This window comes from Pelophylax lessonae, assembly GCF_965119305.1.
Source record: "Pelophylax lessonae genome assembly, chromosome: 13".
Classification (NCBI taxonomy): Eukaryota; Metazoa; Chordata; class Amphibia; order Anura; family Ranidae; genus Pelophylax; species Pelophylax lessonae.
The window spans coordinates 152,225,553-152,369,731 of NC_138780.1; positions in this window are offsets into that span (position 1 = coordinate 152,225,553).

The following is a 144,179-nucleotide window of genomic DNA, read 5'->3' on the forward strand; positions in this document are numbered from 1 at the left end:
CCCCCTCAATTGAATAGGTCATGATCAACAGGTATACAGGAGGTATCATTTTTGCCACAGATGCAAATCTTAGCATTAAAGCCATAGCAGGTGTACACTCCCAGCCACTGCCTTTGCAGCTAAAGGGAGTAGCAGTTGAGAGGTGGTAAAATTTGCCTGTTTATTGACCACATTTGTCTGTTGCCTGGACCAATTATTTTCCAATGTATTGACCATGTCTCTGCCTGCGCCTGAACTGTCCCATCTGCACATCCAACTGTCTATGTTCCTGTGAGACACCTGTCCCAGCCATGCCTTGCAGACAACTACACTCCTGGAACCAATAGAACTCTAATCTTCTTCTTTTCTTTAGTGTCCTGTACTTCCTGGCCAGTGAACATGGCATTCCTTCAGGTACCAGTAGGCTGAGCTTGCTTGGCTTATAGGAACTGGGACTACTATAGGTGAAGATCCACTAAGCTATATTCCCTGACCACTCGTATAGAGTAGACCATTACATGACTGAAGTATAGCTGATGAAGTATAGCTGATGTTGCGGCTGCCAAAGCCTACCTCTACTACCCCTTGTACCATCCATCACCCTAAATAATGATGCCACAAATTTCTTGGATTTAAATGGCCATAGCAGCCCTTTATTAACAACCATAAAATAACATTATTAACTTTTTATTCCATTTCACGTAACAAAAAACTTTCCAATCCAAATGTATCTGACTGAATATATTCCTCAGGTTAATGAAGGACGTTTTCTCCATTACATCGGCTGCATCAACCACCACTTTACAATACTAGCCCCTAGCCGCAGTTACACTAAACAGTTTTTCACACCTGATGCAGCCCAATGACCCATAGACCCTTACAAAAATAATCAATTTAAACCCAACCTCAGAGCCTCATAACAAACAAGTGAGGAGAGGGAGAATAGGCAAATTTCTTTTAAATGCTGTCAGGATCTCCACTGATCCTAAACCAACTCCTCCCTTCCTCTAGACCACTGCTGCCACACCCAGCCACACATTGCCCATCAATTACCCAATAAGACAGACCCTCTTACTTTGTTTAAAAACTAATAGCCTACCTCGTAATTGTAGCCTACCCAGCAACTCAGTGATGGATTCCCCCCACTTATACTGGGCATGCAGTTCCTGGCCTTTTCTGTACATTGTTTTTGATACAATTGGTTGATTTGTGTGATAAACAGGATAGAAGGCAGTAAAAAAGTATCACACATGTGGTATTGTCATACTCAGAAGGAGTAGCAGAATGTGTTCTGGGTTGTAATTATAATGCTGTATGTGAGAAATATTTTAATTAAATTGAAAAAAATAATAATAATTTCCATTCCACATGTATAAAATAACAAGTTTTCAAAAGACTCCTTATGCCTTTTAGAAAATACCTTGGGGTGTGTGCTTTACAAAATGTGGTCATTTTGTGGGTGTTTCCATTGTCCTGGTGCACCAGTCCCTCCAATAATGTGAGCAATAGTGAGGAAATTAGATGTATAAATTAAGGCCCTTAGAAAGCCCAAAGGTGCTCCTTGGATTTTGGATCCCTCTGTGTGGCTAGGCTGTGAAAAAGCCTCACATGTGGTATCCCCATATTCTGGAGGAGTAGCAAAATGTGTTTTGGTTTGTAATTCCAACTATGACTATGCTGTGTGTTAGAAATATCTTATTAATTACCACAATTGTGTAAAAAAATAAATTTTAATTCTCTTTCCTGCATTTTCCAAAAACTTGTGGCAAAAAATGACATTTTCAAAAGACTCAATAGACCAAAATACCTTGGACTGCTTACTTTCCAAAATGGGGGGTCATTTTGTGGGTCTTCAAAAATGTAATAGGTAATCAGGAAATTGGATCCATAATTTATGTGTAATTTATGCTCCTTGAAAGCCCAAAGGTGCTCCTTAGATTTTGGGCACCTCTATGTGGCTAGGCTGAAAAAAAGTCTCACACGTGGTATCCCTATACTTGAGAGGCAATTGGTTTGTAATTCTAAGTATGCCTATGCGATGCGTGAAAAATGATACCTTTGTGAAAAAAAACAAAAAACTAATTTCAGTTAATTTCTTCATTTTCCAAAACACTGTGAAAAAAGTGCAACTTCAAAAAACTCACCATACCTCTAATTAAATACCTCAGACTACCTACTTTCCAAAAAGGAGTCATTTGGGAGTATTAGTACTGTCCTGGAATTTTAGGGCCTCAAGAAATTAGTTAGGTAGTCAGCACATCATGATAGATCAATTTTCAAATCTACACACCATAGTTTGTAGACTTTATAACTTTCACACAGACTAAATAATATACACTGATTTGGATTACCTTTACCGAAGAAATGTAGCAGAATGCATTTTGGCCTAAATTTATGAAGAAAGATTTATTTGCAAGAAAAATATGTTTTTTTCAAAATGTTCAGTATTTTTATGTTTATATAACAAAGAATAGAAAACCCATTGGTAAATAACTGTCACCAAAAGAAAGCTCTATCTGTCTAGAAAATGATAAAAAAATGTAATTTGGGTACAGTGTTGCATGACTGAGTAATTGCCATTCAAAGTGTGACAGTGCTGAACACTTAAAAAAGGCCTTGGCCCGGAAAGGCGGTGAAAGTTCCTGACATTGAGGTGGCTAAATATAATTTGCTGCCGAGTTTGCATTAGCTGAACATCAAACCAGATTCGCTGAACCTCAGCTAATCCAACCTGGGCATATTTACCTACCATTAGTTGTGGGTTTTAACATTTGAGTGTCACTTTTCTTTGTGTTTATGTACTTTATTTATCTGAGTCCCCTAATATAGGACTAAAGGCATAACTTTTTTATTCTTTTTTTTTTTTACATCTATTCCTGTTCTGAGGACAACTTCAAAATCTGGATTTTCTTTCACTATCGGTGATCGCCGTAATCGAAGCACAGACAGCACTAAAAACTGAACAGGTGTTTATATTCCTCTCCACTCTATCCAAAACAAAAAGTTTTGCCTTTAGTTATACTTTTATGCACCAAAACAATACTGAGGGCTTCTGCAATGGCTCTTAGGCATATGAACCCCTTCAAATTAAGTCACCCTATTGCTAAGGTAAAAAAGAAATGTATGAATTAAAGAAGAAGCACCCTTTGAGGGCCTATTCATGAATTGCTTACCAGTCTGATGCGGCTTGCAATATATCGGGAACCTGCCTTCTGAATGTTGAATCTTTCCATCCAATTCCTGGACTGGTGGATTTCCTTATCAACTATCTAGGAGTGCTGGATATGATTGAGGTGATTCCCCATAACTATGCAGTTGATGCAATACATAATAGTATATGAGTCCACACTTTCTGGTAAGCGTGCTGACTTTACATTATGGTGGTGGATCACACAGCGATGGTGAAGTTTGATCATATTTTGTCTCTTCACAGGTGACCTCTACTCAACGTATGGGATTTATTTCCTACAAGTAACTACTACACTTTAAATTTATTTTGATTTATCTATAAACTTTGGTTTGAATTTCAGGATTGCACTACACTCTTGATTTTTCAGGACTGTTCATATATACTTTGATAACTTGAAAACTACTGATTGATACTTTGAAAACTATACTTTTGATTAAGTTTTATTTATAATTCTTTTGAATTTTTTTGGTTATTATTCAGGCTCTGTTCACATCTTGGCGTCTCAGATCGCGGGCAGAATCCCAGCAATTCTGCCTGATATCTCGAATCACGGCAAAAGAGCTTTAAGGAGGGGTGGGCTCCCTCTAGTCACCTGTCCTCCCTCTATCCCATTAAATGCATGTGCTCTCATTGTAGAGACTCTTTAAATATTAGAGTTAGGGACTGCAGATCACAGGGTGCCTTGCCGAGGCCTGCAATGTATTTGCAAATGTGTACAACCAAACCCCTTTTTTTTAACGCATACTGTTAGACAGGTCAATTCGGTTGGTCGCTGGCTGGTTGGTAAGTTGTGACTGGAAATCACATTGTTTTTTTGATCTGCGTCCGCCCTTCCAGTGCTCCTTACCACTAAGACCAGTTATAGGTGGAGACGGTGACCACTTTTTGCATTATTGATATCTATATTGAGCCAGGCAACGCACTGACACCTTTGCCGCCATTGTGCGATGTGCTGGGTGTTCAGTGTGACCCTGTGCCTTTAAGGTGGGGTGGGCTCCCTCTAGTCACCTGTCCTCCATCTATCCCATTAAATGCATGTGCTCTCATTGTAGAGACTCTTTAAATTGTAGAGTTAGGGACTGCAGATCACAGGGTGCCTTGTCGGGGCCTGCACCTTATGCATGTATTTGCAAATATGTGCAACCAAACCCCTGTTTTTAACGCATACTGTTAGACAGGTCAATTCGGTTGGTCGCTGGCTGGTTGGTAAGTTGTGACTGGAAATTTTATCATTTTTTTGATCTGCATCCGCCCTTCCAGTGCTCCTTACCACTAAGACCAGTTATAGGTGGAGGCGCTGACCACTTTTTGCAAAATAGCGGGAAGCCTGTTCTAACCCTATCACTTCCAATGACACCCCAAAGGTGGCATGATTTTGCCACAATTGAAGTACAAGAACTCCTTTTGGGAGACAGGTGTCCCGTGATTCTGTTTGCGCGCGACAATCGCATCAAAATCACACCATATTCGCGATTCAAGATGTGAACGGAGCCTTAATGGACTCAATAAATATTATGATTTAATTCACTTAATAATTGGTGTTATTGGGAACTTATACTTAAATCGAGGTTCCATATCATTTTTTGTTTCACATATCACCTCGAGCGCTGCACTATTCTTTTTACTTTCATGCATGAAAAAATTAATTTACTTCATGTATATATCTCAAGGAGCAAGACTAAGGCACCCCAGATGTAAACCTCAAATTTATCTTAACCTCTTACCAACCCAATCCCCTTTTACACCAACGATGTAGAAAAAATGCCAAAACACAATTGTTAAAGTACATTTTGGCCATAATGGCCATTTATTAAAACCAAACAAAATATAACAAACATTCCTTAAAACAGGAACCAAAACTAATAATACAATAACAAGAAACATGAGGTTGTCGATATTTGGAGGCACCAAGTATCAATTATCAACTTTGTATCTGTATAACTACTTAAACAGTCCCCAGCTGCACCACACCGGCTCAGGGACGACCTCAACATTCTGCAGATACCTTACAATTTTGAAATTCCACAGGTGACTCCATACCTTAGATGGGTCCCTAAACTGATAAGCACAGCAGATTTTTTAACGCATCACAAGACCCCCACCGCTAAATCATGAAGATCACATAAATCCAATATATGGGCGGGCGGGGATGAAAATGTATTCCCACATGCTTCACAGAATGCTGTGAAGATGTGCTGCCCTCTCCAAGACCACCCTACCAGTTCCTCCCACAGGCTAAATAAAAACCCCTAATTGGATAGAAGATTGATTGAACTTTTTCTGAACTTTCTTAACCCTATCTCTCCTGCTTACACTGCCTACCTAGTCATCCTAGCCCTGCGCTTATTTATTTTTTTTTGCTTCGGGCTGTACTTACGACGTGTTATTATGTGGGTCCGTTCACATTTGTCCCATTTACTGGACAAAATCGTTTACGCATGTTAAAAGCATCTGTAACCTCATGTGTTCCATTTATGTTATCACATACTGCATTTGTACCTTTAAGGTGGGGTGGGCTCCCTCTAGTCACCTGTCCTCCATCTATCCCATTAAATGCATGTGCTCTCATTGTAGAGACTCTTTAAATTGTAGAGTTAGGGACTGCAGATCACAGGGTGCCTTGTCGGGGCCTGCACCTTATGCATGTATTTGCAAATATGTGCAACCAAACCCCTGTTTTTAACGCATACTGTTAGACAGGTCAATTCGGTTGGTCGCTGGCTGGTTGGTAAGTTGTGACTGGAAATCTTATCATTTTTTTGATCTGCATCCGCCCTTCCAGTGCTCCTTACCACTAAGACCAGTTATAGGTGGAGGCGCTGACCACTTTTTGCAAAATAGCGGGAAGCCTGTTCTAACCCTATCACTTCCAATGACACCCCAAAGGTGGCATGATTTTGCCACAATTGAAGTACAAGAACTCCTTTTGGGAGACAGGTGTCCCGTGATTCTGTTTGCGCGCGACAATCGCATCAAAATCACACCATATTCGCGATTCAAGATGTGAACGGAGCCTTAATGGACTCAATAAATATTATGATTTAATTCACTTAATAATTGGTGTTATTGGGAACTTATACTTAAATCGAGGTTCCATATCATTTTTTGTTTCACATATCACCTCGAGCGCTGCACTATTCTTTTTACTTTCATGCATGAAAAAATTAATTTACTTCATGTATATATCTCAAGGAGCAAGACTAAGGCACCCCAGATGTAAACCTCAAATTTATCTTAACCTCTTACCAACCCAATCCCCTTTTACACCAACGATGTAGAAAAAATGCCAAAACACAATTGTTAAAGTACATTTTGGCCATAATGGCCATTTATTAAAACCAAACAAAATATAACAAACATTCCTTAAAACAGGAACCAAAACTAATAATACAATAACAAGAAACATGAGGTTGTCGATATTTGGAGGCACCAAGTATCAATTATCAACTTTGTATCTGTATAACTACTTAAACAGTCCCCAGCTGCACCACACCGGCTCAGGGACGACCTCAACATTCTGCAGATACCTTACAATTTTGAAATTCCACAGGTGACTCCATACCTTAGATGGGTCCCTAAACTGATAAGCACAGCAGATTTTTTAACGCATCACAAGACCCCCACCGCTAAATCATGAAGATCACATAAATCCAATATATGGGCGGGCGGGGATGAAAATGTATTCCCACATGCTTCACAGAATGCTGTGAAGATGTGCTGCCCTCTCCAAGACCACCCTACCAGTTCCTCCCACAGGCTAAATAAAAACCCCTAATTGGATAGAAGATTGATTGAACTTTTTCTGAACTTTCTTAACCCTATCTCTCCTGCTTACACTGCCTACCTAGTCATCCTAGCCCTGCGCTTATTTATTTTTTTTGCTTCGGGCTGTACTTACGACGTGTTATTATGTGGGTCCGTTCACATTTGTCCCATTTACTGGACAAAATCGTTTACGCATGTTAAAAGCATCTGTAACCTCATGTGTTCCATTTATGTTATCACATACTGCATTTGTACCTTCTTCTGCGCTAATGGAGCATGCAATTCCAAAGAATTCTTTGCAAAAGCACCTTAACCTAAAAAGTGCATTTGGAATGCATGTAAAGGGAAATATGATGCCTCAAACAATACCATTGGGGGAAATTGTTCTTTTACTTTCAAACATGCTTGACCTGACTGCATAAAAAACAAAGAAAACCCATATTATAAAAGTGCATGCAAATGAACTGGCTAAACACTTGCATTTAAATGCTTTCATGTTACTTTCTAAAGAGAAGGCCTAAGTGTGTACATACCTTCCATCAATCACACTCCGTCATTTTGTGACATGTTTATGTTCCAGTAGTTTAGAATTCTGAATGGCTCTAACTCTCGAACCATGCATCTGTCCATTTATACAGGTTTATTGCCTCAGAGAGATTTACAATAGATTAATGGGGAACCCTGTGTTAGCACTTAATTCATTTTTAATGGTTAAAAAAAAAAAAACCTTGGTCCATCTGCCACTTCTTGCTGAATGCAGATGTGTACATATGTCAGGCTCCCATTAGACATAGGATTTTTATTGCTGAATTTCGTTTAGTAGACCTCTGGCTAAAGGGCATATTTTCATTGAGTACACGTTTTGAGTTATGATGGTTTGCCTGAACATAATTTTTTATTGCAACTTTTGCATTTTACTTGCTTGCTGTGCCTTATTTTCAGCACAATATTTTGTAGCTGTAAACTCCAATTGATTGATATTGAGTTTGGACTGTGTATTAAAAAACAAAAAAAGTAAACTTTTAACCTCTTAATGCCCACACAGCACACATACGTGCCCAAAGGAAGCGGACATTTCTGTGCTGGGTGTGCTCACTGCACGCCCCCAGTACAGGGATTGAGCTATCAAGGACAGCTCTTAGTCTCTTGAAACAATTGGGAGCCAGTGGGACTCATATGTGACCATTGCAACCCCTCACCCAGACAAACTTATGGAACACAAAAAAGGGCATAATGGATTTTTGTTGTGCTCACAGCTGTACATTACAACAATCTAAAAGCAACTTCTTTTATTAGAATAAAAAAAATCACATTAAAAGCAATTTGTTTAACTGTCCCCACATTACATAATTGTCCGCAACTGAACTCTACTATACAAACATTTAAAAACCACAGTAAAGCAACAAATAAAGCAATATGCAAATGATCAGAGAAAAGCTGCTAACTGGCCATATATATCCATGTATACAAAGACACCTTCATCCCAAATGAATATGTAAATATTTCAAAGGCTTTCCATGAGGCGGATGCGAGAGTGCCTAGCTCCAGAGGTAGGAGACGCCAGTCCACCCCATGTTGAGCAGGCCGTCGCAACCGTGACGTGGGGAGCCAGAGAAATGGAGGAAAAAGGGGGGCTTGAGCGGGATTCTAATGGTGTTTTACAAGAATTATAAAGATATGGCTAGGCACTCTCGCATCCGCCTCATGGAAAGCCTTTGAAATATTTACAATATGCAAATGATAATTGCAAATAACTAATAAGACATAACATAGTTACATAGTTGAAAAAAACATCAGTCCATCCAGTTCAACCCATAGTGTGTTTGTGAGTTTGCTGTTAACCGTACATTGTATACCCCTGCATGTTGTGGTCGTTAAGGTGTCCATCTAAAGTATCGATGCTCCCTGCTGATACCACTGCTTGTGGAAGAGAATTCCACATCCTTACTGCTCTGACAGTAAAGAACCCCTTATGTAGTTAAAGGTTAAACCGCTTTTCTTCTAGTTTTAGTGAGTGGCCACGTGTCCTATTGTATTCCCTTTCTCTGAATAGTTTGTTCCTTATGCTATGGTCGTCAGTACAGTATTTGTACATTGATATCATATCCCCGCTCAAGCGTCTCTTCTCCAGAGAGAATTCTATGCCTGTAATCTTTCCTCATAGCTGATGTCCTCCATTCCCCTAATTATTTTTGTTGCCCTTCCCTGGACTCTCTCCAGTTCCAGCACATCCATTTTAGTAAGACGGTGTCAGGAAAGTAACATTCCTGTACACAGACAAATTAGCCTAAGGGAATCGTGCTCCTGGCCGGAAAACAGGTGCGCATGCGTAAGTGCGTGAACAGGTGCGTGCTAGCCAGAAGGGCAATGTAAATTGCACTAGTGCAACTTGTCAGTGACGTTTGGTCTATTACATTCCTTATGTTCCTGTTATCACTTCCTGTTGTTCTTCTGTTGCCGACTTGATCCTGACTCTGCCTGAAAGCTGCCTAAAACCGACCCCTGTCCTGTCCCTTGATTACGCTTCTGCCTGCTCCTTCTGCTTATCGCAGACTCTGCCTTGTGCCTATCCTGCATCTGCACCAACCTATCTGCATCCTTCATTGACTTCTGCTCCTCTGCCAGCATGTCCAGCCATGTTATTCCTGGATTGCAGACACACGCCAGCACCTGCCAGTGAGAGACCTTACAGGCACTCACCATGAGCTCCGGCAGTCCCTGTCCAGGACCAGGGCTGTAAGAGAGGCCTTCCTTATTGCTTCAGGCTCCACCACCAGGTATGTTACAGACAGTTAGCAATATTACACCAACCACTCCAGAGGTATCCAGCACCAGCGGGACACCACCACCAAAATTTTGCACACAGATCTTCCCACTTGCCCTGGGGGGTTAAGGGGATCCCAGGACTGGACAGGAGTTAAAGAGTATCCACACTACCACACTGCTATATTGGCAGTGCACCCAAACAGATATCAAGAATGTAACTGCGTGCAGCATACCACACCACAAAATATTTCTTACATTCAAGGGCTACCCAACGCATTGCAGCTCAATACATGAAAATGTGCACTGCACTTCAGAAGTGAATAGGCCCTTAAAGTAGAAGTCCACCCTAACACTAAATCCCTGCATCTACAGACATCCACAATCTAACACTAACCCATCTAACCCTGAGAAGAAATCAGTATACGTACCTTTTTGAAGCCGATCCAACCCAATCCCATGCTGAGCTGTCAGCCGCGGCTTCGCAGTAGAGGTGGGTGCAGAGGACACAGCCGACAATGGAACCCCCTATAGTAAGTCTATGGGTGACATCACTTCCCATTAATTTCACAGCCGTTGTCCACTGTGTCCTCTGCAGAGCTTCTGCTGCTGGAGACCCGATCGGATCGGCTTTAAAAAAAGGTATGTATACCGATTTTTTCTTTCCAGGGTTAAATAGGTTAGTGTTAGATCGTGGATGGCTGTAGCTGCAGAGATTTTAGTGTTAGGGTGGACTTACACTTTAAGCCCAAATAAAGTCATCGTAATAGATATGCGATCAGGTAGATATTTTACTAACTTCCTTTTTATAGTATTACCTTCACTATCCTGTTACAGCAGTTGTGCAGGGTGTACATACCTCCCAACGTTTTGAGATGGGAATGAGGGATACCTATTAGCAAAAGTATGTAGGTATAGGACACACCCCCTGCCACGCCCTCTAAAGGAGAATTACCCAGCACCCACAAGTGCTTTTTTTTACCACTACTATTCCCTTATACTGGCTTTTAAAATTTGCAATTGCAGCAATTTAGAAATTGGATGAAAGGTTTAGCACTAGAAAACACTTTGTGAAAGATGAAAACTGCATTTCTTATTCAACTATATTGATCAAACCAAAATTAGGGACAAATAAGAGGAAAGAGGGACAGAGGGACTTCAAAATCAGGGACAGTCCCTCCAAATTAGGAACAAGTGGAAGCTATGGGTGTATGTGTATATATATATATATATATATATATATATATATATATAAAGACTGTGAGTACAGTGACGGTGTGGCTGTTGCTCAGCTCTTACAGCATTGAACACAGAAGGGGGAGAGCAGGAAGTAACATTTTCTCTAAAGTAAAATGGTATTTTAAGGAATTTCCATGCAAAAATCAGTCGTAAATCATAACATGGGACATAAATGACTACAAAGATATAAAAAGGTGTGAGATATCAACTGAGCTGTACCATGTAACTGCTCCTTTGGTGAAGTTTCACTTATTTGGTAGTTTCCCCCACACCACCACCGTTCAACCCTCCCAGCCTTATATTACTCATGTGGTCCCCATCCAGTCAGATACTGGCTGCAGGACCTGAGCTGATTGTCCACATTTTGCTAGCAGGATACACATATGCACTATACAATTTCACTAGATCCTATAGATAACTCAGACTAATATGGCCGTGCAATCGCCTGATGTACCAACAACAATCTAGTACACATGCATGGATTGCAAGTGGATTGTTTAAACCCACACATTACATAGTGTTGAGCTTTGGTAAATCTAAGATTGAACAAAATATTTTTCTAATCAGAGATCCATTCTAAAGTGGAACTACACTGCTTTTGTGTCACCAAGAAAAAAAAAAAAAAAAAATATTTAATTAGTGATGAGCCAAACACCCCCCCCCCCCCCCCGGTTCGGTTCGCACCAGAACGCCGTGAACAGAGGAAAAGTTAGTTCAAACAAACAAACTCCATTGAAGTCTATGGGACTCGAGCGTCAAAAATCAAACGGCCTAATTTTGAAAGCTTAAATGCAAGTTATTGCCCCAAAAAAATGTATGGGGGTCCAGGTACTGACCTGGGGAACATGTAGCAATGTAAAAAAAAGTTTTTAAAAATGATTGTTTTTAAAGGAGCAATGATTTACTGATTTTAATGAGGCCTAAAGTGAAACTATAAAAATGAAAAATTCCTTCAAATATCATGCCTGGGGGGTCCCCTGAATGTAAAGTAGTGCATCTCTACAATGCATGTAGCCTGCTGCAGCTATACTGACATTTCTAAAGGAAAAAAATGTCATATGCAAATATACATACGAATTTTGAAATCGCATGTTCTTGTCATACGGGTGCAGAAATATTGGGCTTTTGGTGTTGGTGGTGCCTGAACACCGTAACCCCTTACAGTTACTCTTACTGGGCACAGGAATGGGACCTGCTGGTAAGAATTCCATACAAATTTGAAATTCACATGTACTTGTCAGTTGTCATCGAGGTGCAGAAAAATTGGGCCTTGGGTGTTGGTGGTGCCTGAACACCGCAACCTCTCGCAGTTACTCTTGCTGGGAGCAGGAACAGGCCCTGCTGCTAAAAATTCCAATTTGAAATTGGCAAAGATCAAGTGTTGTATGTGTTCTTATCAGTGATCTAGTGGGGGCGCTGTGCTGTCACCTGACCTGGCCAAGGTTGAGTGGTGGCTATGCAAACCGGCTGGAGTGATGGGGACCTGGAAGGTTAGTATCAACAGGAACTGAAACTTTGGTGTTGGTGGTGCCTGAACATCATAACCAACCGCTCACAGTTACTCTTGCTGGGCGCAGGAATGTGATCTGCTGGTAAGAATTCCACACAAACTTGAAATCACATGTACTTGTCATACAGGTGCAGAAAAATTGGGCCTTTGCCGTTGGTGGTGCCTGAACACCGTAACCAATCCCTCGCAGTTACTCTTGCTGGGCGCAGGAACGGGACCTGTTGGTAAGAATTCCATACAAATTTGGAATCACATGTACTTGTCATACATGTTCCAAAAATTGGACCTGTGTTGCTGGTGGTGCCTGAACACCATAATCCCTCACAGTTACTCTTACTGGGTACAGGGCACAGGGACAGAGCCTGCTGTTAAAAATGACATACAAAATGTAAATTGTATGCACCTGTCATACAAGTGCAGAAAAATTAGGCCTTGGGGGTTGGTAGTGCCCTAAACCAAAAACATTGTTGGAAGCTAGCAGAATCAAGGTTGAGGAATAGGATAGGCAGCATACACAGTCTTCAAGGGATGGCATGCCCCTAGAAAATTCAATCAGTTACATCAGCATCAGGGGCTTGATAGCTGTTGTTGATCCAGGACTGATTCATTTTGATAAAAGTCAGCTGGTCAATAGAGTCTGTGGACAGACGCACTCTTTTGTCTGTCACAAAACCTCCAGCAGCACTGAACGTTAGTTCAGAAAGCACGCTGAAAGCAGGACAGGCCAGTAGCCCCATTGCATATTGAGCAAGTTCTGGCCAGGGGTCGATCCTCAAGACCCAGTAACTCAGTGGATGCTCAGCTGGAAAGGTCTCCACGTCTGCTCTTGCGCCTAGATAATCATGCACCATATGATGGAGACGCTGCCGATGCTTGCTTAAACTTAACAGCACTGGGTGCTGCTGAGGACTAAAGAACTGTTTAAAGGCATTGGTCAGCCAGCCGCCTTCTCCACCGCTCCTCCTTTGGCTGAACGATACTTCAAAAACATGTCCAGAGAATGTTAACCTCCCGGTGTCTGCTATCCTCTACATCCATGCTGCCGCAATCCTCCCCCTCCTCTTGTGTGTTTTGTGTCCTTGCAGGGATGATATCTGCATAAATGGGGCCTTGTGAGGAAAGGATCCATCATTCCATGAAGCGTGTGCTCCAGCAGGTAGACTAGAGGGATTATGTCACTGATGCATGCATCGTCCCGGCTCACCATTCTTGTGGCCTCCTCAAATTGTAAGAGGACGATGCATGCATCCTTTATCAAAAGCCACTTGCGTGTCAAAAAAAAGCCAGGCTCCCCTGACCCTCTCCTTGTGCCATACACACACAGGTATTCATTGATGGCCCTCTGCTGTGTTTGTGCAGCCACTGCAGCATTGCCAATGTTGAGTTCCACCTGCTGGGCATGTCACAAATGAGGCGGTTGGTGGGCAGGTTGAATTCCCGTTGAATGTCAGATAAGCGAGCACTGGCATTGTATTAATGCCGGAAATGGCCACAGACTTTTCTGGCCTGCCTCAGGAGATCTTGAAAGTCACGGTTATCTGGTCAAGAAACGCTGCACCACCAGATTCAGGACATGTGCCAAGCATGAAACATGGGTCAAGTGTCCCTGATGGATGGCGTAGAGAAGTTGGTGCCGTTGTCGCATACAACCATTCCTGGCTCAAGCTGTCATGGTGTCAACCATCTCTGAGCCTGCCCCTACAGAGCTAACAGAATCTCTCCCCTGGTGTGACTCCTATGCCTTAGACAGACCAACTGAAGCATGGCGTGACATCTTTTAGCCTGACTGCTTGCGTAGGCCCTTGAATGCTTAGGGAGCACTGCTGCTTCAGAGGACAGTTAAGCAGAAGAGGACATGGAGGAAGAAGAAGAGGAGGAGCTGGTGGAGTAGCCAGATGTAGCAGAACCAGAACCAGCTTTTTGGAGGCATGGTGGAAAAAAAGCTGCTACACTGAACCCTGTCCTGCATCCTTCCCAGCTGCCAGCAGAGTTACCCAGTGCACTGTATAAGAAATGTAACGTCCCTGTCCATACCTGCTGTACCAAGAGTCAGCAGTATTGTGAACCTTCCTGCTGACTGCTCTGTCCAACAGGGCCAAAACACTACCTTCCACATGACGGTAGAGAGCCGAAATGGCCTTAAGGGAAAAGAAATGCCTTTTTGGTACCTGCTACTGTGGTACAGCACATTCCACAAATTCACAAAAGGGAGCAGAGTCTATCAGATGAAAAGGCAGCAGTTGTAATGCTAGCAATTTGGCCAAGCTAGCATTAAGATGCTGAGCATGTGGATGGCTGGGACAGTATTTCTTTCTACGGTTCAGCAACTGGGGTAGTGAAATTTGCCTGCTGCTCAAATCAAGCGGTGGTGTACTGCTAGCAGATTGGGTGCAAGTCTCTGTGGCACTCATTGCTATATCATCATCCCTCTCAAAGCAAGTATTTGAGAAGACATGAGGTATAGGGTTAGAGATCCCAGATAAGGAGCAAGGTGCAGTATGCTTGTTTTGATCTTGTGGCTCTTTCAGGAGCTGTTGCCAATGGACTGCATGGCAGGTCGTCATATGCCTTGTCAAGCATGTGGTGCCCAAGCGACTGATGTACTGGCCACGCTTGATCCGCTTCAGACAGATGTTGCAAACAGCAATGCTGCGGTCTACTGCACATGTGCTGAAAAAAACCCACACTAATAAACTTTTGGGAGTCTGCGGGGAGTTTGCAGCATTCTGCACCTGTGGAGCAATGTGCTGTAATTCAATAGCTTGGCTACTCCTATGGTGGCCCCTGGAGCACATCCTGCATCGAGTTTTGCCTCCTCCTCCTCCTTTTCCTCCTCCTCTATCCTGTCAGGCACCCAAGTACAGTCAGGGACCTCATCATCCCCTCCCTCCTTGTCACTGGAGCAAACTTGGCAGTATGCTGCAGCTGTGGGAACATAACTGCTAGTTCCTTGTCCGTCATTGTCACCCCCTCTCCCTAGGCTCACATTATTCCCTTGATCAACCTGTGAACCAACATCACAGCTTTCAAACTGCTGCGCATCCACCAGCAGCAATTCAACTGACACTATGATAGAATAGTTCAGAAGACTGGAGTAGCTGTGGAGAAGGAGCCTGTGGAATGGGCTGCTTTGGCAGCTGCGTTGGAAGGCAAAATACTGTGAGCATGGGTGTCAGAGGATGAGGATGGCTTTTTTATCCACTTATCCACTCCACCAACTCTTCCACATGTTGTGGCTGAATAACACGGGCAGCACCAGAAATAAAGGGAGGGAGTGCCCCACCTGCAGAGGATGCACCATGTCGACTGTGACCACCACTTGTCCCTGTGGACACAGAGGCTGCTTGCCCTCTTTTGTTGGCATGTGAGGGTCTGCCGCTCCTTGACGGCCTTTCGGACATGATGTGGATAGATTTCAATACAGGGTATACACAACTGACCGATAGATACTCAAAGGCCTGATATGATCTAATCAATTGCCCTATATATGATAGAGATCAATACAGGGTATACACAAATGACCGATAGATACTCAATGGCCTGATATGATCTAATCAATAGCCCTATATATATAGACAGAGATCAATATAGGGTATACACAACTGACCGATAGATACTCAATGTCCTGATATGATCTAATCAATAGCCCTATATATAGAGATCAATGTATGGTATATGGTATATGGTGTATACTGTACTACTAATTATACTTCACTATCTGATCTCTTAACTTGTAAAAAGCACAAATCAATACAGGGTATACGCAACTGACCGATAGATACTCAATGGCCTGATATGATCTAATCAATAGCCCTATATATAGAGAGATCAATGTATGGTATATGGTCTATGGTATATACTGCACTACTGAATATACTTCACTATCTGATCTCCTAACTTGTAAAAAGCACAAATCAATATAGGATATACGCAACTGACTGATAGATACTCAATGACTTGATATGATCTAATCAATAGTCCTATATATAGAGATCAATGTATGGTATATGGTCTATGGTATATAGTGCACTACTGAATATACTTCACTATCTGATCTCTTAACTTGTAAAAAGCACAAATCTCTCTCCCTGCCTAACTCACTGCTGCTAGCAATGTCTCTAATTAGACCACACTGCACTGTATGAAAAACTTCAAATCACTTTGCTCTCCCTACCTGAAAAACACGATCCTCTCCCTCCCTAACTCACTGCTAGCAAATGTCTCTAGACTACACTGCACTGTCTGACAAACTGCAAATTACTATTCTCTCCCTGCCTCAATCACGTCTCTCTCCCTGTCTCCTATCTCCCCCACACAATTATCCCACTACACGCTGCGGCTGTGTGAGCAGCCTTTATATAGTGTGGGCTGTGTACTTAGCCCCTGGCAGCCTGCCTTGTCCAATCATGGCAGAGATCATTTGATTGGCCAAAGCACAGAGGTAAGGGTGCATGATTTGGCCAATTACATAACGTACTGCATGCGCCGCGTGCGGGCAATGCATTATGGGCACTCGAGTTTCAAGCACATTTGTTCCTCATTCGACGAACGAGCGGACGACCGATGTTCGAGTCAAACTCAAAGCTCATCCCTATATTTCATTTGTTTTTAATATTCAAAGCAATCTCCCCCGTCCATCCACCCATGTCTCCACTCTATATTTTGCTGAGAGATCACTTTGAAACAGCCCCCCCCCCCCTCCCCAGCATTTCTAGCTTTGGCCATCTTGAGTAAGGGCAGATGATTTATGTAGCATTCACTTCCTGGAATCCATCTGTCCTTAGCTCAGTCACGCAGGCAGGGTGAGAAAACCCCTCCCCCTCTCCTGAAGTCTTCTGGGATGTATGACATCATTTTCCTGGGCCTGGAAACCAGGAAGTAACTGAAGAAATGTTAAAAAAAAATTATTTAAAACACATAATCACAAATATGATTATACTTTCCTAAAATTTTACTAATGCTAGCAGCAAATGGATTAAAAATATTCAATGTTGATTGAGAGAGCGAAATTGCACTTTAAATGCCAAGCCTGGAAGGAACTGTCAGCTTTACATGTACTTTGCATTTCTTATTTAATAGCCATTTTATTTCAGTTTGGTAACTACATGCATTTAAAACAGTGATATAAAAAAGAACGCCTCCCCCAGGTCATTACTTATTCCATCACCAGATATGACGGCTAACCTGGGAACGCTTTTTGAAAGTTGCCTCTTGTCTGATGCTCCCAGTTGGACTTCCACCTGAAAGAGGCATCACACTGACAAATAGCATCAGTCGTCCCTCCATACCTTTTTTCTTCTTTTCCAGATCGTAAGCGTTCTTGAATTACCGCTGCTATTTGCATACCCCGCTGGGACGACATTAAAGCATTGCATCGCTCGCTTAAGTGTATTAAACATACTTATTTCGGTTATCAGCACAAACAAGACAAGCTGCACATGTCAATTCAAAGAACGGCTTTCTGTGCCAAGGCATGGCTTTGGACAAAGTTTCTTTCTTCATTAACCCACAAGAATTAACAATGTACGTTATTGAATTGATTTTTGAAATTTCTTCATGGTGAAAAAGTTGGGATAGATGAAAAATAAAGACAGGAAACCTTAAAGCAACACTGTCCAGTTTGAGGGCCAGTTCACACCTGAATCGCACAAGAATGTGGCCTGCGTTCGTGTGCGATTCCTATGCAACTCAGATTGGTGCAAGTTTCCGCCCATTCACATGAAGTTGCACTGAATTGCACCAAAATTAGACTGGTGCACTATAGCCATGTATGGCCGAAATAATGAGCACGTAGGTGTTTCCTTCTATGAGCATCAGTGGCTAAGTGGTTAGCACCTCGGCCTAGCGTTGGTTCGAATCCCAACCACAGGACTACCTGCATGGAGTTTGCATGTTCTCCCTGTGACTGCATGGGTTTCCCCCCACACTCCAGAGACATGCTGGTAGGATAATTATCTCTAGTATCTGTACAGTATATGTATAAATGTGAGTTAGGGGCATTCGATTGTAAGCTCCTTGAGGGCAGGTACTGATGTGAATGTACAATATATATGTAAAGCGCTTTGTAAATTGACAGCACTATATAAGTACCTGTAATGAATAAAATAGATCTCAAGGTTTTTTTAACTTTGACTGCAGAGTACCTTTGGATCTGAATATTAAAATTGTTGCATAAACCTTCAAATGACTGGTTATGTTTAGGCTGTGCGTATGTACACCACCGTTCAAAGGTTTGGGCGCGCACCCCCAGGATTGCTCCCGCGGATCGCCGTACAGGTACGGCGATTCGCACAGCTGAGTCAGCCTGCCGCAGTATATATGCAGCGGGAGTCGGCAAGAGGTTAAAGCGGAAGTATACTATAATAAGGCTAACCTGTAGGTAAAATGAATATCTCCTAAACCTTCACAGTTTAGGAGATATTCGCCCTGCATGCAAACACTGACAGTAGCGGTGTATGCGCTTTGAAGGTCCGGTGGACCTTCAGAGCTCTTTGCCGGCTGCTTGCCGGTAAGTAAACTCCCATGCGTATGCGCGGGAGTGACGTCATCGCGGCTCCGGCCACTCACAGCGCTGGAGCCACTGAACCCGGAAGAGATGCCGAGGGAACATGACAGCTCCCTTAGCGTTGTCTGGGCGATCGAGTCAGGGCTTCGTTCTAAGGTAAGTATTTCATAATGAGCTAGTATGCGATGTATACTAGCTTATTATGCCTTTGTTTTGCAGGTTTTTTTTTTATTTATGTTGTGAGGATACAACCGCTTTAAGCAAAGCAGTTAAGATCAGCCTAGTAAACATTAGAAAAGCAGCCTGGAGCCCTACCCTCTGGCTGGGACTTGTAACTATGAACTATACATATACCCTAAAGACAAAACAAATCAACCGCGCCAGGAACCACCTCTATAAGTGAAATATTTGTGATAATACAATATTATTGGAAAATAATAACAAAAATCAGAAATTAAATATATAGTGAGCAGCTGCTAGGCCCCTTCCTGCTACGGAAATTAACTGGATGGAAAAAGGGGGGGGGGGGAGTGGAAACACCTACCCCCGCAGGTCTGTGCTATCTGAAATTAAACAATATATAAAACTAATAGACTCCTAAAACCAAAAATTGTGGTAAATGTGTACTATTAACCAGTGGATAGGGAAAAAATTATATATATAGTTGTGCCCCCAATACATAAAAGGGGGTACACAATAGGATAGATTTGTAGATGTGTGTACTAAATTACTTAGTACAAACTAAATGATACGTACATGTGCTCTAAAAAGGATTGTAAATAGCCAAAAACACAAAATATGCTGATTTGGCAAAAAGGAATAAATATTATACAAGGTGAGACAGTCCAAAAAACTCTAATAAGTCCAAACACAGGTTAAAGTTTCAGGCCTGGATGGTCAAAGTGTTCTATGAATCCCAGGAGAAAAAGACTGCACTGCAAGCTCATGCAAGGGATGGAGACCAAGGATACCACAAGTGCTCGGGAAATGTCAGGAAAACTCACCAGATGCTGTGAATCCTCTATTGTCTTACGACAAAGTCACAAGATGTGACTTTGTGTTACTAAAAGGCAGCTTTGATCCAGCTTGTGGCTTGTATACAATTTTTAGGTATTTTATTTACAAGGCACCCCTGAAGAAACTTGGAGGCACCCCAGGGTGCCTGGGCGCCTCGATTGAAAAAGGCAGATGTAACCCATGGCAACCAGTACATCTACATATGCTTGCGCTCTCTGGGAAATAAGGAGGAAGGAAGAAGGAGAGGAGTCACCAGTAGACCCGGGAGATACGGACACATCCTCTGATGGGGAAGACCACCCAAGCCCGGCTGATCCCCTTTGTCATAAGACAAGAGAGGATCTACGTCATCTGGTGAGTTTTCCTGATTATTTCCCTTCATATTTTGTGTTTTTGGCTATTTAGAGCACATGCGCATATCATTTAGTTTGTACTAAGTAATTTAGTACACACATCTACAAATCTATCCTATTGTGTACCCCCTTTTATGTATTGGGGGCACAGCTATATATATATTATTTTTTTCACTATCCACTGTTTGATAGTACACATTTATCACAATTTTTGGTTATAGGAGTCTATTAGTTTTATATATTGTTTTATTTTATCAAGCGCAGACCTGCGGGGGTAGGTGTTTCCACTCCCCCCCCCCTTTTTTTCTATACATATACCCTGTCTCATATTTACCTATTTTGTACTGCCTAACTTCAGAAAAGATATTAACCTTATGCATTCTATTTGATTACCTTATAGCAGAATATTATGTATGTATGACTGTGTTAGGAGCACCAAGCAGGAAGCTCTTTTTGGATTAGGATAAGGAAAATAGTTGATACACTTTGTTAAGCACTGAATAATAGAGGTGATTTGCTAAAGAAAAATAGACTGTTCACCTTGCAAGGGAATTTTTCCCAGAGCTTAGTGATTGTGGTGAAATTTTACTTTGCAAAAAATACCCAATCACGTGCAAGGAAAATAAAAAAAAGCTGCTTTTGCCTACACATGATTAGATGATGGAAATCAGCACAACTTCACCTCATTCAATAAGCTCTAAGGATAATTCCCTCTCAAAGTGCAACTTCTCTTGCAAAGTGAACAGTCTTTTTGCCTTTTGTGAATCAATCAATGTGTCAACACTATATTAATAACATAGTTAAGACAGTGGAAGTCATGGATACGCTAGCGTCTGATGCCTGGTGGCATAATAAATGAAGGTTGTCTCTTCAGGCCTAGTAAAAGGATCTGGATAATATGTTTTGCAGCATTCTATAGATCTATTGAAGAAGGAACACACAGCAAAGAAAAGACTGCCTATCTGTGTCTGACCCCTGGCTGCGCACATAGGGAGATGCTCTATCCGGAGCTGCGCTTTCATGTTTCACCCACTCGCTTTGTAAATCACTTTTTCACTTCTTATTCATCTTTCAAAAGCAAGGCCAAGGCCTGAACCAAACCCCCCATCAGAGGCGGCAGATCTCTCCGATATCAATTTGTCGTCCTCTGGGGGAGTTTAATCTTCAGCCGTTCGTTTAGATTTTCATTTCCTGTCCCTGGGCGCACTGGAAGAAATAATCAGTTAATCGGGCTTTTTGTACAATGATATACCAAAGATGGTTACATTCATCAGCGCCGGCTTATCGCATATGGGGGCCGGTGCATCTGTTTCTGGGGATATTTGCATCCGCTGAACAATTAAAAAGGGTAAAAAAGGACATTCGCTGTGGGAGCAGCTGGCCGGGAACACCTGCAGATCTTCTAGTAATGCCACTTGTCTACTGGAGGCTCTAGAAAGGTTTTTCTGTGCATTTGCTGTGGGACAGGTTTGCCATATTGATCTCATGCAGCAGTGTTATAAAATTGGTCCTGTTGGGAACATAGGCGTGCGCACAGGGTGTGCCAGGTGTGCCTGGGCACACCCTAATCACCCCATGAACATTAACATTATCACTTTTGGTGCTGGCAGGAAGATGGCAAAAATCTTTCTCTTACTGGCTCTGCCATAAGAGAAGTCTTTAGGCACTTGCCTTTCAATGTGCCAGCAGGGAGATAAATGTGCTGGGGTCATATATATGTAGACACACACAAACACGTGTGTTTGAGCTTTGGGCTGCACACCCTAATTTAATAGGCTACGCAGTGCACATGCCTATGGATGGGAAGCATGACTGCTGATAAACTTAGGCCCATTCTGACCAGTTATTACCAATACAAGACCTTGCCCCCCGAGAAAAGACACACAGACTTGTTTAACCACTTTAAGACCGGAAGGATTTGCCCCCTTCCTGACCATGCCCTATTTTGCAATTCAGCACTGCGTTACTTTAACGGACAATTGTGCGGTGGTGCAACGCTGTACCCAAATAAAATTAAAGGATTTTTTTTCCCACAAATAGAGCTTTCTTTTGGTGGTATTTGATCACCTGTGCGATTTTTATTTTTTGCGCTATAAACAAAAAAAGAGCAACAATTTTGAAAAAAAAAAAAAAACAATATTTTTCACATTCTGCTATATAACATTCTCAAAAAAAAAAATGTAATTTTTTTAACATTTTAGGGCAATTTGTTTTCTGCTACATATTTTTGGTAAAAAAAAAAAAAAATCGCAATAAGCGTATTTTGTTTGGTTTGCGCAAAAGTTATTGCGTCTACTAACTACGGGAAAGATTTATGTTGTTTTTATTGTTTTTTTTTTTTACTAGTAATGGCGGCAATCTGCAATTTTTTGCGGCACTGCGACATTGCGGCGGACAGATCGGACCCCTGACTGACATTTTTTACACTTTTGGTGGGACCAGTGACATTACTACAGTAATCAGTGCTAAAAATATGCACTGTTACTGTAATAATGACACTGGCAGGGAAGGGGTTAACATTATGGGTGATCAAGGGGTTAAATGTGAGCCTAGGGGAGGGATTCTAACTGTGGGGGGGGCGTGGCTTCTGAAATGACCATAGAGACATGTGATCCTATATAGAAGGATCACAGGCGCTCTATGATCATTTCAGAGAGAAGAACGGTCAGCTGTGTATACAACAGCTGACCATCCTTCTCTCTCAGCTGGGAACTATCGGGGGTGTCAGGTGGCAATCGTGGCCGCCTGCCCGCTGCATCGACTTCCTTGCCTCCTGAGAGCGAGCGCCGTACATGTACGGCGATTTGCCTGGGAGTGGCTGCCTGCCGCAGTATAACTGTGATTGTTTACCGGTTAAGTTGGACTTAGGGCAAGGCCACAGCTTTATTGAACTTACCAATTGTAACAATATTAAATTACCACATAACAATGCCAGTTACAGTCTATACTTTGAGCATCATAACAAACACAGATAGTCTAATAGGCCTGTCTCCACCATCAGTGCGAGACAGGCATTAAACTTGAGGGCATGGCCCATAAAGGCATATCCATCGCTGACAAGGTAAAACCGCCAATGTAACAAATTCCCAACAAGCGGGCGAGTGGGCAACTCTTGTGACATCAGAATCCCCTCAGAGACGAGTGGTTGGACTTGCCTTTACGTAGCCCCTTTTCTAGAGTTTAGGCTCCACCCCACCGTGCCTTACTGGCCAATCCTGTCAAATCCACTTAAACTCCTCGTTTATAACAACGCCCACATAGATGCCAAGCTTCCAGCAGTCAAGGCTCCCTTTCCCTAGACTCTAGAGGATGGGGTCAAGGGGCCTGCATTCATATTGTAAAGCGCTGCGTAAACTGTTGGCGCTATATAAATCCTATATAATAATAATTCAGTGTGGACTTGGTAATTTAGCCTATGAGGTTTATTTAGGCCTCATTCACACGGGCGTTCCTTATGTCCGTATATCACCCCATCCGTTTGCGGATGATATGCGGACATAATGCATGTCAATGGGATTGCGGATGTCAGTGGATGACTATCCGCTGACATCCAATTTGCGTCCTTTCAGTTCTGTTCCGTTTTTTGGAACGGAACAGATCCCTATTTTTTCTTCCGTTTAAAAAACGGAAAGGACGCAAAATCGGATGTCAGCGGTGTCATCCTCTGACATCCGCAATCCCATAGACATACATTATGTCCGTATATAATCCGCAAACGGATGGGATGATATGCGGACATACGGACCGGATGACACAAACGTCATCCATGTCCGTGGGAAAAAAAAATAAAAGTGCCGGAGCGGATCGCAATACGGTCCGCGCCGTGTGAAAGAGGCCTTACTACACCTTGAGAGTGAAAAATCTGGTGCAGCTCTGCATGGTAGCCAATCAGCTTCTAACTTCAGCCTCTGGTCAAATACACTATATTACCAAAAATATTGGGACACCTGCCTTTACATCCACACAAACTTTCTTGCCATCCCAGTCGAAAGCTCGATTCACACCTATGCATGTTGCTTTTGAGCGTTGCTGTAGTGCTTTTTGCTGTGCTTTCCACGTTTTTTTACCGTGATTTTGCAGCGATTTTACGATTTGTGTTTTGCATTTTTTATGCTTTTTTTTTTTTTTTGTAAAAATTTGTTGTTGCCCAGATTTAAAAATGCAAAACCCAAATCATGGCAAAATCGCTGTAAAAATGTGGTAAAAACACACTAGATGCTTTTCTGCAGCTTCTCCATTAAAGTCTATTGAACCAAAAAAAGCACAGTTTTGCGTTTTAAAAAGTCCCTGACCCTTTCCAACAAAGCAGAGGCACAAAAATGCATTGATGTGAACATGTTCCATAGGAACCAATGTTAAAAAAATGTCCTGTATTTCTGCAAAAAGCATGAAAATACACATTGGTGTGAATGGAGCCTTAGGCTGGCCATACACTATACAATTCTCTTATTCAATTTCCTTTAGATTTACCTTAAACTATGTAGTGCAAAGGCCTGCCTGATTGCATACAAATTGAAAGTTTGTAGGTTTGACCCTATATTACATGGTTTTGGTAAAGCCCCGTACACACGTACCGATGGTCGGCATACAAATGTTCCTCTTTTCTCCCCGGGATGTCGGTGTCTGTTGAAAAGTGCAAAGACAGCACAAAGACAGCACAAGAATTTTGTCTGCAGACTTCAGCTGACTGCAGAAGTGATGTCATGTAATGGTTAACTTTCCCTGTGTTTTTAATTTTCTGAGCATGCCCAGTCTTGCAAATCTGCGGTCTGTCGGCCGAATTGTGTACTGACAGGCGAACAATCGTCCGTTCTGGTGTCGGCATACAAAAATTTTCATGTTTGCACGAAAGACTTTTGTCCGCGGATTGTGCGCAGACATCTGTCGGAGGCACCATACTAACACGCGTACAATCGGCAGATCCTTCGTCCACCGACGTTTGTATGCCGACGATCGGTACGTGTGTACGGGCCTTTAATCTAAAGGAAAGTTGCACAAGAAAATTGTATAGTGTATGGCCAGCCTTAGTCCGTAAGGTTCAATATTGAGTTGGCCCACCCTTTGCAGCTTTAACAGCTTTAACTCTTCTGGAAAGGCTGTCCAAATAGTTTAGGAGTGTGTCTATGGGAATGTTTGACCATTCTTCCAGAAGCGCATTTTTGAGGTCAGGCACTGATGTTGGGTGAGAAGGCCTGGCTTGCAGTCTCCATTCTAATTCATCTCAAAGGTATCGGGTTGAGGTCAGGACCAGGTCGGCCAGTCAAGTTCCTCCACTCCAAACTTGCTCATCCATGTCTTTTCGGACCTTGCTTTGTGCACTGGTCCTAATCAACTCCGCTCAAATTCATCCCAAATGTGTTCTATCGGGTTGAGGTCAGGACTCTGCAGGTCAGTCAGGTTCCTCCACCCCAAACTTGCTCATCCATGTCTTTTTGGACCTTGCTTTGTGCACTGGTCCAAATCATTTGGTTAAAATCATCTCCGCTCTATTTCATCCCAAAGGTGTTCTATCGGGTTGAGGTGCAGGCCAGTCAAGTTCCTCCACTCCAAACTCTCTTATCTATGTCTTGACAATAGGAGGAGTGAACAGAGTGATGACCTCATCAATGTGTTACTGCTCCTTTATTGTCCAATCAGCAGGCTGACAGCACAAAATTATTATTATTTTTTTTGTGAATGTATTTCTACAGTTCATCTATAAATCATTGCAGGGTAATTGTATATTTGGAATAAAGGAAAACACCAGCTGAAAGGAAGCAGATGGATGGTGAACCTGACCTGTCCCTTCTTTGCACTTGTTTACTCAGTGCCTTTCTCCATTTAACCGACATGTCCCTGTCACTGTCTAGCATTCAATATTATCATCCTTTGTGTTAAACAAATAAGAATCCCGGTGAGATTAAATAGCTCAGAAGTGAGAACACAGAAAATAGTGACATTCTGTCACAGTATCCATATTCCACTGGTGATCATATGAAAAAAATAATCAGTATTTCCTTTTATATATCAGTTTATATCATATTTACATATCACTTTATAATAAGAATTCCCAGTAATGTTATTTTTATTTTTTATGTGATCACCAAATTGTTGCCACTGATATCTCTGATCTCAGCACTGCAAGTGGAAATAATTAGTCAGTCCACATGCAATTAAAAAGTTAATCAAATGTGGAAAGAGCTTGATTAGCCAGTTTACCCAATTATTAGGCCACACATCTCTCATAGATGTGTTTAATCCTGGCACCTTATGCTGGCCATACAGTAGCTGAAAAATCGTTTGAAAATCTCTCATTTTGTCCACTCGTTCGTTTTTCTTCCAGTTAACCACTTCTGGACCTGAAGATTCTCCCCCTTAATGACCAGGCCATATTTAGCGATTCAGCACTGCGTTATTTTAACCACTTAAGCCCCGGAGGATTTGGCTGCTAAAGGACCAGGGTTTTTTTTGCGATTTTTTACTGCGTGACTTTAACGGACAATTGCGCGGTCGTGCGACGCTGTACCTAAACGAATTTGACGTCCTTTTTTTCCCACAAACAGAGCTTTCTTTTGGTGGTATTTGATCACCTGTGCGATTTTTTGATCACGCGCTATAAACAAAAAAAGAGCGTAAATTTTGCAAAAATAACAATATTTTTCACATTTTTTTATATGAAATTCCCCCAAAAAAAAAGTAAAAATCAAAATTTTTTAACATTTTTCGGCCAATTTGTTTTATGCTACCTATGTTTGGTAAAAAAAATCGCAAAAAGCGTATTTTGATTGGTTTGCGCAAAAGTTATCGCGTTTACTATCAAAGAGAAAGATTTTTGTCATTTTTGGTGTTTTTTTTTTTAACGCATAATGGCGGCGATCTGCGATTTTTTTTTCGGTACTGCGACATTGCGGCGGACAGATCGGACCCTTGACTGACATTTTTGACACTTTTGGGGTTACCAGTGACATTACTGCAGTAATCAGTGCTATACATATGCACTGTTACTGCAAAAATGACACTGGCAGGGAAGGGGTTAACTTTATTGGACAGGGAGGGGTTAAGTGTGTCCTAGGGGCGTGCTTTCTACTGTGTAGGGACATGGCTATTGGTGTAAAAGCAAAGATCAACCGTTCTACATAGTAGAACGGTCAGATCTTCACTTTTACACAGGGAGAACTGACAGGCAGCTTGTTTACACAAGCTGCTCTGTCTTTCTCCCTTCACAGGAGCGATCGTAGTGTGACCGGCGGACATCGAGTCCGCCGGTCACACGCACTGACTTGCCTGTGAACGAGCCGCGGCGGGCGCGCGCCTCGGCGGGCGCGCGCCCGCCCGCGATAGGCTCGCAAGTCAGTGACAGGCGAGTGACGTACCGATACGTCACTCTGCCTGGCCGGGGCTGACCGCCGCAGTATATAGTCGTGCGGCGGTCGGCAACCGGTTAATGGACAATTGCGCAGTCGTCCGATGCTGTACCCAAAAATTGATGTCCTTTTTTCCCCACAAATAGAGCTTTCTTTTGGTGGTATTTGATCACCTGTGCAATTTTTATTTTTTGCGCTATAAACAAAAAAAGAGCGACAATTCTGGAAAAAAAAAAAAAAACAATATTTTTCATATTCTGCTATATAACGTTCTCAAAAAAAAAAAGAAAATTTAAAAATCAAAATGTTTTTAACATTTTAAGCCAATTTGTTTTCTGCTACATATTTTTGGTAAAAAAAAATCCAAATAAGCGTATTTTGATTGGTTTGCGCAAAAGTTATCACGTCTACTAACTATGGGAAAGATTTATGTCATTTTTATTGTCTTTTTTTTTTTTTTTACGATCTGCGACTTTTAGCGGGACTTCAACATTGCGGCGAACAGATCGGACCCCTAACTGACATTTTTGACACTTTTGGGGGTACCAGTGACATTACTGCAGTAATCAGTGCTAAAAATATGCACTGTTACTGTAATAATGACACTGGCAGGGAAGGGGTTAACACTGTGGGGGATCAAGGAGTTAAATGTGAGCCTAGGGGAGTGATTCTAACTGTGGGGGGGGGGGGCGTGGCTTGTGAAATGATCATAGAGACCTGTGGATCTATATAGAAGGATCACAGGCGCTCTGTGATCATTCCAGGGAGAAGAAGGGTCAGCTGTGTTTACAACAGCTGACCGTTCTTCTCTCTCAGCGGGGAATGATCGCGGGTGTCAGGTGGCAATCGGAGCCGCCTGACTCATATATTGGCTTCCCCACTACCGAGTGGGGGCGGGAGCGCCGGCGTGCGCTCACCCCCTAGCTGCCTGCACGTGACCGACGTAGACCTACTTCGGTTTGCGCAGGAGTGCCACCCTGCCGCAGTAAAAAGGCGGCTGGTGGACAGCAACAGGTTAATGGGCACAAATAGAAAATCGCTTTTAACTTTTCAGAGCTGAAAAATCGAAGGAACAGTTTGCAAAATTCTGCCGAACAAACGATAAATTGAAAGGTTAATGTGTTTCTCGCCGGAACATTTTGCAATAGGCATATGTGACAAAATGAACGAGAAACTGATTAATTTACGACAATTGAATGATCATCCGCTCTCACGGCCGAGTGTTCCTTTTTCGAAAATGAGTTTGAATGATTTTGAGTATAGTGTATGGCCAGCATCCGTTTTGGCAGAAAAAAACGATTGATGCTTGTAAACGCGTGTAAATGCATCAAGTGTTTGGGCGTTAATTTTTTGGCCAGAATAATAATTACCTCTTTCCCAATAAAATGAATTAAAGCTCAGGTGCTTGATGCAGCAAGCGTTAACATGTGTTTACACGCATTAAGCATTTTTTTCTGCCAAAGTACTGCTGCTCCTGGATGTGCTGGCAGTATTTTTTTTTTCTGCTTCTAAATGCCTATGTGTGCATGGACCCAGGACCCATTGGAACAGGGACGTTTAGAGGCATAAAAAAAAAAAAAAATCACGATGACAGACGCCCCTAACAGCGTTAAAAGTGTCCAGTGTGCATGGGGCCTGATACAACATGTAAAATGAGGCTCATTTAATTGGATTTTACTTGTTACTTGTTACTTACTTATTTGTGCAACCTACTTGTACAATTTACTTAATACTTTAATATTAATTAATTTACTTAATTGTGTGATTTATTTAACCACTTCAATACCGCGCACTTTTAACCCCTTCCTGCCCAGGCCATGTTTCAGATTTCAGCTCTGTCACATTTTAAATGACAAATGCGTGGTTTTGTTCACACAACTAGAGCTTTCTGTTGGTGGTATTTCAATGATCACCACTGGGTTTTTTATTTTTTTGCTAAATAAAATTAAAAATACTGAAAATTTTGAAAAAAATGTGTTTGTCTTATCTTCTCTATTCTTTGTTATAACATTTTACAAATAAATAATCTTTCTTTAAAAAAAACTACCCCAAAATGTATTCTGCTACATTTCTATGGTGAAAATAACCCAAATCAGTGTATAATATTTAGTCTGTAAGAAAGCTATAGAGTCCACAAACTATAGCACATATCTGAAAATTGATCAATCCTGATGTACTGACGGCCTCTCTCGTTTCTTGAGGCCCTAAAATCCCAGGACAGTACAAACACCCCCCAAATAACCCCCTTTTTGAAAGTAGACAGTCCAAGGTATTTAGTAAGAGGCATGGTAGGTTTTTATTTAAGTTGTATTTTTTGTCATAATTTGGAAAATGAAAATATATTAAAAAAAATCCAAGTTTTTTTTAGATCCTGTCACCAGTGCAGTACATAATTTAACTTGTGTGGACAGTGATCAGGGACACTGACTGGTGACAGTATGAAAAAAATAAATAAAAAGCTTTATAATTTTTTTTTTCAATTTCTTTTTCTTTTTTTTAGTTTTATTTTTTTTAACACACTGTGACCAGAGCAAAATAATGTTACCATAGTAACATTGTACTACTCTGGGGAAGTGGTCATTTTTTTTTTTTTGCACATTGCTTATAGCAGTGAATTACATTGCTATAAGCAAGCATTTTACTGAATGAAACCAATTGTTTTGTTGTTATTAGCTGTGATTGGTCAAAGCTAATCACATGGTACAGATAAGATGTGATTGGCCCTGTCTGTACCATGTGATCACATTGACCAATCACAGCTAGCAAATCAATTGTACACAATGGATGGCATGCAAGGAAACCATCTATTATATACAACTGCTATGTGACCTGCTGTGGTTGGTCACAGCAGTCGCATGGTACTGGCAGGGAGATGGTACACTTATCAGTCATCGGCTGTGTCTCAGACACAGCCAGTGACAGATCATGCCACTGCCAGTCCCCACAAACAAGTCTTTCTGACAGGACATCATATGACGTCCACTCAGAACAGTAAAGCCACCACCGTCATTCTGCTATAGGCTGGGCGGGAGGATGTTAATAGATATGTGATGCATACTAGCACATTATGACATTGTCTTGCAGGGAAAAGATATGGAGCAGTCTCTCAGTGTGGGGCAATGCGGAGCAGTCTCTCAGTGTGGGGCAATGCGGAGCAGTCTCTCTCTGTGGGGCAATGTGGAGCAGTCTCTCTGTGTGGGGCAATGCGGAGCAGTCTCTCTCGGTGGGACAATGTGGAGCAGTCTCTCTCTGTGGGGAAATGCGGAGCAGTCTCTCTCTGTGCGGGGCAATATGGATCAGTCTCTCTCTGTGCGTGGCAATATGGATCAGTCTCTTTCTGTGCAGGGAAATGCAGAGCAGTCTCTCTCTGTGCAGGGCAATGCGGAGCAGTCTGTCTCTCCCTCTGTGGGGACAGAAATTAAGGGAAAATCTTTCCAGTTTGCCATGGGTGACAAAATACTAATGGGTTGCAATAAACCGCCTATACTACTGTATACTGAAAATAAGAAATATGTTTTTTGTCTTAATACCTGTCTTAAATCACAATGCTAATTGCATATTGTACTTGTTTGTAGCCTAAACACCGAAACTTGCACTTAAAACTGTATTTTTTTAAGTTCTGGAAATGCTAATAAAACATGGCTATGCCAGTAAATTTTGGGTGTTGTGTCAGTAAATTTCAATCTGGTAGGTTGGCAACACTGCCACTAGCATGTAGAAAGAGACTGGAAAGTAAACCAATTCCTATGTGTGTGGTTCTGTAATAAACCTGTTTCTGGAGCTGCCCTTTAAATGTTCAACAAACTGCACTGGCCTGTTAAAGGTGAACTCTGGGTAAATATTTAAAAAGATACCAGGTAAGAGACTCTATCACCTTGTGCATGGGAGAAAAAACTGTGCTTTACATATAGCATCCCTTACCCCCCTTTATACTTGGCTTTACTCTCTTGTAGCTCCTCTCTTCAGTGCATCCTGAAATTGGTACTATTGGTGAACCTGGGGGAGTCCCTCCTGGTTCTGTTGGTCCAAATGTGTAGCAAGAGTCTGATAGCTGAACCAATGTATGCAGCCGGTGCTAAAAAGCCGGTGTTCTGTGGCTGAGGACCCTTAAGTGGTTCCACAGATACAATTTGGTGTTGGATTCGGTAGTGTCTCCTAGGATCGGCAACCTGGGGGGGGGGGGGGGATCATTATTGGCATTATTCTATATTTCTGTTCTAAATAATGTTTATAAGTTGTTATGGTTAATAAATGGCCGCTGCGGCCAATTTTACTCCAAAACATTTGCTGGTAGTATCTTTTTAGTGTTAAGTTGGAAGTGGGGTTCAGAGGCCTACAGCGGTCTATGGGAGTACATTTCGCACTACCTCTGATATGTCTTAGTCATGTATTTTTAGTTTGCGAAAGTTCATTCATTACAAAATTAAATGGTAAAGGCAAACTTCTTTTGAAGTACTTTCAAATAACATTCATCAAGTCATTGAATGTACTTTTCATATGAATGTTCTTTCAAAAATCTACTAGTGTATAGCTAGCTTTAGGTAAACATCTTCTCTCAATATCTCAATATACAGTATTATTACATTCTTAGTACTATTATTAGTAGTATAGCCATAGCTCCCAACTGACCCTGATCTCGAGTGACTGTCCCTGATTTGGAATAAAGTTCCTCTGTCCCTCTTTCCTCCACATTTGTCCATCATTTTGGTCTGATCTATATAGGTATATATAGAAGGCACTATTTATGTTTAAAAAAAAAGTGTTTCCCAGTGCTAACCTTTCATCCAATTTCTAAATTGCTGCAGTTGTAAATTTCAAAAGCCATTATAAAGGAATAGTAGTGGTAAAAAAAAAAAAAAAAACAGTAAGATTAGTTAAACACAGGTTTAACAAATCATTTTTTGCATAGTTCTCCTTTAAGGGGGTGTGGCAAGAGGTGTGTCCTATGCCTACATACGTGGCAAGAGGTGTGTCCTATGCCTGCATACGTGGAAAGAGGTGTGTCCTATGCCTACATATACTTTTGCTAATAGGTGTCCCTCATTTCCATCTCAAAAAGTTGAGAGGTAAGATATAGTACTATTCTTGGTATGTATTTTTCCTTCACTTGCACTGTGTATGTGTCACAGGTAAACCTATAAAGAAAAAACCTTTAAATAAATATATCTGTCTGTGTTGCCTATAGGAACCATATGTTTGCCTTTCATTCTTTGCGTGCAGGAGTAAAAATTAAAGGGAGTGGCCGGTTATTTGATGTGCAGCACTGACAGTTGGGGAGAGCATAGAGAGGAGAATAGTTGGATTTGATGAACATAGATGATGGTCATAACATTGTGGGTACAAAAATGACCGCTAATGGCTAGAAGAATGGAATTGATCAGTCTAAATGATTTTCCAACTTGATGTAAAATCGTTCTCTGCAGACAGTCCTTTCAGCAAATGTTATCAAAGCAAGCAATCATTTAGAGTACAGGGCAGCCACAATGTAAAAGATATCTGCTTTTGTTTAAAGCACAAATGGTCAGAAAAGACTGACCACCCTGAAATAACTCCATTCACATAAATGGTTATAAAACATTACCATTATTCATCTAAGTATGATCATTTTATGTATGATAAGATACCAAATCTATAGCAAAACTTTTAAGGCCTCATGCACACTGGATGTTTAGCCCCGGAGCATGAGATCCCAGTGTTTTGGTGCAGGTGGGAGGCATAGGTGCACTTTCCAGTCCAGCTGCCAGAAGCCTGCAAAACTCTATGAGAGGCCTCAAGCTGCTGCGGGTAGATGGGGCAGGACTAAACACTGATGTTTAGGGCAGTATGCATATAGCCAGATGCAGGTTATTTTTTCTGCTGTAGGTGGCGCTCAACCACACTGGCATTGTAGTTGGAGGGGAAGTCAGGAGGAACAAGATTCCTCTATGGTTTCCAGGGGAACTGGGGAAGCTATCTGATTGGATCTGATTGGATGCTGCCACCCCATGCAACTGTGGCAGCCATCTTTCAGTCAGGCAGAGCCTATTTAAGGCCTTTTTAAGACCCAGGTTCCTAGGCTTGGCACACATTTCTTGTGCGGATAGTGTAGGGAAAGGTCACTCTTCTGACAGGGTCAGTGATTAGTGGCAGGGACGAGTAGGGAAAGGATAAGGACACACCATCCTTCCTGGACACCTCCCCAATTGGGTACGGACCGGCCAGGCCGCATTCTGCCCCTCAAGGCAGACGGTGTCGGCACGCCCAAGACCTGCTCTGCTACTCATCGCTGTTGCATTCTGTGAGTGATCCTGGTCAGGCGCCTTCTTGCCAGACTTGTGAATTGCTGAATTTTTACAGTAATGTAGCGCTACTCCCATAGGAGCCGCAAGGATATTGCCCAGGTTTTCCCCAGATGTTTTGCCCAGCAGAAAGGCACACAAGCTCAATCACACGTTTCTTCAATGACCAGTCTAGTGATGTTGTTTTGTTGTTTTTATTTTTGGACAACTTGGATAGGGTTGAGGGAATGGTGTGGGATACCTAAAAAAACAAGAACTATGTAAAACTTAACCACTTTACCACCGGAGGATTTTGCTGTCTTACGTCCAGGCCACTTTTTGCGATTCGGAGCTGTGCGAATTTAACTGACAATTGCGCGGTCGTGCGACGCCGTACCCAAACGAAATTTACGTCCTTTTTTTCCCACAAACAGAGCTTTCTTTTGGTGGTATTTGATCACCTGTGCGATTTTTACTTTTTGTGCTATAAACAAAATAATCGCGTTTATTTTGAAAAAATAACAATATTTTTAACATTTTTTTATATGAAATTCCCCCCCAAAAAAATTTAAAAATCAAAATCTTTTTAAATTTTTGGCCAATTTGTTTTCTGCTACCTATGTTTGGTAAAAAAAAATCACAATAAGCGTATTTTGATTGGTTTGCGCAAAAGTTATTGCGTTTACTAACTAAGGGAAAGATTTCTGTCATTTTTGGTGTTTTTTTTTTAACGAGTAATGGCGGCGATCTGTGATTTTTTTGGCGGGACTGCGACATTGCGGCGGACAGATCGGACCCTTGACTGACATTTTTGACACTTTTAGGGGTACCAGTGACATTTCTACAGTAATCAGTGCTATAAATATGCACTGTTACTGTAAAAATGACACTGGCAGGGAAGGGGTTAATTTTATTGGAGAGGGAGGGGTTAATGTATGCCTGGTGCTTACTGACGTGTGTGGGGGGAGGTGAATGAGTGACACAGGGACAGATCGCATGTTCAGCTATGCTGAACCCTGCAATCTGTCACTGTTTGTCACTTAGGAGATCCGCCCGCTCTGTTTACACAAGCGGGCGGATCTCCAAACTCAATTCCCCAACGATCGAGGAAGAGCAGCGGCGATCGCCGCTGCCCCTCTCCTGTCCCGACTCCCGCTGTGACTGAAAACAGCGGGAGCGCGCCTACAAGGGGAGTAGTCCAGCGACGTAGGTCTACGTCGCTGGACGGAATCGAGCCACTTTGCCGCAGTACAGTCAACGTGACTGGTCGGCAAGTGGTTAAGGACTGTGTATTGTCTCTGGAAAAAGTTGTAGTAAAGTATGTGCTTGCAACAAACAGGGGATTTAAAGCGATTTGAGTTGAGCTCTAGAAGACCAAAGTTTAAAGTAGATTTATATAGTGTATTGGTGCCAACATCCCTAGTTAGAACGAGTGGTAGTTTTTGGTTCCTCGGACCAGTAAGTGGGACTTTGAGGCAATAAAAGTAATATGCGTTTTAACGTTTATCATAAAACAATGTTTATCGTAAAACAATATTTAGCATGTACAAGACATGAAATGTTGAGTGCGAGAGTAGAGCACTCAACATTTCATGTCTTGTACATGCTAAATATTGTTTTACGATAAACATTGTTTTATGATAAACGTTAAAACGCATATTACTTTTATTGCCTCAAAGTCCCACTTACTGGTCCGAGGAACCAAAAACTACCACTCGTACAAACAGGGGATTTAGCTTTGAGGTAGTAGTAGTAGTAGTAGTAGTAGTTAAACACACATTCCTTTCTTTAGAGCCACAAGAGCAGAGTCCTTTTTAGAGGATTGGGTGGACTCTCAGAACCATCTGTACACAAGGCCCAAGGACAGCTGGTTGCCTCCTCCAAACTTCCAAGTAATGCCTATCTCCAGTGATGCCAGACCAGATCTTCAGCAGAAAGTCCCTCAGTCAGCTCCCTGTGGTCTCAATTTACAGGCCCTCAGGTCACCCACGAACAGCAAGCACATGGTAGCATTGCCCTGGAGGGCAGCAAGCCCTCCAGGCTGGACTAATCCTTTCCAGGAAAAGACCCAGAGCCCCTTGTGCTCAGAGAAGATATACAGCAACCCAGCATGCCATCAGGGCCCAGCTCCCTGGGATTGGCTAAATGCATTTACCTTTGATAAAATCATTTTTGATGAAACGCGTCAGTCTTTTCCTTATGCAGCCAGGACCATGCCAAAGACTGCTTGATCTGTGTATCTTTCACTCACTGCCTAATCTTCCTGGATATTTGTAAGGGTACCTTTTTTCTTTTAATAAATCTATTTAAAGTAGAATTACACTATGTTTGCTTTGTCTGGGATTATCCTTTCTATGTAACCTGGAGAGAGAGGAGATTTATCTCATCTGACCCTCTGACCGCAAACTGGAACATCCGTTATTGTAGTTTGAAGACCCAAGGACATTGTATGAGCCCATTTGACCCTTTTGTCATACGGCAATTTGGGTCCATTTGTTCCGGTGAGCACAATTATTTTTCTTTCCTGTCGGTGTTGGGATTTGGTGTCCTCTGTGGATCCCACACATCACCCTGGAATCCTATTATTACGTTTTTCACTTGGGACTTTTTTGATATTATATTCACACCAATTACCATATTTGATTTAATATATATCTTTATTGAGTATATTTTTTTCTTAGCGGTGCACGTTATTTTTATTTATTCTGTTTTTAAACACATGTCAGTTGAGTGTGCTAGCTGCTTCATTTTTATTAGTTAGCGCAGTCTATATATATACATTCTCAGGAAATGAGGCATGCTGTATCTGACTTGTTGCAGCTTCTAATACACAGAGAGGTGCACACAGGAGCAGCAGAAAACAAGTAACCTGGATAGGAGGGATGACATATAGAGGAACCAATGGCCTCAATTTTCCTCCTTGAGATGCTGAATACCGGTGGGAGGGAGCGGAGGAGAAGCTGGCTTTTAGTGGCGTCAGGAGGAAATGAAGGGCATTGGTTCCTCTATATGCCGCCTCCACCACCCCTCCTATCCAGATTTAGAATCAAATGTGGTAGGGAAGTCACAGAGGTACAATGACCCAGAGTTTAAACTCCAGTAGGAAGTGATGCAGAGCTCGGAGATCAGTAAGAAGTGACGCAGAGGTCAAAGATCAGTAGGACATGACGCAGAGGTCAGAGATTAGTAGGAAGTGACGCAGAGGTCAGAGATCAGTAGGAAGAGATACAGAGCTCAGAGATCATTAAGAAGTGACACATTGGTCAGAGATCAGGAGGGCGTGACACAGAGGCCCCCCACATCATTTATTTTATATAAATATATAATTTAGAAAATATTATGTATATTGTTATCTTCTTCTATAATTTACCTCCGGACCAGTCCACCAAACACCCACTGTATGTCCTCAGTCCTCCTGTCACTCCTGTGTCTTGTGCGCCCACTGCCCTAGAAGATTCAGCCTGCTCTGCGTGAGATGGACTGACGTTATTGCGCTCACCACGATTACATGAGGGACATTCCCCAGAGGAGATGCTCTGCCTCCTCCATACTCCTCAGTTTGCACTATGGGCGCCAGTATGAGATGGGGAAATGCCACCGTAACACACTTCACTTCTTGGGAGTCAATTTGCAGCCCCCCTCCAAGTGCTGCCTGGGTCCAATGGACCCAGCGGGACCCATGGTAGGGCCGGCCCTGCCACAGTGTATAATGGAACATATTTTGGTGTGCCTCAAAGACCAACAGGCTTAGCGACTGATCAGTTTCTGTTTTAAAGCTGCGTTCCGGCCTCGGGGGTCAAATTTAGATAAAAATACCCCCGGGACAGTCAGGGCTAGCACATTCCACAATGGAGAGCCTCTGAACTGTCCCGGGTCGCACTTACCTGTAAGAAGAAATACTTACCTTGAAAAGTTCTTCTCCAGCGCTGCCATCTCAGGTGTAGGCGTCCTCTTCTGGGGCCTCTTCGGTGACGTCGGAGTCCCACAATGCACTGCACCAGCCCCGCCGGGCATGCCCAGAAGCTGTTTAGCAGGGAATGGCGCGCCTGCACCGGAAGTGACAAGCGGGGCCGGTGCAGGCGCATTGACTCCTGGGAGCAATGACGTTCAGCTCCCAGGAGTCATCGCAAACCGGAAGAGACGGCGCGGGCCGCGGCCACAGAGGGAGGAAGTGGAAGGAAGGTGAGTATATTTTCTTCAATATCAAGGTAAGTGACCAAAAAAAAAAAATTGGGAGCATCCATTTCTTTTTCAGGTGGCCCTCATCAAGCGGATGGCCCAAAATCGATTTTTTCGATTTTGAGGCCGGAACTCCGCTTTAAGTAATGTTTTTCTCTATCCTTTATATTAATTAAATGTTAAAATTTCTTAATAAAAGGTTGCTATGGCCATTTTCACTCCATTCGTTGTGTGGTCTATGTTATTGGGATAGTTAAGGTGAAATGGTTGGTGGGTGAGTTTAGTATGGCCTTCCAGCCAGTAGTAAGGGTCGAGGACATCTATTCTACACTGGTCAAGCAGTATTCGCACACATATCTGAACAAAAGATGCAATTTCAGTGAGGTTTCCATTGATGTCTATGGAGAGGAAAATCGCATTGGACCGCAGTAAACTCACACAGGACCCTTTTTGTTGCTGCGAAGCAATCGGAATGCATAGATGTGAACAACCGTCATTGGACATGTTGTGTTTTTGGATGACGTGCGAATCTAGGCTTTTTGTAACGCATCAGATTTGCAATAAATTTTCATCAGTCTGAACCGGCACTTACTGATCATCTTTCAGGCAAAACAAACAGTTACCCCTTGCAGTATAGAGGGAAACCCACTGGAAATGTTTTTTTATTCCCCTGAGTTCAGCTTTAACACCCATCTTCTTTGAGTTGGCTAGATTGCACTTTTCTTCAAGTGGTAAGATCTGTGTGAGCAATAATGAGTCCTTCCAACAGTCACAGACTCTCATTATTGTCTCCTTGGGCAGCCCTAATGGCCGATCTTCACTTGAGTGCCGTGTTGGACATCCAGGGTGACCAGTGTTATGCTTTTAGACCATTTCAGCTGACTGAGACTTTCAAATGAATGTTTCTGTGAAAAGATAGGTGTGACTGCGTACGTGCAGAATTACAGTTTACATTTCAGTTAACGACGTGAAACATCGCCCTCGGATCTGCCTTCTTTCACGTCTCAATCTAGCCCAGCTTTTACTGAATGGGCGTTCATCACAAGAAGGCCAATGTTTCCTATCAAACATTACTGCCATTTGCCATGCAAAATCCATAAAGGGAGTAGCAGAAGTGCTCTGGGCAGACACTTTATAACAGAATCAGCCACTAAAATACCGTAAACTGGCTTGAAATAACCTTTTAAGTATCAGTCCGAGTCAAGCATCTGTTTCAGTAATGCATATATAATTCTCTGCACTATATGTATATTGATCTCTGCCCCCCTACACACACACACACACACACACTTACTTGTGTGCTGCATACTTTATTACAGCTACTGGCCATAAAATGTCATTTTCACTAGATAATTTATTCCTCTAGAGCTCATGTGGAAACAGATGTTACTTTTTGCTGTGCTATGTAATGCTGTGCATGTCCTATCATGTGTAATGATCACTCTATAGATTGTCATTGTAGCTTATTAGGAGAGCATGCAAAAGTAGAACTATGGGCAAAACTTTTTTCCGGCTGGGGTAGATGGTGGGGGAATGAAGTGGGGGTGAAGGGAAGGTAAGGAACGGGGTGTTTTTTTCTATCACTTCCTGTCCCGTAGCAAAATCAGCATGTGAGAGAAAATCCCTCTAAAGTGAGGAAATTCCTGCTTGTCACCAGAAATAGCGTCCCCATTGGAAGATACACTATCTTCAAAAGTATTGGGACACCTGCCTTTACACGCACATGAACTTTAATAGCATCCCAGTATTCGTCTGTAGGGTTCAATATTGAGTTGGCCCACCCTTTGCAGCTATAACAGCTTCAACTCTTCTGGGAAGGCTGTCCACAAGGTTTAGGAATGTGTCTATGGGAATGTTTGACCATTCTTCCAGAAGAGCATTTGTGAGGTCAGGTACTGATGTGGATGAGGAGACCTGGTTTGAAGTCTCCATTCTAATTAATCTCAAAGGTATTGGGTTGAGGTCAGGACCAGTCAAGTTCCTCCACTAGACCACCGGGGAACAGGACGTTTGTTTGGAGACACATGCGCTTCGCATAGGAGCGCATCATTCAAAAATTCCTTCTGATTTAATCAATTCCTATAGAATCTCTTCGTAAGAATTTGGATGCATATAATACTGGATCACCAGGGGATACTTCTCTCTCTGGAAATTGTGGGATACCCTCTCCCTCACCATTGTTATTGGGGCGCCCTTTGTGGTATTCTTATACCCCTGAACTAAATTGTCTCTCATCATCTTTTTATGTGCTATTTTCGGCTTGGCTATCATCTCCTCTATGGGTCAACCTTAACCACTTGCCGACCGCCGCACGACTATCTACGTTGGCGGTCAGCCCCTCACAGGCAAACTAACGTAGGTCTACGTCGCTTGCCTGTGAGGGTCTAGGGAGCGAGCGCGTGCCGCCGGAGGCGCGCTCCCGCTCCCGCGTGGTCACGGACCCCCCCGCGCGTGGGACCAGCGGACCCGATGTCCGCCGGTCACTCGGCGATCGGCGGGGGAGAGGGAGAATGTCAGGCAGCTTGTGTAAACAAGCCACCTGTCATTCTCCTCGCTGTAAAGACACTGATCACACGGATCTAGTATGTAGATCCGTTGATCAGTGTCCTTACAGCTGAAGCCACAGCCAATCACAGTAGAAAGCACGCCCCTAGGGACACACACAGCCCCTCCCTCCCAAATAAAGTTAACCCCTTCACTACCAGTGTATTTTTACAGTAACAGTGCATATGTATAGCACTGATTACTGTAGAAATGTCACTGGGACCCCCAAAAGTGTCACAAATGTCAGTCAAGGGTCCGATCTGTCCGCCCCAATGTCGCAGTACCGCAAAAAAAATAGCAGATCGCCGCCATTACGCGTTAAAAAAAAAAACAACAAAAATGACAAAAATATTTCCCTTTGTTAGTAAACGCGATAACTTTTGCGCAAACCAATCAAAATACGCTTTTTGTGATTTTTTTTACCAAACATAGGTAGCATAAAACAAATTGGCCGAAAATGTTAAAAAATTTTGATTTTTACATTTTTTTGGGGGGGAATTTCATATAAAAAAATGTGAAAAATATTGCTATTTTTGCAAAATTGACGCTCTTTTTTTGTTTATAGCGCGTGATCAAAAAATCGCACTGGTGATCAAATACCACCAAAAGAAAGCTCTGTTTATGGGAAAAAAAGGACGCCAAATTCGTTTAGGTACAGCGTCGCACGACTGCGCAATTGTCCGTTAAAGTCAAGCAGTGCCGAATCGCAAAATACCCCCTGGTCAGGAAGGGGGTAAAATCTTCCGGGGCTTAAGTGGTTAAGGGGTCAGGTATCTCAGTCCCCTCCTCCCTATTCACCCCTGTCTCTGCACCTACGTTGCCTTCACCTCCGGCAAACGAAAAGGTTCAGGTCTCTTTAAGAAATGTTTACTCTCGAGAAATATCTATCAAAACTCCTGAAGAAGCTATTATGAAGATGGCAAAACATGTAGAGTTGATATTATTGAGTGCATTTTTTTTTGCTTTTAACATTTTAATTAATGTTGTGTCTTGTCCTAATTCTATATGTTTAATAAAATGTGTATTTTTTGAGAATCCAGATTTTTCTCCATCATTTGCACCTTTAAAGTCCCACTTTGCCCCCTCCATTGTAGTTACTATTTGTTTCAGGGATGTGGTGCTTCTCATTGTCTTAAACCTCTAGCAATAATTTTCCAAATTCTATTCGTCTGTAGGGTTCAATATTGAGTTGGCCCACCCTTTGCAGCTATAACAGCTTCAACTCTCCTGTCCACAAGGTTTAGGAGTGTGTCTATGGGAATGTTTGACCATTCTTCCAGAAGAGCATTTGTGAGGTCAGGCACTGATGTGGATGAGGAGACCTGGTTTGAAGTCTCCATTCTAATTAATCTCAAAGGTATTGGGTTGAGGTCAGGACCAGACCGGCCAGTCAAGTTCCTCCACCCCAAACTCGATCATTCATGTCTTTTTGGACCTTGCTTTGTGCACTGGTCCAAATTTTTTGGTAGAGGGGGGGTTATGGTATGGGGTCATTTTTATGGGGTTGGGGTTGGGCTTGGCCTCTTAGTTTCAGTGAAAGGAACTCTTAAGTCATCAGCATACCAAGATATTTTGGACAATTTCATGCCCCCAACTTTGTGGGAACAGTTTGGGGGATGGCCCCTTCCTGTTCCAAAATTACTGCACACCAGTGCACAAACAAGGTCCATAAAGTCCATAAAGACATGGACCTTGGGGTGGAGAAACTTGACTGGCTTGCACAGAGTCCCGACCTCAACCCGATAGAACACCTTTGGGATGAATTAGAGCGGAGACTGAGAGACAGACCTTCTCATCCAACATCAGTGCCTGACCTCACAAATGCGCTTTTGGAAGAATGGTCAAACATTTCCATAAACACACTCCTAAATCTTGTGAACAGCCTTCCCAGAAGAATTGAAGCTGTTATAGCTGCAAAGGGTGGGCCAACTCAGTATTGAACCCTACGGACTAAGACTGGAATTCCATTAAAGTTAATGTGCGTGTAAAGGCAGGCATCCCGATACTTTTGGTAATATAGTGTATCCCCACCATCCCTGTTCTGGGGACGACCCAAAGTATAGCATCTTCTTTTTCCTTCACTTTTAGTGATAATGGTAGACAGGACTAATAGTGAAGGTGAATCTCCCTAAGAGTGGCACAGACAGCAATAAAAGCTGACAGAGGTTCTAATCCTTCTACACTCTATCCACAACTTAAAAAAAAAAAGTTGTATTTATACTTTTTATACTTTAAAAAAAGCAAATACCGTAATAAAAAAATTAATTATACCATTATCTCGACTATGCCTATTAAATGTGTTGACAGCTGCCACTAGTCCAATAGGAAACATTTTTGTATTAAGTTCTTTATACTGGTTCCACGTGTATGTTGGTGTATGTTGTGTTGTTAGCATATATATATGTACATCAGACTGACAGAATGGAAGTTGAATGCTAGGGGACAGGTACATGAAAACCCACAGCAGACTGTTTTAAAAAGAGCAGAAGCAACAGCACCACCCAGAGGCTGGATAGGAGGGTGCAGTCTGTTTTAAAGCAGACTTGTAAAAAAAAAGGAAGTTTGAATCAATTTATTCTGTAAGGAGCCACAGTATGTCTGCATATAACTATACCTACTTCCATAAAAAAAAGTGGTTAAAAAAAGCCTGTCGATATAGAGATCCTTATTGTGTTTACTGGATCAAGTTCAGCCTTTCTCAGCCTTTTCAACACAGTGGAACTCTTGAAAAACGTTCTTGTCTCAGGGAACCCCTGCTAAAAATTACTATATCTACAACTCATGATAGATTAGTGTGATGGCCAGTGGGAAGAATGCATCTACACTTGTGGTCATTGGGAAGAGTTACCCCCTTACAGATAGATTTACCAGTTCTGGACCGCCCCTCGGCAGATATAGTGCGGCCTTACTATGTGAAATTACATACCTGTACGTCATTTCGTGCACTGGGTCTGGGGCACGTGCCGCCGGCAGAGATGTATAGTAACTAAGTAGAACTACTTCACTACTGTACTTAAGTACCGAAAGGCGGTATCTGTACTTTCCTAGAGTAGAATTTTTTTCTCCTACTTCCACTTTTACTTCACTACATTTTTTCAATGATTTCAATACTTCTACTCCGATATTTTTTTTTGTGCTGCATAGTTACTCGTTACAATTATAAAAATTACCACTGCCAGAACAGTAGATGGCAGGTTTCATGAAGCTCAAAACATGTGTATTATCAGCGCATACGAAAATAAATGCTACTGTATGTATAAATAAAAGCTGCATTTGAAATAATAAAAAACAATATGATGTTCAAACTTTTGACTTCTTTCTTTAATAACTACATAAGACAGTACTTGTACTTTTACTTTCAGTACTTGAGTAGCAATTTTTTTTTCAAAACTACTGGTACTTTTACTTTCAGTACTTGAGTAGCAAAATGTTTTAAAAAAACTACTTGCAATACTTAAGTACAAAAAATGTTGAATACTTTAGTACTTCTACTCAAGTCACTTTTTGATCGAGCACTTCCACTTCTACTCAAGTCACTTTTTGATCAAGCACTTGTACTTTTACTCAAGTATGGGTTTCGAGTACTTTATACAACTCTGGCCGCCGGTGACCTGCTTCCGCTGAGATTAGATACAGTGGGAAGCCAATCAGTGGGTCCGGTGGAACCGATTTAAACCGGCACCTTGCGATCATTTGTGAGAGTGGCAGAACAGCAGTCTGCCTATGTAAACAATGCAGATTGTCGTTCTGTCAGAGGAGAAGACGGAGATCTTGTGTTTCTGCTAAGCAGGAACATGGATCTCTGTCTTCCCCCAGTCAAATAATGGAAATTAACTTCTTCCCCCAGGAAAATAATGAATTTAATCTATTTTGGAATAAGGCTGTAACATAACAAAATGATGAAAAAGTGAAGGGATGTGAATACTTTCCAGGTGCACTGTATTTCTCTATCGTTCAGTGACGGACGCAGCTCCATATTCTTCTTAACCATTGGGTTATGCTTCCCCCTACAGGAGTATGACACTAGGCAGGAAAAAACTTTACCATTCCAATGGGGCAGTCCCTGAAGGCATACACCCACTCACTCTGCTATAGGATTCAGTTTGTTTCTGCCTTGTTTAGGAGTAGGACCTAGTTCCCTGCTCGGACTTCGGTCTTAGCATGTTTTTTATGTAAAAGGGAACTTTTTGTTAAAATTGTATTTTTTTTATCTAGTTATGTTCCTGAGAGAACTACAATCAACAGCGTCAGACTGGATATTCTAGGTCCTTAAGGTCTCCCAGTCTGGCCAGCGGGTGTGTGCAGGTTGCAGCTCCGCGCCAGGCCTCGCCACGACAGAGCCCCAATGGATGGGGGCTGGCCCGCGAGGGAAACACCTCACCGAGACGCACACGACCTAGTTTGGCCTGAGTCGCAGTGTACCCCTTGGCCGTCAGTACCCCCTATTCCAAGATGGGGAGGTGGTCTGCCCGGAGTGGTGCCCATCCGGTCCATAACTTGGTACTGTATGTTCTTCTATTACCTCTGCCCGCAGAGTGTCTGAATTGGCGGCGCTATCCTGCCATTCACCTTATCTGGTGGTCCACAGAGATAAAGTGGTACTTAGACCTAATCAGTCGTTTCTTCCTAAGGTGGTTTCTGATTTCCATTTGAATGAAGACATTGTGCTGCTTTCACTCTGTTCTAAGCCCAAGCATCCCAAGGAAATTGCCTTGCATTCTTTGGATGTGGGTCGGGCAATTAGGGTTTACCTGGTGGTTACTGAGTCTTTCAGGAAATCAGACTCTCTTTTTTTTTTCCTCACGGAAGGACCTCAGAAGGGGTTGGCTGCGTCTGCTGTGATCATATCCAGATGGATCGTGCAGACGGTGGTACAGGCGTATTCACTTAAGGGTCAAGTTCCACCTTTCGTGGTACAGGCGTATTCCCTTAAGGGTCAGGTTACACCTTACCCTGTGAAGGCGCATTCTACTAGGGCGCTGAGTGTTTCTTGGGCTTTTCTCCATCAGGTGTCAGTAATACAAGTTTGCAAGGCAGCAACTTGGTCGTCTGTGCACATGTTCACAAAATTCTACAAAGTTGATGTGTTGGCATCCTCGGATGCTTCTCTTGGCCGCAAGGTTTTGCAGGCTGCTTTTTAAAATATTTTTTTCTCTCTTTGAAGAGGTATGTTGTTTCTTAGGTGAGCTCCAGTTGTTCCTGGTTGAGCTTCATGTTACCTGGTTGGCTAACTTTATCCTTTGGGAATTACGTTCTTTTCTGAGTTGTTTTCCCATCCCTCATGCAAATACTGCTTTGGGGTGTCCCAATAGTTAAGAAGAATATGGAGCTGCCTCTGTTAATGAATGATAGAGAAAACTGGATTTTTGACTTACCGTAAAATCCTTTTCTCTGAAGTTCATTGACAGAGGCAACACCCGCCCCTCTATTTAGGAATGGGATGGGGTTTTTTTTTCTTCCGGCATTGCTTGCAACAAAACTGAATCTTATAGCAAAGGGAGTATGCCCTCAGGGACTGCCCCAAAGGCATGGTAAAGTTTTTTCACTGCCTAGTGTCTTACTCCTGTAGAGGGCAGCATAACCCAATGGTTAAGAAGAATATGAAGCTTACGGTAAGTCAAAAATCCAGTTTTTTATGATTTGTTACTTTGAAAAGCCATTATAAAGGAAAAGTAGTGGTAAACAACAAACATGGGTTGTGACATTTGCAAGCTACCTTAATAGTGGCCATATCTTCTACCCGGTATCTATCCTGATTGGCCCAGATGAGATAGCTAATGTGCAGGGTTTTCAGGGCATCGAGGCATACCAAGAATGTGTATTGAGCTTAGCATACACATCCTACAAAGAGAAGGGTAAGAAATCTCAATTGCAAGAGATTGATTTACTAAAGGCAAATATACTGTGCACTAGAAATGCACTGCAAGTGCAGTTGCTCTAGATTTGAAAGGAAGCAATGAAATAAAGGGAAGCTCTGCTGATTTCTATCATATCATCCAATCATGTGCAAGCAAAAATGCAGGTTTTTATTTTCCTTGCTTGTTTCCCTTAGATCTAGAGCAACTGCACTTGCAGTGCACAGACTATTTACCTTTAGTACATTTAGTATTTATTTAAATTTAGTAAACTTAGTAACTCATAGTATGTGTCTTCTGCAATACAAATCCTATGTGCTGGGAATATGATACATTCAGGGCTATGTTTTACCTATATTTTACAATATCTGTGTAATGGAGATGTGGCAGGGGTGGGTCCTTGCATACTTTTTCCAAATAAAGTCTCCCTCTTTTCCCAAAAAATTGGGAGGTATGCATCTAACATCTTGGTAAACATGTTCATTCTAGGGCCTTTGTTTGCAAGAAAACTTTATTGTGTTGTCATCTGATAAAGTCTTTGACCACATGGGATTGAGGTTCATATTAGATGATATGTGGTTTTGCATATCTAGTATGAAAGCTTAAAGTAGATGTGAACCCAATCAGTAAAAACTTATATAAGCTCTAACATGTCAATGGGGTCAATTCACTAAGCTTTACTCCATGCAGTAAGGGTATCATGTTACTCATTTGCATAAAGTATTGCATGTGGTAAAAAAAGTCAAATTCATAAAAAAAAAATAACTGTTTTGCGGTAAACAACTGTAGTGGACTACCATTATTTGATAAAACAGACTTTCTTTCTACTCTTTCACACTGTCTCTGAATTAGTGATCGACCGATTATCAGCAAAGCCGATTATCGGAGGGCCGATATGCACTTTTGTCGATATATCAGTATCGGCCCCAGAATGGCCGATATTACGGATATTCCAAATATTGCTCATGTAAGGGTAAAATGATGTCACATAGCATAATTCAGTTTAGAAATGATATGCCACTCACATATGTACAAAAGATATAAGCAATTCCACATTAGCAGATCTGCATTAGGGATGATCGAACGGTTCGGGTCGACCATCGGTTCGACCCGAACATTGGGTGTTAGAGGTTCGGCCGAATTGAGAACTTTTTGCTGAAAAAGTTCGGAATTCGGCAACCAGAACCGACCAAAATGCAATGGGACAGGAACTGGGCTTTAAAAGCCCGTGATTGGACCAGAACCATTAGTAAAAGCCAATTGAGGGGGCAGGAGAATGCTAGGAATGTGATTGGAGTGACTAGGGGGTCCAGAGGCCAATCATTAGTGTATACGCCCCCCAGTATATAAGATAGCCCCGCCAAATCTCTACCATTTTAATACAGGGACGTGGAAGAGAGTGGAAGCAGTTCTGTTACTTCTGCTTCAAAAGGGTCATTTAGAAATTATTAGTGTGAGGAAAGGGATATCTAGTGTAGTTAGGGTGCTATTTTCCACTATAGTTAGCTTCAAAAATCTAGTTTCTGTAGGGAAAGTGTTAAGTGCCAGCGTGACCGTAGTGTAGTGTAGGGTGAACTGACTCTGACTGCTATGGCAGGGTGACCAAACCCTTCCATTTCAGGGTGACCGCTATAGAGAAAAGATTGTTTCTCTTAGGTGACTTATAGAACAGCGATATGGCTTCTCGCCAGTCAGCCTGCTTTTTGCTGCAGGCGTTTATAGGGCTTTTTTGAGGACATGTTGGGAGTCAGGCATGACATCTGAACTTGTGTATAGGGGTATATATACACACACATGTATGTATATATACACCTACACATATATAGGTGTGAAAATAGCAGAACACTATGCTTGCACTAATGAAATAATTAACAGGCATATGGCTCCGCTCCTATCACACCTATATATGTGTATGTGTATAAATACATATAAGTGTGTGTGTATATATACCCCTATACAGAAGTTCAGATGTTTTGCCTGCCTCCAAAGACCCCAAAAAATGCCCAAAAAAAACCCTGCGCCAAAAAAACAAAACGCCCAGGTGTGTTATTGCAGGCGGTTTTTTTGGGCAATTTTTTGGGGTCTTTGGAGGCAGGCAAAACATCTGAACTTCTGTATAGGGGTATATATACACACACATGTATGTATATATACACCTACACATATATAGGTGTGAAAATAGCAGAACACTATGCTTGCGCTAATGAAATAATTAACAGGCATATGGCTCCGCTCCTATCACACCTATATGTGTGTATGTGTATAATACATATAAGTGTGTGTGTATATATACCCCTATACAGAAGTTCAGATGTTTTGCCTGCCTCCAAAGACCCCAAAAAAATGCCCAAAAAACGCCTGCGCCAAAAAAAATAAAGGCCCAGGTGTGTTATTGCAGGCATTTTTTTGGGCATTTTTTGTGGGTCTTTGGAGGCAGGCAAAACATCTGAACTTCTGTATAGGGGTATATATACACACGCACATATATGTATATATACACATACACATATATAGGTGTGAAAGGAGAGAAGCCATGTAGGTGTTAATTATTTCATTAGCGCAAGCATAGTGTTCTGCTACTTTCAGTCCCCGTTCACACTAGGGCGACCTGTGAGGCGACCTGGTCACCTCACAGGTCGCCGTAGGTCGCCTCCCATAGGGAATTTGCGGACCCGTTCTAATAGGAGCGACACAAGTCGCTCCGACTTAGAAAAAGGGTCTGGAGCTTCTTTGGGGCGACCAGGAGGCGACCGCCATAGACTTCAATGTTATGAAGTCCGTGGCGGCCGCTCCGAGATCACGGTGCGAAGTAGCGTCGCCCCTATGTGAACGGGGCCTTACACCTATATATGTGTATGTGTATATATACATATAAGTGTGTGTGTATATATACCCGTACACAGAAGTTCTGATGTTATGCCTACCTCCAATAACCCCCAAAAAATGCCCAAAAAAATGCTTGCTACAAAACCGGCAAGGTGTGAAAATAGCGGAGCCATATCCCTGTTCTATAAGTGACCTAAGAGAAACAATCTTTTTTTTTTTTTTGGTTCTGGACATGCTACAGAGCTGAAACTTCACAGGTACAATTTTTAGACCCCCCAGACACTAAATCCAAAGAAATCTCATTTTTTTTTTTCAATAATTGGCTCTCTATCAAAAATGACAATTTTTAGGAACTTTTTTTTGTGTGATTAATAGTCTCTGGGGCATGGCCCAGAACCCTAGGCACCTTTTAGGGGCATTTATTGGGTTTTAGGGCTTCAAAATGGGGTTTTTCGATTACCGAAGTTCAGGTCCCATTGATTTCAATGGGGTTCTAAAATCCGGGCCAAACTTTCTGGAAGTTCTGGTGTTCTGGTCGAACCGAACTTTTGAAAAGTTCGATCATCCCTAATCTGCATCTCTCACCCACTTGCTGTAAGTGATACCTGGGTGATACCGCTCCATTCCGCATCCACTCAATACCGCTCCATCCCTCACCAGCTTCCTCTCCCACTCACCTGATCCTGCTCCGTCTGCCGGACCTTCAGAGCATATGCGCCGCTGGTGTCAGCGGCTGAATGCAGAGCGCATATCTTCTAAACCGTGCAGGTTTAGGAGATATTAATTTTACCTACAGGTAAGCCTTATTATAGGCTTACCTGTAGGTAAAAGTTAAAAAGCGGAGTATACTACTGCTTTAAATAGGAACATGAAAAATAAATTAAAAAAATATAGTCAAGTTTTCTTTAGTTTCCATAATATAAACATAGCCAGCAGCACAGAATTGGGTCAAAAACATAGAATGATCTAGTAAGGAGCACTTTTAACAGCTCTAGTAGGCCATACATTTACAAAAAACAAATTTTTATGAATGTATGGCATGATGGATTTAGAAAAGGAGCACAACACAGCTTAACAGTCAGGTCCGGTGCTGCCTATAGGCAAGGTAGGTGCCAGCCCAGAATGCACATCAGTCGAGGGCTTCGCCCTCTCTCCCCCCCGAGCGCCCATTAGTTGTGGAGCAGCATACCTCCCAACAGTCCAAAGCCAGTAAGGGCGTACGGCCGCAATGAGAGCGAGTGTGAGTGGAGATGTCAAATCGAAGCTCTGATGTCGGGGATGGGCATGGCCAATATATGGGGCCCCTTTGTCCCTTGCATAGACAAAACAGACTTTATTTATACATTGGTGGGTGGGGAAGAAGGTAGCAGGGAGAAGGACCAACTAATGCATGTGCACCCACAGCGGTGGATAATTCAGGTTGATTATACAGAGCTGTGGGTGCACATGCAGTAGTTGATCCCGCCCCCTGCTACCTTTTTCCCCACCCACCAATGTATAAACGCCGGCTGTTTTGTCTATCCAAGTACAAAGAGGTGGAGCCCCGCATATCGGCCCTGCCCTTTCCAAAATCAGAGCATCAATTTGACAGCTCCACTGACTCTCATTGCAGCCTTATGCCCTGCCTGCTTACTCACTAATCCCTGGCTGTGCTGGATAGATGTTCACACTGTTGCATGTCCTGCTAGGCTGCTCTTATTTGTTATCTATCTGAATGCCCATTCTTGCCTTGGCTGCTGTATGCTTCTAATCAAGATTTTAGGACATAAGTGCGCTATGTTTAATTAATTAGTGTCTTTGCAGTTAAACTAATTCCTGAACCTTGCACTCTGTACAACGCACTCCTGAACCTTGCACTCTGTACAACGCACTCCTGAACCTTGCACCCTGTACAACGCATTCCTGAACCTGCACTCTGTACAACACATTCCTGAACCTTGCACTCTGTACAACACACTCCTGAACCTTGCACCCTGTACAACGCATTCCTGAACCTTGCACTATGTACAATGTATTCCTGAACCTGCACTCTGTATAACGCACTGAACCTTGCACTCTGCACGAAACGCATTCCTGAACTTTGTACTCTCTACAGCGCACTGAACCTTGCAACCTATACAACGCACTCCTGAACCTTGCACCCCATACAAAATGCACTCCTGAACCTTGCACCCTGTACGAAACCCACTCCTGAACCTTGCACCCTGTACAAAACGTACTCCTAACCCTTGCATGCTGTACAATGCATTCCTGAACCTTGCTGTACATTGTACAATGCATTTCTAAACCTTGCACCCTGTTCAATGCATTCCTGAACCTTGCACCCTTTACAACGCACTCCTGAACCTTGCACTCTGTACAAACACAATCCTGAACCTTGCACCCTGTACAACGCATTTCTGAACCTTGCACTCTGTATGAAATGTACCCCTGAACCTTGCACTATGTACGAAATGCACTCCTGAATCACTTCCACACTTAGCATACTGCACTCATGGGCAGAGCAAAGGGGGTGGAATCAGGGGCGGAGCCAAGAGGGTGGCAAAATGATGTTTCGCCTAGGGTGTCAAAAAGCCTTGCACCAGCCCTGTTAACAGCTATTTTCAGGCAACAGAGTTCCACATGGAAAAGACACAGCTTGGATTACCAAGCATCAGGAGACATAAATTTGAGCAAGTAGTTCAAATTTCAAAGTCTCCAAATGCAGATTACTGTAAAAGTTTTAGATAAGGAAATAGTTTTTTGCAAAAGAAAAATAACAAACCTGTTAAAAAGTAAAATGTTATAAGGAAATGACCCTAAACAACCCTTAACCACCGACACGTGCAATAAATTACGGTATCAAAAAATGCGGTAGTTACCAAACAATTTAAAAAATACTGCATTCATTATTTAATGCTAAATTCTTGGTGAACTGAACCTTCCCAACTGATTTAGTGCATGCCTTATTTTACCGCATTTTATTTGCCGTTATTTAACTCTTAGTGAATTGATCCCCAAAGTATTTTCAAAAGTCATTATCAAGATTTGTACATCTGCAGTTTGCAATAAAATAACACCTGGTGGTCCTGCGATGAAGGTACTCCCTGGTATAGGGTGACAGTGTTCTGCCCCTGTCCCTCAACAGTTATCCTGTGTTGTCACCTTGTCACATTCTCCCAATAGATATTACAAGATGCCATATCGAAATACATTGCAGAGGTATTATCAACTATTGTCACCATCAGAAAGTCCTGTCCTGCCCTGAAATGATGTGCTTCCATTACTGCGAAAAGGCTGCAGGTGAAAACATTTTTCTTATAAAATCTCTCCCTCTTTTCGTTTGAGTTTATGTTTACTTTAAATGTACTTTCTGTAATTTTCAGGGCTTGTGGTGCTGAATTAGTAGAGGTTTTGTTGGGGTCCTTTTAAAACTCTGCAAAGTTTATCAGTTAAAAAAAAAAGTTTATCTGGCTTTTTTAGGTTGGCAGTGAAAGAAAATCTGTGCTTACTAGTTACTAGAATGGAGACTATGATGAACAATAAACACAAAAAAATGTTTCTTATGTAACTTGTTTTTCTAATGTTATGTAATTGCTCTAATTAAAGTCTTTTAGGCTTCTAATTATGGCATAATCCAGAATCAGGATAATTCTCTTCACCATTCTGTGTGTGGATGCTCATCCTGCCAGTCTGATTAAAGTGAACTTGTACTTTGCCCATACTGGGCCAGTTAGCACTATGGGGTTAATTTACTAACGGCAAATAGACTGTGCACTGTGCAAAGTGCAGTTGCTCCAGAGCTTAGTAAATGTGCAGAAACTCTGCTGACTTCCATCACGGAGACAAAATCTCTTTTCCTCTAGACGTAAAGAGTGCCCCCTTGTCCTCTGTGATGACCTTAAAATGAATAACTCAACACCAAGTTCACTATATGGACCCCTTATGTATTTATACATGTTGATCACAGCCCACCTTAATCTCCTCTTCTCATGAGAGAATACATTTTAATTCTCTAATCTTTCCTCAAAGCTGAGCTCCCCCATGCCTCTTATCAGTTTGGTTGCCCTTTTCTGCACTTTCCCCAGTTCCCCGATATTCTTTTTGAGAACTGGTGCCCAAAACTGAACTGCATATTCCAGATGAGGTCTTACTAATGATTTGTACAGGGGCAAAATGGTATCTCTCTGGAGTTCATGCCTCTGTTAATAGAAGAAAGGATTTTGCTTGCTTTGGAAATTGAAGCTTGGCATTGCATGCTATTATTAAGCTTATGATCTACCAGAACTCCCAGATCCTTCTCCGCTATCGATTCCCCCAGTTCTACTCCCCCTAGTATGTATGATGCATGCATATTCTTGCCCCCAAGTGCATAACTTTACGTTTATCATTATCAACATTAAACCTCATTTGCCACATAGTTACCCAATGAAACAGTGCATTGAGGTTGGCTTGTAACTTAGAGACTTCTTGTAAGGATGTTATTCCACTGAATAGCTTGGTGTCATTTACTAAGCTCTGGAGCAACTACACTTGCACAGTGCAACTGCACTTCGTAAAGTGCACAGTTTATTTGCCTTTAGTAAATCTACCCCTATGGCTTTCCTCACTTTCCCAGCGCTCCCACCCTACTCTGAAATCCCTGTAGTTCTACTCAGCCACTTTTGCATTTTACATATCCCTTATTAATTTTATATTCTGAGCGTGACAAAAAATTGTTCTAAAGCTTCTTGTGTGTGTAGCGCTCACTCCCGCAAGGGCCACTGAGTTGTGTTCCAGGTTCTTCTCCCACTAGTGCAGCAACATTTATTCCTCTGGCTCAGTAGGGTTGCCTTTTTTAAGTTTATTGCACATTGACTTGGATGGGGCTTAGGGAAGCTGTGGGATACTTCAGAACACTGAGCAGGGATGTGAGGACACTTTTCCTTTGCAGCTACTTCTTAACACAGTCCTTTTAGCAGTAGGACATAAAATAGACAGCACTGGGACACCATTGGCAATGCTTCAGGCCAGCCAAGCCTTAAACTTCGTACACCAGGGGTTAACAGGATTAACAGTCACTAGGATCCCTCTTCCAGGTCTGTGCTCACAGTTTCCCTGGGACTTGGATGTTTCCCTCCAGACACAGGCAGATGTTTTCTTAGTGCAGCCTCAGACCGGATCCTCTGTGAAACCCGCTCTTCAAATCTGAAAGAGTAAGTAGCAAAATGGTCCCCCCAGCTATGCAAAGCTGGGACATCAGTGAGACAGGCAGGATCTTCAGCTGGACTGGGCAGAAGTCTTTCTGGCTGGGAACCTCTCCTCCTGGAAAATAACCTGGATCTCTGAGGCTCCAAACTATTTATGCCCTCCCCAACCATTATCTGGGCACACCTCCGCAGGTATAGGCTATTTGACTCTCCTGCCCCCTACAAAGCCTCCAGAAGATTGGGGGGGGGGGGGGGAATCAAACTTGCAGCCTGCAGAGCCCAGTGCAGCCCAAATTATTCACATGCTGCTCTGCTGATTACTGGAGAGCTACAGAGCTAAATTTGTCTAACCAAACCTAGCAGCTTAAATGCAAGGGTGCTACATGTGAAAGGAAATCCCTGTGTATGCTCAAAGTTCCTCTAGTCAGAGCTTACACAGGACCCTCTCCCCACTCCTATATGACAGCGCTGGGACAATCACCAAACAGCAGCACTGTCCCATGAGATGAAGCAAAGTTACTGACTTTTTCATATCCAGAAGTACAGGATAAGTCATTTAACTTCTCTAGGTGAATGAAGCATCAGGGAAAACAAGTATAAGCAGTGCAAGTACCTGAATTTGACCTGGTATCTTGCTTGAACCAAAGGAAGAATAAGTACAAGGAGCTAGTCAGTTCATGTGCTGACAAAAAGCATACTCATAGGAGGAAAAAGCAATGTGGCAGAGAGAGGAGCTCATCCTCTTTCCCATTCATAGGCTGGGGTGGGTCCCAGACAGCCTGGACTCAGAGGACGTAGATTGAATGATGCTGGACATAAGGCTGAGGTCATGTGTTGGCGAAAAAAAGTACTGCGGGGGGAGATCTCTGGCTTGAAGATTAATTTTGCAGCAAAAGCTGCTTTTTCTATTTTATATCTTAACAGGCAATTCATTTTTATCTTAATATTTTTGGCTGGACTTTTACTTTAAAATGACGTTCCCTTTTAACAACCTGAAAATTGGCAAGTTTCCATGATTCAACCAAAGGGCACTGCCACCAACTCCTGCTTGCATGCATTCCTCTGCAGAAGTCTTGGCATCTGACAAATGTTTTATGACAAAAGAACTCATTTAAAGTCCAGCCAGCATGCCAGAAATGATTCTAATTACGCAGAAATGATTCATCTGCCCAATTATTCAAAGCTGACCATTCTCAAAGGATTCCCCCTATCGAGAGGACAACAGATGTACGTAATGATCCATTTGGAATACAGTGGACCACCGTCATGCTCAGCGTTTACCATTATTAGCTTTGTTCCAGCAGCTGTAGGGTAAAGTAACCCTTTTTTCAAATCAATTTAATATGCACACAGCACAATACTACCACCCGATTGGATAATTAAGCCAGCCTACCATTCATCCTTGTTGCTTATATTGTCTAACTTTCTTATTTCCATATTAAACGGTAAAGGATTGCAGGCCCAACACTGAATTTATCAATTACATAAAGTGGATGAAATCTCAGGGACGCGGACTGCAGACTTGCAGGTTTTAATTTAAGGCTTTAATTTCCCATGAACAAATCCATTCATTTAGAGGTTTTAGGATTTATAGAGCCAATTTCATCTCCATAAAGTTGCCTTCGGCTCCGTGGCAGGTTAATGGTTCACAGCACTGATGCAATATACCTTGGGATGTGTTGGATGTGTAGAAATGTTGGATAGATTTCATGTTTGTCTGGCGTAAGGTATTTTTATTATTTTATTTATTTATTTTTTCTGTCTTTATGTTTTAATCTTGTTTTATTAAGTTTTCAACATATTAAGGCACAAAAAAAAAAAAAAAAAAAAAAAAAAACAACGTACATGATAGACCATAGAGACAAACATAGGTCCATGTAATGTTAACATACACATTAAAAAACAAGAAATCACCCGCACTAAAACAAATAATAATATAGTCAAAAGCTGCTGTGATGACACTATAATCCTGTTTAAGGCCCCTTTCACACATACGGTCTGTTCAGTTCATCAGCTCAGTTACGTCAAAATGTATCAGTTTTTCATCTGTTTTTTTTACATCCACTGAATAAAAAAATGGATGAAAAATGGACTGTTTGTCTGTTTACATCCGTTTTTCGTCCGATCCGTTTTTTTGATGGATGAAAAAATGTCCATTCATCCGTTCCCAAAAGGGACATTGACGAAAGCAGATGAAAACCGATGTTAACGGATGATCATCCATTGTCATCTGTTTTTACATAGAGATGCATTGATGTCTGTTTTTCAGGGCTTTTTTTCAGCAGGAATGCGGGGGAATGCAGTTCAGGCACCTCCAGGACTGAATGTATGTAATGGCAAGGGGTGCTGGAGGTGTGCTGCAAGGTCTGTTGATGCTGGTTGCTGGGGATCCAATGTCACTGGAGGGAATCTATTATTGCAAGGGGTACTGTTGCTGGGGAGATCTGTTGTTGCTGGCAGGGGATCTATTGTTGCTAAGGGGGGGGGGGGGGGGTCAGTCGTTTCTGGGAGGGATCTACTGTTGAGGAAGAGGTCTATTGTTGCTGGCTGCTGGAAGATCTGTCGTTGCTTCCAGGGGTCTATTGTTGCTGAGGAAGGGGATGGTATTTTCTTGTTGGTGGTGCATTGTTGCTGGGGGGGGGAATCTATTCTTCCAGAGGGTCTGCTGATGCTGGCTGCGAGGAGATCTGTTGTTGCTGCTTGGGAGGGGGGTGTTTTGTTGTGAGTGGTCCATTGTTGCTGGCTGCGGGGGATCTATTCTACTGCTTTTCTTGTTATCATTAACAAGCTCAATACAAATTAGTTAGTACCACAAATGTTACTGTATTATCTAAAAGGGGTGGTCTTCGGAGGTGGGTAATGGGTGGAACCAAGAAACGGTGCTCGGAGGTGGGTAGGGGCGGAGACAAGGGGTGACTTGAAAAGGGGGAATTCGTGCACCTATTCTCTGTGAAAAAAAGCCCTGCTGTTTTTCATCCGTCGGATGAATAAAAAACGGACAAATGAACCGTATGCGTGAAAGGGGCCTAAGGAACATCAAAATATTAACACACAAATGCAGCGCTTAAGACTAGGGTTGAGCGGACACCTAGATGTCCGTGTTCGACGGGTTCGGCCGAACTTTAAAAAAAAGTCCGGGTCCGTGTCCCGGACTTTTACCGAACTTTTCCCGGACACCGAACCCCATTGAAGTCAATGGGGACCCGAACTTTAAGGCACTAAAATGGCTCTAAAACACCAAAGGAAAGGGCTAGAGTGCTGCAAATGGCAGCAAAACGTAATTAAGAGCATGGCAAGTGCTCTGCAAACAAATGTGGATAGGGAAATAACTTAAAACAACAAAAAAAAACAGAAAAATAAAACAATGTTCTTCTTCATCTCTGAAGGACGAGGCCCATATGGAGTAGGAGGGAGGTTGAGGTGGTGGTGGATGTGGCGGTGACATAGGCGTGCGCACAGGGTGTGCTGGGTGTGCCTGGGCACACCCTAATCACCTAGGGCACATAGCATTGCCAGTGAGGAGATGGGAAAGATCTCCCTGGGACCTGCTCTGCTCTATTTCTCCTTGCCTACAGGTACATGGCCCCGATACATTACTCTCCCTGCTGGCAAACACATGCATGTGTATTTCAACTTTGGGGTGCACACCTTAATGCAATAGGCTGCGCACACCTATGGGCGGTGTAGGTGGAAGCGGCGGTGGAGGAGGACCAGGGCCGGATTAACAGCATCATGGGCTTGGTGCTGAGGATTTTGAAGGGCCTTAGGGCCGTGCCTTGCCATGCACCCAGAGGAGGAAGGGTGCAGCCATGCATGCCTAATTCAACATGGGATGCTGTCTCTGAAGCCCATAAACACATCCATGCATCGCCAACTGTCCCTCCTTGTCCGGCCTTCACGCTGTGTGGGGAGGTTCTGAGGGTGCTGCCTGGGGAAGCGAGCATAGAAGCCAGACTTCTGTGTTTACAAGTGACAGAAGAGCGGTAACAGTGAATATGGCCAACCCGGGGCCTATATAAAAGGTAGGGGCCTGGAGCTGCAGCTCCAATAGACCCTACATTAATCTGGCCCTGAGGAGGAGGACGAGGTAGCCAACACTGCTTCTTTTCACAAATTTTAAATGAGGGTACACCCCAAAAGAGTGAGAAAGAGCAAAAATGGAACAATGGGTGGGTAAGGTCGGTATCCATTGCTATTCTGCATAAGGTACGGAAAAGTCCCGTGGGATCCATGCCTGGTTCATTTTAATGAACGTGAGCTTGTCCACATTGTCTCTGGACAGGCGGCTGCGCTTGTCTGTTATAACGCCCCCAGCCGTGCTAAATACCCGTTCAGATAATACACTGGCTGCAGGGCACGCCAGCACCTCCAAGGCGTAAAGGGCAAGCTCAGGCCATGTGCCCAATTTGGAGACCCAGAAGTTGAAGGGGGCAGACCCGTCATTCACTACATGTAGGCGTGTGCACACATACTGCTCCACCATGTTGGTAAAATGCTGCCTCCTGCTAAGACGTTCCATCTGAGCTGCTGGTGCTGCTGTTTGTTGTGGCGTGCTGACAAAGCTTTTCCACATTTCGGCCATGCTAACCCTGCCTTCTGAGGTGCTGGCGGTGCCCTGGTTGCGTTGGCGACCTCCTCCTCCTCCTCCTCTGCCTTGTGCTTCCACTGTGGCCCCGCTGTCAGATGGGAATGCCAGCAGCATGGCGTCTACCAGCGTGCGCTTGTACTCGCGCATCTTGCGATCGCGCTCCAGTGAGTGAATTAAGGACGGTACGTTGTCCTTGTAACGGGGATCCAGCAGCGTGGCCACCCAGTAATCAGCACAAGTTAGAATGTGGGCAACTCGGCGGTCGTTGTGGAGACACTGCAGCATGTAATCGCTCATGTGTGCCAGGCTGCCCAGAGGCAACGAAAGGCTGTCCTCTGTGGGAGGTGTATGGTCCGTGTCCTCTGTATCCCCCCAGCCACGCACCAGTGATGGCCATGAGCTGGCCTGGGTGCCACCCTGCTGTGAACATGGTTCCATCTCCTCCTCCAGCTCCTCCTCCTCCTCATCCTCCTCATCCTCCAGAACTGTGCCCCTGCTGGACAATTGCGTCCCTGGCGTTTGCGTGTGCAGGAACCCACCCTCGGAGCCCCTTGCGAATGACTGCCCTGAAAGCCTTGGAAATGTTACCTCTTCATCCTCCTCCTCCTCCTCATCCTGTGCCACATCCTCTTCCATCATCGCCCGAATTGTTTTTTCAAGGAGGCATAGAAGTGGGATAGTTAAGCTGAGAACGGCGTCATTGCCACTGGCCATGTTGGTGGAGTACTCAAAACAGCGCAACAAGGCACACAGGTCTCGCATGGAGGCCCAGTTATTGGTGGTGAAGTGGTGCTGTTCCGCAGAGCGACTCACGCGTGCGTGCTGCAGCTGAAACTCCACTATGGCCTGCTGCTGCTCGCACAGTCTTTCCAGCATGTGCAAGGTGGAGTTCCACCTTGTGGGCACGTCACATATGAGGCGGTGAGCGGGAAGGCCGAAGTTACGCTGCAGCGCTGCCAGGCGAGCAGCAGCAGGGTGAGAACGCCGAAAGTGCGCACAAACGGCCCGCACTTTCTGCAGCAGCTCTGACATATCGGGGTAGTTTTTAAGGAACCTCTGCACCACCAAATTCAGCACATGCGCCAGGCAAGGGATGTGCGTCAAACCGGCTAGGCCCAGAGCTGCTATGAGATTTCGCCCGTTATCGCACACCACCAGGCCGGGCTTGAGGCTCGCTGGCAGCAACCACTCATTTGTCTGCTGTTCCATGCTCCTCCACAACTCCTGCGCGGTGTGTGGTTTGTCCCCCAAACAGGCAAGTTGTAAAACTGCCTGCTGTCGTTTACCCCTGGCCGTGCTGAAGTTGGTGGTGAAGGTGTTACGCTGTCCGGATGAGGAGGCGGTAGAGGATGAGGAAGCGGAGTAGGAGGAGTTAGGAACAGGAGGCAAACTGAAGCGCCCTGCAATCCTCGGTGGTGGAAGGACATGCGCCAAATTGCTATCCGCCTCAGGCCCATCCGCCACTGCATTTACCCAGTGTGCCGTTAGGGAGATATAACGCCCCTGACCGTGCTTACTGGTCCACGTATCCGTAGTTAGGTGGACCTTGGCACAGATGGCGTTGCGCAGTGCACACCTGATTTTTTCCCCCACTTGGTTGTGCAGGGAAGGGATGGCTTGCCTGGAAAAGTAGTGGCGGCTGGGCACGACGTACTGTGGGACAGCCACCGACATAAGGTTTTTAAAACTGTGCGTCTCCACCAGACGGAATGACAGCATTTCAAAGGCCAATAATTTTGAAATGCTGGCATTCAGGGCCAGGGATCGCGGGTGGGTAGGGGGGTACTTCCTCTTCCTCTCAAGTGTTTGGGAGATGGAAAGCTGAACGCTTCCACGGGACATTGTGGAGATGGTTGTTGGTGACCCAGGTGGTGGTGTTGCTGACAGATCGTCTGTTTGCGGGGTGGCAGGTGCCGGTATCACTACAGATGTGGCTGGAGCGGCCGAGACTGCAGCAGAAGAGGAAGCAGGATGAGCCAGAGACGTTTCTTGGTTTTGAAGGTGTGTACTCCACTGCAGCTCGTGCTTTGCACTTAGATGCCTGATCATGCAGGTTGTGCTCAGGTTGAGAAGGTTCATGCCTCGCTTCAAGCTCTGATTGCACAGGGTGCAAACCACTCGTGTCCTGTCATCAGCACATTTTCTAAAGAACTTCCACGCTAGAGAACTCCTTTGAGCTGACTTTGGTGCGCTCGTTCCCTTGCTGCGTTGGGCAGTAGCGGGCGTAGTGTCTAGGGCACGGCCGCTCCGCTTCTGCACCCTGCTCCCTCTTCTGCTGTGCTGGTGGCTCTGTGCGACCACCGCCTCTTCCTCCAAACTACTCAGTTCACCTGCATGACGTTCATTCCATGTGGGGTCGAGGACCTCATCGTCCTCCACATCATCTTCCACCCAGTCTTCACCCCTGCCCTCCTTGTCGGTCTCCACAATGCTGAACGCCGCAGCAGTTGGCACCTGCGTTTCGTCATCATCGGAGACGTGCTGCGATGATCCTTGCATGTACTCATCTTGAGGAATAAGTGGTTGGGCATCGCTGCACTCAATCTCTTCCACTTCTGGGGCAGGGCTAGGTGGATGGCCCTGGGAAACCCTGCTGACAGAGTCCTCAAAAAGAATAAGAGACTGCTGTATGGCTTGGGGCTCAGACTGCTGGCCTGATTTGCAAGGGGGTGAGGTGAAAGACGGTTGGACATTGGCTGCAGGTGCCAACTCTGACCTTTCTGCAGTAGACTGGGTGGGAGACAATGTGAAGGAACTGGAGGCACTGTCAGCAGCAAACCAATCTACTATCGCCTCAACTTGTTCTGGCCTCATCACTTCTAGGGGCGTTTGATGCCCTACCAAATACTGATGCAGGTTCTGTCGCCTACTCACACTTGAGGAAGGTGTTTCACTTGTGCGTGTAGCTGGCACAGATCGACCATGTCCTCTCCTTGCAACAGGAGCTCTACCAGCAGCACCACGACCCAGGCCACGGCCCTTATTTGACGGTCTCCTCATATTTCTGTAATTTAAGATCTTGCCCTAGAAAGGTTTTTATTGAATAGCGGAATAGAAAATATGATCCAAAAAAAGTGTATGTATATCACACGTACACAACCACACTAGGCCCCAATTACTATTGTTTGTACCCCTAAAAGGCTAGATGAGGAGTAGGGGGAGTATGGAACAGGCAGCACCCTCAAACCTTCAGAAGTATGAGATGAACCCCAACAACTTGGAAAGGTGGATCTCTCTCACACGTACCGACACAGACTATCCCGCAATTCAATTGATCCTCAAAGGTTTTTATTGAATAGCGGAATAGGAAATATGATCAAAAAAAGTGTATGTATCTCGCACGTACACAACCACACTAGGCCCCAATTACTATTGTTTGTACCCCTAAAAGGCTAGATGAGGAGTAGGGGGGGTATGGAACAGGCAGCACCCTCAAACCTTCAGAAGTATGAGATGAACCCCAACAACTTGGAAAGGTGGATCTCTCTCACACGTACCGACACAGACTATCCCGCAATTCAATTGATCCTCAAAGGTTTTTATTGAATAGCGGAATAGGAAATATGATCAAAAAAAGTGTATGTATCTCGCACGTACACAACCACACTAGGCCCCAATTACTATTGTTTGTACACCTAAAAGGATGGATGAGGAGGAGGAGGAGTATGGAACAGGCAGCACCCTCAAAGCTTCAGAAGTATGAGATGAACCCCAAAAACTTGGAAAGGTGGATCTCACACGTACCGACACAGACTATTCCGCAATTTAATTGATCCCCAAAGGTTTTTATTGAATAGCGGAATAGGAAATATGATCAAAAAATGTGTATGTATCTCACACGTACAGAAGCACACTAGGCCCCAATTACTATTGTTTGTACACCTAAAAGGATGGATGAGGAGGAGGAGGAGTATGGAACAGGCAGCACCCTCAAAGCTTCAGAAGTATGAGATGAACCCCAAAAACTTGGAAAGGTGGATCTCACACGTACCGACACAGACTATTCCGCAATTTAATTGATCCCCAAAGGTTTTTATTGAATAGCGGAATAGGAAATATGATCAAAAAATGTGTATGTATCTCACACGTACAGAAGCACACTAGGCCCCAATTACTATTGTTTGTACACCTAAAAGGATGGATGAGGAGGAGGAGGAGTATGGAACAGGCAGCACCCTCAAAGCTTCAGAAGTATGAGATGAACCCCAAAAACTTGGAAAGGTGGATCTCACACGTACCGACACAGACTATCCCGCAATTTAATTGATCCCCAAAGGTTTTTATTGAATAGCGGAATAGGAAATATGATCAAAAAATGTGTATGTATCTCGCACGTACAGAAGCACACTAGGCCCCAATTACTATTGTTTGTACACCTAAAAGGATGGATGAGGAGGAGGAGGAGTATGGAACAGGCAGCACCCTCAAAGCTTCAGAAGTATGAGATGAACCCCAAAAACTTGGAAAGGTGGATCTCACACGTACCGACACAGACTATTCCGCAATTTAATTGATCCCCAAAGGTTTTTATTGAATAGCGGAATAGGAAATATGATCAAAAAATGTGTATGTATCTCACACGTACAGAAGCACACTAGGCCCCAATTACTATTGTTTGTACACCTAAAAGGATGGATGAGGAGGAGGAGGAGTATGGAACAGGCAGCACCCTCAAAGCTTCAGAAGTATGAGATGAACCCCAAAAACTTGGAAAGGTGGATCTCACACGTACCGACACAGACTATCCCGCAATTTAATTGATCCCCAAAGGTTTTTATTGAATAGCGGAATAGGAAATATGATCAAAAAAAGTGTATGTATCTCGCACGTACAGAAACACACTAGGCCCCAATTACTATTGTTTGTACACCTAAAAGGATGGATGAGGAGGAGGAGGAGTATGGAACAGGCAGCACCCTCAAAGCTTCAGAAGTATGAGATGAACCCCAAAAACTTGGAAAGGTGGATCTCACACGTACCGACACAGACTATTCCGCAATTTAATTGATCCCCAAAGGTTTTTATTGAATAGCGGAATAGGAAATATGATCAAAAAATGTGTATGTATCTCACACGTACAGAAGCACACTAGGCCCCAATTACTATTGTTTGTACACCTAAAAGGATGGATGAGGAGGAGGAGGAGTATGGAACAGGCAGCACCCTCAAAGCTTCAGAAGTATGAGATGAACCCCAAAAACTTGGAAAGGTGGATCTCACACGTACCGACACAGACTATTCCGCAATTTAATTGATCCCCAAAGGTTTTTATTGAATAGCGGAATAGGAAATATGATCAAAAAATGTGTATGTATCTCACACGTACAGAAGCACACTAGGCCCCAATTACTATTGTTTGTACACCTAAAAGGATGGATGAGGAGGAGGAGGAGTATGGAACAGGCAGCACCCTCAAAGCTTCAGAAGTATGAGATGAACCCCAAAAACTTGGAAAGGTGGATCTCACACGTACCGACACAGACTATCCCGCAATTTAATTGATCCCCAAAGGTTTTTATTGAATAGCGGAATAGGAAATATGATCAAAAAAAGTGTATGTATCTCGCACGTACAGAAACACACTAGGCCCCAATTACTATTGTTTGTACACCTAAAAGGATGGATGAGGAGGAGGAGGAGTATGGAACAGGCAGCACCCTCAAAGCTTCAGAAGTATGAGATGAACCCCAAAAACTTGGAAAGGTGGATCTCACACGTACCGACACAGACTATTCCGCAATTTAATTGATCCCCAAAGGTTTTTATTGAATAGCGGAATAGGAAATATGATCAAAAAATGTGTATGTATCTCACACGTACAGAAGCACACTAGGCCCCAATTACTATTGTTTGTACACCTAAAAGGATGGATGAGGAGGAGGAGGAGTATGGAACAGGCAGCACCCTCAAAGCTTCAGAAGTATGAGATGAACCCCAAAAACTTGGAAAGGTGGATCTCACACGTACCGACACAGACTATTCCGCAATTTAATTGATCCCCAAAGGTTTTTATTGAATAGCGGAATAGGAAATATGATCAAAAAATGTGTATGTATCTCACACGTACAGAAGCACACTAGGCCCCAATTACTATTGTTTGTACACCTAAAAGGATGGATGAGGAGGAGGAGGAGTATGGAACAGGCAGCACCCTCAAAGCTTCAGAAGTATGAGATGAACCCCAAAAACTTGGAAAGGTGGATCTCACACGTACCGACACAGACTATCCCGCAATTTAATTGATCCCCAAAGGTTTTTATTGAATAGCGGAATAGGAAATATGATCAAAAAAAGTGTATGTATCTCGCACGTACACAACCACACTAGGCCCCAATTACTATTGTTTGTACCCCTAAAAGGCTAGATGAGGAGTAGGGGGGGTATGGAACAGGCAGCACCCTCAAACCTTCAGAAGTATGAGATGAACCCCAACAACTTGGAAAGGTGGATCTCTCTCACACGTACCGACACAGACTATCCCGCAATTCAATTGATCCTCAAAGGTTTTTATTGAATAGCGGAATAGGAAATATGATCAAAAAAAGTGTATGTATCTCGCACGTACACAACCACACTAGGCCCCAATTACTATTGTTTGTACCCCTAAAAGGCTAGATGAGGAGTAGGGGGGGTATGGAACAGGCAGCACCCTCAAACCTTCAGAAGTATGAGATGAACCCCAACAACTTGGAAAGGTGGATCTCTCTCACACGTACCAACACAGACTATCCCCCAATTTAACTGATCCCCAAAGGTTTTTGATTAAATAGCGGAATAGAAAATATGATCCCAAAAAAGTGTATGTATATCACACGTACACAACCACACTAGGCCCCAATTACTATTGTTTGTACCCCTAAAAGGCTAGGAGTAGGGGGGAGTATGGAACAGGCAGCACCCTCAAACCTTCAGAAGTATGAGATGAACCCCAACAACTTGGAAAGGTGGATCTCTCTCACACGTACCAACACAGACTATCCCCCAATTTAACTGATCCCCAGAGGTTTTTGATTAAATAGCGGAATAGAAAATATGATCCCAAAAAAGTGTATGTATATCACACGTACACAACCACACTAGGCCCCAATTACTATTGTTTGTACCCCTAAAAGGCTAGGAGTAGGGGGAGTATGGAACAGGCAGCACCCTCAAACCTTCAGAAGTATGAGATGAACCCCAACAACTTGGAAAGGTGGATCTCTCTCACACGTACCAACACAGACTATCCCCCAATTTAACTGATCCCCAAAGGTTTTTGATTAAATAGCGGAATAGAAAATATGATCCCAAAAAAGTGTATGTATATCACACGTACACAACCACACTAGGCCCCAATTACTATTGTTTGTACCCCTAAAAGGCTAGGAGTAGGGGGAGTATGGAACAGGCAGCACCCTCAAACCTTCAGAAGTATGAGATGAACCCCAACAACTTGGAAAGGTGGATCTCTCTCACACGTACCAACACAGACTATCCCCCAATTTAACTGATCCCCAAAGGTTTTTGATTAAATAGCGGAATAGAAAATATGATCCCAAAAAAGTGTATGTATATCACACGTACACAACCACACTAGGCCCCAATTACTATTGTTTGTACCCCTAAAAGGCTAGGAGTAGGGGGAGTATGGAACAGGCAGCACCCTCAAACCTTCAGAAGTATGAGATGAACCCCAACAACTTGGAAAGGTGGATCTCTCTCACACGTACCAACACAGACTATCCCCCAATTTAACTGATCCCCAAAGGTTTTTGATTAAATAGCGGAATAGAAAATATGATCCCAAAAAAGTGTATGTATATCACACGTACACAACCACACTAGGCCCCAATTACTATTGTTTGTACCCCTAAAAGGCTAGGAGTAGGGGGGAGTATGGAACAGGCAGCACCCTCAAACCTTCAGAAGTATGAGATGAACCCCAACAACTTGGAAAGGTGGATCTCTCTCACACGTACCAACACAGACTATCCCCCAATTTAACTGATCCCCAGAGGTTTTTGATTAAATAGCGGAATAGAAAATATGATCCCAAAAAAGTGTATGTATATCACACGTACACAACCACACTAGGCCCCAATTACTATTGTTTGTACCCCTAAAAGGCTAGGAGTAGGGGGAGTATGGAACAGGCAGCACCCTCAAACCTTCAGAAGTATGAGATGAACCCCAACAACTTGGAAAGGTGGATCTCTCTCACACGTACCAACACAGACTATCCCCCAATTTAACTGATCCCCAAAGGTTTTTGATTAAATAGCGGAATAGAAAATATGATCCCAAAAAAGTGTATGTATATCACACGTACACAACCACACTAGGCCCCAATTACTATTGTTTGTACCCCTAAAAGGCTAGGAGTAGGGGGAGTATGGAACAGGCAGCACCCTCAAACCTTCAGAAGTATGAGATGAACCCCAACAACTTGGAAAGGTGGATCTCTCTCACACGTACCAACACAGACTATCCCCCAATTTAACTGATCCCCAAAGGTTTTTGATTAAATAGCGGAATAGAAAATATGATCCCAAAAAAGTGTATGTATATCACACGTACACAACCACACTAGGCCCCAATTACTATTGTTTGTACCCCTAAAAGGCTAGGAGTAGGGGGGAGTATGGAACAGGCAGCACCCTCAAACCTTCAGAAGTATGAGATGAACCCCAACAACTTGGAAAGGTGGATCTCTCTCACACGTACCAACACAGACTATCCCCCAATTTAACTGATCCCCAAAGGTTTTTGATTAAATAGCGGAATAGAAAATATGATCCCAAAAAAGTGTATGTATATCACACGTACACAACCACACTAGGCCCCAATTACTATTGTTTGTACCCCTAAAAGGCTAGGAGTAGGGGGAGTATGGAACAGGCAGCACCCTCAAACCTTCAGAAGTATGAGATGAACCCCAACAACTTGGAAAGGTGGATCTCTCTCACACGTACCAACACAGACTATCCCCCAATTTAACTGATCCCCAGAGGTTTTTGATTAAATAGCGGAATAGAAAATATGATCCCAAAAAAGTGTATGTATATCACACGTACACAACCACACTAGGCCCCAATTACTATTGTTTGTACCCCTAAAAGGCTAGGAGTAGGGGGAGTATGGAACAGGCAGCACCCTCAAACCTTCAGAAGTATGAGATGAACCCCAACAACTTGGAAAGGTGGATCTCTCTCACACGTACCAACACAGACTATCCCCCAATTTAACTGATCCCCAGAGGTTTTTGATTAAATAGCGGAATAGAAAATATGATCCCAAAAAAGTGTATGTATATCACACGTACACAACCACACTAGGCCCCAATTACTATTGTTTGTACCCCTAAAAGGCTAGGAGTAGGGGGGAGTATGGAACAGGCAGCACCCTCAAACCTTCAGAAGTATGAGATGAACCCCAACAACTTGGAAAGGTGGATCTCTCTCACACGTACCAACACAGACTATCCCCCAATTTAACTGATCCCCAAAGGTTTTTGATTAAATAGCGGAATAGAAAATATGATCCCAAAAAAGTGTATGTATATCACACGTACACAACCACACTAGGCCCCAATTACTATTGTTTGTACCCCTAAAAGGCTAGATGAGGAGTAGGGGGAGTATGGAACAGGCAGCACCCTCAAACCTTCAGTATGAGATTGTGTTCACTGTACCCCACAAAGATTGAGTTCACTGCACCCCACAATGATTGTGTTCACTGCACCCCACAAAGATTGTGTTCACTGCACCTCACAAAGATTGTGTTCACTGTACCCCCCAAAGATTTTGTTCACTGCACCCCACAAAGATTCTGTTCACTGTACCCCACAAAGATTGTGTTCACTGCACCCCAAAAAGATTGTGTTCACTGCACCCCAAAAAGGATGTTGTTCACTGCACCCCAAAAAGGATGTTGTTCACTCCACCCCAAAAAGATTGTGTTCACTGCACCCCACAAAGATTGTGTTCACTGCACCCCAAAAATGATTTTGTTCACTGCACCCCAAAAAGGATGTTGTTCACTCCACCCCAAAAAGATTGTGTTCACTGCACCCCAAAAAGATTGTGTTCACTGCACCCCACAAAGGATTTTGTTCACTGCACCCCAAAAAGATTGTGTTCACTGCACCCCAAAAAGGATGTTGTTCACTGCACCCCAAAAAGGATTTTGTTCACTGCACCCCAAAAAGATTGTGTTCACTGCACCCCACAAAGGATTTTGTTCACTGCACCCCACAAAGATTGTGTTCACTGCACACCAAAAAGGATTGTGTTCACTGCACCCCAAAAAGATTTTGTTCACTGCACCCCAAAAAGATTGTGTTCACTGCAGCCCAAAAAGATTGTGTTCACTGCAGCCCAAAAAGATTGTGTTCACTGCAGCCCAAAAAGATTGTGTTCACTGCAGCCCAAAAAGATTGTGTTCACTGCAGCCCAAAAAGATTGTGTTCACTGCAGCTCACACACAGAAAAATGGATGTGGATCACTGACACCTGCCTATCTCCAATCCCACACCACACAGCAATATCGATTGTAGTTTGTAGAACACAGTTTCCCTAAAATTCAGCAGACTCTGTCCCTAACAGGATTGAGAAGAGATCGTAGATCAGGATTGAGTGCAGATTCACCCCACCCCCCACACAGCAATATCGATTGTAGTTTGTAGAAGACACTGACCCTATATAATTCAGCAGACTCTATCCCTAAAATGCCTACAACTCGCCCTGCCTAAACACTCCGACCTGTCCCTCAATTCTATCCGGACACAAATGGTTTTTTCCTGCCTATCTTTCCCTAATCAGCAGCCAGCACGTTGATGTGTGCTCTCTGTCCCTGAATCTAAGCAGCATAATGACGCCGCTGCGGCTGCCTCGAACTTATAAAGACTCGGTCACATGCTTCAGACGGCCAATCACAGCTACTGAGACATTTGCAGGCATGGCTGGGATGGCTTAAGGCACACCAGTTAAACGATTGTTGATTGGCTGTTGAAAGCCCGCCATGAAAAGAGCGCCAAAGCATGCAAAACCCGGAAATAAAACGACCGAACACGGATTTTTACCCGAACATACAGTAAAGTGTCCGTGTCCGTGTTCGGGTACAAAAAATCCAATTATTCGGTACGAACACGAATAATACAGTCCGTGTTCGCTCAACACTACTTAAGACCTCTTAAAAAGTCCAATATGCAAATGAAAAACAATATTCCAAAATATATTCCACAATTGTGAATAATGTACAATTAGGCATCTGACAAGGATAACAGCATAGTTAGGATACATGTTGAAGAGGAGGAAGAACATCCCACAATGTATGACATAATTAACTACTTGCCGCCCATAGGACGTCCATGGACATCCTCAGGTTGCACTAGTTATACCGGGATGATGCCTGCACCTACAGGCAAAATCCTGGTATTGAATTTTTCATCCGGTGATTCCCTTTGTAGCATAAGTGATTTGAGTGGCTAAATAGCCACTCCATCACTTCTGCGGATGGGGGAAAGAGGTCCTACCCCCCTCCCGCCGCTGCCTCTCCCGGGCTCTACCCATCAATCGCAGGGCCCTGGAGCGATGCGACCTGTGGCATCAGCTGCACAGAACAGAGGGAGAGAGGAACTGATGTTGTTTCTCTCTCTCTGTGACCCCGGAAACAGTAAGCAATGAGTATGTTGTCACTTTCGGTCCTGCCTCTTTGTTTACCTGGCTGTTAGCGGCCAGGATAGCAGCCGGTCAGACCGATCTGTGTCTGATTGGAGGCCAGAGGAGAGATTTGGGGTCTAATAGTCCTCAGATCTCTCCATAAAGAGGATCTGTCACGGCCCATGCTGTCACAAGGAATGTTGTTCATCCCTTGTGATAGCAATAAAGTTAATAAGAAAAAAAGAAAAGAGAAAAAAAATAAAGTTTTGTATAAAATAAATAATTAAAAACATAAAAAATTAAAGCACCCCTATGCTTACTAGCAAATGTGAACGCGTACATTACTCCCGCACACATTCGTAATTAAATGGTGATTGCCCCACACATGTAACGTGTAATACACATGTAACGTGCAGGAGCAAAAATTCTACAACCAGACCTTCTGTGTAACTCTAAACTGGTAACCTGTAAAGGCATTTAAAACGACGGCTAAGGGGAATTTTAAGCACCATAGTTTGCCAGCCACCACTCCTTTAAGTACTTTTGTGTTACAGACTTGAAACTAGCATGCTGTGAATTAGCCAGGAGTGTGTCAGAAATTCCTATTGTAGCACCCTCCTAGGTAGGTGCTAGGAAAAAAAGAATAGTTTGCTCTGCCTGCTTCACAGGGGAGCCTGATCAGTAGTTAGGCCTGTTGCATGTGTCCATGTGTGATTCATCTGGTCTGAGGGAGTGTCCCCACTCTATCCAATAGGGGAGCCTGTTGGACAGTGGAGGAAACCCAGCCAGTGACACACAGGCTTTTATGACTGTCCCTGTGGGTAGGCACAACAGTGGTGCATCCTGGGATATGTTATAAAAGGCATGGGCACTTGTGACAGGGTGTCTTTGGGCAGGAAGTCAGGTACCAGGAGGAGGGTGACGGCTGTCTCTCCTCCTGTTGCTGAGGAAGGGGGTCACAGGCGGTTGGCCTTGTGGACCAGAGGTGTGGTGCTGAGGCAGAAGGTCCAGTGTATGCTGACAAGGGAGCTGGAGGCAGAGCGACCCAGGGAAAAACACTGTCCGTGAGTACCAGGAAGCTTGCCAGGAGTCTGCCCAGGAAGGGGACCACTCCAGGAGGGTGTCAGTGGACAGAAGGTCACTCGGCACAGTCAGTGAGAAAGCAGGTGCCAAGTTTGACCCTGAAGAGGAACCTAAACGAGAGTACATATTCTTTACCTTCACTTCAGTGGCAAGGTGAAGCAGTGGCCTTGCCGCATTCTACAGTCAGTTGTCCTCAGGAATTGTGCATAGTTCAAGTTGGAGTATCCCCCTCATCCCTTCTCCCATCCAAGTACCAATAAAAACACAAACAAAACAAATCCCCTGGACTGTTCATTGTCTGAGCCAAGAACTTTTAATGCTGTGTGTCTGCTGTCAGTTGCTAATGGTAACGCAGGGGAACCCAAGAAGTGTAATTCTCAGCAGCTCCTTAGGGGGCAGTGCTACACTATTTATATGCATTACTGCAATGGCATCCTCCATGATTCTCATATAACAGATTCCTTTTGGAAAACTCAAAGTTCCCTGGAGGTCCTTTATTTTACAGTAAAAATGTAAAATTATTTTAAACACTACTTTTTTTAGCTATTTAAGTTTCTCATTAAAAAAAATGTAATAACAATGTCTCCTGTTACTTTTCTTGGAAATGCCTTTACTTTAGATCGACCTTTCTTAACCTTTTGAATACAGAAGAACCCTTTGAAAAAACTTTTGGTCTCAGGGAACCCCTGCAAAAAAATGAATATAACTACAACTTCTCATGATACATTAATGTGTTGATCACTGAGAAGAACGCTCCTTACCCTTGTAGTCATTGGAAATAATTACTCCCTTACAGATAGCTAAAAAGATCAGTGGGAACTTATCTTAGAGGCAGAAATTGCTCATTGTTTAAGGAACCCCTTGCAACCTCTGGAGGAACCTTAGGGTTCCATGGAGACCTGCTTTAGATTCTCCTTTTTTGCAATTGCTTCCGACTCTCTGCCTGAAGAGGGCATCTTGGTATCCCTACAGGTTCCAACAAAGCCAACCATGAATGCACTTTACAGGGCTTGGACTACATGCAAATGTCCAAACTTCACCAGTGTCTTGCTAGACAGTCCGACATGTATATATATGAGTGCTAGTGTAATGTCGGATGGGACATTTAATTCATAAACCTAAGATAACATGACACCCAAGAGCACAACTCCCAACTCCCAGCCTGAAGTTGTCACAATCAGCTATTTGTATAGCAGAGGATTTGGCTGGAAACAAATAGGAATATGTGAGATAATGCATCTGGATTTGTTACATAGTTAGTCAGGTTGAAAAAAGACACAAGTCCATCCGGTTCAATCAAAAAAAAAAAAAAAACAGCATTGAAAACCCAATCATACAATACCATATACACAATCCTATAGCCACTGTTGATCCAGAGGAAGGCGAAAAACCCCCGAAAAAGCATGATCCAATTTGCTACAGCAGGGGAAAGAAATTCCTTCCTGATCCCCCGAAAGGCAATCGGATATTCCCTGGATCAACTTTTCCTAAACAAAATTTTAGTACCCATTTATATTATGTACACCTAGGAAAGAATCTAGGCCTTTTTAAAGCAATCTAGTTAGCTGGCCAGAAGCCCCTCTGGAGGGAGTCTATTCCACATTTTCACAGCTCTTACGGTGAAGACACCTTTCCGTATTTGGAGACTAAATCTGTTTTCCTCTAGACGTAAAGAGTGCCCCCTTGTCCTCTGTGTTGACCTTAAAGTGAACAACTCAACAACAAGTATATGGACCCCTTATGTATTTATACATGTTGATCATATCCCCTCTTAATCTCCTCTTCTCAAGAGAGAATAAATTCAGTTCCTCTAATCTTTTCTCATAGCTGAGGTCCTCTATGCCTCTTATCAGTTTGGTTGCCCTTCTCTGCACTTTCTCCAGTTCCCCGATATCCTTTTTAAGAACTGGTGCCCAAAACCGAACTGCATATTCCAGATGAGGTCTTACTAATGATCTGTACAGGGGCAAAATGCTATCTCTCTCTCTGGAGTTCATGCCTCTGTTAATACAAGAAAGGACTTTGCTTGCTTTGTTATTGATTTATTCCATGGATCTTATTTATGTAAATTATTACAAAGCTTTAAAATCACTTTAACAACTTGCCAACGAGCCGCCATAGTTTTACGGCGGCAGTTTGGCTCTAATACGCAAAACGACGTACCTGAACGTCGCTTTGTGTAACAGACAGTGGGGGCGATTGGCCAGAAGGGGAGTCAATCAGCGGGCCTGGCAGACACAATGTCCCCCGGGCACCAACACTAGGTACCTACAACTTTGGGAATTTGGCGACGTTACGCTTGTATGTTACACCATATAGAGAGATACACACTTGGAATGATACAGTGTTACCGTACCAACTGCTCTGATTTTTCACAGAAGACCAGATCCCTAGTGTTGGTACCTATGATGCCCTGGTACATTGGCTACTAGTGTCCTACCTACACTTTGTGCCTATTTATCGTTTAGAGATTTATGGTCAGCTCTACCAGACGGGAGATAGGGGGTTAGAGTGAGATTAATGGGATGTCAATGGTCTAGTAATTTTGCAGTAAATATCTTCTTCAGTCCCTACTGAATACACCACCGGCGTTGTCGCAACACACTTCCCTTACCTCCTGTTTGGAGTTTTAATTGGGGCATATAGTTGAAGAGTTCCTGAAGAAGCGTTTACCACGAAACATGTAGAGCTTGAGCTTGATAATTGTCTACCTGGTACTGTTTTCGAATTCTAAATCACACTAAGTTGAACCTGTGTTTCCTCCCAGGGTGGACCTTGTGCGATTCTTGTCGAGGTGTTGATACACTGTGTTTTTATTGTATCCACCAGTTGGTGGACTCATGTCTATTTAGTAATGTATTATGTATGCTTCATACTTTTTAACTAATTAGAATAAATTAATAAATATTTTATCTGTGTATGTAGTAATGTATTATGTATGCTTCATACTTTTTAACTAATTAGAATAAATTATTAAACATTTTATCTGTGCCTTTAAAGTCCATGTTTTCAATATTGACACTACTTTCACATGATTTAGGATGTGGCCATATTAACTAATACATACACTCGTGGTTCCCCCCCCACGGTAGTGCATGTTTCTTCCATTAAATTAGGCCTGCCAATCTAAACAAGGCAGACTGCCGTTCTGTCACAGATGAACACAGGCATCCTGTGTTCCTACTTTTTAGGAACACAGACTTCTGTGTTCATCTATTGAATCCATCCCCCACACAGTTAGAAAGCACTCCCTAGGAGCACACTTAACCCTTTGATCGCCCCTTCCCTGCCAGTGTCATTATTACAGTAACAGTGCATATTTTTAGCACTGATTACTGTAGTAATGTCACCGGTCCCCTCAAAAGTTAGGTGTCCGATCTGTCCACCGCAATGTCGCAGTCCCGCTAAAAATCGCTGATCGCCACCATTACTAGTAAAAAAAATAAAAATGACATAAATCTATCCCCTAGTTTGTAGACACGATAACTTTTGTGCAAACCAATCAACATACACTTATTGGGATTTTTTTTTACCAAAAATAGGTAGCAGATTACATATTGGCTTAAAATGATGAAAAAATTAGATTTTTTAGATTTTTTTATTGGATATGTTTTATAGCAGAATGTAAAAAATTATGTTTTTTTTTTCAGAATTGTCGCTCTTTTTTTGTTTATAGCGCAAAAAAATAAAAAAAAAGACATACATTGGCCTGGTTATTAAGGGGGTAAAACCTTCCAGTCATTAAGTGGTTAATTTGTGAGGCAAATGGTGGTCACCCCAGATACTGACTGTTTTTTGGACCCCCCAGGACCCCCCCAATATAGGAAAACTGCACATTTTAGAGTGGTCTTTCATTGTGGCCAGCCTAAGGCACACCTGTGCAATAATCATGCTGTCTAATCAGCATCTTGATATGCCACACCTGTGAGGTGAGGCGGATGGATTATCTCGGTAAAGGAGAAGCGCTCACTTGGGTCCCTTTCATACAGGCTTTCAGATCCGATCCGCCTGTCAGTTTTTCAGGTGGACCAGGTCGGATGCTTCATGCATCCCTATGGAGCGGCGGATGTCAGTGGAGACATCTCCGCTAACCCCCGCTGCTATCCAATCCGATCCTGTCCGTGAAATCTGGAAGGATGGAAACCCTATTTTCTATCCATTTGGAGGATCGGATCAGATAGGATCGGATGAGAACGGACAGGCGGTCCGTTCTCATCCGATCTCCCCATAGAGGAGAGCGGGGATCTGACAGCTCCATCTCTGCACACAGAGCATAGACGGAGCTGTCATCCGCCTGTTCAGCGGGGATCGGCGGATCGATCCCCCGCTGAGCAGAATGGACTCCGTCGGGCGCACCAAGAGTGTGAAAGGAGCCAAAAGGCTAATACACACTATAAGAAAATCGGGTGAACATTTTTGTCCAAAGAATTTTTGTACCATTTTCATATAGTGTGTACACAACTTTCCACAGACGATGCTAAATTTTCATATGGAAATTCTTGAAGGGACAAACTCCAACATTTTTCTCGGATGGAAAAAAAACGAACGTTTTTCGTTTAATGTGTACTGTTTTCGTACGATTTTTGTACAATAAAAATCAGAAAAGAAAGACTGCGCATGATCAGAAACAATAAGCAACCAAAAAAGAAGCCTTTGTCGTATGAGAATTTTCGTAAGAATTTTCGTTCATCGGTTCCGACTTGCTGTGAAACAGCGAGGAAAATCGGACGATCGTTCGCCCGATTTCCTTATAGTGTGTACCCCAATTAACATAGACTTAGGCAGATTTGTGAACAATATTTGAGAGAAATAGGTCTTTTGTGTACATAGAAAAAGTCTTAGATCTTTGAGTTTAGCTCATGAAAAATTGAGGCAAAAACAAAAGTGTTGGATTTTGTTCCGTGTGTATATATATATATATATTGCAATTAGATGAGGTGAACAACACTCAGCCGTGAATCTGTGCATAGCAATCAGGCCGTCCCACAAGCCATATATAAAGAAAATATCAAAGGGGATTGCTGCACATAAAAACTTTTATTGGAAAAATCCAATCAAACAGACATTCACAAAAATCTGTCAGAACATGTCCATAATTACAGTTTCGGGCTTTACCGTTAGCGCCCTTCCTCAGATCAGAACATATCTGAGATATATATATATATATATATATATATATTATATGAAAACAAAGGTTTAAATATGTTTTAAAATTAATCCAAAATCAATAAGGTTTCCATTTTCGGTTTTACAATTATCAGGTCACATGATTCAACATGTGAATAAGAGTAGTCATGATTAAGTGTGGATCTGTTGACATGACAATGCTGTAAAACAGCATCTGTCCTCATTATTTGTCTGGAGACTTTCTTTTCTTTACTGTGTAGACGGTGGCAGAAGGTGAAGAGGGCCCATGCCTTTACAGAACTAAAGAGGACCTCCATATGGCTGTGCTTCTTCAGAAACCCAACGAATGGCCTTGTCTGCCTTGTGCTGTCATTAACCTCCTGCAACTGCATTGACTTCAATCACTCCACCGCTGCCTCAGGCTCTCGAGAGGGAATGAAGTGGACAAACACAAAGCTTCGTCCCGCTGGGCCTTTTTACACCCTTTCTTGTCCTTTGTTTTGTAGCAATAACACTGAAGGATAGAGTTTAAAGGGCAAGAAACAAAGGCAACACTTTCCACAGATTTTTATAAGATGTTGAAAATCCAAGCTTTGTAGGCATATTCTCAGTACATTTGATGACTTGACAAATGTCATTTGAAAGTATGGCAACAATTGGTTTGCTTTTAACATTCTATTTTCGAACAAATGGATTTTACCAAAAGAAAACCACATACATCATTCGAAATTTGGTTTAAAAAAATATTTCCATCCTGCTCCTTTGAATTTTGCATCACTGCGGTTGGAAACATGCTAGGATTTGACCCTACTAACGATTAAAAAAATCAAACGAGAAAAAAAAAAGTTCAAGCGGATGTAGCACCCTCCTAGATAGGTGCTAGAGAGTGAGTATAGTTTTTGGCTCTGTCTGCCTATCAGAGGAGCAGCAGGTAAAATCTATATTGCACCCTGCTTAACAGAAAGCAGGATCTATGAGTTAGGTCTGCTCAGTGTGCCCAGTGTGTGATGCATCTGGTCTGAGGAAGTGTCCCCACTGTGCCCAATGGGGAGGCACATTGGACAGTGGAGGAAACCTGGCCAATGGGTACACAGGCCGAATTTTCGATAAAACTACGGGCAGCTTAAAGTGGTTCTAAAGCCTTAAAGTGGTTGTAAACCCTTACATATACCCAGTGAAGGGACTAGCCCCAGGCGATACACAGAGAATAAACAAATCTTTCTACATAAGTTGTACCTGTTTATCTGCTGTCTTCGGTTCGTTAAATCTGTTCAAAGCACTGAATATATAAACTTGTCTGAAAGTTCAGAGAAAAGGGGGTGGAGAGTTGAAGTTATACTCTGCAGAGAGGAGAATTCAAAGTTTATTAGAGGAAAGGGAAGGAACACCCCCCCCCCCCCTTTACACAGCACACAGGTTTAGAGCTGAGGTTGTCAATTAGCTGGAGATCCCTCCCCTGTCACCTTTTTTCTCTTGGTGTCAGGAAAATTTGTCAGAAAGTGCAGATAGCAGAGGAATGAAGCAACAAACAGAAATGACACTTACTGCTCTTACATGAGACAAGCACACACTTTAGAGGGACATGCTTTGTTCATATTTCTTGTCTGAGGTTTACCACTTTAACATTTTTTACTGTAATGCATTCTGTGAATTAAGGTAAAAAAAACATCTGTCACAAAGGGTTTTTTACCTCCCACTCCTGTAAATCAAATCGCATGATGAAGGAGTGAAGGAGGGGGGGGGGGCGGAGCTGAGCCCCACTGTCTGTGTCGATAGATACACAAGTGCATTGCCTGCACAAGTGCTCCCATAGAAAACAGGTATTGGGGCACTTGGGGGGGGGGGGGGCAGGAGCATCAGCTGAGGATTATTATTTGTTATTTTCATTTTCAAAAAATTGAAGCTTTAACCACTTGCTGACCACCCCACGCAGGTTTACTGTTGCAGGGCGGCTCGGCTGAGAATAATCACGTAGATCTACCTGATTATGTGCACGCAGTCTCGGCGGCGCATGCGCCTCCTGAGCCGTGCTCCCACTGTGATTAGACACAGCGGGAGTCAGACCACGGGAGGAGTGGGCTCGATCGCCACCAGCCTCCCGCAATCTTCAGAGACACTGACAGAAGAGCCGTCTGCCTATGTAAACAAGGCAGGCGGGTCTTCTGTCAGACAGGCACAGTGAGATCGTGTGTCTCAGCTTAGCTGAAACACCGATCTCTGTGTGCCTGTCACAGAGCCCCCCCCCCCCCACAGTTAGCAAGCACAAGTAGGCATACATTTAACCCCTTGATCACCCCCAGTATTAACCCCTTCCCTGCCAGTCATTTATACAGTAACAGTGCATATTTTTAGCACTGATTACTGTAGTAATGTCACTGGTCCCCAAAAAGTGTCAGAAATGTCAGTTAGGGGTCCGATCTGTCCGCCGCAATGTCACAGTCCCGCTAAAAATCGCTGATTGCCGCCATTACTAATAAAAAAAAAATTAATAAATAAAAAGTCAAAAAATCTATCCCGTAGTTTGTAAACGCTATAACTTTTGCGCAAACCAATTAAAACGCTTTTTGGGATTTTTTTTTTACCAAAAATATGTAGCAGAATATAAATTGGGCTAAACTGATAAAAAAAATTAGATTTTTTAAATTTTTTTTATTGGGAATGTTTTAAAGCAGAAATTAAAAAATATGGTGTTTTTTTTTTTTTCAAAATTGTCGCAAATTTTTTGTTTATAGCGTAAAATCTAAAAACTGCAGAGGTGATCAAATACCACCAATAGAAAGCTCTATTTGTGGAAAAAAAGGACATCAATTGTATTTGGGTACAGCGTCGGACGAACGCGCAATTGTTAGTTAAAATACCGTAGTGCCAAATCGCAAAAAATTACCAAAATATCGGTATCGGCGGTAAAAAAATGATATCGGTCGATCAATAGTACACACTTAACCCCTTGATCACCCACACTGTTAACCCCTTCCCTGCCGGTGTAATTATTACAGGAACAATGCATATTTTTAGTACTGAGTACTGTAGTGATGTCACTGGTCCCCCCAAAAGTGTCACAAATGTCAGTCAGGGGTCCGATCTGTCCGCCGCAATGTCACAGTCCCGCAAAAAATCGCAGATCACCGCCATTACAAAAAAACAAACAAAAAAAATTACATAAATCTTTGCCGTAGTTAGTAGACGCAATAACTTTTGCGCAAACCAATCAAAATACGCTTATTGCAATTTTTTTTTTACCAAAAATATGTGGCAGAAAATAAATTGGCCTAAAATATTAAAAAATTTTGATTTTTAATTTTTTTTTTTATGGGAATGTTATATAGCAGAATGTGAAAAATATTGGGTTTTTTCAGAATTGTCGCTATTTTTTTGTTTATAAACGCAAAAAATAAAAATCGCACAGGTGATCAAATACCACCAAAAGAAAGCTCTATTTGTGGGAAAAAAAGAACATCAATTTTATTTGGGTACAGCGTCGCACGACCGCAATTGTCCATTAAATTAATGCAGTGCCGAATCGCAACATATGGCCTGGTCATTAAGGGGGAAAATCTTCAGGTCCAGAAGTGGTTAAGGAGCTTTAGTATGGGCGTTAGACCCGTGTTAATGAGCTTTAGTATAGGCGTTGGACTGGTGTGTTACAAGCCTTAATGACGAGTTAAAAATGCTCCCCAAACGCCCTATAGCAGTTTTGAAGCATTTGATGAGCGTTAAGGTGCCACAATGCCAGTGTGAACTTAGCCTTAGACTGAGTGGATGGGGTTTAATGCAGGCTTTGTAAGACCCTGATGGACACAGCAAATCTGCAAATGTTCAAAGTTTGAGCTGAAGTGTTAGCCAAGTGCTTAGTGACCAATAAATCTGCCATTAATGTGAGCGACGGGGCGAGCAGACACGGAACATGCCTTGTGCTGAGATGCTGGCACTTACAGAGCAATATGATTTTTCTTTTTTTTTAACAAATACAAAAACAGAATTGAATTGTGCTTTTTAATATCTGTCTGACATTTCGCTGTAGGTGTGTACCACATACAGTAAATGTCATTAGAGCCCAAAATTAATACACTAGAATACCTGTCACAGAAACTCATGAGCCAAATACAACAAAGCCAATTTTCAGAAGCTAAAAATGAACCTTAAAAGGTTGACCATATTTTCGTTAAAAGTGTTATTGCCATAGTAACACAGCATTTACCACTGGGGAACTAGGACTTCTGGCTCATGTAACAGTTAGTTTTAGGTTTAACTACATGCAAGTCCTAACTGGACAGACGTCACAAACTATTAGCATATTTTTTTTTTTCTATAAAAGCTCTTTTAACCTTTTTTTTCATCCTTCTTTGTATCTCAGTGCTGCTGATCTCCTAAATCCTTTTTCAGCTACTTCCTGTCTACATCCACCTTCCCAACGTCTGCATATTCTTTAAATCGTAATCTGGTGCACTTCTCCTCCACCCAGCAGTGGGTTAAACATTTTTCTCATTTTGTCAGTTAAATCTTCGCCATGTTTTGGTTCAGGCAAGACACGTATTTTCAAATTCTTCCTCCTACTCCTCTTTTCTTGATCTTTCATTTTAAAGGGAAGAATTCTGTGTTCCTTTTTTAGCTCTTTCATCTCTCTTTTATTAGGATCTTCCCCCAGGGTGCTAAGGACATGCAAGAGTGAGCCCGATCCTCCACCTCCACCACACACACTGACTCTTACCCTAATTTATAGATCATCGTTCCCACAATAGTCAAACTGCGCAGTGGGTGATTTAAAAGGACAACTCAGCCTTAAGCCTCCGGACCAATCTGGTATTGAGAATCCTTCCATGACCACACGCCCCATGATGACGTCTTAATGACGAAACGTGTTTGGGGTCCTCCTGGTCACTACTTAGCCTTTTTCTGTCCCTGCTGCTCTCTCATTGCAGCCATCCAGTGTTTATGATCCAGGGCTGTCCACACTTCCTACCCTCCTGGGTGGCGCTGACCTAGGCTGAGCTCTTTACTCTGCTGTGTCCAGACACCATTGCTGACACCACTTCTCCTACTCAAGTTGCGGACTGATGGTTCTGCACTTCCAGCAGCGAGACAGATGGCGGGTAGTTCAGGCAGGGGTGTTACTCCTTCCGCCCAGCATCCAGGGCACTCGGTCGCAGCTGCTCTGGCAGCGAGACTCCCTACACACACCAGCAAACAGGGCGGTGGATCTGGCCGTGGGAAGATCGCCTCTTCCCAAGTCCACAGCTCCCACTTGCTGCTTAAAGAGGCCTCATCGGGGGGAGCAGACAGGCGGGGAGGCTGGCCAGCTACAGGTTGGAGCTCTGTCTCCTCATAGCTGGATGGCGCTGCTGCTGCTCCCTGCTCTCACTCCCGCGCCATGTTGGCTCCTCTATCATCTGCATATTGCTGCTCTAGATGGCCTTCTTGATGGTGACAAAGGTGGACAATGTTTGTGCAATGTGTCGGCATGGATACTTCTAATCTCAGTCAAGGTAGTGCATGATAGAATGGGAGCATAATTGAAAGACGGCTGTCATCCCATAACAGAAGTGTCTGAACATCAACAATCAGAGCAAAGCTTTGTCCCACCCCCTGCTCTCTCCTCATAGGCTGTAATTGGCAGCCAATAGCTCCTGCTGTGTCCTCCATGGCCAGTGAGAGAGAGGAGAGACTGTTCTCCTGCACAGTGCAGGATTGAGATCAGGCTCAGGTAAATATTTAGGGGGGGGCGAAACCAGAAGATATTTTTCCTTAACACAAAGAATGCATTAAGGTAAAAAAGCCCTCAGCCTTTAGACCACATGTGTCAAAAACAAGGCCATATCCATTTTATGCGGCTCTCCTGCAGCTGTGGCACCCCTCTTGTGCAGCAGCGGAGAGACTCTGTCCCCACCCCCTCTTGTCTCACCAGCTGGCAGCAGAGGGGAGGACTTTCTACAGATCCTGTGCCTCTCTGTGCAGACCACAGTAACCCTTTGCCTCCCCTGGTCTTAGCATTCAACAGTCTCCAGCAGGTGTCTCCAGCCCTCCTCTGGTCCTCCTTCAGACCTTGCACTTTCTACTTTCCAGATCTGCCCCCAGCTTCTTCCCAGCAGCAGCACAAGGTAGGTGGGGGGGGGGGACACTGTGATGTAAGGGAGGGTGTAGTATTCTTGACTTCTGATGATGGGGGGGGCTCTTGACATCTGATAAAAAGGGTTTGTTGTATGGGCGCTTCCGTGGAATACAGCAGGCTTTTGGTGAGACACTGCACTTCGGCAGCACTGGAGAGGAGAAGCTGCTCTGAAAGTGATAAAGATAAAAAGACAAGGCGCCTCTAAGTGCAGAAGGCTCTGAGTATTTATTAGGTTAAAAGTATAAAAGCACTCACATTTGGTAAATGTGACATGGGCATAGAAAAGATCTATCTGGAGTCTTCCTATCTGCTGTGCTGAGTGGTTGTAATGAGGACATCCGGTGATCCGCTTCCTGTAGATGCGTCCTTTCGTCTGTGTCTCAGCCTGGTCGGCATGAGATTTCCTGAAGGCAGGGGATGCAGCGGCCGGTCTGGACACCAGCCGCTGCGTCCCCTGCCTTCAGGAAATCTCATGCCGACCAGGCTGAGACACAGACGAAAGGACGCATCTACAGGAAGCGGATCACCGGATGTCCTCATTGCAACCACTCAGCACAGCAGATAGGAAGACTCCAGACAGATCTTTGCTATGCCCATGTCACATTTACCAAATGTGAGTGCTTTTATACTTTTAACCTAATAAATACTCAGAGCCTACTGCACTTAGAGGCACCTTGTCTTTTTATCTTGACATCTGATGTAAGGGGGGGATGGAGTGCTCTGGGCATCTAGTCTTATAGATACAACCAGCCCTTTGAGGAAAACCATAATGCTGATGTGGCCCTCGATGGAATTGAGTTTGACACCCCTGCTTTAGACCCACTTCAACCACCAGACCTTTTTCTGACACTTTTTGTTTACACACACAGTATTTTTGCAGAAGTTTTTCAAATGCAAAATTTTTGGTACAAAATAAATTTTATTTTTTATTTAAATGCACATAAACACAACACATAATAAAATATAAATAAAATATAAAAGATGGTGTTACGGTGAGTAAATAGATACCTAAGGGCTCTTTCACACGGTCCCCTCCGTAGGCGGATCCGTGTTGCTCAGCGGGGATCGATCCGCGATCCCCGCTGAGCCGGGCGGATGACAGCTCCGTCTCCGCTTGCAGAGCGGAGAGGGAGGTGTCTCAGCCCCCGCTGCCCTTTATGGGGGATCAGATGAGAGCAGACCGCTTGTCCGCTCTCATCAGATCCGATCCGATCCGATTACTGAACGGATGGAAAAATAGGGTTTCCATCCGTCCAGATTTCAAGCACAGGATCGGATGCGGATGGCAGCGGGTGTCAGCAGAGACGTCTCCGCTGACACCCGCTGCCCCATAGAGCTGCATGGAGGATCCGATCAGATCCGCCTAAAAAGCTGACAGGCGGATCTGATTGGATCGCCCGTGTGAAAGAGCCCTAACACAACACAATTGTGCAAGCTCCTGAATGGCAACAAATGATGACATTTCAAAATTTCCATAGGCAACACTTTAATAGCCTTTTTTACAGGGTACCAGTTTAGAGTTAGAGAGGAGGTCTGGTGCTAGAATCACTGATCACTGCTCTTGCTCTGTCGTTCGCAGTAAGTAAGTACATAAGTTTTCCCAGCCTTGGCCATGACACCTCAAAATTCAGATGTATTCTGTTTCCACTGATCATCCTTGAGATGTTTCTACAACTTGATTGGAGTCCATCTGTGGTAAATTCAGTTGACTAGACATGATTTGGAAAGGCACAGACTTGTCTATAGAAGGTCCCATAGTTAAGAGTGCATATCAGAGCACAAACCAAGCCATGAAGTACAAGGAATTGTCTGTAGACCTCCGAGACAGGACTATATCGGGGCACAGATCTGGGGAAGGGTACAGAAATATTTCTGCAGCATTGAAAGTCCCAATGAGCACAGTGGCCTCCATCATTCATAAATAGAAGAAGTTTGGAACCACCAGGACTCTTCCAAAAGTGGGCTGCCTGGCCAAACTAAGGGGGAGAAGGGCCTTAGTCAGGGACGTGACCAAGAGCTTGATGATCATTCTGACAGAGCTCCAGTATTTCTCTGTGTAGAGAGGAGAACCTTCCAGAAGAACAACCAGCTCTGCAGCACTCCACCAATCAGACCTGGATGGTAGAGTGGCCAGACGGAAGCCACTCCTTAGTAAAAGGCACATGACAGCCCGTCTGGAGTTTGCCAAAAGGTGCTTGAAGGACTCTCAGATCATGAGAAACAATATTCTCTGGTCTGATGAAAGAAGCAAGCATCATGCCTGGGGAAAACCAGGCACCGCTCATCACCTGACCAATGCCATCCCTACAGTTAGGCATGGTGGTGGCAGCATCATGCTGTGGGGATGTTTTTCACCAGTAGGGACTGGGTGACTTGTCAGGATCGACGGAAAGATGAACGCAGCAATGTACAGAGACATCCTTGATGAAAACTTGCTCCAGAGTGCTCTGGACCTCAGACTGGTGCGAAGGTTCATCTTCCAACAGGACTGCGATCCTAAGTACACAGCCAAGATAACAGAGGAGTGGTACGGGACAACACTGTGAATGTCCTTGAGTGACCCAGCCAGAGCCGGACTTGAACCCGATTGAACATCTCTGGAGAGATCTGAAAATGGCTGTGCACCAACGCTCCCCATCCAACCTGATGGAGCTTGAGAGGTCCTGCAAAGAAGAATGAGAAAAACTGCCCAAAAATAGGTGTGCCAAGCTTGTAGCATCATACTCAAATAGACTTGAGGCTGTAATTGGTGCCAAACGAGCTTTTACAAAGTATTGGGTAAAGGCTGTGAATTCTTATGTACATGGGACTTTTTTTTTTCATTTTTATTTTATAATAAATTTGGGAAGATTTCAAACAAACTTCTTTTACGTTGTCATTAAGGGGTATTGTTTGTAGGTTTTGGAGGAAAATAATTTATTTAATCCATGTTGGAATAAAGCTGTAACATAACAAAATGTGTAAAAAGTGAAGCAATATGAATACTTTGCGGATGCACTGTACATCCGGGGAAATCGGAAGTGACAAAAAAAGCTAATCGCTTCCAGTTTCCTATACCGTGGAGCTTATCAAGGACCCTCTGGTCCTCAAAGAGCTCTATGGTAAGCCGGCAGAACTGCTGGCTTCATTCCGGGCTCACCGGTGGGACAGTAGAGCCTGGAGAGGCAGTGGTGGGTGGCGGGGGCAGTGACCGCTCCAGCCACCTGTTAAAGCCACCCAGCAGCTAATTAGCCGCTAGGATGGCTTTTGCATTAAAGTAGATTGCCTACTTTTAAAAAAAAAAAAACAGTTTGGAAGGAAATGGTTAAGCCTAGTACACACTATTGGAAAATCTGCCGAAAATACCCATATTCGGAAAAATTCTCTGTTCGTTAGTACACTGCTTTCGAAAGCCTATATGGACTGTTCAGACGAAAATTTCCAAAGGGGCATGTTGGAAAATATTTCTAGTTAGTTAAAGCGGAGTTCCATCCAAAATGTGAACTTATATTCTCCCTCCCCCCCCCCCCCCTCTGGTGCCATTTTTGCCACCTTTCAGGGGAGAGGGGGGGAACAGGTATATGTTTATGACAGATACCCTTCCCCACTTCCGGGAGACAGCGCCGCGGCGCTGTCCCTCGGAAATCCCCCCCCCCTTCTTCCTCCACCGCCAGGCCAATTAGAAAGCACAGCGCACATGTGCAGTAGGGAACCAGCCGTGAAGCCAAAAGGCTTTACTGCCGGGTTCTCTTACCCTGAATGGCGACGGCAGCACGTGAGAGCCGATACGGAAATTGGCTTCGGGTGCTGACATCGTGGGAACCCTGGAAACGTAAGTTCTTCAGTATTTGTAGCTGTTGACTTTTAATTCTTTTTTCCTGGGGGGCTGAACTCCTCTTTAACATAACGTCTAATTAGTAGTATTAATAATATAAAAATTGAATGAGCAGGTCTGCGCATGATAGGAAACAAAGTATAAGACCATAGACTAGACTTGGACTGTAGCTACATAGGCGGGAAGTTGTCCTCTGTCATTTTTTTGGACCATTTTAGGCATTCTCATTGTCAACATTGGACGAGGACACAAAATATGTGAGTGATCAATCGTTTGATTTTCTAATAGTTTGTACTAAGCTTTACCAATGACAAGAAAGAAAGCCTCACCACTTATTGTTCTGCTATAGCTTAACAATAACAGGCATTGTTGCTTTTTTGTTCTTGTTTCTGTAAATCGCATAACAACTCTCAATGAGAGACGACATACCAGGAAACCTTCCGCAGTCCCTTTTGCCAGTAATTCAAGCAAGCATCTAACCTTCGTTTGTAGATGAAATTCTGCTGCCAGTTATAGATAACGCTATTCCAAAAAGTAAGGGATATATCATAAAATTGGCAAGTACGCTAAAACCTGAGCACCTAAAATGGATTTTAAGTGTATATTACATTACCGAACAAGGCAATCTTCCTTTTAAAACACATCAAGATATCACACTCTGCATTAAAGCTGATACACAAAATGTTTAAACCATATGCCTAGTGCAGCATCATGGAAAATAGAAAATAATACATTGATGTCTCTCTGGAGCTACTGGATTATTATGGAGCTTTAAGGGAAAATCTATTTAGATGATACATACTTTATTTTTTGTTAATTTATATTTCCTAAAGCGGACCTCTGATCGAATTAAATAAAAAGCACCAATTTTTATACAGTACATACAATATTTATGTAGCACTACTCCCTCGGGAGCTGCTGGTTACTGGTTCCCCTGGGTTACCATTGGCAACAGCCAGACAGTTCAACATTTTCCAAGTTATTTTGGCTCCGTCAGGAAACAGTCTAGGAGCTTTGGTTTTTTTGTGTTTTGATTGAGAACTTGGATGGGAGAGGGGAATGAGTGGGATACTCTGACCTATATAACTATGCACAATTAGCTGGGATGACTGAATAATGCTGAGTGCGGCAAGGCCACTGCTTCACCTTGTCAGTAGCAGTGAGGTAGTAAGAAATGAACTGTCTGAGGTAAACTGCCCTGTACTGTAGAACAATCTTCAGGGCCCTTCCTGGCACCCCCTTTTGTTCCTATTCTTCAGGGTCAACTACACAGCACCCCCTTTACTGTTACACTTCCTGTGTGAGCTAGCTCCATGATCCCTCTGACTTCACTGGAGTGGTCCCCCTTCCTGGGCCAGACCCCTTGGCAGGTCAGTACTCACGGACACTGTTTTTCTCAAGAGACTCTGCCAACAGCTCCACACCTGGTTCACTAGGCCGACAGCCTGAACCACCTTCCTCACACACTGCAGGAGGAGAGACAGCCATCTACCTCCTCCTGGGGCTCTGCTTCCCGCCAAAGACGCCCTGCCACATGTCCCCTCAATATTTATGGTCAATCCCAGCAGTGGGGGGTGCTGGGGGGCCAGCCGCACCGGGCGCAAAATCTGGGGGGGGGGGGGGCGCAGTGTCACGCTGCCATTTAGGACCCTGCTCAGCCATCCTGAACAAGCCCTGCATGGACGGCGGGAGGCAGGAGGCTGATATCAGAGCCAGTACAGCTCCAGATGGAGGGCGGGGCTTCAAGTTAACCCGCAGGTGATTGGTTGCTAGCAACCACTCACAAGCTGGTTACCTGGAAAAGTTATGCAGATTCCACCCTCCTTCCAGAGCTGTCCTGCTTCTGATGTCAGCTTCATGCTTGCCGCCGTCCATGCGGAGCTGTCCAGCAGCTGTCCGCTTTGTGAGTAATGTGGATTGTGGAGGAAGCTGAGGGTGCTGTGAAGGGGGAGCTGAGGACAGGAACCTGAAGATGGGGGGGAGCTGAGGATGGGGGGGAACTGAGGACACAGGGAGCTGAGGACAGGAATCTGAAGATGGGGTAAACCTGAGGACAGGAATGTAAAGGGGTACAGTGGGACAGGAATGTAAAGGGGTAGTGGGGGACAGGAATGTAAAGGGTAGTGGGGGACATGAATGTAAAGGGGTAGGGGTAGTGGGGGACAGGAATGTGAAGGGGTAGTGGGGGAAAGGAATGTAGGAGTAGTGGGGGACAGGAATTGAAAGGGGTAGTGGGGGACAGAAATGTAGGGGAAGTGGGGGACAGGAATGTAAAAGGGTAGTGGGGGACAGGAATGTAGGGGTAGTGGGTGACAGGAATGTAGGGGTAGTGGGTGACAGGAATGTAAAAGGGTACTGGGGGACAGGAATGTAAAGGGGTACTAGGGGAAAGGAATGTAAAGGGGTAGTGGGGACAGGAATGTAAAGGGGTAGTGGAGATGAGGATGTAAAAGAGGTACTGGGGATGAGGACAGGAATGTAAAGGGGTGGGGGGTGAGGGTGTAATTGTCGGGTAGGTTTGTGTAGTGGTCAGGTAGGTTTGTGTAGTGCTCAGGTAGGTCTGTGTAGTGCTCAGGTAGGTCTGTGTAGTGGTCAGGTAGGTCAGTGTAGGTGTCAGTATAGAAATTAGGTAGGTCAGTGTAGTGATCAGGTTGGTTGTGCAGGAATAAGGTAGGTCAGTGTAGGAATAAGATAGGTCAGTGTAGGTGTCTGTGTAGTGGTCAGGTAGGTTTGTGTAGTGGTCAGGTAGGTCTGTGTAGGTGTCAGTATAGTAATCAGGTAGGTCAGTGTAGGAATAAGGTAGGTCTGTGTAGTGATAAGCTAGGTCAGTGTAGGTGTCAGTATAGTGGTCTAGTAAATTTGTGTAGGGGGTGAAAATTACTTACCTTGCCCCGGGCACTGACAACCCACGCTACGCCACTGAATCCCAGGATGCATTGCGAGAATGCCCTCCCACTGGGACCACCATAAAACATGATGTGTCACTGGCTAGGTTTCCTCCACTGTCCAACAAGCTCCCTCATTGGATGCAGTGGAGACACTCCCTCAGACCCAGTGAATCACACCTGGAAACATGCGACAGGCAAACTAATAAATCAGGCTCACCTGATAAGCAGCAGGAGCAATAGATGCATTTTCCTAGCAGCTACCTAGGAGGGGGCTACATTTTTATGTATGGATTTTTTTTATTGCTCTAAAGTAGTACCAGCACACTGAGGCCACCTTCAGGGTCCATTGCGGTGTCTTATTTCACAGGCAATACCGTGCTTTATGTTAGAGCTCAACTTCTGGCTTTGTATTCCCCTGCCCTGCTTGCGCCCCAATTTAAACACACTCTCTTAAAAAAAAAAAAAAATCAAGGTGTCTTAGGTCTGGTTTAGTGACGTCACAGGTCTTCTCCACTCTCCTCTTCCTCGGGCAGTTGGCACATCCTGAACGCTGAAGAGAATGATGGCACATAATGTGCGTCATTTATTAGAATGACGCTTAGGTTTTAGGCTCAGTTCACACTGTCACTGTTGCGACCTGATAGTCGTGCGACTTTGCCAGGTGACTTCCTGGCGAATTAAGTACTACATTGATGCGACTTGATCTGGCTTTAGAAGTGACTTTCGGGAATGCCTGGGTAATATTTCTGTAATGTCAGATCCAAATCACATCAATATAAAAAGGATACGACTTGGAGGAGACTTCCATTAAAGTCTATGGGCTCAAGTCGGATAGAAGCTGGATAGATGTCGCCTTTAAGTAGTACAGGAACCTGTATTATAGTGCTCTTATTGATTAACATGGCATTTTTACATGTCATGCGACTTCGGGTCTCACAAGTCGGGTCCCAAGTTGTGGCAGTGTGAACTGAGCCTAAAGGGTGCCCCTTAAAGCTACAGGCTGGTAACTCTCAAATTGTTAATGGGAAGGGTTTCCTGATGGATAGAATTACAGGATCAGAAACAATAAATTAATGAAATCTGTCATTAATGTTGGCAATTCAACATGAGCTTTTGATAAAAAATGCCCAACATTTCATACTAATCTCACCTTTTCTTGTAACAGTTGTGTTTGGCCCTGTCCCTTCTCACCTGGACCTTGCTTTGTGCACTGGTCTAAATCATTTGGTGGAGGGGGGATTATGGTGTGGGGTTGTTTTTCAGGGGTTGGGCTTGGCCCCTTTCTTCCAGTGAAGGGAACTCTTAAGGCACCAGCATACCAAGACATTTTGAACAATTTCATGCTCACAGCTTTATGGGAACAGTTTGGGAATGGCCCCTTCCTGTTCCAACATGGCTGCGTTAGAACAACAAACTCCTGCACATGAGTAAATGGACCTTGTAATGGTTAATTGCAGTGGATAATTCTAGGTGGCCTTGCTGCCCTCTAGGACTGGGGCTGTCCTGACTGGCCTAGTGAATTATCCAATGTTTTTTATTATAGAAATAATGATAAAAACATATAGGTGTCTACTCACAAACAGCAAAATAATAAAAACTCATCAAGCCACCTGAGTGGCTGTACACCTGTGAATGACCGCGACCTCTGACTGAGGGGAAGGGGCCCTGCCCTGGACCCAACCGGCTAACGCGTTTCGAAGGTCCAACCTTCTTCTTCAGATCCTAGTTTGGAAATGGTTCACTTGCCACTATTTATACCATACAAACACACACACTACCTGGGACTACCTGAACGCATTTCGAAGGACCAACCTTCTTCTTCAGATCCTAGTTTGGAAATGGTTCACTTGCCACTATTTATACCATACAAACACACCCACTACCTGGGAGGAGAGCCATGGCCTTGGCTCCTGGGAGTGAATAGGGAAGGAGAGATAAGGCCAATTGTGAGCCTACACCTCCAGGCCACTGGAACGTTAGGAAACCATATTCATTGTCTGAAAATATTTATAGTTCGAAAGTATCTGTTAAATAACAAAGAAAAATATACTGAGTGTATATGTATATGTGTGTGTGTACAGACTAAGAGGAGTAAAGATGTAAAGAGTACAGTGCAAATCTCTGCTGTGATAAACTACTAGATGTACACAAAGTGCATGGGGCAGATGACAAACAGTAATGTGCAAGGAGTGAAACTACACACAAACCGTAACTCAGCTGAGTCACATTGAGTCATATACTGGATGATGGATCCCTGCCAGATAAGCCTATACAGTATGAAGTGGCAGCGCGTGTAAAAACGCATGGCTCCACTTGGTGGAACACATGCCAGACTCAGCAGCTTATTGAGGGACGGAGGTGTGTTCCAGCCAGCATTTCTGTCCGGTGTGGACGTCACTTCCCATCAAGCGGCCTTCCACCATGTTTGCATAGCCTATCACTAGAGACAAATGGTCTCATGCTATGGAAAGGAGATGATGTATGAGGAGCATTCCTATGTGTCCTAAATCTAGGAAACGCTTAAGCCGCCGATGACCCAGTTGGTTAAAAGAGAAGAGGGGGTGGGGGGGGGGGGGGCTACAGGCTCTCACCCTCCGTGTACAAATTGCCAACATTAGACCACTCCATGGTGGAAAGTAGAACACACAAATCTGAATGGAAGTGTCACTGCATAAGCAGGTCACACACAAAAGCATGAAAATACATTACAGTATAACAATAAATACATTCAGTAGCAATGGGTTATTTGGGGCTCTCATCTGAAATGTGTGTCTGTGGCTAATGGTATAAATTGATATGAATAAATAAATGTTTCCTAAAAAGAAAAAGAAGATGCGCTAGGTGGTGAATACTTGAAAAATGGTGGAGGAGGGAGGGTTGAGTTATGAGGAAATGGGAGTCTTAAAAGAGGTAAGGACCAAGGTGCTACAGAGCTGGGCTTGAATGAAATAAAGGTGGAATATAGGAGTACACCTTTAAGGAATAATATGCGTTATCTGACCAGATTAAGGATCTCTGGATCTTCATTGAGACCAACATGACTGTGCACCAGTGCACAAAACAAGGTCCATAAAGACATGGATGAGCGAGTTTGGGGTGGAGGAACTTGACTGACCTGCACAGAGTCCTGACCTTAACCCGATAGAACACCTTTGGAATGAATTAGAGTGAAGACTGCAAAGCACGAGCCAAACCTTCTCGTCCAACATCAGTGCCTGACCTCACAAAAGCGCTTCTGGAAGAATAGTCAAACATTCCCATAGACACACTCCTAAATCTTGTGGATGCCTTCACAGAAGAGTTGAAGCTGTTATAGCTGCAAAGGGTGGGCCTAATCAATATTGAATCCTACAGACTAAGTATGAGATGCCATTAAAATTCATGTGCAGGGGTCCCAATACTTTTGACAATATAGTGTATATTTCTGCATCTGCTGGTCCTTTTGGTGTAAAATTTTTACCTAAACATCCTTATGCATTTTTAAAGCGGTCTTAAAAAAAAAAAACCCTGCGTGTTTTTCTAAAAGGCATAATTTAATAATTATTCTTTCAATATTCAAAAGCATTCACTCTACTGATATTTATAGAATGAATGTCAGTGGCAAGAAGTGTCAGATTCACTTTTAAAATGACATTTTCCATGTCATCCATCTTTGCTGTGCAATTTTCGATTACAATAAAACGTCCATCAGAAAATCAAACTGAAAAACAACGCTGTTTACTGGCACAGGGATCAATATCCGCTGCCTGCAATGTCTGCTTACGATTTAGAATAGTGCGCACCAGACTTGTTTTCAAAGACTCAAATTAATTTTGAAAGACACCCATTCATTAAGCGCTGGAGAAGCTGTTAACATGCATTGTGCTCACCATCACTGCCCGAGAATAATGGAAGGAAGCACATACATTACATTTATTGTTTCCGGAGTCTAAAGACTAACAGGTTTCGACTAATACAGACGGGCAGAAAGTGCCAGGGTCAGCGTCCTCTCTATTCTGGCACTTAGCACTGTAAACACACATACATAACTTTAAAGCAGAACCCCAGACAAAAATAACACAAATAAAATGAACAGCCCAATAAATATTAAATGTGTGCTTTCTCTGGCTTTTCTCTGTGTAAAGGAAAAGTATACAGTATCTTCGCTGAACACATTTTTTTAAGCTATTGATGCAGTGTTAAGTAAAACCAAAAGTAGTTTAAATTAGATTAAGCCCAAAAGCAAAAATGGTAAATTTTTTTTGCTTGTTGATTGGAATGTGTGGATATGAATCTGCCAGATCGATTGCTATCAGACACACTCTATAATTGTATATAATTGTAAATATTGTAACTATATAATTGTATATATTGATTCCATTTTGAATCTCTGTGGGTCAATGAATAGGTTCAGAGATCTCAAGTCTAGGACTGGTCTGAGGTCCACTGATGCCTTGCGTATTGGAAGAACAACAGCAAGTTGCTTATATACTGTGACTACATATGCATTATACCTGTCAATGCAGCAGGTGGCACTAAAATGTTATAGTGTAATGTGCATGTAAATCTATGGTATGATATAAAGAAAGGAAGTGTTTTTTCTCAGTGTTCAGTGTTGTGTTCCTGTTTCAATGCTGTTAAGATATGTTCTACTATCCTCCATGCAAGTAAAGTTGTTTCATGTATTCAAGAAGCTTCCAGTACATCATATCAACACTGTACCAACATGCTATGGGCCCAGGCACTGGAGAGAATACTACAAGTGAGTGAGTACTATATACAAGTGTAGCGCTGATATTCTCAAATGTGGATGTGTGTGAGTAGTTAGAGCCATCTAGTGACCAAATACTGGTAATGCAGCTATGTTGTTTTTTTTCTGAAAGAGACAGGAAGTGATTGTTGGGTTTGGTGACCTACCCTAGGGTTACCACCTCATCCCTTTAAACCAGGATGCATATTATTTACACAGGTTCTGTGGCTGATTAAGGTGATAATTAAACTCACTTAGTGCCTTAAGTGCATTATATTAGCCTCAGAACCTGTGTAATTAATAGGTGTCCTGGATTAAAGGGATGAGGTGGCAACCCTAACCTACCCATGAACACCTTCTTGTGCAGGGCATGCTGGGTAGGGGATAAAAGGGACCGGAGCAGCCATTTTAGGTCTCTTGGAATCGTGTGGCCTGCCTGAGAGGACCTGTGGGGAGACGGTGGCCAGATTGCAGAGACCCAGAGACACTCATCCGAGCATCGAAAGGACGGCATCCACCCAGTGGGTCTGAACTGAGCGATTGGTCCAGCTGATGGAGAAGCAAGTTTCAGTCACCGGACAAAAGTCACCACACAGAGCCTCTACCCAGTGGGAGACCGGGTCACGGCCCACAGTTTGTTAAATCTCACATGCAGTTAGACTCATATACAGGCCTCACTAGAAATTATAGTTCCACAAAGGAGCAGAGCAACTGATACTGAGAAGGTTTGAGGCCTATCTACCTTGATGTCTCAAGAAATGTTTAAATAGTTGTTACAGCTACACCAGAAGCATTTTCACTTCAATTTAATTCACCAAAACTGTGGATTACAAATCACAAGGAGCCACTTTAGCTAGGAAGATCCAGGACTAAGTACTCCAAAAAGTGAGATCTCACACATAGCTTATAAAGTAGGGGGAGCTCCCAGGTATAGACTTATATATATGTATACTCTTTCTTTCTAATTGTTTATATTGAAATCCATTGTGCTGTTGTATTATCCTGGAGTGACAATACAGGTGTTTTGTACTATCTTACATTGTATTGTATTGCATTGCATCACAGCCGTGCCAAGGGGATTGAGCCAAGTTAGTGGGGTTTATTGGTAGAGTGCAGGCCCAGATCAAACCAGCAGCCCTTTCAGGGGTCAGTGCTACACAAGCTTCTGAAAGATGGCAAGCGGTTCAGATGTGAAGTTTGCAATCACAAAGCTGAACAATGCTAATTACCAGCTGTGGAAGTTCAAGCTAGAAATGCTTCTCAGCAAGGATGACTTGTGGCAAGTGCTGAATACAGACAGACCCATAAACGGAGAGACAGAGGAATGGGACAGGAAAGACAGACAAGCAAAAGCAACCATTAGGGATGATCGAACGGTTCGGGTCGACCATCGGTTCGACCCAAACATTGACTGTTCGAAATTCGGCCGAATTCCGAACCTTTTGCGGAAAAAGTTCGGAATTCGGCAACCAGAACCGACCAAAATGCAATGGGACAGGAACTGGGCTTTAAAAGCCCGTGATTGGATCAGAACCATCAGTAAAAGCCAATTGAGGGGGCAGGAGGATGCTAGGAATGGGATTGGAGTGACTAGGGGGTCCAGAGGCCAATCAGTAGTGAATACGCCCCCCAGTATATCACATAGCCCCGCCAAATCTATAGCACTGTAATACAGGGGCTGTGGAAGAGAGTTGAAGCAGTTTTGTTACTCCTGCTGCAAAAGTGTCATTTAGCAATTATTAGTGTGAGGAAAGGGATATCTAGTGTAGTTAGGGTACTATTTTCCACTATAGTTAGATTCAATAATCTAGTTTCTGTAGGGAAAGTGTTAAGTGTCAGGGTGGCTGTAGTGTAGTGTAGGGTCAACTGACTCTGACTGCTATGGCAGGGTGACCAAACTCTTCCATGTCAGGGTGACCGCCATAGAAAAAAATATTTGTATTAGAATTGCAGTAGAGCAGGATAGTGGCTCCGCCACTTTCACACCTGGCCGTTTTTGTTGCAGGCGTTTTTTTGGGCGTCTTTGGAGGCAGGCATAACATCTGAACTTCTGTATAGGGGTATATATACACACACACATATATATGTATATATACACATACACACATACATAGTGTGAAAGTAGCAGAACCCTATGCCTGCGCTAATTAAATTATTTGCAGGCATAGGACTACGCTCCTATCACATCTATATGTGTATATATATATATATATATATATATAAATATACACATATATGTGTGTGTGTATATATACCCCTACACAGAAGTTCAGATGTTATGCCTGCCTCCAAAGACGTCCACAAAAGCCCAGTAAACGCCTGAAACAAAAACGGCCAGGTGGGAAAATAGCGGAGCCATATCCCTGCTCTATTGCAATTCTAAGACAAACAATCTTTTTTTTCTGGTTCTGGACATGCTACAGAGCTGAAACTTCACAGGTACACTTTTTAGACCCCACAGACACTAAATCCACAGAAACCTCTTTTTTTTTTTAAATAATTTTTTCAATAATTGGCTCTCTATCAAAAATGACAATTTTTAAGAACTTCTTTTTGTGTGATTAATAGTCCCTGGGGCATGACCCAGAACCCTAGGCACTTTTTAGGGGCATTTATTGGGTTTTAGGGCTTCAAAATGGTGTTTTTTATTACCGAAGTTCGGGTCCCATTGATTTCAATGGGGTTCTGGAATCCGGACCCGAACTTTCGGGAAGTTCAGGTGTTCTAGTCGAACCGAACTTTTCAAAAGTTCGATCATCACTAGCAACCATAAGCTTGCTAGTGGACGATGATCAGCCTCTTCACATAAGAACAGAGAAAACGATCAAAGGTATGTGGACTTCATTACAAAAACTGCATGAGCATTCAAGCCTAAACAGCAAGCTGTTTCTGCTAGGAAAGCTGTATAAGATGGGGCTAGAAGAAGGCCAGCAAATGTGTGACCACGTGAAAGCTATGCTTGAAATCATAGAGTAGCTTGCGCGTCATCGGAGAGGACATCAAAGATAACCATATTATTGCTCTGCTCCACTGTAGCCTTGCAGAGTCATATACTGCTCTTATTAACGCTTTAGAAACCAGACCCAAGCAGGAGCTAACATTAGAATATGTCAAAGGCAAATTAATTTATGAATATGACAGAAGGAAAGAAAACACACACCGTGATAACAGAGCTCTTAGGATGTACAAAAGCACAACAAAGAAAGCAAAACCTGTTTTCGCTGTAAAAGGACAGGTCACTAAAAAAGAACTGTTCTATCTGAAAAACCGAGCAGAGAAAGCTAGAGCTGTCCACAAAAGAAAGAGTTAAAGCAGCCACAAGGCAAACTGCAGACACTTCACGGAGTGTCACCTTTAAAGTGACACAGAGCGTCAAGCCATGTGGCTGGTGCATAGACTCAGGTGCAACAAGCCACATGACTAGCAATGAGACCTTCTTCACAAGCATTGATTACAATGTAAAAAGACATAATTTTCCTAGCAAATGGGAAAATATCACTGCAGAAGGTAAAGGCCAGGGCTTCCCGAACTGTACTACACCACGAGCACAGTATCCTTGTAAAGAAAGTGCTGTATGTTCCTGAACTAGAAGGCAGCCTTCTCTCAGTGAAAAGTCTGGCAAACAACAGTCTTACAGTTCCAGGGTGATGAATGCACAATTCACAATAGTAAGCGATTTCTCGCAAAAGGAATGATGATCACCTATACAGGGTCATCACCACAGACCAACAAGAAAATATAGTCTCTAATGATCTACACAGCAAATGTATTAATTTATTGCATAGGCGGCTGGGGCACAAAAGTCCAGAATCTATACAGGACATTATAAAGAGAGGCTTATTAGAAGATTTGGCAATAGTGCCTTGCAAAGTGCTCATGAAATGCAAGAGCAAAAGCCACACGTGCTCCCCTTCCACAGGCTTCTCAAAGAAAAACTACCAACCCCCTGCAGCTCATACACAGTGATGTATGCGGTCCAATGAAAACTCCCACGCCAGGTGGGAACAGATATCTACTGACTTTCCTTGATGATTATTCCAGGTACACAACTGCTTATCTGATGAAACACAGAAATGAAACCATGTCTAGCAACAAATTCCAACAAAAACCAGGAATAATACGCACCGAAAATGGGAGAGAATACATATGCAAAGAAGTGGCCTCATACCTGAAGACACAGGGAATAGTACACCAGACGACTACACCATACACTCCTGAACAAAATGGTGTAGCAGAAAGGAAAAATCGCACTCCTTCAGAAATGGCCAGGTGCATGTTGTTGGATGCCAACCTACCTCAAAAGCACTAAGGAGAAGCAGTCATGACTGCAACCTGCCTACAGAACAGACTACCCTCAAGAGCCAGTAAAAGTACTCCATTCGAAATGTGGCAGTGTTCAGTGTTCTGTTCCTGTTTCTATGCTGTTAAGATAAGTTCTGCTATCCTCCATGCAAGTAAAGTTGTTTCATGACAGGGTTTTTACCACAAAGGACCAGAAGAAGACAGCCATCCTTTAACCACTTTAGCCCCAGCCCTATTTCGGACACTTTTTGTTCACAAGTTAAAACCAGTATTTTTTCCTAGAAAACTACTTAGAACCCCCAAACATTATATATATTTTTTTAGCAAAGACTCTGGAGAATAAAATGTCGGTCATTGCAAAATTTTTTGTCACGCGGTATTTGCGCAGCGGTCTTTAAAACGCCATTTTTTTGGAAAAAATTTGAAAAATCACATTTCACTGCATTTAAAAAATACTAAACAGTAAAGTTAGCCCATTTTTTTTGTATATTGTGAAAGATGATGTCACGCCGAGTAAATAGATACCAAACATGTTACGGTTTAAAATTGCGCCCCCCCGTGGGATGGCGACAAACTACGGTCAATAGAGATCTCAATCTGCGACGCTTTAAATTTATTTAACGGTTACCAGTTTAGAGTTAGAGTGTAGCTCTTTTTTTTTAATTATTGCCCACGCTCTGGCGATCGCGGCGATACCTCACATGTGTGGTTTGAACAGCGATTTCATTTGCGGCTCGACTTGCGTATACGTTTTTTTTTGTGCGCGAGCTAACGGTGACGGGGACGGCTAAATTTTTTTTTTTTTTTTTTCCTATTTATTTTTTCTTTTTTTTTAAACTTTATTACAGGTTTTTAAAAAAAAAAAAATCTGATCACTTTTATTGCTGTCACAAGCAATGTAAACATCCCTGGTGACAGCAATATGTCGTGACAGGTACTCTTTATGGAGGGATCGAGGGTCTAAAAGACCCTAGACCCCTCCACTACACTTCCCTGTATGCAAAACGCCGAAAACGGCATTTTTGCATACAGCCGTTTTTCAAATCTGCCGCCTTTTGCAGCACAGTAACCCGGACGTGACGTCATGGACGCCGCCTCCGGGTTACGTCATCGGAGACCCGATCGATGCCGTTTCCGGCATTCATCGGGACTCCATCCAGCCGGCGGACGTGCCGGCTGGGTGCTCGGGGCTCCCGGTGGGACGGTAGCCCCGAGCAAAGCCGCGGAAGGCGGCGGGAGGGGGGGACGTCCCCTCCCGCCCCCCCGGGTAACGATCGAGCGGCTCCCGAGCCGCATCGATCGTTACCGACGGAAAGCCGACCGTCGGCTTCAAACAACGGTACCGGGATGATGCCTCTAGCTAGAGGCATCATCCCGGTATAACCCCGCAAAGTCTGATCACGTAGAGGTTACGTGACTGGTAGTAAAGTGGTTAAGCAAGGACAGACCAACTTTAGGAAGGCTTGAGAGGCAAGATCATATAGGCCAGTATGGATGGAAAGTTTAGTGACTTTAGACAATAAAGTCAATAAGACAATAAAGACGGGCTACAAGATAGTGTTTCGAGAGAAGGCACAATATGCAATGGGGATATCCCAGTAAGATATGGGATTAGGACATGTCATTCTTTCCTAGGTGAGAATGGTGGTGGCGGGCAGGGCCACAAAAGACATTATTGTTCAGGGGGGGGGGGGGGGTGGCAGGGACTTAAAGTTTATTTGTAGGGTGAAGTTCCTCTTTATGAAGAAGAAGTAAAGGCAAATCTCCCCAAAAATCTAACCATTCCCTACTTTACCAAAATAATTAAAAAAGGTCTTTGTTTCAGATATACTTTTAAATGTTGCCAGCCTTCATGAGTTCCATGCATCCCCAGTTTACTCTAAGACTGGGCCAATACTGCTATGGACTATATATTATGAAATTAATACAAGGGTACGCCTTGGGTTATCAGAAAGACTCCAAGAAGGTCAATATGACTGATTTAAAATGTGAAAATTAAGGAATTGTAGCTGAGCAAGGCTTAAATAAAAGCTAGAGCATGAATATCTTTCATATGATGTAAACTGGTTAGTGAAGGTCAACAGAAATGACAGTTAGCCAAGAACCGCTTCTCTAGCTCAGTCTAATACCACTGTGTGTTTTAGATCTCAAGGGTCTTACTAAATATGATTAACTCAGCAAGGTGAACCAGACGTTTCGGTCACACTATTTATATTCTCTCAGCATTTTAAGACATGCTGTAGGTATGGAGGTCATCTGGAACATCCTAAGCTTCAGAATCCCATAGAACACATAAAGGTCTTTCTTGTCCTAAACAGGCAGGGGAATTATTTAAAGGTTGTTTAATCGGAGCATTGTACAGCACGATCTACAAGGTCATTCATCTGCAGATGCCTTACCCAGGAACTCCAGCCAAAATGATACTCACCAGTAAAACACACAGAGGGTCAGTTTTGGTGTTTCTGTTATAAGTGTGAGCTTGATAAATCCTTGCACTGGTAACTAAAACCATAGAAAATGTGAAAACATTGTAGCTTAAAAGCCCATAAAGTGATTGTAAAGTCTAGTTTTATTTTTCAATAAAAATAACAAACATGTTATACTTACCTGCTCTGTGTAGTTGGTTTTGCACCTCTTCTCGGGTTCCTCTTTAGCTCTCCTGGCCCCTCCCCCACTTTGAGTGCCCCTACAGCAAACAGCTTGCTGAGTCACAGCTCCCTGTATCCGTTCAGACAGGGACCTGTGGCCCAGCCCCGCACCCTCTTTCTCCTGATTGGCTGACTGAATTTGATTGAATTTGAAAGCAGCAGGAGCAAATGGCGCGGTTGCTGTGTCTTAGCCAATGAGGAGGGAGAGTCCCAGACGTCTGAGACATCGATGGATAGAGAGGGGGCTCAGGTAAAAATTAGGGGGGCTGAGGCGGGCTTCTGCACACAGAAGGCTTTTTATCTTAATGCATAAAATGCATTAACCAGTTGCCGACCGCCACACAACGATATACGTCGGCAGTCAGCCCCGGCCAGGCAAAGTGACGTACCGGTACGTCACTAGCCTGTCACTTGCTTGGGAGCCAATAGCGGGCGAGCGCGCACCCGCGGAGGCACGCTCCTCCCCCGGCTCGTTCCCCAGCAAGTCCGTGCGTGTGACCGGCGGACCCGATGTCCGCCAGTCACTCGCCGATCGTTGGTGCAAAAGGAGAAAGGCAGGCGACTGATGTAAACAAGCCGCCTGTCATTCTCCCCTGTGTAGAAACAGTGATCATACGGTTCTACTATGTAGGACCGTTGATAATTGTTCCTACACTTCAAGCCACAGCCAATCACAGTAAGAATCACGCCCCTAGGGACACACACCACCCCTCCCTCTCAAATAAAGTTAACCCCTTCACTACCAGTGTCATTTTGCAGTAACAGTGCATATGTATAGCACTGATTACTGCAGTAATGTCACTGGTAACCCCAAAAGTGTCAAAAATGTCAGTCAAGGGTCCGATCTGTCCGCCGCAACGTCGCAGTCCCACAAAAAAAATCGCAGATCGCCGCCATTACTCGTTAAAAAAAAAAACAATAATAATGACAAAAATCTTTCCCTTAGTTAGTAAACACAATAACTTTTGCGCAAACCAATCAAAATACGCTTTTTGCGATTTTTTTTTACCAAACATATGTAGCAGAAAACAAATTGGCCAAAAATGTTAAAGAATTTTGATTTTTACATTTTTTTTGGGGAATTTCATATAACAAAATGTGAAAAATATTGTTGTTTTTGCAAAATTTATGCTATTTTTTTTTTATAGCGCAAAAAGTAAAAATCGCACAGGTGATCAAATACCAACAAAAGAAAGCTCTGTTTGTGGGAAAAAAAGGAAGTAAAATTCGTTTAGGTACAGCATCGCACGACCGCGCAATTGTCCGTTAAAGTCATGCAGTAAAAAATCGCAACAAACCCCCTGGTCAGGAAGGGGGGAAAATCTTCCGGGGGGGCTTAAGTGGTTAAGATAAAAAACCTTCTGACTTTACAACCCCTTAAATGTGATGAATGCATTGGTTTTCACTTTTCAGGTCAATGCACATGTTTTGGCAAGTTCAAAAAATACATGTTAATCCTGTTAGATATGCTGGGTCCTTAAAAAAAACAATCTTAGATTTCTTCTGAAAAACTAATAATGCAGCCCCCCCTTGTAATGGAGATGAACAAAAGGCAGATATGTTTGAAGTCTAGCCTGGGTTACAATCATGGCTTCCTTCATAAATTTATTGGATAAATGAGCGTAGCCTTTCAGGGACAAGAAGTGTTTTATTTCAGGATTAGCGGGTAAAATAAAAGGGGAAAAAGACTGAAAAAAGGGAAGCCAATAACAGGCAATGAAGGCATTCCTGGCCTTACAGCCACAAGTATACATGCCCTTTGCATACGTGTGGCTGCGGGGTGGGCCTCCATCACCTATGATGTAATTAAAAGTGCACTTTTGCCCAGACTATGGATAATAAACTATTTACAGTGTTTAAGCAGTAAATTAGCGTTAAGAAAGGGCATCCTTGACCCCTCTAGGTTCACACTTGTGCATCTGAATTTTCATGTGGTTTTTGTGCCTTTTTGAAGCCTTTTTTTTAATCCTAAAGTTATTTATTCTTTAAAGATCATAACAAAGACTGGAGTTAGATTTTAGCTGGTTTTAAACAGCTTAGAAACACCCGCTGCTTGCTTACATTACAAGACTGGTGCATTAGAAGGTAATAGAGAAAGAGCAAAGACTTAAAAAAAAATATGTTGTGTATTTTGAAAACTAAAATGTTCCACAGTGCTTATAGATACAGAGATGAATAAGGGGTTGTTTTGAACTACTTTTGCTGCTAGGCCATGAGCAAATAGTATAGCAAATACTTTTGTGTGCTTGTCGCTTGTTATGGGCACAGGTTCACTTTACTTAGTGCTGCCCCTACATCTGGTTACACGTGTCTCAGTGTTTTAAAAGAATCCCACCAAAAAAGAAAGTCCTTTTCCATGGGAAAAACTCCTTTTGTCCTAAATACCCGGTACAGACTTCTTGGAAAAGAAGTAAGCCAATCACACAAGCAGAAAATGCCCCCAAGAAAGATTTTTTTTTATGGTGATTGTTATCCAAACGTCGACAACAATCATGCTAGTGTTGCCATGGAAGTAACATTTTTATCACAGCACACGCCCCCAGTAGGCAAAAGTGCAGGATCACATATATACATGTGATCCCGCACACAGCTGCCGCCCTGTAGCAGTAAAAGTGCTATAGGGCGAACAGCAACTGGTTAAAGATTATCCATCGCTTGATGTAATTTTTGTTATATAATAATAGGGTAATACCAGTTTTGCTGGTCAGTTCAGTCTCTAGCAAAGTTGCACCCTGTACACTGGCTACTAGGGATGGGCGAACGGTTCGGCCCGAGCATGAGTTCAGGCCGAACATTGGCTGTTTGCCTGTTTGACGAACAGGTAGGTGCTAGGAAAAAGCATATAGGTGGCCGTGTCTGCATATCAGGGGGGCCTAATCATTTAGTTAGGCTGTCACATGTTTTCAGGTCTGACCTGTTGAGCCTAGGGAGTCTCCCCACTGTTTCCAATGAGGGCTCTTATTGGACAGTGGAGGAAACCTAGCCAATAGCACACCAGGGCTTATGGCTATCTCAGTGGGCGCAGTTTTCCGCAATGCACCCTGGGAGGAGTTATAAGTCTGAGGGGAACATGTGACAGAGAGTGTCTTGGGTGGGAAGCAGAGTCCCAGGAGGAGGGTGACAGCTGTCTCTCCTCCTGTCAGCGCGAGTGAGGGTGTCCTGGGCAGTCGGCCTATAGGATGAAGGTTGGGCTGAGCTGCAGAGAGGGATCCAGTGTGTTGTGGACCGAGTGGAGCTGCTGGGCAGAAGTTAACAGAAAAAACAGTATTGTGAGTACTCAAAACTGCCCAGGGGTCTGAAGAGAGGGGAACACTCCGGAAGGTCAGAGGAATCAGGGAGCCAGCTAACCAGTAGAGAAGGCTTAGAAAGGGGGTGCCAGTGTCTAAGCCCTGAAGGTAAGTGAGTGAAAGGGGGCTCCGGTGTGGGCCCTGAAGTGTTCAGCAGTGCAGCAGTCATACAAGTAGCTACCTCAGCAAGGAGTGCTTAAGGGAGCTCAAAGAGGACTTCAGTTGTCCCTAGCAATTTGTGCATAGTTGAGCCAAAGGAGTATCCCACTCATTCCCTTCTCCCATCCAAGTTCTCAATAAATATAAAAATCCAAAGATACTGGACTGGTCATTGTCTCACACTTGGAGTACATGCTTAAATGTGCTGTTGTTGCTAGCGGTGACCCAGGCGGACCCATATCCAGCAAAACGGCTGGGAATCTTGCTACACTAGTATTGGCAGCAATCTGCGATCTGCAGGACTTCGACATTGCGGCGGACAGATCGGACTCCTAACTGACATTTTCAAAACTTTTTGGGAGACCAGTGACTATAGTACAGTAATCAGTGCTAAAAATAGTCACTGTTACTGTAATAATGACACTGGCAAGGAAGGGGTTAACCTAAGGGTGATCAAAGGTTTAAGTGTGAGCCTAGGGGAGTGTTTTCTAACTGTATGGGGGATGGGCTTGTGAAATGACCATAGAGACCTGTGATCCTATATAGAAGGATCACAGGCACTCTGTGATCATTTCAGAGAGAAGAACAGTCAGCTGTGTTTACAACTCAGCTAAGAAACAATTGCAGGTGCCTGGTGGCAATCGCGGCCGCAGGTCCCATGGATCGGCACCCCGCTGCCTAGTGAGGGCGGGAGCACCACGAGCGCGACCGACGTAGGGCTACGTCGTTTCCTGCAGCCGAGCCAGCCTGCCGCAGTAAATCTGCAACGGGCAGTCGGCAAGTGGTTAATGCAGTATATTTCTGTGCGTTGGTGCATGTTTATTGCAGTATATTTCTGTGCGTTTTACTGCAGTATATTGTAGTGTGTCGGTGGAGTGTGTCTGTGTAGTACTCAGCGTAAAGTGCACCAAACACCTCCTTTTGCATGAATTACTGCATCAATGATAATCAGCTGTTCGGTTGTTATTACAAGCAACGGAAGGGAACACCCCCTCCTGCCGCCTTCTGCAGCTCACCCGGCTGGCTGGAGACCCGAAAAAAAGCCATAATCGGTTTTGATTGGGTCTCAGATCTAGTAACCTGGAAGCGATGTCATGACATCACTTCCAGTTAACTGGAGCCTTAAAAGTGCCAGATTTAAAAAAATGACAGTATTCAAAACAGCCAAACTTGGCGTTTTTAAAGCCTTTAAGTGCAAAGGAGGGATTTGGGGTCCTTTTAGACCCCAGATCCCTCCAAAAAAATACCTGACACGTGACTATTGCTGTCACAAGGCATGTTTACATTCCTTGTAATAGAAATAAAAGTGAAAAACATATTTTTTAAAGGGACAGTGTAAAAATAAATAAATAAATACAGTAATCATAAAAAAATGTAAAGTTCCCCATTCCTTGGAGCTCGCTCACAGAAGTGAACGCATACATAAGTCATGCCCACAAATGTAAACAGTGTTCAAACCACACATGTGAGGTATCGCCACGATCGTTAGAGTGAGAGCAATAATTCTAGCACCAGGCCACCTCTGTAAACCTAAACTGGTAACCGTTAACAATTTTTAAATCTTCGCCTATGGAGATTTTAAAGTACCATTCCACGAGTGTGCGCAATTTTACTCGGTGTAACATCATCTTTCACAATATACAAAAAAATTGGGATAACTTTACTGTTTTGATTTTTTTAATTCATGAAAGTGTATATTTTTCTCCCCCCAAAAAAATTGCATTTGCGCAAATACAGTATTACATAAAATATTACAGTGACCGTCATTTTATTCTTTCGGTTCTCTGCTAAAAATATATATATATATATATATATATATACTGTTTAGGGGTTCTAAGTAACTTTCTAGCAAAAAATACTGATTTTAGCTTTTAAGCAACAATGCTTAGATGTCAAGGGGTTAATGCACAACACAAAGCGTGTTAGCACAATGCAAAAGAACGTGTGATTGGACCCAAAGTTTTTTTTTTTTCTCTCCCAGTGCGAGCCAACAAGTCCATTTACTGAGAAAAGCAGCACATTGTCCCGGTGGGTATATCAAAGCAGTCACGCTTCAAAGTTACTAACGGCACAGTACGCAATACAGACAGAAACTGAAATCTGAATGAAACACACAAATGTAACTGTGAAAGTCACATCAAAATGTACGATCGGTTAACCTTTACAACTACTCAATGTGCACTCATTGAAAATACATGAAGAAGATACAATGCAAAACAGGATTTCTGCTGTCGTAATCCTCTGTAATCTGGATTAATGTGGAATTAACACACTGGAATAATTGAAGGCAATGAAGAAGTTAGCAGGTGCTTTTCTTCTGCTTGAGCCACTTAAAAACAAATTGAACTTCTTGGACTTTGTGAGAGAAGAAAGATTGGAATTGCCATCTGCTGGAAAGATTAAAGCTCGGAGCAAACAAGTGTCTGCGGCTGTCTGGGGACGTCACCACTCCTCCTCCTAGTCACAATGAGACCTGGGTTTGGAAGAATTTATTAATTACGAATGCCAGAGCCAAAAAAAACTTTGCTTCTGGTCTTCTGAGCAGAGAATGCCAAATGACTGCATTTGCCGAGACTAAGAGGACCTGCTGAAATCATTAAATGTGACTAATTAAAGTGGAATTTAGATAAAAACGGGGAAGAGTGAGAATACGAAAGGTTACCCAAATATTTTTTTCAGGGGAAAGCACTACGATATATACATTAGGATGTATAAAGATTCGCACCAGGTCACCGACAACTGAACAGCAAGCATCCACTTATATAACTGTGATACCTGCTCATAAAAAACATAACTAGAAGTAAGCAGCGCTACTAATATAAGTGCAATTATACAGGAGTTATTATATATATATGGAATTAATTAAACACATTTAAAGTTCAAATGTGCAACAGATATGCACTAATCTGTTGCACGATAGTAAATTATATGTGTTTAACTCCATATGCACTTTCAAAAAAATTAAAGGAACACTTTAAAAACACGTCAGTTTTCATGCTGGATATCTATACTGATATGGACTGGGTAATTTGTTAGGAATGAAAGGATGCCACATCGTTTGATGGAAATGAAAATTATCACCCTACAGAGGGCTGAATTCAAAGACATCCCGAAAATCAAAGTGAAAAAATGATGCAGCAGGCTAGTCCATTTTGCTGACATTTCATTGCAGCAACTATAAATGGTACTCAGTAGTTTGTATGCATGCCTGACAATGTCGGAGCATGCTCCTAATGGGACGACAGATGGTGTCCTGGGGTATTTTCTCCCAGATCTGGACCAGGGCATCACTGAGCTCCTGAGGTTCAACCTGGCGGCGTCGGATGGACCGAAACATAATGTCCCAGAGGTGTTCTATTGAATTTAGGTCAGGTGAGCGTTGGGCCATTCAATGGTATCAATTCCTTCATCCTCCAGTAACTGGCTGCACACTCTCGCCACATGAGGCCGGGCATTGCCGTGCACCAGGAGGAACACAGGACTACTGCACCAGCTTGGGGTCTGACAATGGGTCCACGGATTTCATCCTGATACTTAATGGCAGTCAGGCTGCTATTGTTTAGCCTGTAGAGGTCTGTGCGTCCCTCCATGGATATGCCTCCCCAGACTATCACTGACCCACCATCGAACCAATCAAATCAATAGGGCCACACTGCCTTAAAAAAACGTGGGTGTAAAAATAAATAAATAATATAAAATAAAGAAAAAGCCTCTATATTAGGAACTGCATTTATGTCTCTGGTTATACTCCTAGTATGTGAATATATTATTCTTTACTCCTGAGGGACACATAGCATTTGATGACGTGAAAGTACTTCTTGGGATGGTGCCTGGTGGGGGGTGGATGGGTCAGTTTGGTGTTTTTGTAGGGAAACTTTTTTTTTTACTTGTTATTCTTGCAAAATAATAATAAAAAGAAATTAATAAAAAAAAAAAAGAAAGAAAAAATACCCAGATCAAGGTTAGATCTAGGTTAATGCCAGGGTTAGTGTTTGGCCAAGATCAGGGTCAAAGGTCAGGGTCAGTATATTTTGGGCAGGATTTTATTTTTATTTTTTTAATTCGCATCAGTGTAAGTTAGAGCCGGTTCACACTAATCTGACTCAAAGTCGCCCCGACTTTGGGCGACTTTGAAGTCGCCCATGCAGCGCGACTTCATCGCGGCTTGCAAACGGCTTCTCATAATACAAGTCAATGCAAGTCGCTCCGACTTCACCAAAAAATAGTGCAGGAACCTTTTTGGAAGTCGGAGCGACTTGAGTTGCTCTGATTAGAACGGTTCCATTGCACAGCATTAAGAGCCCATCCATTGCACAGCCCATCCCCCGCACAGCATTAAGAGCTACTTGTCAGGCGACCAAGTCGCCTGACAGGTCGCAGTTGTGTGAACCGGCTCTTCGTGTCAGTGTGATTAAGGTAGGACAGAAAAAAAAGCAAAATGCATATTATTACTGTACTACAGGTACACACAACAAATAACATACATATATGTGGTATCGCTGCAATTGTCAAGAGCAGGAGAATTTATTTTTGGTTGTTCTTTGGTGGTAGGCTATGGTAGTAACAAGAAATATTCAGCTAAATTAAAAAAATATATATATATTTTTTTTAAATTTTGGACAAGTTTACCTTTGATAATAATGAAAACAAAAGAAGATATTCATAACCAATACCAAAGTGAAAGCCAAATTTGTCCTGAAAAAAACAAGGTATAATCCACCTGGATGCACAAAGTAGTTGTGATGATATGTACGGTTTTAATAACACATGTCAAAGTTGCAAAATTGTGCTTAGGCATTAAGATTTAAAATATGATGTAATAAATACTAAAACAAGAAATGTCCAGCACGAATCACATTCAGCAGCGCTTAATATGTGTTCAACATATCATGATCATATAGTCCTCATATGAGAGAATTATACCCCCAAGAAACAGTCTCTATTCAAGGTAAAACCAGTTATTCCTCAATTATTCAATATTCCCGGTGTTCAAGGATGATTAATCCGGTATAAACCTTCACCACACCATCAGTGACCCCTTAAGAGTGGGCACTCACCAGAAACAACATAGTAATACGCCTGTAAGCATTGGTTGCTTGAACCCTTGACACTTCGGACCAGTGGCGTAGCGTGGGTTGTCAGCGCCTGGGGCAAGGTAAGTAATTTGCGCCCCCTACACAAATCTACTAGACCACTACACTGACACCTACACTGACCTAGCTGATCACTAAACAGACCTACCTTATTCCTACACTGACCTACCTGATTACTGTACTGACACCTACACAGACCTACCTGACCACTACACAAACCTACCTGACCACTACACAGACACCTACACTGACCTACCTTATTCCTGCACTAACCAACCTGATCACTACACTGACCTACCTAATTTCTATACTGACACCTACACTGACCTACCTGAGCACTACACAGACCTACCTGAGCAATACACAGACCTACCTGATTCCTACACTGACCTACCTGACCACTACACAAACCTACCTGACAATTACACTGACCACTACAGAGACCTACCTGATTGCTACACTAAGGATGGCTGAGCAGGCTCCTAAATGGCAGCATGACACTGCGCCCCCCCAGATTTTGCGCCCGGTGCAGCTGGCCCCCCCAGCACCCCCCACGCTACGCCACTGCTCCGGACCACTTCCGCTCTCACCAGAATAACTCCGCTTTCCAGTCTCAGCCAGGGATCAGCTCATACCCATAAAACGCGTCAGGACACAGGCACGCTGTCTCCCGGATGGTCACTGAGGTTTTGGATGGATCCCGGATCTCACCCATAGGCCAAACGAACAGACCCTATGCAGGAACGGTGAGCAGGCCATCACATCGTGATTATCCATTACACGCTTGAATATTTCTATCTTGATGTAAGCATATTGGATGTTGGGGGTTCATGTTGGAGTGTGGGTATCAAATAAAGTTTTTTTGAAACGGTATCACACTATTGTGCCTCCTATCTAGTCCAATATTTTATGGGTATGAGCTGATCCCTGGCTGAGACTGGAAAGCGGAGTTCTTCTGGTGAGAGCGGAAGTGGTCCGGAGTGTCAAGGGTTCAAGCAACCAATGCTTACAGGCATATTACTATGTTGTTTCTGGTGAGTGCCCACTCTTAAGGGGTCACTGATGGTGTGGTGAAGGTTTATACCGGATTAATCATCCTTGAACACCGGGAATATTGAATAATTGAGGAATAACTGGTTTTACCTTGAATAGAGACTGTTTCTTGGGGGTATAATTCTCTCATATGAGGCAGTGCTGTATCTTGGCCTAGGCCAACAAGGCCCAGGCCTAGGGCGGCACTTTACAGGGGGGCAGCAAAAAAGCTGCACCTGCACGAATAAAAAACAGCCTCCACCCGGGTCCCACACAAAAAGGGTCTTCGTCGGCTTGCGCTACAAATTTAATATAGTGCCAGGCTTATGGGGTGAATTGGGCCAGAGGGCAGAGTCTAGGAGGCAAATCAGTCTGGCAACCCCATAAAGCGGTCAGTGATGAGGCTGCACCGATGGGCACTGATGAAGCTGAACGTATGGGAACTGATGAGGCTATGCTGATGGGCACTGAAAGACTTGTGGTTTGTGGTTCACAGATGACAGGGCGGGTTGTAAACAGTAAAGGGCATGGCCTTTACAGGAAGGGGTGGGTCATATGTAAATTAGGGGGTGCACAAGTTTAGTCAGGCCTAGGGCAGCACAAAACCTAAATACACCACTGATATGAGTACTATATGATCATGATATATTGAACACATATTAAGCGCTGCTGAATGTGATTCGTGCTGGACATTTCTTGTTTTAGTATTTATTACATCATATTTTAGACTGTTTTATTTTACAGTAGCTGCGATCAGCAATATTTTATGATATTTTATACCGAGGTCTTTTATGGTTATGTGGTTTTTATCCTCAGATTTTAAGCGCTGGGCGAGTGTTTGATAATCCCCCTGTGTTTCTCAACCACTTTTCATTATAGGCATTAAGATTTGTTTTACCATTAGGTGTGAAGGGGTTAAGAAAGATAATAAGGGTGTCTTTGGAGTGTTTCTTTGTAAATTTTTAAAACAGTGCAAGGTTCACTTTAAAGTGTTACTAAACCCAGGACCCGGCCTGCATTTACTATATCTGGTCTCCCACAGTACACAGAACATGGAAATGCAGTTATTTTAGTAAATATAAACTGCTACCTTTTCTCATCAGCAGTATATAGCTGTCTTGTGACTTCTATCAGGGTCTGGTTAAAGCTTGTAGGAGAAGTTTTCATTCTCCACTGACTGTCCTATCAGGATGCAGGACCCCTGACCCTTTATCTGGACAGTGCTGATTGGCCCTGTGCCGATCACATGTACTCCCCCAAGAACAAAAAAATAAACTCTCTAGCAATACACACCAAACTGAGCATGAGCAGCCTGTCCTCTGGCTCTGTATTATCGGAAAATATATTGGAGTCAGTGGAAGAAGGGGAAGATCAGAGAAGACAGGATCAAACAGCCTTTTTACACAATGCAAAAGATTAACCCTTTGGGCTCCACAGTGAGTATAACAAGCATGCTTTACTGCATATACAGACTGATTTTACTATTGTGGGTTTAGTAACACTTTAAGGGTTTGTATCAATGTTCTTTGGGTTTGAGTTGATGGCATCTGTTTGCGTGAGAAGCTTCCGAGAAAATGCATTGGCAGCGGCAAGCCCACTTATCCTGCAGTTGACCTCCTTCTGAACTGCAGTTAACCTGATTTAGACATGTATGCAAGTACAAAGCCCGTTTGACGAAAACAAAAGCCCATTGACACAGGCCTTAATGGTGTCTAGCACTCAGATAAAGCTTAACTCCACTTTTGTTGAGAAAAAACATTCCCCTCTGGGTGATCTATGTACATTGCAGGGATTATAACAACCTTTGTTGCAGATTCCTACCTTTTATTATTCTGAAGAAATCATTGTTTATTCCTCTGTGCCCCTGTTCTGAGTGGGTCTAATGGGAGTGGTTTCATAATTATCAACCAGCTGTGCAGCTGCAGAGAATTAATGAGTAAATCTGCTGGGCCTGCATCCCTTTATACGTGTTCCTATTGGGAGTATCTCACCAAAAATGGTGAGCCAATCACACAAGCAGGAAATGATTGTAACGGAACCGCAAACCACGCTGTACTTGTGGACTTCCGTCAGTATACAGCTTCCTCCCAGTCGTGAACATAGATATCTGATTTTCCCAGCCGCCCCATACAAAGTTAGCCGACAACTTAGCTTGTATAAGTTTTGGAACCTTCCAGGATAAGAACTGTTTATTCAAACACAGGCACAAAGAGATATACAATGTGGGACAACCCCCCCCCCCCCTAGCAGCCAATCCACATACACATATACATCCCATAATAGGTTGATCTTAAGGCAGACAGAAACAATAAAACAATAGGATACAGGCACTTACCAAACACAAACCCACCCACCTCACAATCTAGCAAGGGTCTATGAGAGACTCCAACAATATTCAAGCAATCTGAAAAGTCAAATTGTTTATCTTTATATATTTTTTGAGGGATATTGTTCAGAAATATTATTGTCCCAAGTAAGAAAGAGGCCCTTCATTCTTTCAACACAAAGCACATATAGAGAACCCAAGATAACCGGGGTAAAACAAAATGTGGTGTGGTTGTACAGCGAGTCTGATTAGTGGAGACCCAACTTGGGTTCTTGGTCACCCTGTGCCCCTAATGGACACAGGGTGACTTACACATAAAAGGGGTCGGGGGAAGCTGGACAAGGAGTTTCCCGACCTCTCTAAAGTAATCTGGATTCCACGAGCCCCCCCCCCAAAGTGACTCCTGTCACAATGATGTTTCTGGGGTGTGGTCAGTACACATTCTGTGTACAGATGTATATTGCATTGCATTTTCAGAAAATTACAGCAGCTGTAGATTGAAAAGGACAGGTAATTTTATTAACATTCAATTACAATATAATTTGTGTTGCAATTATATACGATATATTATTTTTTCTTTATATGTAATTTTTTTCCCCACTATTTTTTTCCCCTTTAAGCAGTCATAAGTATTGAGAGCTATGAAAAAGACCGATGTCCTCATGGTGGGTGCCCTTGCATGTTCAGGCATTAGGCAAAGCAACACAGTTGCGAAAATGAAAAGCAACAAATTGCCACTTGTGAGGTGCGCATTGGAAACTTTGCCTGGAGCAACATGTTAGTCTACCTGGCACAGAGGCTCATCAGAACGAGCTGTTGTTTTGTACATGACATCCTCGGCTGATGCGGAATGGGTTAAGATTCAGATTGCAATGTAATAAGGCCTTAGATACTGCTAGTTTTTTTAAGCTTGTTTTCCTCCATCAGGATCCTGCTGAGATCTGCTTCAAGTGCTGTCTTTCATATATTTTGGGAGGCTCTCACGCTGGCTGTATGTGGAAACACTTTAACAGCCTGCTTGGGTTTGTTTTTTTACTCTAGTGGTGTTTAATGAGCCAATAAAGCAAAGTGTTTTCACCAAAGAAATTGCCAGCTTCCCCGCGGCTGTCTGTCTAAGGAGATGTGTCAGACAATTACAAGGACACTTCAATAAACCAAATAAATCTAATAAACTAGGTATGCTACAGGGGTCCATAAAGATGAGATGATCTGTCTCAATTGTAAGTGTTTGAAACTTTCATATTGCTACTTCATGTAAAATTTAATCGGTGTGTTGATGGGAAAGGGTCTGGCATCAGTCACGGTCTGTTCACAAATGTTGGGTTCAATTTGGCAGCTTATGGCACAGAGCTCATTTCCCATTATGGATAGATTAGCCTGGGTTTTAGATACTCCCCTTCAAGTTCTTTGGAGTACGTGGCATCTACATACAAATTGAACACATAATAGTAGGCCATGTAAAGTAGAATTATAGGCAAAACTTTTTTTTTTTCTCATTTTGGATAGAGCAGATTTTTTTTTCGCCATCTGGGGAGATTTCCATTCAATTCCTCTCCCACAGCCAAACAGGAATCACGCCTAGGATTAAAAGTACCACTTCAGTATTTGCAGATGACACCAAGCTATGCAGTGGAATAACTTCCTTACAGGATGTCTCCAACTTACAAGCTGACCTCAATGCACTGTTTAATTGGGCGACTATGTGACAAATGAGGTTTAATGTTAATAAATGTAAAGTTATGCACTTGCGGGCTAAGAATATGCATGCATCATACATACTAGGTGGAGTACAACTGGGGGAATCCATAGCGGAGAAGGATCTGGGAGTTTTGGTAGATCCTAAGCTTAATAATAGCATGCAATGCCAAGCTGCAGTTTCCAAAGCAAGCAAAGTCCTTTCTTGTATTAGGAGAGGCATGGACTCCAGAGAGAAAGATATAATTTTGCCCCTGTACAAATCATTAGTAAGACCTCATCTGGAATATGCAGTTCAGTTTTGGGCACTAGTTCTCAAAAAGGATATCGGGGAACTGGAGAAAGGGCAGAGAAGAGCAACCAAGCTGATAAGGGGCATGGAGGAGCTCAGCTATGAGGAAATATTAGAGGAGTTGGATTTTGGTTTCTCTTGAGAAAAGGAAATTAAGTGTACAAATACATATGGGGTCCATATACTGAACTTGGTGTTGAGTTATTCACTTTAAGGTCATCACAGAGGACAAGGGGGCACTCTTTATGTCTAGAGGAAAAGAGATTTTGTCTCCAAATACAGAAAGATTTTTTCACAGTAAGAACTGTGAAAACATGGAATAGACTCCCTCCAGAGGTGGTTCTGGGCAGCTCAATAGATTGCTTTAAAAAAGGCCTGGACTCTTTCCTATATAAACATAATATAACTGGGTAATAATATTTATAGGTAAAGTTGCTCCACGGACTATCCAATTGCCTCTTGGGGGATCAGGAAGGAATTTTTTCCCCTGCTGAAGCAAATTGGATCATGCTTTGCTGGGTTTTTTTTTTTTGCCTTCCTCAAGATCAACCGGGTAAAGGTTTTTGTATGGGATTGTATGGTTGTTGCTGGCACTTCTGGCCCCTCCTCTTCATCGAGTGCCCCAACGGAAAGATTGCGAGCCAGGCCCTCTTGCCCAATATCAGTGCCTGACCTCACAAATGCGCTTCTGGAAGAATGGTGAAACATTCCCATAGACACACTCCTAAACCTTATGGACAGCCTTCCCAGAAGAGTTGAAGCTGTTATAGCTACCAACTCAATATTGAACCCTACGGACGAAAACTGGGATGCCATTAAAGTTCATGCGCGTCTAAAGGCAGGCGTCCCAATACTTGGTAATATAGTGTATGCAAAAAATAAAAATCTAAGTACAATTTTGTGTCATAAGTTAACCATTAAACTCAATACATATGCAAATGGATACAATTGAGCCCCCACACTCTCACCCTATAGGGACATGAGGGGTTTCCAGCATGTCAAAGCCAGACTGGTCTATACCAGGACTCTATAACTAACAATCCCGCTCTCCACCTCTCACAGGTTATTGCATTGGGAAAATGTGTAGACCAGGAAACAGTTGAACATGATGTCCTTTTGATTAGAATCCTGATACAAAGTCAGCACAGTGGTCGTATTTTCTTTACCAAAGTCAGCAGCATTTGCAGCATATCCGTTGTTCACAGTTTTAATCAATATTGAACTCTTTATGGTGTCATTTGGATGTACCTGTAGGTGAGCCTTAGTACCCAGACTTAACATATTCAAAAAGTAATTCATAATCTTTGGCATCTAAAATAAGCATCCCCTTCTAAATTTCTTCTCCCAGTGAGGATCCCATTACGTCCCCCAAAGGGGAAAGCACTTGCCAACAAGTGTCCCCTACACGGTGGCACAGATGTTCTTTGGCCAACTGGAGAAGCTGAACCTTCCTTCCACAAACTGTCTTCTCCATTCCTCAATCAATTACCAACCCCTCTCACTAGGGCTTTAAATACTACCCAAGAAAACAAACAAAGTTATATATGCCCCCCCTTCCCAGCACAATGTGTTTTATAACTCTGTAGTCTCGGTAGTTTGGGTTCAGGAGTAATGATAGCAGTTGAGAATAGTGTATGCTGCAAGGGGTCAACCTTGAGACAGTCAAAATCTGAATATTTTAAATACTGCTTTATTTTGGCAATGAATTTCACAAGCCTGGGCTCTTTGATAAGTTAAATGAAAAGAAAACTGCGCTTTTGTAAAAAACAAAAAAAAAACAAAGAAACAGCTGCAAACACACTATGAGATATCTATCATAGGAAAAATTAACAGTAAATAAACTGTGTTATGCTAAATAAATAAATTAATGCAAATATGCAAATATCAAAAAAATCCACCAAAAAGATGCTGCTAAAGGAGCTACGACAGATCTCAGGCCTCCACCAAGTGGCAAGATTGCAGGCTTATCAGATGAATATGACCCCCTAAAAAAAGTGGTAATATAAAGCATGTGTTGTAATATTCCATGTCTCTCTCATCTCCCCCCTCTCCTTCACAGAGTCAGCAGGAAGGCCGTGTTATTTTAGCATCACCGCTTGCAACCATCAGCCACATATACTCAGTAAAAACAAGAGCATACGCTCTATATAATGTAAAATCTTCACAACTTTATTTCAAATTGTATTGCACTTACAAGTAATAAACTGTGCAGTGAAAAGACAACTCCAGCCAGCAGAGCAAATGATTTTCAGGTCACTTCTGCCTACGCGATGACGTCGGTATGTAGCTCTTCCCTATGCATTTCGTCACAGGCGACATCTTTCTGGGCTCTTTGAAAGTTTGCAGTTAGTACTATATAGAGGTGTTCTTACTTTTAAAAGTTTGTGCTTGTGACAAGTTTGAATTATTAGTGATTGTAAAGTCTTGTTTTTTTTTTTTAAATAACAACTCCTTTAAAGTAAGTGATTTGGAAGAACAAAGAATATGTGCTTTTATAAATAACTGGCCCTTCTATTTAACCACTTCCCGACCACGGGCCACCTATTTACTGCGGCAGCGTGGCTGTCCTGCGCAAACCAACGTAGATCTACATCGGTCATGCTTTGGAAGCTAGGGGGCAAACGCGGGCCGCAGGTGGTGCGCTCCCGCCCCCACTCGGCAGCGGGGGAGCCGATGCATGTGTCAGGCGGCTTTGATTGCCGCCTGACACCTGCGATCGTTCCCCGCTGAGAGAGAAGGACAGTCAGCTGATGTAAACACAGCCGACCTTTCTTCTTCCTGAGATGATCAACAAGCTAATGTGATCCTTCTATATAGGATCACATGTCTCTATGGTCATCTCAGAAGCCACGCCCCCCCACAGTTAGAATCACTCCCCTAGGGTCACATTTAACCCCTTGATCACCTATACTGTTAACCCCTTCCCTGCCAGTGTCATTATTACAGTAACAGTGCATATTTTTAGCACTGATTACTGTAGTAAAGTCACTGGTACCCCCAAAAGTGTCAAAAATGTCAGTTAGGGGTCCGATCTGTCCACCGCAATGTCGCAGTCCCGCAAAAAATCGCAGATTGCCGCCATTACTAGTAAAAAGAAAAAACAATAAAAATGACATAAATCTTTCCCGTAGTTAGTAGACGCGATAACTTTGCGCAAACCAATCAAAATACACTTATTGCGATTTTCTTTTACCAAAAATATGTAGCAGAAAACAAATTGGCCTAAAATATTAAAATATTTTGATTTTTAAATTATTTTTTTTTTGAAAATGTCTTATAGCAGAATGTGAAATATACAGTATATATATATTTTTTTAAATTGTTGCTCTTCTTTTGTTTATAGTGCAAAAAGTAAAAATCGCACAGGTGATCAAATACCACCAAAAGAAAGCTCTATTTGTGGGGAAAAAGGACGTCAATTTCATTTGGGTACAGTGTTGCACGACCGGGCAATTGTCCGTTAAAGTAACACAGTGCCGAAAATAAGGCCTGGTCATTAAGGGGGCAAATCCTTCCGGTCTTAAAGTGGTTAAAGTATATCTGTAAAGGTGGGAGCTTTGGTAAGGGTTTAAGCCTCAGGGGGCTTTCTTGCAGAACCTGAATGCATGGTCACCATCCTGGTAAAAGCCACCATATTAATAGTCTGACAGGTTTCCTTTAAATCTCCTCAATGTTAGCCTTAATACCAGCATGCATTGCATTTTCCAGGTAAATAGGCTTATCTGTTGAGGGTAATGTTTTATATGACAAGCCTAAAATATCTTCATTGTTAGATAAACATTTAACAATCTCTGGGAATTATTAATAGTCGTGATTGCTGGCATTAATTACTGAGAGATATTAGAAACTGTTCTGTAATTGGTTTGAAGTGTCATCATTTTAATTGGTTGAAAATATAAATATAATTACAAAAACTGTCTAATTATACAATTTTATGACAGGTTATCTTGAGGAATAATCAGCAACAGATGAAAGGTTTGAATAATTTCTGTAAATAAGTATGACGACATATAAATATGGGTAATCTGTGTTAATGTGTTCCCCCTAATGGCCTTATAGCTAGAAAATGATATGCGGGATCTTAGTGTACAGGGTTTTATAGAGCGGAATGATTCATCGGCCATGGGTGTGCCGCAAAGTATTTCTTTCACTGTTGTGTTGTAAATAAAAGTGAACTGTATTGTTAGTCTGTATTAAAGCGGCTCTTCAGTCATTTTTTCATCTTTCCATCTATTAAATCTTTTGCCCTTATTGTTCTAACTTTGGATAGTAAAACATTTTTTCCTGCCATTAAATACCTTATACACCCCACTTCCAATTTCTTGTCAGGTAATTAGCCTAGGCCAGTGATGGCGAACCTTTGCGCCCCAGATGTTTTGAAACTACATTTCCCATGATGCTCAACTACACTGCAGAGTGCATGAGCATCATGGGAAATGTAGTTCCAAAACATCTGGGGTGCCAAGGTTCCCCATCACTGGCCTAGGCTAATGACATCATGCACAGCTCTCTCATTAACTCTCGTGAGAGTTTGCCAGCAAGGGAGGGAGGGTTGAATTGTAGGAAAGCCAATCAAAGCTGCAGAGCTGGAGGGGGCTGGATGAGGGCGGAGATAACAGGAGACTGCAGAGATCCATGAGTATTCATCATGTGTGTGTGTGTCTGTGTGCCTCTGTGTGTCTGTGTAAATCCTGGAAGTGAACAGTCAGCAGCTTACATGAAGGTGACAACACTATTGCACTGCTCCAGCATTGTCCCTTTTATTTAAGCTGTGTCTGCTTGCACCACAGAAGGATGACAAAATGTTGCAGGAGACATGGCTATAAGCATTATCCCCTCATCACATGAGCTGTATGAGGCGTAACCTCACTGGCAGAATCTACAGGTATTTAAGGAACTTTGCAGGGGGGCTAGAGGAAAATGATAAGTGTACTAATGCTCCAGCATATATTCTTTTAATAAGAAACCATATGCACAGGGGGTGTGCCAGGTGTACTTGGGCACACCCTATTCATTACATGCAGTGCCGATTCCCCCTACTGCCCAGACTCCCTCCATGCTGGCTGCCAGGTGTGCCTGGACACACCCTAATTACTACATGCGGTGTCAATTCCCCCTACTGCTCGGCCTTCCTCCATATTGGCTGCCAGGTGTGCCTGGGCACAGCCAGTTCACTACATGCGGTGCCACTTCCCCCTACTGCTCAGGCTTCCTCCATGTTGGCTGCCAGGTGTTCCTGGGCACACCCTGTTCACTACATGTGGTGCCAATTCCCCCTACTGCCCAGGCTTCCTCCATGTTGACTGCCGAGTGTGCTTGGGCACACCCTATTCACTACATGCAGTGCTGATTCCCCCTACTGCCCAGACTCCCTCCATGTTGGCTGCCAGGTGTGCCTGGACACACCCTATTTGCTACATGCGGTGTCAATTCCCCCTACTGCTCGGCCTTCCTCCATATTGGCTTCCAGGTGTGCCTGGGCACACCCAGTTCACTACATGTGGTGCCAATTCCCCCTACTGCTCGGGCTTCCTCCATGTTGGCTGCCAGGTGTGCCTGGGCACAGCCAGTTCACTACATGCGGTGCCACTTCCCCCTACTGCTCAGGCTTCCTTCATGTTGGCTGCCAGGTGTGCCTGGGCACACCCTGTTCACTACATGTGGTGCCAATTCCCCCTACTGCCCAGGCTTCCTCCATGTTGACTGCCGAGTGTGCTTGGGTACACCCTATTCACTACATGCAGTGCCGATTTCCCCTACTGCCCAGACTCCCTCCATGTTGGCTGCCAGGTGTGCCTGGACACACCCTATTTGCTACATGCGGTGTCAATTCCCCCTACTGCCCGGGCTTCCTTCATGTTGGCTTCTCCGCAGTGCTGCCGGCTTCCTTCCTCCCCCCCCCCTGCTGCTTCAGGGGATGTTTCAGGATGTAGAGCGGGTGTAAAGGCTAGAAAATATATAATTTACTGGTGTCTTCTTTTTCTAAATGAACACAGTGAATACACTCACTCACTGTGTTCATTAATAACTGAAGCATAGTAAACTGTGTTTACTGTGCTTCAGTTTGTGAATGAACAGGAAGCTGCTCAGCACAGAGCACTTCCCATTCATTCACTGTCTGGTAGAGAAAGGCATTTGTGTTTGTGCTTTGGGGTGCACACCCTAATGCAATAGGATGCGCACACCTATCGCTGAAAACCTTTAAGAACTTCAGGGTTGTCCTATCAGAATGAGGGGCAACCATAAAACCCTGCTCCTGCCACCCACTGGAATGTAGACAATAATCAGGGAGAGTACATTACAAGTGACAGGTATAGTTCAACTTTATCAGTAAGTCACGACTCAAACAGAAAATACGGATCCCTGGTGTTTACATAGCAGAGCTGTCAAAGTTCAGGTTCCTGAGTTTTTATTAAATCCCTGGGTGTGTGCCAAACATTTTCCCATTTACGTTAATTGGTATACAGGCCCTGCAACTCTTCAGCAAAAACGTAGAGTTAAAAGCGTAACTACACTTTTTTTGAGAAAAAAAAACATTCCCCTCTGGGTGATCTCTGTACATTGCAACGATTTTAACAAACTTTATTGCAGATTCCTACCTTTTGTTATTCTGAAGAAATGTCTGTGTGTTTGTCTGTATCCATGTGGGAAAGTGAGTCTGTATGGGATTGGTTTCTTAATTATCAATCAGCTGTGCACCTGCAGGGCTCTAATGAGGAAAGGTGCTGAGCCTGCATCCCTTTAGATGTGATTTCCTAGTGGGAGGATCTCACCAAAAATGACATTTTTGTTGCAGGGGATGCCGGAAATCTGACTTGTATCTTAGGCAGACTTCGGGGAAAATTGGTGAGCCAATCACACAAGAAGGAAATGATGTTTCTGTGGTGGGGTCAGTACACATTCTGTGTACAGAACACCTCCAGGTAGCCATATTGTATTGCAGCATAATCTGCCTTCTGGGGTAGTTACAAGCTTGAATGTGTCTCCTGATTGGGCTTCCTCCACTGCCCTATGAGAAGCCTCTCACAGGAGCCAGTGGGGAGACTTCCCCTTCAGCAGGCACACCTGGAAACCATGACACCCTGACTAAAAGAAATCATGGCCCTGCTGTTAGGCAGACAAGGCCCACTATACATTTACCTAGCACCTACCTGTAGGGTGCTACATTTGCAAAGAAAGTTAATCTGGAGTCATACAATGTGGACTTCCTGCATTCGTGCAACAAGTTTGTGAAGCCTGATAAGTCTAGCAAGAGCTTAGCAAGTCATTATCAAACTTGAAGCACAATTTCTTGCTATCTGGGTAATGACACTGGCTGGGAAGGGGTTAACATCAGGGGCAATCAAAGGGTTAACTGTTCGCATAGCCAGTGTTTTACTACAGTGTGGGAGGTGCTTTTACAAGGGGTAGAGATGTAATTTAGTCCCTGCTTTGCAGAGAATCAAATGCCAGCCCTTCCCTCCTGTCAGAATGGCGATTTGCCTTGTTTACATAGGCAGACCATCGTTCTGTCTCTCTGCCTGATTATCGGCGGGTGCCGGAGGGCATCAGGTACGGTGCACCCGCCAATCGGCTTCCGCTGTGTCTGATCATAGCGAAAGCAAGCCTGCAGCGGTGCGCATGCGCGCACACTACCCGGAAGCTATACATATGTGATCCGGCTCAGAGGTGCCACCCTGGTGCAATAAAACTGCTATACGTTGGACCCTAAGTAGTCTAGGTAGGTGCTAGAGAGGGAGTATAGTTTTAGCTCTGTTTGCCTATCAAAGGAGCCACAGGCAAATTCTATATTGCTTGCTGCTTAACAGAGAGCAGGATCTGTGAGTTAGGTCTGCTCATGGTGCTCAGTATGGGATTCATCTGGTCTAGGGAGTGTTTCACACTGGTCCAATAGGGAGGCATATTGGACAGTGGAGGAAACCAGACCAATGGGTACACAGGTTTTAAAACAGCCTCAGAGATTGGCACAGGCTGGTTGTCTCGGTGCATTCTGGGGTGTGGTATAATAGCCAGGAGCACATGCGTTTTGGGTCTTTCGCTGGTGAGCAGAGTCCCAGAAGGAGGGTGGCGGCTGCCTCCTCCTCTGTAGCAGTTAGTGGTGGTCACAGGCGGTCGGCCTGATGGACCAGAAGGAAGGAGCTGAACCCAGAGGTCCAGGAGAACTGACTGGAGGGGTCGAGACACTGGAGACCCTAGAAAAACAGTATCGTGAGTACAGGGGATCGTGTCTAGGGGCCTGACCTGAGAGGGGGCCACCCCAGAGTAGTATATTCAGAGGACGGGTGTCAGCTGGTGGAGTGAAAGGGGGTGCTAGGCGAGTACCCTAAAGATAGTTACTCAATCAAGTCCTCTACTCAGAGACTTAATCCTAATTTTTATCTAGTGGCAAGGTGAACCAGCAGCCTGGCTGCATCTACAGACAGGAGTCCTAATCTTTTGTTAATAGTTCAATTCTGGAGTATCCCACTGTTCCTTCTCCCATCCCTAAGCCGGCCATACTGAAAATGTGGAGTCTAAGGGCCCTTTCCCACGGCGCTCCGTATGTCCGCAAATCATCCTATTTTTTTGCGGATGATTTGCGGACATAATGTAAGTCTATGGCATTGCGGATGTCAGCGGAATACCATCCGCTGACATCCGATTTTCTTCCTTTCGGTTCTGTTCCGTTTTTTGGAACGGAACAGAACCCTATTTTTGTTCCGTTCAAAAAACGGAAAGGAAGGAAAATCGGATGTCAGCGGTGTCATCCGCTGACATCCGCAATCCCCATAGACTTACATTATGTCCGCATATCATCCGCAAACGGATGGGATGATATGCGGGCATCCGCTCCGTGAAAAAAAAAAAAAAGTCCCGCAGCGGAGCTTTCACACGGAGCGGCTGTGTGAAAGAGCCCTTAAGCCGCCCTTCCAATTAATCACGCTGATTGGCAGCACAGCTAAAGCCCCGTACACACGTACCGATGGTCGGCTTACAAATGTTCCTCTTTTCTCCCCGGGATGTCGGTGTCTGCTGAAAAGTGCAAAGACAGCACAAGGACAGCACAAGAATTTTGTCCGCCGACTGCAGAAGTGATGTCATGTAATGGTTAACTTTCCCTGTGTTTTCTATTTTCTGAGCATGCCCAGTCTTGCAAATCTGCGGTCTGTCGGCCGAATTGTGTACTGACAGGCGAACAATCGTCCGTTCTGGTGTCGGCATACAAATATTTTCATGTTTGCACGAAAGACTTTTGTCCGCGGATTGTGCGCAGACATCTGTCGGAGGCACCATACTAACACGCGTACAATCGGCAGATCCTTCGTCCACCGACGTTTGTATGCCGACGATCGGTACGTGTGTACGGGCCTTCACTTAAAACAAAACACAAATCTATTCCAATGCCCTAAGGATAAGTTAACTTTAAAAAAGTATATATATATATATATATATATATATATATATATATATATGTAAATGCAAATTTTTTTGCAGATAAAAAAATGTGCATTTACTATTTGTTTTATTATTATTTTTTTTTGGAAGCCTGGATAGCATTGCACCAGCAAGGCAAAACCAGAGACATTCCCAGCTCAACTCACCAACCAATCTGCTTACCAACCAAATTAACCTGTCTAACAGTATGCATTAAACACAGATAAGGCATACTGTTAGACAGGTTAATTCGGTTGGTGAGTTGAGCTGGGAATTTCTCTGATTCTGTCTTGCATGTGTTGCCCTTCCATATGCTCCTTGCTGTGAAGGCCAGGTATAGGTGTGGGCAGTGGCCATTTTGTTTGTTACTGAGGTATTAATGGTGAGGGGACACACTGGACACCTTTGTTGCCCTTGTGCTATGTGCTGGGTGTCTAGTGTGCTCCTGTACCTTTATGGAGGATTGAGCTACCTCCAGGCCCACCTGCCCCCTATCTATCCATTTGAATTCATGTGCTTCCACTGTGGAGACTCATAAATTTACAGGAGTTAGGACTGCAGGTAATACTTGGAAGCCATGGAAGTGGCCTTGCAGTTTATGCATGCGTTTGCAAATGTGTGCAAACTAAACCCCTGTTTTTAACACATACTGTTAGACCGGTTAATTCGGTTGGTAAGCACACCGGTTGGTGAGTTGAGCTGGGAATTCCTCTGGTTTTGTCTTGCATGTGCTGTTCTTCCATGTGCTCCTTGCTGTGAAGCCCAGTCATAGGTGGAAGCAGTGGCCATTTTGTTTGTTACTGAAGCATTGCACAAGCAATCATCAGATCACTGATGCCATGCAGGTCTCCTGCAAACTGGGATGGGTTAGGGATGGGCTCAGGTGTGTTCAGATCCTAGTCCCAACCCACCTGAGCAATCCTACCAGGAACCCTTCACTGCACACCGCCAATTATCGCAAGCCTAATCAGGGAGGGGGTATGTGCAGCTGCGGGCCAGGAAATGCCCCACTGCCTATGATTGGCGGTGTGCAGTGAGTGCTTCCTGGCGAGATTACTCTGGTGGGCTGGGACTATGAACCGAACACGCCTGAGCCCATCCCTACTGTCAGTGTGAGCTGTCTTCCCCATACATAGCAAGGCCAGGCAGTTTCACACTGACTCAGTGAACTACCACAGTGCTCAACAGAACTACAAGCCAGCAGCTGCAGAGGATGCTGGGACTTGTAGTTCATTCATACACAGAGCTGTGTGAATGAGTGACGTGGCCATGTGGGTGGAGTCCTGTACAGCTGCACTGTTTTCAAAAAGTGACAGCTAGTACAGGAAACTTCTCCCCACACTGCTGTCACAGAGAGGCAGCGGATCCCCGAGCGGTGGCAGCAGTGTAAACATGTTACATGTTACATCCTAAAAATGGGTGGAACATGTTTCATGTTCCCAAAGGTGAACCTATCATTTAAGGATATGAGTGTTTGTATTCTGGTCTTCACTGCTCCTTGGTAACAAGATATCCTTATTTTCCAAAAATAAGCCTTACTTAATGGCCTTGTAATCTATTTTTCATGAAATATTTTCTCACGGGGCGGACTGACCACAGGGACCAGTAGGCGGCCCCATGAGAGGAAGACCTTCTGTGCTTCCTGCCCTCTTCCCTGCTGTGAGATTAACACGAGCATCCATGGCAGGAGGCAGGCAGGTGAGTACATACGGAAGACAGAGGGGGGAGCGGTGATTTGAGAGGGGGTCTGTGATGTAAATGAGAGAGGGGACCTGTGATATGGGAGGCTGTGGTTGTAAGGGGGGACTGTATTTGGGGTAGCTATGATGTGGGGGGCTGTGATTGTAAGTGGTCGGGGGGGGCTGTGATTTAGGGGGTGACTGTGTTTGGGGGAGCTGTGATGTGGGGTGAAGTGATTATAAGGGGGGGCTGTGATGTGAGAGGGGGGGATCAGTGATATGGGGGAACTGTTGTGGGGGTGTTTTGATTCCATGAGGGACTGTGATGTAAGGGGGACTTTGATGTGAGAGGGGGGAGCTGTGATGTAGGGGCTGGGATGTGAGAGGGGGGGGGGAGCTGTGATACGGGGTGTTGTGATTGCAAGGGGTACTGTGACGTAAGGGGGGCTGTGATGTGAGGGGGTCTGTGATTGCAAGGAGGCTCTGATGTGAGGGGGGGTCTATAATTGCAAGGGGGCTGTGATGTGAGGAGGGTGGGGGATCTGTGATTGCAAGGGGGACTGTGATGTGAGGAAGGGGGAGGCTGTGATGTGAGGGGGGAGGTCTGTAATTGCAAATAGGGCTTTGATGTGAGGAGGGGGGGGGGGGCTGTGATGTGAAAGGGGACTGTGATGTAATGGACACATGCGCATAAGAATACACTGTCCCTGCCTTGCCAGACCTTTGGGTAGGGATGAAGAGCCTACGGAGGCTGCCCACTTAGAATAGTCAGAAAGGAGGGGAGGAACCCATAGAAGCGAAGCAGTGGACAGCAGAACTGTTTTTTGTAAGCAAATAGTGTTAGTATAAATGTACTGGGTTTATTTTTGGCTTTTATTATTTCAATATTTAGGCTTATTGGGACAGTAAAGGAAAAAAAGTAAAAAAAAAAAAAAATTGCTTTATTGTAATTATTTATGATACTTTCTGATAATAATAAAATTTATAGGCTAATGTACTGTATAGGTGGTAGATTAAACATTTATTTTGAGCAAAGTGTAGAGAATTTCTGTGAAGAATGCAAGTAATGTGAGCAGGGCAATATGTGCTGGGTTTTATGTGGGTGTGACTTGAGTGTGGACGGGCACACAAGGGATCCCATGATCTCCTATTGCCTGGGGGTCCCATGAGTTGTCAGTCTGCCCCTGGTTTCTTACCGTTTTTCTGCTTCCTCTCCCTTCCATTTGTTTGGAACAAGAAGTGCATGTTAATTGAGGTCATATGCACTGCTTTTTGCACACTACAAATCCCATAATCCATAATCGACTGATAGATCGCTGGTCCTGCTGTCCCAGAACATCGATCATGGTGCAGGGCGAAGCAGAGAAACTTCTTCCATAAATGCAGCCCAGCCATCTCTGGTCGCGAAGGCATCAGCCAGCCACATTAGCCGATGCTTCGTCTCTAGTTCCAGCTACAGTGAGAGGGGAATTGATACCAACAGCTCTCTGCCTCTTACTCCGGTAGTGGGACCCACTGCTGCTAGCAGCAGCTTCAGGTCAGTGTCACTGGGATCTGTATGGGCACAGTACTGTCTCCATGGGCATTATACTGTCTGTACGGGCAAAATAGCACCAATTAGGAAGGGGGTAGAGGGCACTGCTATTGGGGGGGAGTGGCAGAGGTGGCAACGAGGAGGGTTCTTTACTGTTAGGGCTACAAGATTGTGGAATTCTCTACCACAAGAGGTGGTTTCTGCAGGTAGTATGGTGGCTTTCAAAAGACTCTTAGACTTACATCTCAAGGATCGGGACATTAAGGGCTATGTGAGATGATTACAGCCACATACACCTACACAGGTTGAACTGGATGGACTATTGTCTTTATTCAACCTCACCTACTATGTAACTATGTAACTATGTAATTAATGTGTGGGGGGCAGAGAACACTATTGTGTTGTGTGTGTGTGTGTGTGGGGGGGGGGGGGGCAGTGGACACTAATGTGGGGGGGGGGGATGAGTGATGAGAGGTCAGAGGATACTGCTGTGGGGGACAAAGGACTGTGGAAGGGGGACAGGGGGCACTATTGTGGGAGGGGACAGAGGGGCAGAGGACCCTACTGGGGGGTGATGTGAAAGGGGTAGAGGACACAACTGTGTGTGGGGGTGGAGAGGACACTATTGTGGGGGTGATGTGAAAGGGGGTAGAGGACACTACTGTGAGGGGGGGGGGCACAGGAGGAGAGGACACTACTGTGGTGGGTGATGTGAAAGGGTGGCAGAGGTTACAACTGTGGGGGGTGATGTGAAAAGGGGGACAGAGGGCATTAATGCAGGGGGGGGAGGATAGTACAGAGAACACTACTATGGAGAGGGGGTAATGTGAAAGGGGGCAGAGGACACTACTTTGGGGGGAAGGGGGCAGGAAACACTACTGTGGAGGGAAAGAAATGAAAGGATGGAAGTGTTTACTATTGTGGGTGGTAATGTGAAAGGGGGCAGAGAACACTACTGTGGAAGGGGGGGGGGGGGCAGAGAACACTACTTTGGGGATAATTTGAAAGAGTGGCAGAGGACACTACTGTAAGGAGGGGGCAGGGGACCCTACTGTGGGGGTGGTGTGAAAGGGGGGGCAAAGGACACTGCAGTAAAGAGTGATTTGAAGGGGGACAGAGGACACTACTGTGACACACTGTGTTCTTCATGTCGTCGTTTTATTAAGGGCTTGATAGATTGTTTGTTTTTTTAAAAGGGTGCTGCGCCCGGGGATCTTTGATCATTTCCATGTTGTCCAGGTTGATCTCCACCTCTCAAAGGTTGCCTTCCCCTGCTGTATACTATATCTTCAGTGTGAGATCTAAGGCATTGCTGCCTCTGACTGCTAGTCTCAGGAGATTTGGACTAACATTTGGTGATGTCACTACTGTGCTGCTCACTTTTCTTATCAGGTACCAAAGTGCTTTAGGCCAATGGAGAGAGGGCTTCCTTTGCAGCTAAGTCTCAGACTCCCCTGGAGGTGAGACAGGAGGAGTCCGGTCCAAAGTAGCACAGGTCACCGAGACAGAGTCGCTTGCAGAAAAGGCTCAGGAACACCGCTGATGTGCTGCAGGGCTGCTGCAGGCAGGTTGCACCTGTGAGATGTAGCAGGTAACTAGGATCACTGAGACAGAGGGTAGTCAGTATAAGCCAAGGTTCGGTGCCAGGTGAGTTGCAGAGGAGACGAGGTTAGGTGGAAGCCAAAGTCAGGCCAGGTAGCAGGCAGAGGAGATCCATTGAAAAAGCCAAGGTCAAGCGGGTCGGTAATCAAGAATCAAGGGAAACACAGGAATGTTGGAACGTTGGTAACAGCTGAAGATCAAACAGCACTTCAGTCAAGGACTGGCTTCCTTATAAAGGCCCATGTGAGGTGCTGGCGGAGATGCTGGGCCCTAGAGCCCTTCTCCTGCCCTGACAGATTCTGGGTCCTAGAGTCTACCTGCTATTGGTGCCCTGACAGTTCTCCTTGCTAGAGGCTCTGACATGAGGAAGCACATCCCAGCATCTACCAAGATGGCCACCTCAATACAGAGATACAGTGCAGAATAAGGTATGGTAAGTCAGTATTGGAGAAAAGACAGCAGCGGGGAAACCATGACCTACCTATTTTTTTGGGTACAGCTTCAGTTCCTCTGTAAGTCTAGTTGAAGCATGGAGGGGGGCGCATTTTATTGTATTCCCAAATAGACACATTTCAAGCTCCTTGACATCTCTTCCAAGTGGGTTCTTGTAATTGCCAAATTTGTCTTGAAAGTCTAACCACTTTACCACCGGAGGATTTTGCTGTCTTACGTCCAGGCCACTTTTTGGCACTGTGCGACTTTAACTGACAATTGCGCGGTCGTGCGATGCCGTACCCAAACAAAATTTACGTCCTTTTTTTCCCACAAACAAAGCTTTCTTTTGGTGGTATTTGATCACCTGTGTGATTTTTACTTTTTGCGCTATAAACAAAAAAAGAGTGCCAATTTTGAAAAAATAACAATATTTTTCACATTTTTTTTATATGAAATTCCCCCCAAAAAAAATGTAAAAATCAAATTTTTTATTATTTTAGGCCAATTTGTTTTCTGCTACATATTTTTGGTAAAAAAAATCGCAATAAGCGTATTTTGATTGGTTTGCGCAAAAGTTATTGTGTTTACTAACTAAGGGAAAGATTTCTGTCATTTTTGGTGTTTTTTTTTTTAACGAGTAATGGCGGCGATCTGCGATTTTTTTTTTTGCGGGACTGCGACATTGCGGCGGACAGGTCGGACCCTTGACTGACATTTTTGACACTTTTGGGGGTACCAGTGACATTACTACAGTAATCAGTGCTATACATATGTACTGTTACTGTAAAAATGACACTGGCAGGGAAGGGGTTATTTTTTATTGGAGAGGAAGGGTCTAATGTATGCCTGGTGCTTACTAACGTGTGTGGGGGGAGGTGACTGAGTGACACAGGGACAGATCGCAGGTTCAGCTATGCTGAATCCTGCAATCTGACCCTGCCTGTCACTTAGGAGATCCGCCCGCTTTGTTTACACAAGCGGGCGGATCTCCACACTCGATTCCCTGACGATCGGGGAAGAGCGGCGGTGATCACCGCCACTCCTCCCCTGGCCACACTCCCGCTGTAACTGAATACAGCTGGAGCAAACCTCCGGCGGCGCGCACGCGCCACCCACAAGGGGAGGAGTCCAGCGACATAGGTCTAGGTCGCTGGACGATAACTAACCACTTTGCCGCAGTACAGTCAACGTGACCGGTCGGCAAGTGGCTAAAGAAGATTGGGGCTACCAGAAGCATAGAAACTTACTGAAGGCCTGCTGAGGAATAATTTTAGAGTTCAATTGAATATTGTAAGCAGGCCAGAGATATGGCAATTTTGTGCTGTGCAAAAGAATTAAACAATTTGCCTTGGCAATTAATATTTGTTCCTTGGTTTAAAAGGGGCAAGTTCCTGGCTGTCATTTGGTGAACGCGAACACTGCTAGAGAATTACCCCAGCACAATATGCACAATAAAACCACATTTTATTTTCCTAATTTTCATGTAAAAGTTTTAGAGAAAAACTTTTTTTTTAGGAATAAAGGATATAATGATTTCAGTTTGCAAATTAATGGCAATATTTTGTTCCTTTAGTGATTTACTTGTTGCTTAGGCAACATCTCATGTAAGTTTTAGACGGTCTCTCTATGGTTCTGTATAATTAAACAGGCTTTGTGTGTGCGTGCCTACGGATGGCGTGAATAACACACCAGATGTTTTTGCCATATGGAAGAAATTCATATGTTTGACATCAAAATTATCTGCTCATTAGGTCATAATTTTGTGAACTCACTTTTGGGAAGGAAGAAAGCAAAACGACAAAGCTACTTCCAAAGAGAGCTGGGAAAAAAAAAATAAGAGAAAAGCAGCAGCAAGTTCATTACCAGCCGGCGAACAATGGCAATCAAATTTATTTTGGCAGCAGAGAGGGCTAATCCACAGACGGGAGAGTTTCTCCGAAGATGAAACAACTTGCATTACATCAGTACAATTTAAGCTCTCAAGGGCCATATATTATGGATATTAAGCCAAAGAAAGGAAACTCTCTTCACAAAGTGAATGTAATGACTTGCAAAAGCTGGGAATACAGGTTCTGAATTACTTTTCTTCTTTAAGCTTTCTTTTTAGCTTGCTCCTTTGTTTGAAGGATTACCTAGTTGATCAAAAAGGTGCACCAGGAAAGAGGTAGACTCTTTCCACTAAACCGCTTAGGGAAGGGGAGGGGCTATTTCCTGATTTACAGCGCTCATCTTCTCAGTTTCTACAAAACTGGTGGCTATTTGAGGTCTGAACCCTTAGGCCCCTTTCACACAGGTGGACCGTTCAGATCCGCCTGTCCGTTTTTTTTGGCGGATCTGAACGGTTCCCCCCATGCATTCTAATGGGGCATCGGATGTCAGTGGAGACATGTCCGCTGACATCCGACCCGATCCGATCCGTCAAATCTGGACGGATGGAAACCCTATTTTCCATCCGTCCAGCGGATCGGATCGGATGGCATCGGATGAGAATGGACCGACGGTCCGTTCCCATCCGATTTCCCCCATAGAGATGCATGGGGAACTGAGAGCTGTGTCTCCGCACACAGCGCGGAGACACAGCTGTCCTCCTGCTGCTCAGCGGGGGATTGGCGGCTCGATTCCCCCACTGAGAAAAACGGACTCCGTCCAACGGACGGAGTGTGTGAAAGGAGCCTTATATGAAATCAACATTGCTAAGGCAAGCTTGATAGTGGAGGTGCTGCTGTAGAAAGCCTTTTAGTTCTAGAGATACAGTATCTCACCAAAGTAAGAACACCCCTTACATTTTTTTTTTATATTTTTTTATATCTTTTCATGTGACAAGACTGAAGAAATGACACTTTACTACAATGTAAAGTAGTGAGTGTACAGCTTGTATAACAGTGTAAATTTGATGCCCCCTCAAAGAATTTCCTGGTAGAGGGCTGCGCTGACTTTGGACTTGATAAAACACAGTGGACCCACACCAGCAGATGACATGGCTCCCCAAATCGTCATGGACTGTGGAAAATTTTGCATATCATTTGGAAATCAAGGTGCCAGAGTCTGGAAGAGTGGAGAGGCACGGAATCCAAGTTGCATGTGGTCCAGTGTGAAGTTTCCACAGTCGGTGATGATTTGGGGAGCCAAACACGCACATAAACTTTAATGGCATCCCAGTCTTAGTCCTTGGGTTCAATATTGAGTTTGTCTACTCTTTGCAGCTATAACAGCTTCAACTCTTCTGGGATGGCTGTCCACAAGGTTTAGGAGTGTGTCTATGGGAATGCTTGACCATTCTTCTAGAAGAGCATTTATGAGGCCAGGCACTGATGTTGGACAAGAAGGCCTGGCTCGCAGTCTCCGCTCTAATACATCCAAAAGGTGTTCTATCAGGTTGAGTTTAGGACTCTGTGCAGGCAAGTCTATGTCTTTATGGACCTTGCTTTCACTGGTCTAAATCATGTGGTGGAGGAGGGATTATGGTGTGGGGTAGTTTTTCAGGAGTTGGGCTTGGCCCCTTAGTTCCAGTGAAGGGAACTCTTAAGGCGTCAGCCAGAGGCGTAACTAGAGCCTTCAGGGCCCCGATGCAAGAAACCATGAAGGGCCTCCCTGGCCGGGGCCCTTCCCTTCAAGCCCAGGGCTCTTCCCACTAATCCTGGGGCTCTTTACTCTCGTTGCATGGCCTTTTATTACGGTCCCGCAGCAGGATCCTTTCACAAGTTCTGCAGTGGGCTCCCTTCCTGCAATCTTTGGGCCTCCCCACAGTGGTGCAATGCCAGGGCCCGGTCGCAAGTGTGACTTTTGCAATCCTGGAAGTTCACCCACTGGTTTGCTACTGGGCCCCCTGGAGCATGGGGCCCGGTAGCAATCGCAACCCCTGTAGTTACGCCCCTGGCGTCAGCAAACCAAGACATTTTGGACAATTTCATACTCTCAGCTTTATGAGAACAGTTTGGGGATGACCCCTTCCTGTTCCAACATGACTGTGCACCAGTGCACAAAGCGAGGTCCATAAAGACATGGATGAGTGAGTTTGGGGTGAAGGAACTTTACTGGACTGCACAGAGGTCCATCCTTTGAGATGAATTAGAGCGAAGACTGTGAGCCAGGCCTTCTCGTCCAATATCAGTGCCTGTCCTAACAAATTTCCATGCACCTGTCCCTCCTCTACCTTTTAGAATAGGTTAAACCTAAAATGTAGAAAAATGCCAGCATGCTAAAGCTCAAAACTTAGATTTTTGCTAAAATCACACTTTTACTCCAATGTTCCTACTGCATGGGATTTCAGTAAAGTAAAAAAAAGAGGTTTAGACTGGAGTTACACTTTAACTCTGTTATAAAACTATAAAAAAAAAAAAAAAGTTTTAGCTTGAGTTGGACTTTATTTAAAGTTGAAATATCCATTTCTTTAGCAATGTTAAATGTCCTCTCTGGTTGAATAAAAGACAATCAATCTAAAATGACAGGTCTCTATCTGTTAATGTTCCAGTTCTTTTCATCTCCTTCATTCAGGTCACTCATTTAGTGTATTATTACAACGCATAAAAGAGACCTGAGCTTTTTTGAAAAATTTGTCCAAAAAGCATTTTCCCTCTTGTAAAAATAGAAAAAAAAGAAGCTCTGTCTGGTAATCACCTAATCCATCAGCTTCATCAGTTCTTTGGATTTTGGAACGGTGTTTGAAAGGGACTTCGTGACTCAGCAAAGAACTGAAAGGTTTGTTCTTTTTGCACATCTAAAAAAACTTTCTGAGTCTTCCTAGACATGGTGCTCACACTTTAAAGCGTAACTCCACTTTTGTCAAGAAAAAACATTCCCCTCTGGGTGATCTATGTACATTGCAGGGATTATAACAACCTTTGTTGCAGATTCCTACCTTTTGTTATTCTGAAGAAATCACTGTTTGTTCCTGTGCGCCTGTGTTGAGTGAGTCTAATGGGAGTGGTTTCATAATTATCAATCAGCTGTGCACATGCAGAGCACTAATCAGGAAACCTGTTAGGCCTGCATTCCTTTAGACGTGTTCCTATTGGGAATATCTCACCAAAAATGACATTTTCGTTCCAGGGGATGCCTGAAATCTGACTTGTATCTTAGGCAGACTTTTTGGAAAATCGGTGAGCCAATCAAACAAGCAGGAAATTATGTTTCTGGGGTGTGGTCAGTAAACTTGTGACAGAATAGCTCCAGGTAGCCACATTGCATGTACAGAACACCTTCAGGTAGCCACATTGCATGTACAGAACACCTTCAGGTAGCCACATTGTATTACATTTTCAGAAAATTACAGCGGCTGCAGATTGAAAAGGAAAAGTAATTTTTAATAGCATTTAATTACAATATGATTTGTGTCACAGTTGTATACACTATATTATTATTTTTATTTTTATTTGCTATTTTTTTCCCCAAGAAAGTGGAGTTACCCTTTAGGCTTACAAGCCGCTAAGTGCCCCAGCATTTTGCAACCAGTCTTAGGACGTAAGCACTGGGCTAGTGGGCTGCAATGTTAGGTTCTTTGCTCTGCCCCTAAACCCCAAGAACAGCCTCAGCCCCTCTGGCACATCTAGCAGATAAACGTTATTGTGAACAGTAAATGGACACAAGCTGTAGGGAACCCAAAAGTAGTTTTACTGAGAGACTTTTTTTGGCACAAAGCAAACAGTAATAATAACCAAAAACAGTGCAAACCAAAAACATAAATGTATTTGATTGGGACTTTATGTGATAGACCAACACAAAGTGGCACATAATTGTGAAGTAGAAGGAAAACGATAAACGGTTTTCAATTTTTTTACAAATAAATATCTGAAAAATGTGGCGTGCATTTGTATTTATCCCCCCTGAGCAGAGGCGTAACTAGATCTCTCAGGGCCCTGGTGCAAGAAATCATGAAGCCCCCCCCCCCCCCTGAAAAAGCATGTTTTTGACACTTTTTTTTTTTTTTCTAAATCTGACCTGGGGAATGGGATCAGTGGCAGGGCTGGTGGGCAGAAGGGGAATGGCATCAGTAATAGTTCTGGTGGGGAGAGGGGTAATGGGATCAGTGACAGGGCTGGTTGGGAGAGGATGAATGGGATCAATAATAGTTCTGGTGGGGAGAGGGGGGAATGGGATCAGCAGCAGGGCTGGTGAAGAGGGGAATGGGATCATTAATAGTGCACCACGGCGATGGTGGTGAGGAGGGTGGGAGCAGTGGCAGCGGTGGTGGTGGTGCGGGGAGTGGGATTAGAGGCGGTAATGGTGGGGAGGGGCTTGGGATCAGTGGCGGTGGTGGGGTGGGATCAGTGGCGGCAGTGGTGGGGAGGGAAGTGGGATCAGAGGCGGTGATGGTGGGGAGGGGGCTGGGATCCCTGGCAGCAATAGTGGTGAGGGGGATCAGTGGCGACGGCAGTGGTGCGGAGGGGGGTGGTATCAGTGGCAGCGGCGGTGGTGGGGAGGGGGGTTGTTATTAGTAGCGGCGGTGGTGGGGAGGGGGGTGGGATCAGAGGCGGTAATGGTGGGGAGAGGCAAGGGATCAGTGGAGGCAATGGTGGGGAGGGGGGTGGGATCAGTGGTGGCAATGGCGGGGAGAGGCAAGGGATCAGTGGAGGCAATGGTGGGGAGGGGCTTGGGATCAGTGGCGGCAATGGTGGTGGGGGGGTGGGATCAGTGGCGGCAATGGTGGGGAGAGGCAAGGGATCAGTGGTGGCAATGGTGGGGAGGGGGGTGTAAACAGTGGCGGCAATGGTGGTGAGGGGGGTGGGATCAGTGGCAGCAATGGTGGGGAGAGGCAAGGGATCAGTAGAGGCAATGGTGGGGAGGGGGGTGTGATCAGTGGCGGCAGTGGTGGGGAGGGGGGTGTGATCAGTGGCGGCAGTGGCGGGGAGGGGGGTGTGATCAAAGGTGGTGATGGTGGTGATGGTGGTGAAGGGGGGTGAGATCAGTGGCGGTGGTGAGGGGGGGTGGATGGTAGGGTGGGATCAATGGCGGTGGTGAGGGGGGTGGGATCAATGGCGGTGGTGAAGGGGCGATGGTGGAGAGGGATCAGTGGGGGCGATGGTGGGGAGGGGGGGGTGGAGGAGGGGTGGGATGTGGTGTCATCCTCCCCCACCACCACTACCTCTGTCTTACTAATCCCATCCCCCCACCACTGCAGATCTCATCCCTACCCCCCCCCCCCTCCCCCCACCACCACCACCTATGTTGTAAATGGGGATAAGATCTGTTCTGTGCCATGGGATCATTAAGAGGCAGCAAACCAGCAAAGTTTGGAATCATCATTCTTCAAGACAAGTTCACTTACATTATCAGACATTATCAGACAGTCGGTCAGAGTCAGACGATTCCCCCTCACTCAGCAACTCCACTCCAGCCAGGCAGGCACGCTTCTAGCAGGCAGCATGGTCTCTTCGCAGAGGGGAGAACTCCTCCCCCTGCACTCTATTGTTATCACAGCCTTCTCTGTTTATTGTAGGATCGGCAGGGCTGAGGGCGGTGCAGGCAGCAGCAGACTGCTTTTCAGAAGACTTAGCCCAGCCAGCCTCCTCTTAGCAACCAGCCGCTGTAGACACCTGCCCCTCCCCCCGCGCAGTGCGGGACAATGATTGGGGAGGGCAGCCAGTTACAGGAGCCACTAGACAGAACAGTCAGGTGGACAGATGGGCCGTGGTAAGAGAACGGGGGCTGGCGGGCCCCCCCCTCAGGTGGCGGAACTCCATGGCCCGGTCGCAAGCACGACTGCTGCGACCCTGATAGTTCCGCTACTGCCCCTGAGTCAATACTTTGTAGAACCACCTTTCGCTGCAATTACAGCTGCAAGACTTTTTGGGGTCCCCTCAAAAAAACTTAACACGCAGCCATTGTTGTCTGACTGAAAAGTGTGACTCGTTAGTGTTACAAGGTCCCAGGTGTGAATGGAGAGCAGGTGTGGTAAATTTGGTGTTATCGCTCTCACTCTCTCATACTGGTCACTGGAATTTCAACATGGCACTAGGGATGATCGAACTTTTGAAAAGTTCGGTTCGGCCAGAACATCCGAACTACCCGAAAGTTCGGCCCGGATTTCAGAACCCCATTGAAATCAATGGGACCCGAACTTCGGTAATCAAAAAACACAATTTTAAAGCCCTAGAACCCAATAAATGCCCCTAAAAAGTGCCTAGGGTTCTGGGTCATGCCCCAGGGACTATTAATCATCACACAAAAAAAGTTCTTAAAAATTGTCATTTTTGATAGAGAGCCAATTATTGAAAAAAAAAAAAAAAAAGAGATTTTTTGATTTTTTTGACTTTGGATTTAGTATCTGGTGAGTCTAAAAAGTGTACCTGTGAAGTTTCAGCTCTGTAGCATGTCCAGGACCAGAAAAAAAGAGATCGTTTGTATTTTGTCACTTTCAGAGCACCAATATGGCTCCGCTCCCGTCAGCATTTTTTTTTGCTTCAGGCGTTAATAGTGCTTTTTTGAGGACATGTTTGGAGTCAGGCATGACATCTGAACATGTCTATAGGGGTATATATATACACACCCATGTCTGTATATATACACCTGCACATATATAGGTGTTAAAGGAGCAGAACACTATACTTTTGCTAATTAAATCATTTGCACTAATATGATTACTTGCAAGTATGTGTGTATATATACCACTATACACAAGTTCAGATGTTTTGCCTGCCTCCAAAAACCCCAAAAAATGCCTGCAACAACACACCTGGGCGTTTTTTTTTTTTTTGGCGCTAGCGTTTTTTTGGGCATTTTTTTGGGTTCTTTGGAGGCAGGCAAAACATCTGAACTTCTGTATAGGGGTATATATATATATATATATATATATATATACACACACACACTGATATGTATATTACACTTACACATATATAGGTGTTGGGAGCGTAACCATATTAGTGCAAATTATTTCATTAGCAAAAGTATAGTGTTCTGCACTAGGGATGATCGAACGGTTCGGGTCCACCATCGGTTCGGCCCGAACATTGGGTGTTCGAGGTTCGGCCGAATTTAGAACTTTTTGCCCAAAAAGTTCGGAATTCGGCAACCAGAACCGCCCAAAATGCAATGCTTCAGGAAATGGGCTTTAAAAGCCCGTGATTGGACCAGAACCATTAGCAAAAGCCAATTGAGGGGGCAGAAGAATGCTAGGAATGTGATTGGAGTGACTAGGGGGTCCCTAGACCAATCATTAGTGAATACGCCCCCCAGTATATAAGATCGCCCCCGCCATATTCCCAGCATTGTTATACTGGACATGGAAGAGAGTGGAAGCAGTTCTGTTAATTTTACTTTAAAAGTGTCATTTAGCTATTTTTAGTGTGAGGAAAGGGATATCTAGTGTAGTTAGAGTGCTCCTTTACACTTAAGTTAGCTTCAAAAATTTAGTTTCTGTAGGGAAAGTGTTAAGTGTCAGGGGACCGTAGTGTAGTGTAGGGTTAACTGACAGTGACTGCTATGGCAGGGTGACAAAACCCTTCCATAGCAGGGTGACCGCTATAGAGAAATGATCATTTCTCTGCTTCGGGACAGGAATGTGGCTTCTCACCAGCAAGCATTTTTTAATGCTGCAGGGGCTGCCACTGCCAGTGCTTTTTTGAGGACATGTTTGATGTCAGACATGACATCTGAATATGTGTATAGGGGGTATATATAGACATATATGTCTGAATATATACCCCTAGACATATATAGGTGTGATAGTAGCAGAAATAAATGCTTGCGCTAATGAAATCATTTACAGTAATATATTTCTGCTACTATCACACCTATATATGTCTAGGGGTATATATTCAGACATATATGCCTATATATACCCCCTATACACATGTTCAGATGTTTTGCCTGCCTCAAAAGAACCCCAAAAAATGCCAAAAAAACGCTAGTGTCAAAAAAAAAAATGCCCAGGTGTGTTTTTGCTGGCATTTTTTGGGGGGTTTTGGAGGCAGGCAAAACATCAGAACTTGTGCACAGTACCACTATACACAAGTTCAGATGTTTTGCCTGCCTCAAAAGAACCCCAAAAAATGCCAAAAAAAAGCTAGCGTCAAAAAAAAAATGCCCAGGTGTGTTTTTGCTGGCATTTTTTGGGGGGTTTTGGAGGCAGGCAAAACATCAGAACTTGTGCACAGTACCACTATACACAAGTTCAGATGTTTTGCCTGCCTCAAAAGAACCCCAAAAAATGCCAAAAAAAACGCTAGCGTCAAAAAAAAAATGCCCAGGTGTGTTTTTGCTGGCATTTTTTGGGGGGTTTTGGAGGCAGGCAAAACATCAGAACTTGTGCACAGTACCACTATACACAAGTTCAGATGTTTTTCCTGACTGCAAAGAACCCAAAAAAATGCCTGCTATTAAACCGGCAAGGTGTTACAGCAGAGAAGCCATATTCCTGTGCTTAAAGTTTTCTAATACAAACAATCTTTTTTTTTATGGTTCTGGACATGCTACAGAGCTGAAACTTCACAGGTACACCTTTTAGACCCCCCAGACACAAAATCACACAAAAAAAAGTTCTTAAAAATTGTCATTTTTGATAAAAAAGCCAATTATTGAAAAATTAAAAAAAAAAAAAAAAAAAAAAAGAGATTTTTTGATTTTTACTTTGGATTTAGTATCTGGGGGGTCTAAAAAGTGTACATGTGAAGTTTCAGCTCTGTAGCATGTCCAGAACCCCCCAAAAATTAGCATTTTCTTATAATTTTTATTAGAACAGGAATACGGCTTCTCTACGGCGCTTTTTCTTGCATTTATCGGGCATTTTTGGAGGCAGGCATGACTTTTTTTGGATTTAGTGTCTGGGGGGTCTAAAAAGTGTACCTGTGAAGTTTCAGCTCTGTAGCATGTCCAGAACCAGAAAAAAAGATAATTTTTCAGTAGAGCAGGGATGGTGGGACCCCTCTTTTACACTTATATGATCTTTTTTTGGGGTTCTGGACATGCTACAGAGCTGAAACTTCACAGGTACACCTTTTAGACCCCCCAGACACAAAATCACACAAAAAAAGTTCTTAAAAATTGTCATTTTTGATAAAAAAGCCAATTATTGAAAAATTAAAAAAAAAAAAAAAAAAAAAAAAAAAAAGAGATTTTTTGATTTTTACTTTGGATTTAGTATCTGGGGGGTCTAAAAGGTGTGCATGTGAAGTTTCAGATCTGTAGCATGTCCAGAACCAGAAAAAAAAAGATTGTTTGTATTAGAAAACTTTAAGCACAGGAATATGGCTTCTCTGCTGTAACACCTTGCCGGTTTAATAGCAGGCATTTTTTTGGGTTCTTTGCAGTCAGGAAAAACATCTGAACTTGTGTATAGTGGTACTGTGCACAAGTTCTGATGTTTTGCCTGCCTCCAAAATCCCCAAAAAATGCCAGCAAAAACACACCTGGGCATTTTTTTTTTGACGCTAGCGTTTTTTTTGGCATTTTTTGGGGTTCTTTTGAGGCAGGCAAAACATCTGAACATGTGTATAGGGTGTATATATAGGCATATATGTCTGAATATATACCCCGAGACATATATAGGTGTGATAGTAGCAGAAATATATTACTGTAAATGATTTCATTAGCGCAAGCATTTATTTCTGCTACTATCACACCTATATATGTCTAGGGGTATATATTCAGACATATATGTCTATATATCCCCCTATACACATGTTCAGATGTTTTGCCTGCCTCAAAAGAACCCCAAAAAATGCCAAAAAAAAACGCTAGCGTCAAAAAAAAAAATGCCCAGGTGTGTTTTTGCTGGCATTTTTTGGGGAATTTTGGAGGCAGGCAAAACATCAGAACTTGTGCACAGTACTACTATACACAAGTTCAGATGTTTTTCCTGACTGCAAAGAACCCAAAAAAATGCCTGCTATTAAACCGGCAAGGTGTTACAGCAGAGAAGCCATATTCCTGTGCTTAAAGTTTTCTAATACAAACTATCTTTTTTTTTCTGGTTCTGGACATGCTACAGACCTGAAACTTCACATGCACACCTTTTAGACCCCCCAGATACTAAATCCAAAGTAAAAATCAAAAAATCTCTTTTTTTTTTTTTTTTTTTTTTTTTTTAATTTTTCAATAATTGGCTTTTTTATCAAAAATGACAATTTTTAAGAACTTTTTTTGTGTGATTTTGTGTCTGGGGGGTCTAAAAGGTGTACCTGTGAAGTTTCAGCTCTGTAGCATGTCCAGAACCCCAAAAAAAGATCATATAAGTGTAAAAGAGGGGTCCCACCATCCCTGCTCTACTGAAAAATTATCTTTTTTTCTGGTTCTGGACATGCTACAGAGCTGAAACTTCACAGGTACACTTTTTAGACCCCCCAGACACTAAATCCAAAAAAAGTCATGCCTGCCTCCAAAAATGCCCGATAAATGCAAGAAAAAGCGCCGTAGAGAAGCCGTATTCCTGTTCTAATAAAAATTATAAGAAAATGCTAATTTTTGGGGGGTTCTGGACATGCTACAGACCTGAAACTTCACATGCACACCTTTTAGACCCCCCAGATACTAAATCCAAAGTAAAAATCAAAAAATCTCTTTTTTTTTCTTTTTTTTTTTTTAATTTTTCAATAATTGGCTTTTTTATCAAAAATGACAATTTTTAAGAACTTTTTTTGTGTGATTTTGTGTCTGGGGGGTCTAAAAGGTGTACCTGTGAAGTTTCAGCTCTGTAGCATGTCCAGAACCAGAAAAAAAGATCATATAGGTGTTAAAGTTAAAGGAGGCTCCCGAACCACATCCCTGTTCTACTGAAAAATTATCTTTTTTTTTTTCATGGTTCTGGACATGCTACAGAGCTGAAACTTCACATGCACACCTTTTAGACCCCCCAGATACTAAATCCAAAGTAAAAATCAAAAAAATCTCTTTTTTTTTTTTTTTTTAATTTTTCAATAATTGGCTTTTTTATCAAAAATGACAATTTTTAAGAACTTTTTTTTGTGTGATTAATAGTCCCTGGGGCATGACCCAGAACCCTAGGCACTTTTTAGGGGCATTTATTGGGTTTTAGGGCTTAAAAATGGTGTTTTTTGATTACAGAAGTTCGGGTCCCATTGATTTCAATGGGGTTCTGAAATCCGAACCGAACTTTCGTGAAGTTCGGGTGTTCTGGTCGAACCGAACTTTTCAAAAGTTCGATCATCCCTATTCTGCACCTTTAACACCTATATATGTGTATGGGTATATATATATATATATATATACATATAAGTGTGTGTTTTTATATACCCCTATACAGAAGTTCAGATGTTTTGCCTGCCTCCAAAGAACCCAAAAAAATGCCAGCGCCAAAAAAAAATGCCCAGGTTTGTTCTTGCAGGCATTTTTTTGGGCATTTTTTGGGGTTCTTTGAAGGCAGGCATGACATCTGAACTTCTGTATAGGGGTATATATACACACCTACACATATATAGGTGTGAAAGTAGCACAACACTATACTTTTGCTAATGAAATAATTTGCACTAATATGGCTAGGCTCCTAACACACCTATATATGTGTAAGTGTAATATACATATCAGTGTGTGTGTATATATATACCCCTATACAGAAGTTCAGATGTTTTGCCTGCCTCCAAAGAACCCAAAAAATGGGCATTTTTTTGGGGTTCTTTGGAGGTAGGCAAAACATCTGAACTTCTGTATAGGGGTATATACAGTGGGTACGGAAAGTATTCAGACCCCCTTAAATGTTTCACTCTTTGTTATATTGCAGCCATTTGCTAAAATCATTTAAGTTCATTCTTCTTCCTCATGAATGTACACATAGCACCCCATACTGACAGAAAAACACAGAATTGTTGACATTGTTGCAGATTTATTAAAAAAGAAAAACTGAAATATCACATGGTCCTAAGTATTCAGACCCTTTGCTGTGACACTCATATATTTAACTCAGGTGCTTTCCATTTCTTCTGATCATCCTTGAGATGGTTCTACACCTTCATTTGAGTCCAGCTGTGTTTGATTATACTGATTGGACTTGATTAGGAAAGCCACACACCTGTCTATATAAGACCTTCCAGATCACAATGCATGTCAGAGCAAATGAGAATCATGAGGTCAAAGGAACTGCCTGAAGAGCTCAGAGACAGAATTGTGGCAAGGCACAGATCTGGCCAAGGTTACAAAAAGATTTCTGCTGCACTTAAGGTTCCTAAGAGCACAATGGCCTCCATAATCCTCAAATGGAAGACGTTTGGGACGACCAGAACCCTTCCTAGAGCTGGCCGTCCGGCCAAACTGAGCTATCGGGGG